This window comes from Coccinella septempunctata, chromosome 4, assembly GCF_907165205.1.
Source record: "Coccinella septempunctata chromosome 4, icCocSept1.1, whole genome shotgun sequence".
NCBI classification, from domain to species: Eukaryota; Metazoa; Arthropoda; class Insecta; order Coleoptera; family Coccinellidae; genus Coccinella; species Coccinella septempunctata.
Window position 1 is genome coordinate 12,315,259 of NC_058192.1, and position 144,179 is coordinate 12,459,437.

Genomic DNA, 144,179 nt, shown 5'->3' on the forward strand with positions numbered 1-144,179 from the left:
TGTAAGAATTTATTAAGAAGATGATCAAAATCAAGTCTCAAAATTCAATTTTCCCTGATTAAAAATAGAATTGTTGCATATCCAAACATTAAAAAAGGAGCTAGAGATAGATAAATTCAAATTGATATATGAATTAAACTATCTCCAGGCTGTTTGTGATTGCATCTGAAGGTGTTCATGTATTTCAATTCCGTTTCCATTACATTGACGTGACTATAAAACAATATATTCGTTTTTACTACACTAGGATATTATATCACGATATCAATTTCCCTATTTGCTCAATGCTGATTCCCGATGTCCGAAGCACAATATTAACCAAACAATAACCAAAGAACAACATCAAATTATCTCATGGTGTTATCGATCGCAACTCAGCGTGTCCATGTCCAATTTCATTGGAAATAACATACAGTCATGTGGGAGCGATGTCGAAACCATATACGACCGATTGCAGTTACAAGAAACTATAATTATCTTTAGTCAATATATGTCCCGAAGACATTTCTTCATCTGGTGGTCTTCATCAATCAAACCTCGCACTAGACTGTCTTCTGTCTTCTGTTGCTCTCTAACACCACAGTGCCGTACTGATTCTGCAAGCACCAGCATCCTTCAATATCTCTTTTTTTTCCTCATGGTGATTACTGTTCCAAAAATATATAGGTATCTCACAGTTAGTTAGACGTGCTACGTACCTTGATGGTTCACTAGAGGATTTTTAACAAGGTGTAAGCAGAAAAATCCAGCATATGAATACGCAAAATAGAATTAATCAGTATCAGAATCGCTATTAAATACTGAATAAATTGAAATCAGGATGAATCAAAATGAATGGACATCCCCTTTTGTAACCACCTGTTAGATTTAGAAACGGCATGTCCCTCATATGCCAAAAATTAGTAAATTCACGTCGATGGCTCATCGGTACTAATAGCAAAAAGTATCAAGAGTTGGTACTCTTGATCTTCGAATTCAGGGTAATTTTCACGGTGCTACATCGTTTTTAAGAACTGAGAAAGGAATAAAAACTGAATTGGAATTGATTTGTTGATTTGATCCAAAAGGAGATAAAAAATGATCGAATGAGGCTGACTTTTTAACAAAAAATTAAACTTCATTAGAGGGGTCAACAAAAATAGGGCAAGTAAAAATATTGCTCTAAAATTCTTTATATGAAATTGTTAGCAAAAAATAATCATAATCTGAATGATATCAGAAAAGCATTTTTAATTGATGAATATAGTAAAAATATTACAGTCAACTGGACACAATTTGAAATTCATTGGGCATTCTATTTTTCTTTTTATTCTGCCTTATCCAAAGTGGGTTTTTTATATTCCTTAATTTGAATATTTCATTTTTCAAAACTAATCTCTACTTTTTCAATTTCTAATCATCGATTCTCCAATAGGAACCTATGTAACATACTGTATTTTACAAACTTTCAGTGAAGTAATGTCAGTTCTCCGAAATGTCCGTTAAAACATTCGGACCACCTTTAGAGAACTCCTCTTCTCGGGTCGGCTCTGTATTACCCATGAAATTCGGGACAATCCAGACCATCAATCAAGCACAGAATATTTATGTATTTCCAGCTGAGAAGCCGTGTTATACTAACGCATCATATCTCAACAGTCCACGGATTCCTCTCGAAATGAACGATGTCTTTGATTGATTGCCTTTAATGAAATTGGATATCGATACTTTGGTAGTTTCATTTAGTACAATCAGATATCGTGTTATGGGTTTAGCTGGGTATAACTTTTATGGTACTCAAGGAAGTCGTGTAAAATAATCTTCTCTTCAGAAGAAATATGTATTTTTATTTATATGATCACGAAGATAGTCATCTGTTCTAAGGAATAAGCCATCTTATTTTAACTCATTTGGAGAAGGATGCTTTCAAGCTAGAAAAAAAAGGGCAAGAAGGGTGCCCTACTTATGAAGAAAGAAGTAATATTTCTGAAATAAAATGAATCAGACCCGTTTGCACCGAACGTACTTAGTGTTAAGTGTCCCTTAAAATGAACCCTTAACTTAAATTACGCTGCACCAACTGTTAAGTGACATTTAAATGGAAAAAGCTAGCCTTAAATTTAAGCGCTCTTGTAATGACCACTTAGGTATTCAAGGGCGGGATTCTAACCTAAATTCTAACTCATGAAATGGCTGAAAAACTGCAGTAGTTTTTCTAATAACGTCAAGTACCTTTTATTTGACAATCCATTTCATTATCAATAATAATGCTAATTCAGCAACAAAAAGTTGTCACTCTGATAATAATATAATAGTTTAATTGACACTGACTGACAGGACAATAAAGTTAGGTTAATGAAATGACAACGATCATCGGCAACCGGCCAACCAATGAAAAGGCTTTATTAGACAAGAATGAAGTTGCACCAAAATAAAAAACTGAAATATCACTAGATATCAAAACTTAAGGGCCCCTTACTTAAGATTCTGTTAAGCCGCAGTCGTGCAACTGGCAATAGTATTAAGCGTCCATTAACTACGCTTAGTCAAGTACTCATTTTAAGGGGGATTGGTGCAAACGGGCCTCAGTTTTTCCTTAGTAAGGAGCCGATGACGTTGCTAGGTGATTAGATGCAGGGCTAGTTCCCTCGATAAAGTACCTACATCTCATCTGCCTTTTTTCCCACTGACGAGACAATAAAGAAAAAAAGCATTAGGAAAAGGAACCTATCCCCTAAATCTGCAAAAGAAATATTATCAAATGGTAATACAGATGGTTGAGGAACAACGACAGGGAGTAGCCCAGGAGTATTTTGGACTGCTCCCTATTGCTAGTCTGCTGTCCAAGCGGCTTTCAGGCAATAATATTTGCAACCGAAAGATGTGTGAGAATAATCCTAGAAATGTGACGCCTAAAATACAGCAATACATTCCGATAGGGTGCGATCAAAGCACCCTGCGATTCTTAGACGATTTAGCAATGGTACCAAAGGAAACTCAACAAATAAGATAGGAATAACTAGGTCTGAGAACCCAGGCTTAACACACCCTGTATATCAGGGAATCTGATCTCTCAAGAGGATCCTTATATGTGATGAATGTCGTTGCTGTATCTTTGGGGTTTTTCATCCCTTTCTGGCTCTATCGCCTCCATCAAAATCAGGTCTTTTGATTGGAATGCTTTCACTAAAATAGCTGTCTCTACAGAGACAGGGGTATAGAGACCTTAGGTGTTAGAGTCGCAGAAAATAAGGAATATTTTCTTGTTACACTCTAATTTGATAACGTTCTTCATCAACGTTTTTCCATCTTCACCAAGTTCATCATTATCATCTAGGTAATTATGCACAAAGCGAATACACTATCGCCAAGAGGGAAACTCCTCGAGGAACAAAATTAATTATGTTTCACCCTGCCGAAAGAAAGAAGAATAAATCAAGAACGTGATTCCCCAGCATCTCATTCAGTTTTTAGAGCGAATGGAGGAAGATGTGGAGAGAAAATTCCGAAGGCGCAAGCTCAAAGGACCAATTTTCACAGGCGAACGTTAACAGCAATCGCATACGTTAAGGGGATCGGCAAGGCAATAAAGTCCGAACGGACTTATCCCGCACTAACGCTGAAATATTCCTAGGGAATTTGCGGCAAGAGATGCCATATCGTGGAGGGAAGAGCAGAGTCCTCACCTCTTCTGGGCAATCTCTTGATGGTGTGCTCTCTGCCCGATGCATTATAGATACGCCCGAAATACGGCGGCAATTTCTGAGCTTCCAGATAAGACGTTAATAGTTTCAACTTTACACTCTATCGCGTTGCCGGAAACAGTGGCGGGCAATGCTGGAAGGAACAGTGGCTGGAGAGGGTGGAAGATGAGATGAGATGTTTCTCACCAAAATGACAATCATGATGTACATAGATACACTGCTGAAGAACTGAAGAATTGGCGTAGGTACATGTGATCAACATGTATACAGGGTGATTTTTTTTGAGTGTTTCATTAGACGTATCCGAGGAAGAATTGAAATATAGATTCAAGATTTTGGATTTTCGTTTTAGAGTACATGAACTTGAATTGTAAAATATTTTCAAGCGCAATCTACTTCCGGTTTCACCAGAAACGAATGTAACTTCGTTATTTCAAATGCAACACCTTGTATATTTATGCATATTTGAATTCTACGTTCAATTCTACCCTGGTTTGATGCACGATATGCGCAACCACTCAAGCGATTTTCGAATTATAGCCTGATTATCAAATTTTTTGAAATTTATTTATTAATGTCCATATATCTTTGTTGTAAGAATTTATTTTACAAAAGTGGCACAAAAGAAAGTACGCTGATACTGTTTTTTGTATAACTTATGAGGAACTATTATACAGGGGGTCTGAAACAGGGCTACAAAGTGTGCCTCAATAAAACTATGATATCCCATTTTTTTTCAAAGGACAACCCTATAATTTTGTAATTCCAATCGATTGCTCGTCAAAAACTAGTTACGGTGTCCCAAACATTTCATCCTTCAAAATCAGTTGTTTTGTCGTTATTGAATGAAATTCGAATTTCACAATTGAAGCCAGGTTTCGTACAGTCAGATTCATGTGTATGCTTTTGTATTTTGAAGTCTGCTATGTTAGGAACTGCCATTCTTATAGTTGGGGAGCCGACGATGCTAAATCGGGATTTACTCGAACGTTGTGAAGACCAAGATTTTGAAGATTAGATGGTAGAAAGAAAAAAAGGATCTCTGATGTATGCACTTTCAGCGGTGGGGAAAGCGTCTGCAGTGTCTCAAACATGTAAAAAAAATCGTCGGGTGTACATACTCGAGCGTGTCAGATCAAGGTACTGTTTATGCCTTGCGTGTCTCTGATAATATAATTAATTCATGCTTATCTGACAGTTTTCGCGGTGGGACTGGCCGTACAGAAGAGTTGAAAATGAGAAAAAAATTTTTTTCCAGAGTGGCAGAATTTTGGAGGAATGTTAATTGGGCCCAAAGGAAGCTAATTTTCAAGAGACTGACAATTTGGACGTGATGGAAGGTCACAGCAGTCGTTTGAAAATGTGAAAAAAAATCGTTACTTGTACAAAGTCGAGCGTGTCAGATTTTCATACAGATGGAATCTCAGTGTTGTAGACGTGTTGACTCATTAATCTGATACTAGTCAAGGGGGATTTTCTTAATCTGGCACTTTGAAGATGTTGAAAATGCTTTTTTTTTTAATATTCCCCTGCCTGTACCTCTAATCGTTTTTGTATTCATTATGAAAGTTGTAGATAATAAAATTCTACACAACTTTTGTCTGAAGCAATTTTACATACTCTTAACCGTTCTCGAGTTGGAGGGCGATGAGGGCGAGGAGCTTAGCCACACATGCGAAAGGGCAAGGTCAATGTAGAATCCCAGTCTAAACTACAATCACCCAATTGTCAAAATGACAAGGTATTTCTATGATGACAATTTCGAAATGAGTCACGAAAATTTTAGTGTTGTCTCTGACTGAACCTTAGAATGTTGTATTTTCCAACGAGTGAATTTTCGCTTCAGCATGTATCGCTAAACATCTCGCATTAATCGCCATATATCTCAAAAACGTTTGAACGTAGAAAAAATTGCTTAGGACAAAATTTGTAGAAAATGTTATGCTCTACAACTTTTATACTGAATGCGAAAAATATTAGAAGTCCAGGGGAGGAGATAATTCAAAAAAACTGATTTTTGTGACCTTTATGGTCAATTTTTATTGTTTCGGCTTGCTAAAACTGTCAGATTATATTTTTCTGTTATTCTTGAATCATTAGCTTAAAAATATGAAAAAACGTCACCGCGCTCGAGAATGTACACGTGACGTTTTTTTTTTTGCAACTTTGGCAACCTCCCACACATTTTCGACAGGCTTAAATTGTCAGATTAAGAGAATATATACTTTTCAACATGTAATTAACCACATATATCTTAATCTGACACTCTCGAGTATGTAAAATGATCGTTTTTTTTTTTTTTACTATTCTGGCAGGCTGTCCTAGACAATTCCCCTTATATACAGGTCTAATTTTTCAATTTTTGGTAGAGGTACTCTACAGGGTCCAAGGTATGTCCCCTTATATTAATCTAACACTCTCGAGTAAATCCCGAATTTCCCTCTTCGGCTCCCCAACTATTACTTTTATTACTTTTCGAACAATTATCAATGTCCTTGGGTTATTACTACGGGAAATCCAACTGAACGCCACTGGCGCCGCTACTGTCGACGAGGCGTCAAGGAGCTGATTTCTGCAGGCGTACACGCGTGCCCCCAAGATACGCCATCTCACCCTGTCATGGCCCGCCGATACCCGTTTACCCCTGGGAAATCTATCACCCTTTCGAATTATCCATAACTTATCTAATATTAATCTACCGTGAAATGAAACGCTGTACCGGCCACTCCTATAAGAGCCTTGCGTCGTAATTGAGCCATAGCTTTTTATGTTTTTATCTTATCAGGGGGGTAATTTGATAAACGTTCCTGCTCGTTCCTATCTCGGAGATATGGAGGAATTAGGGAGACTGCATTATCTGACCTTTTATCATCATAATTGAGCATTAAAAGATGTTCGGAAATGGGCTTGGCGATGCTGGTTGTGAAAGCAGTTCTTGTGGGCTAGACAAGAAATGAAGAACAAACAATAAGATAGATTAATCGTTTATCAGTCTAGATGAAAAATGGGATGTCAATCAAGAATGTAATTGGTTTTGCCATCAATACTATTTATAACGTTTCTTCATAGTTTACAGCTTTCTTTTATATTATGAAGATATAAACCATTTTTTTAAAGTAATCAGAGTAGTCAGTCAAAATACTTGCAACTCTCTAGGGTTGCTTAAGTTCCCACAAATTAAAGATTTTTGTCTTTTCATCTTGTTTAATAATTAATCTTCTCGATTTGCGAAAGTGTTTCGGACGGGTGTATTCGACAGTGAAATCTTCGTAACTAATTTCAGATAGAAATTACCAGATTTTTTTTTATAGAGTTTGAATTCCTGATACCTCACATCATTGAACATCACTCAAAAACTTTCTCTACCATCCCGTAAAAAAACACCATCCTCAACCAGCTTGTACTATGCAAATAACGAAAAAAAATCTTAATTAACAACCTCAATCATCGCGGGCCTTGTTCCATGCCATCCACCTCATTATTTCTCATTATGAAAGCCTTTTCGTGTAGATCTTATCTTCAGATTCGACCACTCCGCAGTCACTTGATATTTCAGCCGATGTCAATGAATTTTCACGAGGTTTCCAACCAAGGTAGGTCTTTCTGCCCAGTCACCGTGCATGCTGAAGTTACCCACCGATTACTTTAACATTTTTAATTTACCTGGTGTTCATGTTCAGGCACAATAAAATGCCATGACACATGTTAAAAATGGCGTTATAAATGATGTAAGTTTCACGACTACGTATCACTGGATCACTGCAAATTGAGTTCAAAGGTGCAGGGGTGGAGCAGCTCCAAAAAGGCCCCGGAATTTCCCAACATTCGAATTAACTGTATTGTCCATAAAAGCCTTGAAGTTAAAGGATCAAATCTAGAAGAAAAGAGTGATTTTTGCCAGTATAGTGAGATTTGAAGAAAGACAGCACATAGTTCTTAAAGAAATACTGGATCAATTGACCGTATGTCCAACGCTCTTTTGATTTCTACAGTTAATATCTACCAACCACATCAGGCCAACCCTGATTGCGAATATTTCCTTGCGAGGCAGCTTGCAATTTATAAAAGGTTGAAGGCTGCGATGGTATCAGTATTAGCGGACCTAAGTGGTACATGACATTATTCTAGACCACCGCATAGACATCATTCAGGAAGAAATTGTAACCTGCCGACTTGTATGATGCGGTGTCAGTAGCAATTAGCTGCAATGGAGTGTGGTAGGTGGTTTAAATATGGAAGTGACTCATCGAATTCCAAATATCGAGAGGGTAGAAAAATGTGGACGAAAATCTTGCTTATTTCATGAGTGATAAGTTCAAAGGTCAATAAATATGTTATTGATATAACAATTATCCCCTTTGCAGATTTCTTTGTTTCTTATCATTTATGAGTGAAGGGACAAACTTATCAGTTTGTGTAGCGTCTTTTCGGTTAGTTCAACAATTAATTCCTTTTTTAGTTAGTTTTAGTTTGCCGTGACCAGAGCGTTTGAATTGACAGGAAAAATTAACGAATACAGGATACAGGAGAGTAAAAGCGCGTTTTTTATGGCTCTAAAACTTTCTAGTGTCCTGTACATGTGTTTCACTTTGTGCATGTGTAATTTTTCTGGATACGTGGGATATTGGGATATAAGATATGTCATGAAACAAGGTTGTTGTTGTTTCATGTTGTTGTACAAATCAAACGGCTACACGGATCTGATTCATTTATTTTGTTGTTTCATAGGGTTATATCCGAACTCTGAAGCATGGTATATAAATCCTAATCAATAGTCTAAGTCATTAAGCATATTCGAACCTCTTTTTCAGATAAAATAGGTCACCGTTTTGAAAATATGACAAGTTGAATTCAACAATCGTTTCAAGTCACCCGAATCTTCGGTACATAATTAACTAATCTGCTCCACAAGAGTTAGGGATATCGTATTCAATCGTTTTTAAAAGTATGTAATCTTCGAAAAAATCGCTGTAAAATCATTTAAAACTCAATAACAACTTGAATCGATCCGATCCGATAAAAATCAGTATGAGACATTTCGTCAATCCTGTCGCCTTTTTTCTGAAGTTTGGTTCGCATATGCTTCATGAATGTTCTTATTTTGAAATGAAGTCAGTTTATCAACGGCTTCGATTTGAAACGAGTTTTCTGAAAATGCCAAGATGTAAACGCTGAGGCTAATAGGGCTATCGGAATGCTACAGGGTGGCCTAACTCTGGTTGTTGTAGCGGAAATGCTCCAAGTCAGCCAAAGTGTGATATCTCGACTTTGAAATAGGTTCAGGGAGACAGGTTCCGTATTGGAAAGACCAAGGCTTGGTGCGCGAAGAAAAACAACACCTGGTCAGGATCGTTTCATCACCGTTTCGGCGAGAAGAAACCCTACATCTACGTGTAGAATGCTACGGAATACTCTTCAAAATGCAGATGGGGTCCAAGTTTCCATCAAAATCACCAGACGACGTTCGAGAGAGGTAAATCTAGGTTCTAGACGTCCATTAAGAGGAGTTCCATTAACACGTGACCATAAGCTTCAAAGACTGGAATGGACAAGGCAACATATCAATTGGAACGATCAATGGCGTAGTGTCCTTTTCACTGATGAATCCAGATATGGACGATTTTCAGATTCTCGAAGAATTAGGGTATGGACAATCCCACGCATACCCCGTAATCGTCGCTATGTCCAAGAAGTCCATCCATTCCTAGAGGGTAGTGTTATGGTATGGGCAGGGATATGTTTCAACGGGCGCACAGATCTACACATTTGTCCTGGGAATATGACCGCCTTACACTATAGGGAGCATTTCATTGACAATGTTTTGCCAAATTTTCACGCTGCTATTGGTGAAACTTTTCAATTTCTAGACGATAACGCTAGACCGCAACGTGCAGCCATAGTTGAGAATGCGCGCGAGGAGCTTGGTATTCCACATTTACCAATACCTCCGCACTCACCAGATTTGAATTGCATAGAACATGCATGGGACATGGGCGTAGCCAGGGTTGAGTTTCGGGGGGGGGGGTTGGAAATGAAATTTTTCTGATTTTGACATATAAAGTGAGACCCTTGGAAACTGATATTATGTATCTATATTATTTCGGGGGGGGTTTGAACCCCCAAACCCCCCCCCCCTGACTACGCCCGTGGCATGGGATATGATCCAAAGAAGATTAGATAATCATCAATCTACCCTAGAATATTTAAATAATCTGAGAGAGCTTCTGCCCCGTTTATGGAACCAAATTCCTCAAGAAATGTTCAACAACCTCGTGTGTAGTATGCAAAGAAGATGTCAAGCTGTTATTGATGCCCGTGGAGGCCATACATTGGATTGATAGTCTTAAAATGCTTGAATTCTCTGGGAATAAAATTTCGTTACCTATTTTACTCGATTTTTCTTAACCACCCTGTATACGCTGCAGAACTACAGGCTAAAATTAATTTGCAACTTGAAATCATATTAATATGAATTTTCATCAAAAATTTTTTATTTTAACTATATTTTTTTGGAATTTAAGTCAATATCCCTAACTCATGTGGAGCAGTTTATTTTCACCTTTTATAATATTCCATTGCTATCTCCTATTTTACTTTCAATTACTAAATACTGGCAGAACAACGCCCGCAGGTCAAGGAGTGCAAGAATAAAATTACAGTCCACTCGTCTCTCAACTGCAAAGTTGCCGCAACATCATCATCCCCGAAAACTGGGCCGAAAAACAACCTCCACATCCGAACGAGAACGAAACCACCAGTACGTCCGCGGTATCTTTTTACCCCCCGATAAAAAATCGTATAAAAGCCGACATCAATCCAAATTGAATTCCGGCTGTGCACGGACGGCCGCCGAATATCTTTTTTTCATAAATATAAACGCGATCCCGCCTTTTACATTTCCCATTTCGCGGTCGCACGTGGGCCCACGTGCGGCGCTTCACAGGGTCGCGCTTATCACAATAAAAACGCCCTTTATCCGCCGTATTGGGAAATTTCGGCGCGCTCTGGTCGCGGCCGTAAATCAGCCGAATGTGCGAAAGCGACGCCGCCAAAGTGGGAATTCGGACGGGGTGGAGGGCCCCGTCTATCCGAATTATCCATGAAATGGAAAATAGAGTAAATTACCTCGGTTTCGAATTCGGTGCGTTCGTCAATGTCGGCCTGGGACTCGGCGGGAGGGTGGGGGGATGGTTGGTACGATTGTCGGACCGTATTGAATTTTATAACCTCTGGTTAAAACATTTCGAAAAAAATTATCACGAAATCCGTTTCAAGGGACGTGAGAGAGAGAGAGAGAGTTAATTGGGGTTCTTACAATTTCATGAATTGATGCTTACACAGGTCATAGGTATAATGAAACAAAATGTTGTTTTCACAAAGCATTAAACAACACCAAATATAGTATCAAATAGGGAGTTTTTTGCAAAAGCAGTGTGAACATACGTAATGAGTAATTCAAACAGCATAGATAAAATTATATCAACGGATGGTGTATATATAAAAGAATAAATTAAGTGTATGAATAAAACAATAAATTATGTGTAGAGTCATTCGGGGCCACTGTGCGCACTTTTGCCTTTCAAGCCATACCCTGTTTCAAATGTTGAAACTAGGAAAATTAAAACATATTCATAAGATAGAGAATTTTCTAATCTATGAAAAAACATCAGAAAGCAAACAAACAAAAACGTTTTCTTTCCGCAAAAAAGAATTTAGTAGAGAAAGTCGGAGTGCGTTCACATGCCCTGTATTGCGGGTAAGTGTGCGCACCCTCACGGGGTAAGTGAACGCAGTGCTTAGTGAACCACACAATCAAAACAAATTACAAAATAATGTCATTAAAATGTTACAATATTAGAGAAATGCTGTTTATTGTCAATACAGAAGCGCCATTTTACAAGCACTGCATTATTGTTCGTGCCACAATTCTTGGTGAACACAACACTTGATACATTACCCTGTTGGAGGCTCTTCATATTTTTCTGAACAAATAGGACAATATTGATCGAGTCTTAACCAAGAAAATTAACAATGTCATGATTTATTCCTCACTGAACTAATGCCCGTATAATGAATCTATGCTCACACTTACCCGAGCACACTTTCCCCAGTAAGCCAAAATTTGAATTGACGTTCTTATAGAGTTGAGCAGCTAAGAGAACCTAAAATTTTTTATTATATGTATATTAAGATTAATATGCCCATGATCGAATAAAATATTGTTTAACACTGAGGAACTCGGAACTTGGACCTGGCAGAATTTGCAGAGATGCTAAAAATTAACAAGAAAACTAGTGAATTTGATTGATTGCAAATAAAAAGTTGAAGAAACGTGGCACGGCGCACTCCTATGAAAAACTAATATGGCGATTCTGCTTCACCCAAATGAACCCCTCTTTCATACATTGTATAGTCGAGATATACGCACTGCGCACATTTACCCACCGCGCTCAGTTACCCCGAATGAGTCTATATAAAATAATAAATTAAGTGTATGAATAAAACAATAAATTATGTGTATATAGATAAAATCAATGTGAAGTTAAAATATACAAACAATAAAAAGAGAGTGTATATAAATGTGATCAAATTGTATGGACATATGCAAAATGAAGTTATGCTTTCCAAAAAGAAATGAACTCATCTACTGAATAAAAAACGTTGCTGATTAATATGTCCTCAGCAATAGAGATTGTGTGTTGCTCTTGTTCATGCTTAGACCATTAGCTATGAACCACTCGAAAGTCCACGCCAGAGTAGCTCGCTCCATTTCATACAAACTCTCAATATCCTCTGACCCAATCTCAACTGTTGTGTCATCAACAAATTGTATGGTCTTGACTTCAGGAACATAATCGGGCAGATTGTTAATATGAATTATAAATAAAGCAGAACCAAGATTGGACCCTTGTGTAACTCCAATGGTCAAGTCTCTCATACCCGAATAAATCCCATCCGCAAAAACCACCTGCCCTCGTGGTTTAAGGATACCGAAATACGAGGATAAATTGAAAAATTCTTAGCCTACTGTAGAACCAAGCAAAATTTCTATGTCGAAATATTTTATTATTCAACATATTCTCCTCTTAATTGGATACATTTATCACAGCGAACCTGCATCGTCTCTAGACCTTCAATTTTTTTTCAATTGAGGAAAGAGATGATAGTCGGATGGAGCCATTTCTGGTGAATAAGGGGGGTGTTCTAGTAATTCAAACCCTAAATCACGAATTTTTTTCATGGCAACATGATATTTGTGTACAGGGGCGTTGTCCTGCAAAAACAAAACACCTTTGGATAGCTTTCCCCGTCTTTTCTCTTTAACTTTTTCCCGTAGAGTCAGTAATGTCGAATAATAATCTCCGGTTATTGTTCTACCCTTACCAAAAAAATCAATCATGATTACTCCATGGCAATCCCAAAAAACTGAAGCAAGAACTTTTCCAGCAGATTTTTGGACACGAAAGTTCTTAGGTCTTGGAGAACCAGAGTGTCGCCATTCCATCGATTGTTTCTTTGTTTCTGGATCGTAGAAATGTACCCAAGTCTCATCCATAGTTTCGGTTCAAGAAGTCTACATCGTTTTCAAATCGAGCACAGATCGAAAGCGATGCTTCTAGCATTGGACACTTTTGGTCCAACATTCAAAAAAAATTGAGGATCCATTTTGCTGCAATTTTTCTCAGGTCCAAATTGACGTGAACTATATGATGAACGCGTTCGTATAAAATATTCAGTGCTTCAGATATTCGTTTTAACCCAATTCGACGGTCTGATAAAATCATGTCATGAACTGCATCGATATTTTCAGGGACTAATACAGAAACTGGCCTTCCCGATCGGTCATCATCAATGGAAAATGTACCTCTTTTGAAGCTTGCAGTCCAATATTTCACATTGATCACCAAGGATATTAATCATATCTTCGTAAATCTGCTTACCTCTTAACTCTTTTAAAGACAGGTACTTGTTATTGGTTGATACTCCAATTTTTCGATTTTCAAAATTTCGGTTGACATCTTTTTTCTTTTAATTCATTACGTAACTCTGGTTTACTTTTTTGACCTTAAACTTCACACTGACACTTCTAATGAGTTATTGTTCGTTGCAAGAGTAACGCAATATTTTTTTTATGCACGGAACTGGTCTAGGCTAATACATCCTCGTGGTTATTTATCTACCAAGGACGAAAAACTGTCTATTACAGTCGAGCCTGCAAGCAGGCGAGACAATCTCTAAAAAAAAGAGAAGAATGTTTACAATAACAAGAGTTGCAGAGAAATATGGAAATACTGAAACCACGACGCTCCTCAGACTTGACATCTTCAGATTTTTTCCTCTGAGGACATTCAAATTCCTTTGTGTTTAAAACATCGAGATGTAGAACAATTCAAAATAAGAATACGTATAGTCGAGAAACTCAAGTCGAAGTTTTCCAAAACCAAGGTCGAATTTGAAAATGATTTATATTTTGTTTACAAATTAGGCACAACAATGTGAAAAATTTTTCATTATTTTTCTACATTGCATCTCTTGCTATCATTAGGTACTACTATTTTTTGTTTTCTTCGGAAATTGTACAGACAAAAAAGGTCTAGTGAAAGACATTTTCAAAGGGTAATCGAATTACCTTAAAAAAGGTGTCACTGCACTCCCCATTTAAAATTTTAAGGCTTGCCCTCATCAAGCTCACAAGGTGGATAGAAATTGATTGGTATTTGATAAGTATGAGTGGAAACTGGTATATTTTTTCAATTATCTTCCTCCCCTGATATCCTCACTAAAGTTACTCCCTTGTTTGTATGGATGACTTTCAACATTCCCACAACCTTGCTTTACCCTAACCTAATTATCCCAGGGCTATTTTATGGGAAAAATCCACTTGTCGATACCACACTAATCCGCAGAGACCTGTTCTGATCACCCCAAAATCTTGCAGAACCTGTGGATAAAGGGAAATCCACCCCACACTCTAAATTACCGCCAAATTCGCTTGACAAATGATTACATAACAATTCAAGTCAATGCGAACATTATATGATTATTACAGTGTTCCCACAAAACTGAAAGCGGGACTGATTGAATTGACGTATAAATAGAATTGACTGCAGGGTGTCGACGAATCCTCCGGAGATTTCCTATCGTATACCTACCACCCCTAGCTGACTTAGTGAATGCGGGGAAATGGAATTTATACTGTATAAGCTATAGATGTGGATACTCGATACACTCCTGGTACTTCTTCAAGTCATACAAAAAAAGGGATTCAATTTAATTTACAGATATAAGATAGGTACCGTGAAAGAAGAAGAATTTTCTGGAGTATGATGATAATTATACTGCAAAATAACGTTTCATGTTGTATGTGTATTGATTTTTTATCGATGAGAATAACAAGTAGTTAAGTTCTTCAAACCCTAAACCTGATTACCAGATGACTAGATATTTTTCTTAATATCTGTATACCTACTAATTTTCGTCGGATATTGAGGGAGTTATTACCCCCTTAAGGCTTCCCATAAAAACTATGTGTACTACATACACAATTTCTATTGCATTGAATTGGTTGATTAAAAAAAAATATGTCTTGCAGCAATCTTTATCGACGTTGTAGATTCAACTGAGCATAAACCTACAAGAACTGAAATAACCCATCGCGTTCTCTTATTCTATCTACTGGGAAAATCAACACGAAAACTGCCTTCACCATTCCGGCATAAATCAAATTTTATTAACAAGCCAGCGCATAACGAATTTCATTTCATTGTTGAAAAAATTTCAATTATAAAAAACGAAAAGGCTCACACGTATACTGTTCGGATGTGGGATAAATCAAAAAATGATTCATGAGGCTTTGACACAAAGAAAAACCCGTTTCGTACGGTTCAGATTTACGGTCTTCAGGAATTATTTTTGAGAATTGCAATTAAGTTGTTTTGAAATAATGCGTACAAGTTTATTTGAACGTTTATTGGTGACACCTGCCGTCTGTCAGGTTTCAGTACATTATTCTGAATTTACTACTGTTCCAACCTACCTCTTTCTGGTTTTCTAGTGTTTGCCTGGTGTTCGGTTAAGACGATAAATAACTCTGTCCGCTCGGTCTACCGTGGACAGTGTGAAATGGCTTTTAATTCCGGACAATTGCTAGATATCGTGTTTTAATCGAATGGGATGTTTTTATAGGCAGATATGTTCGGATTTGGTTGGATAAACTTCAACTTCGAGCTGCAAGAAAAACAATGGTTCATCATTACACAGAAATAGTTAAACGTTAACTGTCACAAACTAAATTGAAAAAATCACCTGAAATAATCTGAAAATAGCAACTTCCCTAAATTACTCTTTCATTGGAAGCACCTAAAATTATGAAAGACCAAACTTTGATGCCCGACTCTCGAAATTCGAAATACATGTAGATATACTCCATTCACATTTATTTTAGCTGTCGGTTGGCCATGAAATAATTTTCTCAAGTTTTTGTAACTAGAACGGAGTAAGGTTGGCACTCATGAAATGTCGTTAATGTCATAACGCCGTTGCTACAGCTTATATCAATTAATATTGCAAAAATGCCAAAAGTGATAGAAAAAGAGAGAAGACAGGGTTTCAGGAAGTGCTATTTAGAATTCAGGTCCGCTCATTCAAATAGTTATACCCTGATATTCTAAAATCCAAAATAAGTCAGACGCTAGCGAACGTATACAATGTAAGTGAATTTATATAATGTTTCATTTGAATCTAAACGACTTATATTTCAGCTGAATGTTTCCACAATCAGAAAGATTGTGAATGAAGAGGATGACAAGAAATTTCCTTCTATTGGGAGACCCAAAAAAGTAGTGGCATTTGAGAATTTTATGTTTGAGTGAATTAATGCGAAAAGTTTACTACAGGATTTTCGATGAATGTCATCGTAGAATAAGTTCCCGAAAATTGATTTTCCTATTTTTCATTTGACTTGTCCTATACATTGTAAATGTCTCAAGGTACCAATAAATACCTAATTATTATTATTATATCAATGTATTAAGATGAACAACCATAAATACGCGCCAGTTGTCCTGTTAACTGTTTATTCATGTGAAATTTTTGTTCAAAGGTGAAGTTCATGTTGACTTGAAACTTCCTTTAATTATTCTGACTTCCATTGATACAAGATGATTTTTTGTTGAAAAATTCAACATTCTTGTAATTATCCGTAAATTCCTTCGAGAGATATCCATTTCCTACAACTGCATCAGATGCAATTCATCTTCGGGTTAATATTTTTGAAATCTATAATACAACTGATGTAACGTAGTCAAACTTTAGCCAAAAAAGATAACGAACATTAACTCTCCTCATGCTAGTGCATATTATGCTATTATACTGATCTCTTGTATTTTCCATGTAAATAACTGGATTTGGTATGCCTTCAATCAGTTTGTACGAACTTCAATTATGTTCGTCACATATTTTCCGAAGAGATTCGACATTGTGATAAAATACGTAATAACAGAAACTTTTACGTAGAACGGGCAACATAGCGTTGATTTAAAACCCAAAAATTTTTTGACAAGCGTCATAACTCCACATTTTCGTACCTACTATACAGAGTGAAATGTGTCAATGGCCAACCGAGTGCTAAAATAAAAGTGAACAGAGTATATTTGCTTTTTGCTTGTGAATGAGCAAAGAGTATTTTTTGAAAATACACGATTCCAGCCGTTCTTCTTCTTATTACATCTTTGCCAGATCTCACCATTCGACATTATATTGTCGAGTGACTTCCAATGTCGAGTAGTACCCGAGAATACCGATTTCGAAAGTCAGTATACATTTGCACTCGACTAGTTGTCCCGTTCTACATTTTTGATAAACATTTGAGAATCGGGCCCCCAGATTCGAGAAAATGTTTTCTGATTCTTGACTCCTACCGAGCAAGATTCACTGCATAGCGAAGCCAGAGAGACAGTCGGTTTAACATATCGAGAAAAAACGACAGGATAAGTGATAGCGAAGCTTCGGCAGGATAATCCAGCCCAGTTAATCGCAGGACTCCATGTAATCTCCCCTATCGCGAAACAAGTCAATTGACAATCGCTTAATACTGAGCAATACGGCGTAGCAATTCCCCCATCTCCTCGGATCCAGAGGATGCTTACGTCTTCAAATTCAATTTTACGGTTATTGGAGCCCCGTTGCCATGAAAACGCGCGGTGAGCTTTAACATATCGCTCGTTGCTAATTTAAATCTCAATTTAAACTGAAGCGGAACGGCTATTACTATAAATCACTGTTACACCCTCACGTCGTTGGGTTGTTTGGCCTTCACCCTGCTTTGTGTTCGCCCACCCCGGACCGGGCTCCACGGTTGCGCTTGCTTTCTTCCTGATTACGATCTTGATACCGAAAAATACATGGAATTTTCTGCGAGAGTGGATTTTATGTGACGACATCGAAAGCTGTAGATTTGGGGTGTGTTAGTCATGGGAAAATTGATGGAATTGGGTAGCAAAGTGTGTTTTCTTTATGCGCCAAATGCCCCATATGCAATCAGTTGGTACTGCAGAAAAGTATTGATTTTCGTATCCTGTCCTCAGGAATGCTTAATTTCGTAGAAACTTATGGTTGTTTTTTTTGAACTGGTGAAATAAGAAATCATAAAGATACTCTTAACTCTGAATACAAGCAGGCAATGTGAAACAAACTGAAAAAGAAAACACTTTGCTGAAAGAACTTCAGTTTCAGGTACTATACAGGGTGAGCCTTTGACTGGTACAAATATTTCAACAGTAGATTCTTGAGGTCGAAAGAAACACTTTTTTTTATACCATTTTTTCCGATTCGGCCCTGATAAAAAGATATAGCCATTTTAAGTTTTCATAATGAGCTGTCCCTCATAATAACAAGCCAATCTGTTACACTACACATCTGTGAATCTTTTAAACAGCGTTGTATTCAGCCAAAGTACCCAATTTTTTAAATTTCGCAGATACTTTTTCATTTTTCAACATCAAATTCTTCGAAAACGGCGCATTATACGAGAAAATATGAAGAATACTTTTATTTCACAAAAAGTTCAAATATTCATTAGATAGCGTCCAACTTAGTTTCAAGAGTTAGGTTCTTCGAATTTATGGTATTTTAATGGTATGTAATGATCATAATGAAAAAACTGGAAGACGTAGGTGATACCTTGTCCTTGTGTTCGAAAAAAAATCATCAAATAAATCTATATTCCAAAATTCATTTCATTCGATACAACCGTTTGTGAGATAGAACTAAAAATATTTTTTTTAATGTTTTTTCAATACCCTGTATCTTAAACCGAACCGATTCGGAAAAAATGGTATAGGAAAAAATTGTTTCTTTTGACCTCAAGAATCTACTGTCGAAATATTTGTACGAGTCAAAGAATCACCCTGTATAGTACCTCATCTCATCCATATTTTTAACTGTTTGTAATCTTAGGCTGTATTCGGGTTCGACTTTTGGACGGTCCGAGAATTGTTCTAAAACTGCGCAAAACTGTTGCGCCCTAGTATCGAATCCTCTGCGCAGTTCTAGAACCATTCTCGGACTGTCCGAAAGCCGAACCCGAATACAGCTTTAGTATGTAGTACGTTTGTCCAGTGAGGACCAAAGATTGCTTGACGGATACTATTTTTGTTTGAGATGATGCAATCCAAAGATTATAGAGTAGAAAGATAGGAAACGAAGCGACTAAAGTGATGTGAGCGCCATCTGTGTTTCAAATGTGTTTTTAAGGCCCTAAGACTGGTTAAAATTTCAATTCGAGGGACATATATGAAATTATGCGAGATGTCAGAGTCATATGGCCATTTTGATCAAACAGGTTTTGAATGTTTTGATTCTCGTAACCCTAGACAACCTCGTATCGCCTCTTGTTTTTCAAGCCCATTCTAGGTGCTGATTATTGAAATTTTTGTCTAATAATATGTAAGTAACGGAAATGAATATGCTATGACGGTAAATTGAATATTGGTTCATATCAATTTCTGATATGAATTGTACAAATTCAACTCAGTTTATTGATTCAAAACGTTTTCACAGGAAAAACATCTTTGACGTACATATAGCAGATAACCATGTACTCTTGTATCCTAGTCAAAGCTCTATTCGTTGTCCATAATTTCAAATTTTTGTAAATTTTTTATAGAGTGCAAATAAAAATTTATCACATCCAACAGAGTATTTCATTGATACCAATCGATTCCAAACAATGTTCAGATGAAAACTAACATCCTGGTCACAAAACAAAACCATCCTTTTGTTTTGTCGCTCAGGATGTTTGTTGTCTCAACAAGGTCCATATTGAAATTCTATACAAGGAATATAATTCGAATTTCGCGCCCCTCAATTATAAAACAGGAAACTGTTATTAAACAACTTTCTGTATTGATAATACGTTTTCAGCGCCATCTCATTGTCAAATGTGTTTTTACTGGCTAAAATGTAGTAGGTTTTTAGTACTAGACTAGCGATATGAGGGCATTTATCGTAACCCTCATATTTGAACCATTTCTACTTTACACTGTTCCTGTACTTTCTTCAATGAAAAAATCAGGAAAAGTCCGATAATATGTGCTAACAAATGATAGGTACAATCTGTATTTTCTCATAATCGATACTTCCAAATCGAAAACTTCTTGTAACGCTGATGAAAACAATCATCTTAAGAAGAAACGATGGACACAAGCCAAAAATACTCTTTCATCTCTGGAACACTCCGTGATATTTCCATCGTTTGCAACATCTGACCGAAAAAACCGTATCATTCCACCCTCAAAGCGGCCGCCACAATTACGACCATCTCGAATTGATGACTCGGACAAGTTGCGTTCTTTTGCAGCTTTCCCCATTTATTTATGCACCAGCTTATTGAGGAAGACTTCCTGCAATCCCGGAGTTCTCCCCCATCCAGAACGTCCGCAACAAGCTGCTACTGCACGGAGTAGTTCGAAAGATATTACATGCTTCCTTTTGCATAATACTTTATATGAGGGCGTATTTACATAGGGGGTTGTAAAACGGAGATGTCGCTTAGAATATTATAAGGGTTTTTGGGAAGATGGTGGAAGTTTATAAAATGGTTCCTTAAAGGACGAGCATAAATATGAGGAAGTAGGAAGTTGCTATTCGTTGATTATTTTGAAACAGTTCAATAAACCTATACTCCATCAAATAATTTTCTCAAGTTTTTGTAACTAGAACGAGTAAGGTTGGCACTCATGAAATGTTGTTAATGTCATAACGTCGTTGCCACAACTAATATCAATTTTTATTACGAGAATGCCGAAAGTGATTAAAAATAGACAGGGTTTCAGGAAGTGCTATTTAGAATTCAGGTCCGCTCATTCAAATAGTTATACCCTGATATTCTAAAATCCACAATACTTCAGACGGTAACGAACATGTTCAATGTAAGAGGATTTATATAATGTTTCACCTGAATCTAAACGACTTATATTTCAGCTGAATATTTCCACAATCAGAAAGATTGTGAATGAAGAGGATGACAAAGAATTTCCTTCTATTGGGAGACCCAAAAAAGTGGTGGCATTTGAGAATTTTATGTTTGAGTGAATTAATGCAAAACGTATACAGGATTTTCGATTAATGTCATCGTAGAATGAGTTCCCGAAAATTGATTTTTCTATTTTTCATTTAACTTGTCTTATACATTGTAAATGTCTTAAGGTGCCAATAAATACTGTTACGATCCGTTAAAACTCTTTATTTTATATTATAAATTAATTTTATATTACAAATCAACGGAATCGCAACTTAAAAAACTATTCAATTCTCCACTATCAAAATATGTGACTTTTCTCAAATTTATTCTGACTGACAATCTATCTCTTTTTTTTTATGTCTCCATGCCTACCCAAAATTTCCTAACACAGCAAACTAAACGAAATTATTCTTAGAAAACTTAAACCATAACAAAATCCCCAAAATTAAAATATTTATTCCCCAAATTGGAAATTTTGGGAATAAACATTTTAAATTTAACAAACTGAATTTTACACAAAAAAAAATTCATTAATTATTAACCTAAATCTTTTTTCTTGAACTTTTTATGATTTCTCCATTTTTTTCTCTTTTTCCTCCTTAAATAATTTTCTCCAATCCATTCCATTTTTTCTCTCACTCTTTGGATGATATTCACCCATTTTCTGTTCTTTATGTAATTCCACAACAGGACAGTGAATTTTGCTTTTACTTTTTCATTGAAATTCCATTTTTTATCCCCTAACTTGATTATTTCTGACGAAGAATTTTCTTTGTTCATGACTCCTTCTGATGTTTCATTTTGTTTGTCTATATTCACTTTAATTTTATTTATATCCATATCTAATTTCTCTCTCACCTCCTTTCGAATGTTATTTTCTGTTGTTTCCAAATCTTCCTGACATTGTCTCATCATCATACCCATTTTCCTACCTATTTTCTCTTCTGTTTTATTGACTCTTTCATTGAAAATTTCATTAATTTTCATGAAACCTTCTTCCATTCTATTTTCAAATCTTTTTTCTATATCTTCCAATCTTTCTGCTGTTACTTTCATTGCTCTCGAATTTATTTCCATTTTATTTCCAATTCTTTCCGCAAACTCTTTAAAATCTTCTTTCATCTTCATTAAAACATCCAATATGTTTGAATTATTATTTTCTTGTGCTCCAGCTGAACTCTTGTGTCTGGATTCAGTATTTCCATCACTCAACTTGCCACACGTTGGTTGCGCCATTTTGTTACGATCCGTTTTATACTTTTATTGTATATTATTTTAATTTTACATTACAAAGCAACGAAATCGTAACTTGAAAATGAAATTCAATTCTCAACTGAAATAAGTGACTTTTCTCCAAAAAAATTCTGACTGACAACTTTTTTTTTTTTTTTTATATCTCCCTGCCTACCCAAAATTTCCTAACACAGCAAACTAAACGAAATTATTCTTAGAAAACTTAAACCATAACAATACCTACTTATTATTATATCAATGTATTAAAATGAACAGCCATAAATACGCGCCAGTTGTACTGTTAATTGTTTTTCAAAGGTGAAGTTCATCTTGACTTGAAACTACCTTTAACTCCTCTTACTTATATTGATGCAAGCTGATTTTTGTTGATGAATTTAACATTCTTCTAATTATCTGTTAATTCCTTCGGGAGATACCCATTCCCAACCACTGCATCATATGCATTTCATCTTCGGGTTAATATTTTTGAAATCTACAACTGATGTAACGTATTCAAACTTTAGCCAAAGAAGAAAACGAACATTAACTCTCCTCAAGCTAGTACATATTATGATATTATACTGATCTCTTGTATTTTCCATGCAAATAACTGGATTTGGTATGCCTTCAATCAGTTTGTATAAAATTCAATTATGTTCGTCACATATTTTTCGAAGAGATTCGACATTGTGATAAAATACGTAATAAACAGACATTTTTTAGTAGAACGGGCAACATAGCGTTGATTAAAAATCCAAAAATGTTTTGACAAGCTTCATAACCCCACATTTCCGTACTATACAGAGTGAAATGTGTCAAATTTCCATGGCCAACCGAGTACTAAAATAAAAGTGAATGGAGTATAAGTTTATTGAAATAGACTGAAACTGATAATTGTACTGATTTTTCTGTGGTCGTAAGTGGCTCTTCATTTCTGTAATGAAGAGTTATACCTTTTTGGCCCTGAGATTGCCTTACGTTGAAAGTCGAAGTCTATTGTATAGCCTGGAAGAAATTCTTTTCTGTCGAGTTAGTACTTGCAGGGACTAACAATTCTGTAAACAATGAATACTTATACCAAATTGTAGGCAGTTCCGTGGATAACCTCAAAAAGTAAAGAGTTCTGCCAAAAGATCGGTAGTCAGCAATAGTCAATAGTTCGTGTTTTCAAAGTTTGATAGAAAGAGTGAAAGAGAAGACTCTCATTTGTACCCTTGTAAATATTTGACAACATGAACGCTTCAGATCAAAAACCAAGTGAGTAGATGCAGCAATTTTTTGGGATTCCACTTATCCCGAGAACAATAGACCTGCCCGCAAAAAAAATTTCAACAATTGTTAATGTTGACGACTGAAAAGTCCACTGGGAGTGTACAATTAAGTAGAGGAAATAGCTGACATGCAACGAACGGAAGTAATGTCAACCGGTAAACCATTGAGACAGGTCAGTGTAGCGGGATACAATCGAGCCATTCAACGATTTCCTAATTTATCACTTCTTTGTTCTTCATGATGGTTTTATTGATTGTCTATTGTGTTGTACGAACCACTTCTCACCAACGACTTAATCGAATGAGATAATAGGCGGTGTGAAACAATTCAATCTTCATCAGATAATTGTCGAGTTATAAGGTTGGTATTGATAAGTGATAGCGTAAGCAACAAAATGAAAAAAATTCTTAATGAGAACCATTTATATGCATTGTTAATGAGTTACCACAAGAAAATATTAATAGCTTTATAGTTAGCAATATGGGAAGATTTAATCAACAATCTATATGAGCTTAAAAGGTTATGCCATTTTGGATAAAGCTTATATAACTCTACACGTGAATTACCTACAGAAAAAACCTTTTTTTTCTTGCCTATTTCCTTATATCCATACTTCTGTTGAATACTAAAGTCCAAATAGGAACGTCAGATATTTGGGGTTAGTCAAATTCAAAATTCCTAACAGCATTTATTGAGCATGGTGACCGGTTACGTATTAAGGTCGATTCATATTATACGTTCCGCTCAGTTCAGGCCGGCGGAAGGATCATTAGCCGTTGACGGAGGTTGCGTTCATATTATCAGTCACGATCGTCTCAGTCACCTTTCGCTTCGTGTGTCGTGAATCTTCGGTTGCATTCGAATCGACCAGCACTTGACACATGAAGCCTTTCATTTTGATCAGAACAGTACAAGAAGGACCCTAAAATTATTGTTAAATTATCAGTATTATTATTTTCGTTGTTTCTCTTACGTGCCCTATCTCATAGGACGTAAACCCTTTAACTTCTGCTAAAAATAAAATTGCTGCAATTACGCCTGAATGAATGATGTGCTTTTGCATTATTGTTAGACGAAGATGAAGAGGAACAAAAAGTCGGTAAAAAGATTGGGTGTCTAACCAAAATTTGAAAAGAGGAAAGTTGAAGGTGAATATTGGATATTATAAAAAAAATTGGTAGACACGTCATGGCTTTTTTAGAATGAACAGGATATCATTTCGATTATATAGGGTAATTCATATTAGGACATGGGCTAAGGGCAGATTGTTTGGACCAAAATATGGCGATAGGACCAAATATACCTCAATAAAATATTGCTGTGGAAAAAGATAGAGGTCGTTAAAGTTGAATTTTTCATGAGGGGACAGAATAATATTTTCTTCAAAGTTCGAAAGTCCTTTATTGAAATAATTAGAAAAGGCATAAAAGTAGGGGGAGGACACGTAGAAAATTTAATTTAAGTTTATTCTTTTTATGTTACATTGTTTCAAATTATGCTTTATCGTAGAAATAAATAAATGAAATAAATAAGCCGTTACTTCAAATCCCCTTCCGATGCTCTGAACTGTTCAATTGTGTTTTTCTTAAAAACGGAAATAAAAAATATACAGTGAAATTATTAGCAAAAAACGAAAAAAAAATCAACTTTAACGCCCTCTAACTTTTTTGCACAGCAATATTTCATTAAGGTATATTTGGTCCTATCGCCATATTTTGCTCCAAACAATCTGCCCTTAGCCTATGTCCCAATAGTTATGAATTATACTGTATACTGTGAAAAATTTCGCAATTAATACAAAGAAAAAGTTCAAAGAAGCTTTCACAACAAAGGAAAACCCTCGATTGACTGAGCTGAACTGAGCGGTTGCTTATTCATATTATACGTTCAGTCTCATTCAGTCCAACCACGCCCTTCAGCCCATCCGCAAAATATTCTCTGGAAGAATACCGTCGGACGGTCGTAAGAGTGCCGATAGGTGCTGAAGGGTCGGAGACGGATAGTATGAATTAGTCCATATAAAACACATTGAAAGATATTTTGGCTGAGCTGAACTGAACTGAGACGGACGGATAATATGAACTGACCTTTAGTGTAACCAATGCATCCTCAGACCGAATCTGCACACTACAAGAAAATACAAACAGTTCTAAAATTCAAAAGAACAAAAAACAATGCAACCCACCGCTATACTAATCTCAACAGGGTCGTCAATTCTCAAATGAGATACATAACATTCAAACTTGAGTACAATTGCATCAAATTAACAAGCCAAACTTCAATAAAAATCATAAAAACAATCTGCAACCAACAACATGAAACAACCAGACATAGGTTAAGAGCATACAGCACAAATCAAATCTTTCATAAACCACAAATCAAATCTTTCATAAATCACAAATCAAATCTTTCATAAACCACAAAAATTCAACAATAGTCTCCACTTGCTAAGACTAATGAAGAAAAAATATATACGCATACACATTTTTTTTATAAAATAGCGTTCATCACCATACTCTGTATGTTCTTCGGGGTTATTGAACTCCTCCAGTTTTAATCAGATTGGAAGTACGTACGTGATTTGGCATTGACATAAGTAATGTCTTTTTTCGATTTCCACACCGTATCATCATCGTCAACTTAGCAGAACATGTCGTTAGGCCAAAAAAGTCCCGATCTCGAGTAAGAACACGGTCGAAGCTTCAGTCACGGAATGTGGTGTGAGATGACAAGCAGCTGACGATAATTTTTACTGTGAGGTAAAAGAGGTATTCGTCATGGTGGTAATTTGTTTATGTCTAATTGGACGGTAACTCGAGCTGGTTAAAGGAAGTCGTATTGGCAACATATAAGGTCCTAATTAATGTCCTGACGGTATAAATCATATTAATGAAGTTAAGGGTTTTGCATGTGTTTACTCTGAGACAGTGGCGCAGAGGGGAAAATTTGCAGATGAATTCCATCAAGGCTCTTTTGATGGTCTGCAAGAAGAGTTCTCGTTTGTTGCTTTGATACAGTATCAATTTTATCCTGTGATTTGAGGAAAAATGTATGCTCACTTTGTTTGTATGTGATCGTCAAGATCGAACGGCTGCATCGAGCTCCATATAATTTCCAGATTTATTACTAGAAGAGTCGCTCTTTCAGAATATGTATCACATTTCCATCTACGGTTATTGTTATTGAGAGATAATCGACTCGAAAAGTGACTATCAATAATTTCCAAAAAGATGGAATCAATTTAATAGTCGTCAAGTCCGAACGGCTGCATCGAGCTCCAGAAAATTTCCAGATTTATTACTAGAAGTGTTGCTCTTTCAGAATTTGTATCACAATTCCATCTACGGTTTAGATCAACCACTAGTCGGCTACTCTTCTGTCACAGAATATGTATATTTTCTTCCTTCCAGATTTTCATTCCGCGCAATGGCAAATGTACTCCCCTATTGCTATAGGGTCTCTGGAATACCTAGGGACAGTAACCCTTTGGTATAGCCAATTGGAATCAAGTTATATGCATCAGATTTTCAGTTCTGACCTTCTAAACACACGTATCAACTCAATGTACCTCTTGACTAATGACTAGAGAAATCATCCTTGAATTTTCATAAGAATTGTGCTCAGAAAGTGAGTAAAGTACTGTTCACACCTTTGGTAAAGCCATCTGAAGGATAGAGTGAAGATTTACAATACAGGTACACTCAAACTGACTTCACAAGACCTTAGATTATGTAGTTCCATTTTCTGATCAACTTCTTAGGGGAGTGAAATTTAGCTCATACTGGAGCATCTCTGGGAGACGCATTATGGCAGAGTTCTAAACAATAGTGATCGGTTGCATCGAAATTCTCAATTTCCCTAGGTTCTTTAACTTTTTTTTGAGCTCTGATAGAAATTACTTTGTGATTATTATCCCTTCTCTCCCTGTGGCACCGCATACACCCTTAAGTCCCCTCCACTCCACCACTGTCACGTCAGCAGAAATATCGCAATCATCCGAAAATAAGGACCTCACACGACGCCTGGTAGTCGATTCCAAACGTTCCAGAACGACAGAAAGAGACGCTCTATTGAAGCCGGACCGATGGAACAGAGATAAAGAGTCGAAACAGAAGAAAATCCATCACGTACAGTTGATGATGTATCACGTGACAGATGATCTGTGAATCCCGTTGCAGTAAATCATTTCCTAGTAGGCTGTGACACCGTTTTCGGGATACAGGTCGTTAGTTGGGATTGTCTTCGGGCGCAGGATGCTGCTGGCGGGCGAACAGGATAGTTTTCCGTTCTGGGTTCTGACGCGGATTTGACAGTTGGCCGCTATAAATCATCTCGGATTGGGTTGCATTATGAAAATTTCGGATTTGATACGGTGGATTTGAGCTTGATGTGTGGTATGGATCGTAGGATAGCTGGCTAGGTGAAAGAGATATATCGGAATTGTGTTGCACATTCTCTAGAGATGTCAAAACCTATTTGGGCTAATAAGGTGGCTTTGCTGGCCATCAGAAGAAAGAATACATGCTTTTCACATGTGTAAACAATTAATTAAGAAGAATTTCTCTCTCAACAATATAGTGACTTTGGAATAATTGAATCAACAGCAGAATTTTCTACCATCATCAGAGCAACTAAGAGATGATGATCCCGAATTGGGGAATAATAATGACGCAAAAATTTTATCACAAATATCGATGAATATCATATTAGAATGTCTGATTATGTTTCATATGTCCTAACAAATAAATCTCACAGATACTAGGACGTCCTTGGAAAGATGAACATTGGGATTTGAAATTATGAGTAAAATATGTAATAAGTTTATGTCCAAATCATATTTTGCTAACACAATTACCTTTGAAGTTACAAGTGTGTGGTGTAGGTTGAGAACAGGGGTTCCCAACCTTTTCTTGTCCATGGACCTCTTTTATATTATTCTTGTAAGCAGGGATCACCTGTAATAAACCTGTGATGAATCTGAAAATTTTATGGATCTCGATGCAGTCACTCGGTCTTGACGATTATTCAATTGATTCCATCTTTTTGGAAATTTTTCGATAGTCACCTTTCGAGTGGATTATTTGTCAATAACAATAACCGTAGATGGAAATGTGATACATATTCTGAAAGAGCAACTCTTCTAGTAGTAAATCTGAAAATTTTATGGAGCTCGATACAGCCGTTCGGTCTTGAGGATTATTTAATTGATTCCATCTTTTTGGAAATTTTTCGATAGTCACCTTTCGAGTGGATTATTTGTCAATAACAATAACCGTAGATGGAAATGTGATACATATTCTGAAAGAGCAACTCTTCTAGTAGTAAATCTGAAAATTTTATGGAGCTCGATACAGCCGTTCGGTCTTGACGATTATTTGATTGATACTATTTTTTTGGAAATTTTTACGTATAATCACAATTGGAGTTCGCAAATAAAAGCTCGAAGGATATCTTCAAAAATGAATATATTTGCGACGTTCTCAAATTTTTCATCATGTTTGTATTGACTGTACTACTGATTCTAGATTCTATTCACAAACGCCACATAAAAAACTGTAAACTATTCGCGGACTTCGAATTAAGTTCCATGTTCTAAGTTCGAGGACCATATTTTGGTTTCTGCAGACCACTGGTAGTCCACGGACCACTAGTTGGGAACCACTGGTTTAGACAGAACCTACACCAAATAGGTTCGGGATTGGCAAGTGTAACAAAATTTGGACCTGCTGTAATGAATTGTGATAAAAATATAACAAATTGTAGTAGGCTTCCGGTTTTGACAGAATAATTAGGCTGGTGCATAGACATATATAGACAGGGACTGTGCCTTTCCTTTCTATCTATACATGAAATACGGTCAAAAAAAGTGACAGAGAGAAACTGAACATCGGGCATGCAGTTGTCTTTTTATAGAATTTTGATTGGTCCACTCTGACCTCTATGTGAACAAAAAAGAGACAGGTAAATGCCCGACGATCATTTCTCTCTTTCTATAAAAAAGCCAATTTCATGCTGACCTTTCGTTTGCATAAAAAGTGTAGCACTTTTCTACACTCGATTTTAGTATTCGTTTGCTGATTGAATTCACACCAGTGCAGAGGAGGTAAAGTTTATCTACATCTCCTTTCGACTATGTGTAGATAAACTACACTGCCTCTACACTGGTGTAAATCGAATTGAGTGTAGAAAAGTGCTACACTTTTTATGCAAACGAAAGGACCTAATGTCTATGGGCTGGTGTAGGTTTAAGTCAAAGTTGGGTTATTTTTGACCTTACGTGCTCGTTCACAATGAAGGTAAGACGTACAATAAATGTAAAATTTTGTAGTAATTATTGAAGTGTTAATAAACATAAAACGTTTAAACATATTGGATGGTTTCCATTCTGGTCGAGTAAACAAAAGTTTTCAAAATTCATCAGGATCCAACTTCAAGAATGCGATCAAAGCTCACTTTGTATCTACAAGAATCATTGATAGCCCCATCAAAACCACTGGGAATATAGGCCCGTCCATCACCAGACGGCAACAAAGGAATTTTGATTTACGGCCAATAAACGATGAATGGCCCAAAACCGCATTTCTCCTCACACAATTCATTTCCTCTTCACTCTCGCAAACCCCACTGGGGCAAAATATTTACACACACCCTTTCTTCTCGAGATGTTTCCGCTTCCCTAAACGTCCAACTGGATGTGGAGCTGCCTTGTTCTCGTCCTCGAGGAACGTGTAATAAATTTGGGTTGACAAGTAAACGAAAAGCGTGTAACCGATTCTGACTGCACCGTCACTCGCCTTTGTGCGAGTTTTACACGCATATTCCGCAATTTGGGGAATGGCGTTCTGTAAATTCTGAAGAGCGTGAAGGTTGAAATTGTGTGGCTAGGTCAAGAAAATGGGCCAAGAGTCGATTTGTATTATTGGTGTGTTCTAGTGAACCAATAGTAAAAGTCAGTTTTTTTATACAGGGTGTCTGTAAGCAAATGCGAAGGACTCAGGGAGATGATTCCTCGATGAAAATAAGCAGGGGTAGTTCCTATAAGTTTTTTTCGAAATCGACCTCCCTTCCAAGATACAGCCTTTGGAAGGCGATGACGAGTTGACAGTTTTTAATTTTTTTTTCGGGTTCTAACAAAAACTGAGTCATAAAACTATACATAATATAAAGCACTAAGTAGATGTTACCCACACAATTTTTTCAGATCTCATAGCTTTATTATTAGGGGTTGAAAATAACCACCCCTTACGATTTTTCTTCAAAAATTGTTTTTGTGGGATATATTTTTGAAAAATAAAATTCTCTTATGGTTTCCCATTCAATTCTGGAGAAAAAAAGTCTCTTGCAAAATTTCGATACAGTCGATACTTTTCTCGGAATAAATAAAAACTTACAAGCAGTTCTGATCACTGTTCATTCCATTTCAAAGTGTTCCATATTCCATGGAATATGGAGATGTTACCCACACAATTTTTTCAGATCTCATAGCTTTATTATTAGGGGTTGAAAATAACCACCCCTTACGATTTTTCTTCAAAAATTGTTTTTGTGGGATAGATTTTTGAAAAATAAAATTCTCTTATGGTATCCCATTCAATTCTGGAGAAAAAAAGTCTCTTGCAAAATTTCGATACAGTCGATACTTTTCTCGGAATGAATAAAAACTTACAAGCAGTTCTGATCACTGTTCATTCCATTTCAAAGTGTTCCATATTCCATGGAATGACTACTTCCCGCTAAAATACATGCTGTTATTTTCAACCCCTAATACTAGAGTTATGAGATCTAAAAAAATTGTGTGAGTAAAGTCTACTTAGAGCTTCATATTATGTATAGTTTTATGACTCATTGTTTTTCAGAAACGCAAAAAAAAATAAAAACTGTCAACTCGTCATCGCCTTCCGAAGGCCGTATCTTGGAAGATTGGAAGATGCCTATTTTTATCGAGGAATCTTAGGAACCTTAGGAAGAGCGCCTACCACTGTATGACATGGCACATACTACATACAGGACAAATTCAATGCAAAATAATAACTGAAACTTCATTCAGATGTGCGATATCTGAAAATTTTGAATAAACTTTGTGATGTATGTGCCATGTCAGTGCTACGCTACTTTGGTGGGCCCTCCCACTTAGTCCTTTTAGGAGTACCCTTCCTGAGTGCTGAATATATCAAAAGTGCACTGGGGCTCTTTCAAATATTCTTATTTATTATCCTCAAAGCTCTACAACTTTGTATCTACCACAATACAATAGAGCCAGTAATAACCAATTTACCAATTACTTTTGTTTTGTTGTTTCAGAAATAGATAGACTTCTTGTTGCTAAGGATGACCTTATTGATGGGTTGGTTCATAAATTATTTTTTTATTAGGAAGGTTGGAATGGTTATACTTATTGAATTCGAATTTTTACTTTTTTATGTATAATATCAATGACATACACTGATGAGTGATTGATGTTTTTGAATTGTTATCGAAATCATGCTTTTTTCGTAAAATGTGGTATTTGATGAGTTGTCTGAAATCAAAATCAAAATTACAAAAATAAATGAACGAGTTTTTACTATGTTCTCTCATCTTTCATCAAACTACCCTATAAAAAGTATGTTATTGTTATTGATTGACACTAAAAACACATCAAACACTCCTAAAGTGCACGTCATGGACTTACCAAGATGTGTTTGGAGTATTATAATCCGTTTATCGTTTTTTATTTTTATAAAATTCTTCAGCACTATGGGTAATCTGTATCGGCCTTTTTATCAAAGAGAACATTCTGTTCTTTTCTCACGATTTTCTATTTCATAACCCGCATCAAGTGTATAGATAGACTCGCTCTTGATCACCTTCTGCACAACTCAATAACCACTAAAATTTCAACATTATACAGTAATAAAGAATAAATACCCTGTATGTCATTTCGAACCAACTGATGATGAAGTAGAAAAACCTATTCCTCACGATCTGCATATACCTTGTTATAAATGAGAATTTCTTGCTGAATACGGGTAGTTAGAGCAAAGTGGAGAAACTCTTGGACAAATTAATTAATCTTGTTATTCACATGGATTGTTATCTAGCCGTATACTTATACCTGTTATGAATTATGGATGATGAGAGTGGCCCATGAATTGAAAAAGGCCCACATATCTAAGCCAATATTAGCATTCATATTGATGAAAATTTGTTTGGTAGCTGGTTCAAGTCAGCTTGTTTCAATTATGTAGGTCGTTATTCTGCAGAACTCCATAAGAATGTTTTTCTACTAATAGTACTAATATGCATAGGGGGAAGTCTTTTCTCATACAGAAGCAGTGACATGTCAAATTCCATCCAATTTGTTATATAAATTCTTCCTCAACTTCTAGTCCAACGTCCAAGGAAAAAATCTTGAATTTATATCTTCTCGAACTGTCACTTTTTAATTTGTTCCCAATCATGAATCATGATTGCTTTAACAACCTGTAGCTCTGTAACTAAGCGTTTGCGGGATTCTTTCGTATTTTACTGAAGCCTATAAATGGATTCGTTTGAGGTTGGCCTCTCATCAAATAATTCTAGAAGGTGGACAAAAAATTGAATGAAAAACCCCAATTCAATAAAGGCACCGTTGCAGGAAGAGAAACTTTAATTCTGTTACAGAAAAAGCTCTCCAATCTATCCATAAATGGCGTTTATAATATTTTCCTTCAGCTAGGCTACATTTTCTAATCTGTATAACAGCAAGAGCCAACTATAAACACAATATTCATTATCGTTTCAATACCTTTCAATACAACGAATCAATGTATACAATCGAATGATTTGAACTTCCGACAAACTTACGTTATATGGGAAACACCTTTTTCAGTTTTGACTAACATAAGAATGAAAAAGGCAGGTAGTAGAAAAAAATAAATAACAAATATGAACGTAGGTATATACTTACTTATCTATTTCTCTTATCTCATATCATTTGTCGTGATGCATGTGGGTGCGTTTTGACCTTTGGATATGGTTCAAAATAGTGCCCTCTTACATACTGAAAAAATTTTCCCAAAGATCGTTCCTTCAGTGGTTTGAAAATCATAAAAACAAGTTGAATAAAACATCCAAATTGGTCCGAACCTCGGAAGATTTTAAATGTTTCTCAATGAAGAAATGACAGTATGACTTTATCTTTAATCAGTTATACAGGGTGTTCCAAAATTAGAGTTACAAACGAAGGGGGGAGATTCCTTGAGTAATTTTAAGAAAAAAAGTATCATAAACGTGGGATCGCAAGCGTTTCCTTTTCGAGATACAGGGTGTTGAAGTTTGATCCTCAAATTTTGGGACACCATTTACTTTTAGTTTAGCTTGCGCAGTGGCTAAAACGACGGCTCTACTCTTGTATCGCTGGTTTGACACTCCACCAGGTCATTTTCGCAATAAACTGTCAAGAAGTTAAAAGAAACTAGGAATGAACACGTGTTCAAGGATTCTCCAATAACTCAGAATTTTCCAAATATTTGAAAAAAAATTGGGCAAAAACCCCAAGCACTTCAGTTACAGTTTAAAATTTGTGCAGCAGCATTTTGATCTATCCTCTCATTATGTTGAAGAGCATCCCAGATTATTTTTCCCAAGGATAATAAGGGTAAGAAATATAAAAGACAAAAAATGATTTTAATAATATTTTATTCATTCGATTTCCACTTAATTTATACAACAACAATATCTATCAACATATGGTTCAAGATAAAAATTACCAACTCATAATTCATGAAGAACTAGGATAGTATTAAAATGACAAATATTTTTACAATCTCTATGACCGGGATATAAAAAGAATATTGCACAACGCTTTAGTACAGAAGATTTTACAGAGATGAAGGAACATATGACAAGTTCTCCTGGAACTCCACTAAGTACTCGAATTAATATACACCAACCTATTTACAATAATACTGATTATAATTCTTGTACAAAATATAGATACACAACAATATACACATAATAACCTGCTATTCCTATAGAGCGTCTATATTTTACAGTAATAAATTAACTATGTTTATTTACATATTTAACACATAGCCTGTCTTCCACTGAAGACTCTTTGGTTGACGTATTCTGGAGATCAAACCACGTTCATCAGTGATTACTTCTTGACTGTGGACTGACTGAAGAAGGATTAGGTCTGGGTAAAGGGGAAGCATACGGACTAAAACGGTGAAGACCTGGGAACATAGCTTTGGGCAGCCTCAAATCCGATGGCGAATTCAACGAAGTGGGACTTGGTGAACCGGAAGAACTTGGGGTTGAGGAAGGGGGTGGTGTCAATTGAGGCCTGTGTGGCGGAGGGGGGCCTAAGAGGCCCGGAGGAAGACCACCGTGAAGGGGAGACTGCCAAGCAGGACCACCCTGGCCCCAAAGTTGCGCCTGCAGACCCAAGTTAACAGACGACCTTTGACTTAGGTAAACTTGCTGACTTGGTGCGCTGCTCAAGAGAAGAGCGTGAAGATCTGTCGGGCCGTAGGGGGTCCCACCTGTTCTCCCCCACATCTGTATTTGGGCTCTAGCCTTCTCCATCATTGCCGCGGAGAAGATGTTCGCGTTGTTGTTCTCAGCATCCATATGGTCGTTGGAGTATAGACGAAGGGAAGAACGGAGGAAGTGCTGGTCCATGAAACAGTCGATTGGCTCTCTGGAAAGAAGGAGAAATTGTTTAGTCGAATTGTTTGGATACGAATATATAAAAAGAGAAGAGAGTTGGATTAAGGGTCAAAGCAATATTGAATATCTGAACGAGATGCCCTTGGACATCATATTAATGTGTTAGCGAGTCTGTGGGTTGATTACATACGAATTATCTACAACGTTTTAGATGTGTCTCGTGGGTTTGTGAGTTTGGTCTTATTTAGGAATGCAAACATCGTGAAATGAAACATCAATGTAACCCATCGATGAGTAGAACAATGTAACTTGTTAATTTTTGATATTTCGTCGGGGTATGAGTTGTGTTGCTCTGATGAGGTCAAATGAAATCAAAACGATGGTGAGCATCAACTCTTCCGAGACGAGATGGAATTTCTGTTGATTCTCTGAACTATGGTGATTTGTTTGTTCGATTCAGATTATAACATTGGTTGATTCAATACATCTACATTTATTTTGGATTAAGGTTCAAAGCAATATTGAATAACTGAACGAGATGCCCTTGGCCATCATCTTAATGTGTTACCGAGCCTGTAGGATGATAACATACAAATTATCTACAACATTTCAGATGTGTCTCGAGGGTTTGTGAGTTTGGTCTTATTTAGGAATGCAAACTTCGTGAAATGAAAAATCAATGTAACCCATCGATGAGTAAAACAATTTAACTTGTTAATTTTTGATATTTCGTCGTGGTATGAGTTGTGTTGCTCTGACGAGATCAAATGAAATCAAAACGATGGTGAGCATCAACTCTTCCGAGACCAGATGGAATTTCTGTTGATACTCTGAGCTATGGTGATTTGTTAGTTCGATTCAGATTATAACATTGGTTGATTTAATACATCTACATTTATTTTGGATTAAGATTCAAAGCAATATTGAATAACTGAACGAGATGCCCTTGGACATCATTTTAATGTGTTAGCGAGCCTGTAGGTTGATAACATACAAATTATCTACAACATTTCAGATGTGTCTCGAGGGTTTGTGAGTTTGGTCTTATTTAGGAATGCAAATTTCGTGAAATGAAACATCAATGTAACCCATCGATGAGTAAAACAATTTAACTTGTTAATTTTTGATATTTCGTCGTGGTATGAGTTGTGTTGCTCGAAATGAGACCGAAACAATGGTGAGCATCAACTCTTTCTAGACAAGATGGAATTTCTGTTGATACTTTGAGATTTGGTTTGTTAGTTCGATTCAGATTATGACATTTATCTCGTTTATCATTTTTCTTTAATTTTATCCACCGATAAAGATACAAAGAAGATTCTTCCTTATCCCCAGGACCCCGGGTATTACTGAAAGTGTCCAGCCCCACCTTAGGTAATAGGAGGGAGGCATTTAGTTCTCAAATGACCCCTAATACCTCTAGAATGCCCCAGAGGCAGAGATCCAAATAGCTCACGAAGATGCGGCGGGCAGATCGAAGATACAGACTTAATGGTTTTCGTCGGTCACGGCAGTACAGAAAAATCGGTATCACTGCGCCGGTATTTTGGCGGCTAAACACCAAATTAGAGGGGCGGCCGATTTGTCTGCGAGCATGCACACGTACGGTGAAAGTGATAAGTAATAATTCACGGGATCTCTGGGCCTCGCAGCTCCGAACCGGGGCCTCATTTCTGTTGTGATAGAATTTAATTTGCGTGTTTCGACCGCCAGAGGACGTGCCGGCGTCGCCGCCCTGTAATTTTCGACAATAGTCGTCTTCACGTGATGATCTAATGGAGGTCGGGCAGTTTCTCACACCTCAGGTAGACCCCCGGTGTTTTCTCTGCCATATTCGCATTGAAGAGATGGATCGCGATTCGGTAACCGCGATTTTAGCCCTCGAAATTGGACGATCAGATCTTTCAGCTATCGCGAAACACCCATTCATTTGTTGCATCTACCAAATCAACAGAAAACATTCACTACGACTACGTAAAGCACTCAGATAAGAAATTACATGGGAGATCCTAGGAAATTCAACGAATTAGGCAGGAATAACAAGGTGTGTTAAGCCTGGGTTCCCGGTTAACCGGAAATCAAAGAAAATGAAGAGGCCAATACACTTGTCAAAAAAGCAGCAAAATGTACCTACAAGAAAAAGAAAACAACCGAAAGAGACTTTAGCTAGAGGCTTGAAAAATCCCTAACTGGAATACTCCAAAAAATTCCTTGAGAACTTTAACACTGCGAGATCTAAGAATGATTTGGATCTTAGCAAGATGCTAGCGAGGATCTTAGCTTCCTAACAGGGAAGCACCTAACGGAAATAGCTCTAGCAGAAGCTGACGCGTGCAGATTCTGTTGGCAGAAGAATAGGGAATACTCCTTCTGATGATGTATTTCTTATGAAATATCTTTGAAACGTCACATTTTGAAATAACCATTTCGACCGTTTCCCAAAAAAAAATTTTTTAAGCACTTAAAAATGAAAAATAAAAATGGGAATTTAAAGTTTAAAGCGTTTTGTGAGAATTGCGCAAGCTTGCAACATCGACTGAAATATGCCTTGATAATAAAGGACAACAAATGCATTATCTTGATGAGATAGACAAAGATGGCTGTCCATGAAGTCTGCGACGAACGAGAAAGGTCGTAAAATTTTATGGGATTTTTATGGCTGGTTGCAGTTGAAGCTCGCCAGTAAGTACGCGCCTGTAAATCAACAGCTGTTATTTTATAAAAAAGCTGATCGGACATTGTTCTTTTCATTGTCTTGTATGCGCCGTTGCCAAATCTTAAACTTCACACAAAGCGATTTAAATTTTAAAACCCCATATTTGAAGGATGATTTTGAATAGATTCCGCGGTGAATTTGAAAAAACCATGCATTAAACTTCATAAACTTTTTAGGGTTTTCACTCCCAATCTCTGAAACAAACTCAATTAAAAATGAAATCAACGATTTGCTCCTGCGTAAATTCTTGCACTAATTTGTCAGGAGCAAATTAACTAGAAAAAATTGTTGCCTGACAAATTAGTGCAAGAATTTACGCAGGAGCAAATCGTTGATTTCATTTTTAATTGAGTTTGTTTCAGAGATTGGGAGTGAAAACCCTAAAAAGTTTATGAAGAGATGCAAAATCCTCCCAAAATAAATTTCAATCGATACATGCATTAAACTCACACTTATACAGATTAAACTTGCATATGCATTGATAACCCACATTGAGGAGAATTCCTCAAATCACCTGGTGACAGAATGCCTCTCCATTGCATGTCAAAATGCTTTTGGACAAGAAAAAAATAAAATGAGCATGACTGGATAAACCTCATCTTGCTTGTGGTTATAGATTGTCCTAGCAACCAATCGTAGCGATACCTTTCATGTCATTTCATAAATAAGATCATTTTCTGATGAAAAGTGTTATAATTAAAATCCTTCTCAAAACTGAATAAAACTTTTTATACAACAAATTAGTTGAATGATGCTTATTCAATCGAAGAAATGGACTTTCTCCTCATGCGTAAACATTCATTCAACTTACTTGAATAAATTTACAAGGTGAGTACAAATATTTTAACAGTTTATTCTTTTTTCCTACACCATTTTTTCCGATTCGGCCCTGATAAAAAGATATGGCTGTTTTAAGTTTTCATGAGGAGCTGTGCCACCTCTGGAAAATCAAAATTACCTTCAGAATAACTAGCTGAATTTGTGACCACATCTGTGGATCTTTAGGAAAGGTCAAAGTATACCCAATTTTTTAATTTCACAGATATTTTTCATTTTCGAACATCAAATTACTGGAAAACAGCGCATTATATGAGAAAATATGAAGAATACTTTTATTTCGCAAAACGTTAAAATATTCATTAGAAAGCGTCTAACTTAGTTTCAAGAGTTGGGTTGTTTGAATTTTTGGTATTTTTATGGTACGTAATGGTCATAATGAGAAAACTGGAAGACGTGGGTGATATCTTGTGTTCGAAAAAGATTCATCAAATAAATGAAAAACTATATTCCGAAATTCATTCCATTCGATAAAACCGTTTGTGAGATAGAAGTAAGAATAACATTTTTTTATGGTTTTTAAACAGCCTGTATCTTTCAAACCGAGCCAAGTCGGAAAAAATGGTACAGAAAAGAAGTGTTTCTTTTGACCTCAAGAATCTACTGTTAAAATATTTGTACGAATCAAAGACTCATCCTGTATAATAAAGTTCCCATTTATTATTCAATCTCAACGTCGTGTTCGAGATAAAATTTCAATTTTTCACCTCAAAACGAATAAAGGAACCAGAATTCAAAGCTTATAGGTTTTCTCTGGTTTACCCCGTTCTTTCTAAGTACCAAAAATGGTCTTCATCATGAAGCCCATACGGAAAAATCATCACTCCGATACTGACGGCCGAAGAGCCTCATTTTTGTTGTGATAGGATTTAATCGGAGTGTTTGGAACGCCGGAGGACGTGCCACAACTCCGCCGCCCTGTAATCATCGACAATCGTCGTATTCACGTGATGATATAATGAAGGCCGGGCATTTTCTCACACCTCAGGTAGACGTCCGCTGTTTTCCCAGTTATTTTCTCCGATAGTCGGCGTCTTTAATTAGTGGATCGCGACCCCTGGTGGTCAAGGCGGGGCGTTTCATCTCTCATTATCGCTTCACCGAGGTGCGATAGCTCCATCCCGGAGTTATTGATTGTTTTCGGCATCCGCGCTCCGCCCGCTCCTATGATTTGTGATGCTGTTCGGCGTTCTTGCCTCCGTACGCGGCTCCGGATGCTGTCGGGGGCGGGATGCCACAATCCCCCGTCTCCCGTTCATCCCTCTCGGTCCCCCGAAAATAACTAATTGGAACCTCATCTCTCTCACACGTTCAGCATCGTCAGAGGATGAAATCGTTACCTTCCAACATTATTTCAAACTGTCAGGTCAGGAGATCGACCTTTTCGGCCGATTTGCCTCAAAAAACCGTCATAAAATGAATTTCATGAATACCGAGGCCAAAAACACTACTCTTCCTATCGATGAGTTGAATCGGTCTCACCCACCCCTGTCTGAGATCATGTCATCAGTCATGTCAACTGACGTGGATTTGTTTACATTTGCGTATGGTAAACGTCAAAAATCACAAATTTTTTAGGCTTTTTTTTGGGTTTTCGAATCTGGCTCCTGCTTCTTATGCTCCGGTTATTCATCTTTCGATAGAATCTTCCAAAGCCTTTAAATCAGCTGATTTTTCCCTCTCGCCTCCCACTCTGTGCTTACAAAATGAGTATTATTCGAAAATAATCATTGAAGATAGAAAACTCTAAAAAAAACCCTTGGGGAACTAGATAACAAATTAGAGCAGAAACTGTTGAAAATGAATCTACTTTGGTCGAAAAAATCGAAAGGTGATAGGTTTCCAACAAACATCCTAGAAATTTTCAGCTTATATCAACTCTTCCTGATAATTTAGGAGCAATTTGTAATACTGGAGGACACAGCTATTAGATGAGGGGCAGGCCTAGTCACGAATTGTTGAAAGGAACATTTGAATCGCTAATCTTGTAGGTATATTTTTATATGAATGATGATAAAGCTCGATATCATCATTCATATAAAAATATCCGCAATATTCACTTTCAAGAAAAAATACGTGGAATTAACCAAGTTATTCACCGTATTGTATATTTCTATCGCTATCACGATAGGATTTAGTCTGCCAAGAAGTCAAAAACAAATGAAAAAAAATTTCGTTTTGCAAAAGAGAGAACAAGTTGCTGAAGGAACACTCTCTTAGGCAGATTTTCACCTTCAACTTTATGACAAAAATCTTGCATTGCGATCCTGTTTGGAAGTGAAGATTTGATCATGAAGAGAAAAAATTCAGGATTTTGAGTGGAAAAATCACGAGAGAAATATCAATATCTCAAATATCAACCGTTCACATAAATGGTTATTCTACAGAGTAAAAAGTAACGCACAGAATTAATAGCTTTGGTACTCACTATTTTGAAGAAAAATGCTCGAAAAAGTCAATTTTGATTTTGAATCACGCCACTTTTCATGTAGATATAATTCAGAGGAGTTTGTCATGTACCCTAAACGAGGGGTGGAAGGTAGTTGACAACTTTTAAATGGCAACCCTTTCGTCCCTTATTTTTTGTGGAAGGAATGTATAGACCTTTTGTGAATGAAGATTATTTGGCCATTGATATATAACAAACCATTTAGGATTGATGTGCTCTTTCAATAGGGAATACTCCTTCACATTTTGAAATAACCCTTTCAAACGTTTCCCAAAAAAAATTATTTTAAACACTTAAAAATGAAAAAGAAAAATTGGTATTTAAAATTTAAAGCGTTTCATTTCGATTGCACAAGTTGGCAACATCGACTGAAATATGCCTTGATAATAAAGGACAACAAATACATTATCTTGATGAGAGAGACAAAGATGGCTGTCTATGAAGTCTGCGACGAACGAGGAAAGTCGTAAAATTTTATGGGATTTTTATGGCCGGTTGCAGTTGAAGCTGACCAGTAAGTACGCGCCTGTAAATCAACAGCTGTTATTTTATAAACAAGCTGATCCGACATTGTTCTTTTCATTGTCTAGTAGGCGCTGTTGCCAAATCGTAAACTAGAAACCAAGCGATTTAAATTTTGAAACCTCATATTTGAAGAATGACTTTGAATAGTTTCCGCGGAGAATTTGAAGAAATGATGAATGAAACTCATAATTATTCAATTTAAACTTGCATATGCAGTGATAACCCAAATTGAGGAGAATTTCCCATTGAAAAACTTTCTTGTCCCCCGCAATTTTTCATGATACGCATTTTTCATGATACGCAAGAATGTTTTTTCATTTTTCTCGAAAATCTTGTGTTTCATGAAAAAATTGCCTGAGACGATAAAGTTTTGCAATTGAATTGGCTATCTAACCGTTCAACAATTTCCAAGAAATTCAAATAGGTAGGCGTTAGTGGCTCCAATGAAGTAAAAAGTATCTTCTGGAGGTCCATCGCCAAAATATGGAGCACTATGAGATTTCGCATGTGGTAAAACTATGTACCAAATTCAGTGATCTTCGTAAGACCGGATTCTGAGATAAAAAGAGAAGAAAATTCTTAAGTGTGAAATTCAGTGAGCAAAAGAGGGTTAGTCCTGGCAAAAATCAAAAAAAGGGGTCTCCTAATTTGTCTAGAGAATTGGCGACTAAATTTTTGTTGCATTAGTTATCGGAAATATGATTTTTTTAGTTTCGCTTTCCACATTCTCTACAAAATTTCGTCAACGGTTCACACTTTTCTCTTGTTCGATATCTGAGGTTCGAATAAATCGAAATCGATTCATATTGCAGTGTAAAACCGGGAAAATGTCGAAAACACGATCATTCTTCCCGTAATCGCCCCCAAATCGTTTTACCTGCAACACCGATCGTTTACCGTTGTTCTCCGTAGCGACAGAAAAATGAAATATTGCGTATCGTTCCCTTCATGAAGTCCGCGCTTTGTCGCAGCTCACGCGATAGTTTGCGGACGTTAAAAAATGACTTACATACGTGAAACCCATCAATCCGGGACTTATCAGCCCGTATTTTTCGAATTTTCACACAGCCGCAGAGCCAATTAATCGTTCACGAGGCCTGAAAATGACGGCTTGATGAATTTCTGACATGGTCGAAGCATTCAGCCAGTTAATGGTGCTATGAAACGCTATGCTGATGGGTGGTAGAGGTTTTCCTGAATTATTCATGAGGTGACCAGATGGAGCTGGAAGGTATCTATGAAATCTATCGAAGGATGTGACGTCAATTTCGGAAGGAGCTGCCACAGAATTGAAGTAAGTTATGGCATTTTTGCTGTCAGAGCAATTTTTCCTCAGAAAACTATGTGAATCAGTGTACTACGAACCAAAATACAGGGTGAGTGAGGGTTGACTCGTACAAATATTTCAATAGTTTCTTGAGATTAATAGAAACACTTTTTCCTTTAGCATTTTTTCCAAATTGGCTCAGTTTAAAAGATACAGGCTGTTGAAAAACCATAACCATAACTCACAAACGGTTTTATCGAATGGAATCAATTTCGGAATATACTTTTTCATTCATGGGATGAATCTTTTTCGAACACAAGATATCACCCACCTCTTCCAGTTTTCTCATTATAACCATTAGATACGTTCAACAAAAATACCAAAAATTCAAAAACCCAACTCTTGAAGTATCTGTGAAATTTGAAAAATTGGGTTCTCTGGCTGGATACAACTCTTTTTAAAAGATCCACAGATGTGTAGTTTCATAGATCGAGGTAATTTTGCTTTTCAGGGGTGGCACAACTCATTATGAAAACTTAAAATGGCTATATCTTTTTATTAGTGCCGAATCTGAAAAAATGGTATAGGAAAAAAGTGTTCCTTTTGACCTCAAAAATCTACTATTGAAATCAAAGACTCACCCTGTACATCAAAATCTACGTTACAGATTCATATTGTATATAGAAGACTTTTTTTTTCAATTCCTCTAATGAAACCTGAAGTGAACAGGGTAAGGTGAGTATGGAATATCTTTATAGACAATGGCCTCAACAATATGCTCACAGGTACGCTCTACACAGTATACAGAGGGTGCAACTTACCTCTGAAAAATTCTAAGCATTATGTGGTTGGTCGGAAGATAGAGTAACAAATTATTAATGAATCTTACTGGGAAGTATTCGATAAAAGTTCCGTTGGTTCGAAAGTGAGAGTTGTAAATGATTACAATAAAAACGTTGGTTTTAATAAAAGCAAAAGAGTGTACATTGTACACCTATTTCATGTGGTTCCGAACAGAATAAGGAATACTCCTTCTGACGAAAATGATGTATTTTTTATGAAATATCTTTGAAACGTCACATTTTGAAATAACCATTTCAACCGTTTCCCAAAAAAAAAATTATTTTAAGGACTTAAAAATGAAAAAGAAAAATGGGTATTTGAAGTTTAAAGCGTTTTATGAGAATTCCACAAGCTGGCAACATCGACTGAAATATGCCTTGATAATAAAGAACAACAAATGCATCATCTTGATGAGATAGACAAAGATGGCTGTCTATGAAGTCTGCGACGAACGAGGAAAGTCGTAAAATTTTATGGGATTTTTATGGCCGGTTGCAGTTGAAGCTCGCCAGTAAGTACGCGCCTGTAGATCAACAGCTGTTATTTTATAAACAAGCTGATCCGACATTGTTCTTTTCATTGTCTTGTATGCGCTGTTGCCAAATCGTAAACTCCGCACAAAGCGATTTAAATTTTAAAACCCCATATTTGAAGGATGATTTTGAATAGTTTCCGCGGTGAATTTGAAAAAATCATGAATGAAACTCATAATTATTCAGTTTAAACTTGCATATGCAGTGATAACCAAATTCCTCAATACACTTTAACTATTCTGACAATTTCTGAAGATAAGGCCTGTTATTTTTCAGCATGTTTCTCACAACAAAATCTATTTCACAATCCTAGCATCACCTATTGACATCGTATATTTCCCTTCATCCCTTCTCAATCAAAATTGCATCATAGCAAACTGCCGCTAAGGACCTGCCGAACATTTTGCGGATTATCAACCGCAAAGCGGCTGATGAATTACGAATTATCCCGAAACTGCGAAGCAGGCAATTACATTTTCATCAGAACTATAGGCGAACGACAAAATGATTGCGATTTGTCGAGTTGGTTTTCCGACCGCAGGCCAATTGGGCATAATTATAAGGGATTGACGCGTTGAATTCGCGAGTGGTTTTTGTTGTTTTTTTTTCGACGGGCAATTATCGAGGAGTGTTATAAATGTCGACAACGATTCGAAAGTGTACTGATTGCTTACCGGACCATTCACAACTGTCACTACTCGTTCTTTAACTGAATTCACGAGTGAAAGTTTTTGGGAAGATATTCATGAGCAGGTTGCAGAAACAATGATTTATATTTTGATGGCTTAATGATCGTTCATGATAATTTGACAGGTTATTCTTCATTTAGGTTGATATTTATGACGTCTTCTAGGTATATCACTCAGGATGTTCATTAAACGTATAGTTTATGGGATAACAGGAGTGTTAGTTTGAAAAAAAAAATTCTAATGATTGAAATTCCAATGCTTACCTCTCGAAATCTGTCAGTCTGGATGAGTCTCTGAAACCTTTGGCGAAGGGGTTAGAGTCGATCTTCAGCTTGGTGATGAGCTGATTCTGATATGCCGTAACAGCGGTGAAAACCGTTTCTGGGAAGATGTAGGTCCTGTACTGTTCCTGTTCAAGGTCTGTGATTGGTCCAGAATGTTCCCTCCACTTGACTATGTGTATTCTCGGTTGGTATCTATGCATCGAGTTCAATACGATCTGAAATAAGAAAGAGGGTATTTAAAATACGTCATAGCTCTGTTAAATATCCAAATGTTGTATCACCAACATATATGTATTTCTTGATCCATTTCATCAGGACGGTTCCATTCATAAAACTAGTCTAGGGGACCAAACACTGATCCTTGCGGTACACCTAGATCTCGAGCATAGCTTACTGACGCTTCTATTCTCGATAGTAAAGAGGCAAAAAAGGAAGAGGACTGTCAAACTTTGGATTTCCACGAACAAAATAACAGCATTAATACCTGGGCTCATTGAACGTTGGCGACAGGACAGGGACCCCATCATTCGGCAGGATGTAAAGCGCTTCATTCCGGACCGAGGAGCATCGAAGGCGACGCGCGCTCAGCGCTTGCGTTAAGGCCCCGTTCCCCTCGAAAACGCGAGTTGCCAGGCAACGCACCTCTAACTCTTGCCGCGATAATGATTGGTGTGCTCAAGCTCACAATGGCTGCCTTCTTCACCCGATTAAGACGCTGTTTATGGTGCCGCTTGCGGGACTACGTTTCGACTACGTAATGAGCCCAAACTTTGGCACGTCGTTGTCGGCTGAAACACGGTCCGGAGGATCAGAAGATGGTCGATGAATTCAGGAGGAGATCCTTGTATTTAGGGGGAATGGCCACTGGTTTATCCGAATACATTTTGGTCCTTCGCTTTTTCATCAGTAGGACAATAATTTGAAAAATTTCAATGAAAATATACAGACTGTGCGTTTGATTGAACTCAAAGCACTGTTTGAGGCAAGGTTGCAGTTGGAAGAAGAAATAGTACCCACACTTGTTTAGGTATGGACTCATTGTCTACGATTTTCCAGTCATATTCGGTTGGTGACATCAGAATTGTGAGAAAGACAACGTAATATTCCAGTTTCTTCATTATGATCATTGCATAGCTCGAAAATGTCAGAAATTCAAAGAACCGAACTCTAAAAAGGATGTTGAACGTTCATTTATGAATATTTTGACCATTTTGTTAAATATTTCGAAAAGTATTCTTCATATTTTCACCGTTCTCGAGTAATTTCATATTCAGAAATGAAAAAATCTGTGAAATTCGAGAAAATAGGTACCTTGACTGAATGCAACTCAAAAGGTGTGTAGTGCTTTAGATTTTGCTTGTTATTCTGAAGGACATTTTGTTTTTCTAGGGTTGGCATAGCTGATTATTGAATCTTAAAATAGCTGTATTTTTTTATTTAGGCCAAATCGAAAAAAAAATACAGTGTTTCTTTTGACCGCAAGAATTCACTGTTAAATATATGCACAAGTCAGAGGCTCAGCCAGTATAACCGCTGAGCCAAGTAACCACCTGTACATTTGAAGCAAGAGGTCCGTATATTCTTCTATACCTCATTTAAACCCTCAAATCTAGTCGAAGGACCAAATTTCATGGAGTTTCTTCAGGTCAGACTTGAAGATGTCAATTTCCGGATTTTAAATTTTGATTCATACAATATTCACCACAGGAGCTCTTTTCGTTTAAAATGAATCAAATAATCAGAGATTTCATCAATTTTATGCGAATTTTCAGTTCGTTGAACCGCGGTTGCAAAATGGCGAAAGCGCCGACAATTGCCCATTCTTATCCCTGCCCACATCCGGTCCCAAAATACCTTCAAATGGCCCGATTCATAATTTTCCAGTAGGATTTCCGTTCTACAAAGAATTACCGCTGGCGTGACTAATTAATTCCGAAAATTCAAAGACTGCCTTCTAATATGTAAACGCTACTAAAAGCCAAAATTACAGATTTGAAATTCAAATTAGCGGGACAACCTGTCTAATAGCATGAGCGATGAAGGAATAATCGGTGGTTGGCTACCTGCCATTAGTCTTTCCTGCGTGCATGTCAATATTCAGATGAGGAACTGACAAAAACGCTGAGCGGCCAACGAAAAGTGGAACTTTCTGATGGCCATAATTTATACTGGTACGATTGTGTTTAAACTGTTAATTAGGTGTTCTACATGAGGAGATACAGGTCGATAGGAGAACGATTATTTAGTAGTTGTATGCATAATGCAATGTATGAATATTGTAGGTACTTAAAAAAAAGTGTAATATTTCGGCACTTTTCTATTTAACATAATAGGTAGGTAGGTAGGTATGTTGTTATTGAAGTAAAGGTCGTGATGTTATCAAGATCGGGGAGAATATTTCATACAGCTGTTACGGAAGAATCTTGAAATTGATTACGACTTCCTGAGAGATTCAATTTTAAGAAATTTTGAAAATAGAACATAGATAGTTTCCTTCAGGTGATCCTATTGTTTCTGGATGGAATCAAGTTGGGTGAATATATAGACTCGATTGGGGTAGATTGGCTATGATTCAACCTTACAGAACTGAGAAAATTTTGATCGTCAGCTCTAATAGACCGCTCATTCAGGAGATCCTGTTTGTTGACAAATCTGACAAATTTCTCAGAAGTCTTGATTGTCACGTCATCATGTCGATTGAGAACTGGCTTGAACAGATACACGCTTCTTAGACTGGCCAGTTCTGAACACTAGCTCTGTATATCCTCTGCTTTTTCCTTTCCCAACTCAGAGATCTGCAAATTACATCAGCTGCTGAAGCATTTTGGAGTACGTGGACCAAAATTTCAAGAATCTTTATGCTTGCTAGCTTTCTGGTGCTGCTGACAAGAGTTGTCTTATTGATAACTCGTACTTCTTGATAGCTGCTGCTAATAACCCAAAAAATGGTTCGGGTTTTGGTCCAGCAGGTGTTAACCAATGATTAATACATTTCCTTCAATAGATCAATGCTACAGCACCCTCAAGGACAGTTGTTTGAAGGAAGAACAAACTAAATCAGCATGAGTCTCTAAAACAGGGAATTAAAGAAGCAGATCTTCTCTCTTTATTCCTCCTCTATTTGATGGAGGATGCTGCAATCAGCTGAGGAGAGAAAATATCTTTTTGGAACAATATATCTTTCGTCCTTCAGCTTTTAGTTTCGGGAATGTTCATCTACCAGATACTACCACTGAAGTGAAAAGTGAGATAACTATGCTTCTCGAGCATCAACTGAAGAGAAAAAAATCAAGTTTAAAGTGAGAAAGGTCCATTTTTTCAACCGAAGCCTCAATTCCAACCCTGATAATTTCCGAAGGGATGGAAATCTCCGCTTTTTCCCGCCAACATATCAATTTGCAGGGGGTCCCCATCGCTAATACCCACCCGATAATCGCGACGCTGTTGCAAGCCGCTCCTAATTTATATTTTAATTCCTGCCGCAGTTTCCGGGATTTCGAACAGTCCAATTTCCACTTTAGCGGTCCCGATAAACCGCATTAAGTCCAGTTTTCATTAATACGGAATAAATTCGAGATTTGGACTTGACGAAGCGGTTCATTTCACGGGGATTTTGGGGAATTTTTGCCCGTGTCATAGGCGTTCGAGAATTGGAAGAATTAGTTCGCCACCAATGTCATGTCATTATTTTTTGACAATGAATCACACCTTGAATTTTTTTATTTTTTCATCCACACCCTGTATAATATGGAAATTAAACATCACGAAAATAACATACCCGGTAAAATATTTGACGTTTTTCTATGGGCATACTAAGAACCATATGCTTGTTTCAACTTGGCGATAATATGATCAGTCTTATCAGGATCCTCCGTTGAAATTACGTTACTCAAATGCTTTTTTCGCTCTATACACCTACTACGTAGGTGAACCAGCCACACATAAAAGTTTTTTAATGCACCTGGCTTGGTTATTGCCACTAATCTCCTTTGAAAAAAATCGACACGAATAAAACGTGTGTATATCGGGAATGTTTTTAGCTAATGAACAACTCAACAACCGACAATAAATTACTCAACAAGCGAATGGTACTACGTCTGTTCCGACATAACCATTTTCCTTTCAGCAATAAAGCGTTTTTTCCTTTAAAAGAGGAAAAATTTCCGACGTAATTCACATGAAAGTACAGGATAATTATGATCGATTATATAATAGGAGTTTTTTCAGACGCGAATACGAAAATAGAAAACGCGGATTGTGACGAAACTGACCTACAAAGTGCGAACTAATCAGATTAGGAATATGGAAAATATGTGGACGGGGAGGTCGAAGAAAAACAGGGTTAGCACGCCACGGATTAAACATTTTATCGGAGGAATCGAACAAGCTTTTTGGGAACTGTGCCGAATAAATTAGTTAATCGTTTGATAATTTTTTTGGTAGATTCGGTTTAGCCCCAATTTTTTGGCTTTCAAGCGAATAATTTGCCAGTTTCACCATGCTACTGCTCCGATATGAAGAATTATGTTTGTACAGATGCTATTTGAACAAACTGACACCCTATATATATACCTATCGTCCGATCTGCGTCAGGAAATTGCACCTGCCACGTGAAATATTAATTTTTCAACTTCTTTCTTAACAGGAACATTTATCAAGTTCAGAATAATTATACCCATATAAAGGGTCGAACAATAACGTTTGGTTTAATCATCGCATATTATATTTCTATTAGAAAACCCAAACTTATCATAGATCAGAAAAGGAAGACACGTTTATTGGTATGAAGAGGAATGTGTGAGGACTTTAGACGGTACAAATCGATGTCACCGAAAAGAAGTTATTATTTTAGGCAGTGACCAAAGACTCTGAAAAGATCTGTCATCTCGAATTTATGAGAAGGTTTAGGATTTCTCTCCTTAATCTGCTTCCCATCTAGCATACTAAACAAACTACAAATTACGAATAAACACAACTATTCCAGTCTCGCGACTCACAAGGTGTTCTTGATATCACTTGGTTATTTATGTGAACAGCACTCCTGGAATTAAGAGAAATGCTCACGGAATTTAAATTACTTGCCAGTTCTGCCTTTGATAGATGACTTCATAGCTGGTTTAATCTAATCCCGTATTCGGCGTTTGGATAGATTCGATGAAATGGAGGGGGGACTGAAAATTTTACACGGTTTCAAACAAGCCACAACCTTAACAACTCGTTCAATCGATTTATCTAAGCGTTCAGCAAAAAATATACAAAATACCTATATGCTAGACGGATGGACTGAAATCCTCATAAAAAGAACCAAATCGAATTGTTAGTGGAGATTTCACAACCCTATATTTTTGGCTACAACTATAGTCCATTCACTTTTATAGAAGCAATTGGTTGACCTCGGACATTCGGCACATTCCACACTGTATTGGACGAAAATATGAGGTTATGTGAGTGTGTGAGTATATAACGCTCCATCGCCACAATTCTATGTTTATGGAAATGAATTTTATTCTTTTCTGGGAATCAAATGTTGGCTGTCCCCCTGATACGTACAGATGACTATTTCTAGGAATGGTGACATAAAATTAACTCTTAGACACGATTTATTATTCCTGTGTTGATCAGGGCTTTTAAAAACCCATTCTTCCCAACGTCAACTTTCACCTGTTTCTCATCAGGGGTTCTTAATCTGTGGGTCGTCCCAGAAGCACCTGACAATGGATGTCTACCACCGAGAAAACCACTTATTCATGGTCAACAATCCCCTGACGTCTGTGAATAGAGTGTAAAATATCCTCTAGTAATCCCATCAACTGCGATACTGCTGAATGGGTTACTTCAGGGGATTTACCATTATTGTTGTTGTGTTTCGAGAATTTGGCGAAACCGTGAAACTGATATTTTGACAAGTATCTATTACAAAGAGGTTTAGGTATCGGTAGTTTCTAAAAACGGCTGTACTCGATTCTGTGCCCGACAAACCTAGTAAACTAAATGTAGAGTCGTAAAATTTTAAGTATATTGGAAGAAGAATGAAATTGCAACCTTATGGCTACTTATTCTTCCATATATTTTCCGGGTACATAAATCTCATGCTGTACACAACGTTCCTATCGAATATAGAAAATAATATGGGTCCTTAATTCGCAACATAATTCGAAAATAAATGCAGAAGGGATTATTTATGCTTGAGATGTTGATATCATAGGAAAACGCCAATAAAAAAATGTTATAGCCTTCTCGCTCCCATATACTCAATCTCTGCTCAATTCCTGTCAGTTTTATGGTTTCTGAGAAAAAATAAGAATTGCTTTGCAGTTCCCATCTTCAGGGGGCTGTATACAAGCAGAAGCTGTTCAAAAAATATATAAAAGATTCACACCCCACAATATTTTGTTGGTATTTTGGATTGATGTTTCTATACATAGTTAAACCAAATTTAGCACTCTTCTCAATAACAATTCTTGTCTTTCCAAATCCTCTTTTCGGAAATCAATAAGAATCTTGCGCGATAAATCAACAACGTGGTAGATCCTTCGAATGCGCCCGCTGAATGGGACCCCCTAGGTCCAGTCCTGGACACGAACGTTCATATTTCAATTCCCAACAGAATGGAATACGCCTTGTTAGTGTCTAGGTGAGAAATTTGTTGTCCCTTGGACTCCCCATCGACTCGACCACACCAGAGGCAGAAGATATTCGGCTTGTTGATCACGAGTTATGAACAAAATAACCGAGGAGGTGAATTCTGTCATTGTTTGAGAGAAATTTGGGATTCGGTGGTCGGCCTGCTTATTCACGAAGTTGAACTATACGTATAACAACAGATTTTCTAGATACACAAGAAATATTTGGCTCAATAAATAATATCTTCAATTTATATTGTTTATTGTACCATTTATTACCCATATAATTTTTCAATACTTGATGGGTCAGGATTATTGATTTATATCTATTACACAAAACTTGAGATATAACAGAATATACCATGCATCGGAAACTACTTAAATTTGGATTCAATGAAGACATTGATCAAAAATAGTACAAATTTCAAAAATACATATCACCTATGATAATAACACCAAAGCTCACGAATCAGAAAGTCAAAGTACCAGTGAAAAATGATAACCATTTATAGATATCCTTTCCAAAAATTCACTGACAAATAAAAACAGCGCTAATTTTTTGAACCACCACGTCTTGAAGCCCAATAATTGAAAATTATTGGGAAAAACTCGCATTAAAGTAAATAGAATATCTGACAGACTCATCAGTTTTCTGGTTTCATCAATATTTGTAGATTGATAGCAGCTGTACCTTTTTAAATAGTGGAAACTTCGAATGAGTATATCAAAAAATTTCATTCTGAGAATTTTTTTTTGTGACATTTTGGTCTGGATACGTCCCTGCCAGCCCGCGAGTAGGTGACCGCCGATTTCGTGAATACGCTCTCTGGTCGTCTCACAGCATGAGCTTAATACAAGGGCGACAGCGTGTTCGTTGTTCAGTTCACATTGTCATATAATAATAACTTCTGATTTTAATATGCGTGACGCTTTTCAGTAATGCATTTTGATTAATACCGAAGTGACAGATTTCTCTTTATTCTTCTGGGTTTCTTGTTTTTCTTTCAGTCTACGTATGCGGTCCGCGGCTCCCATCGTGTTTGAGGGACGTGAATCATGATGACAGATCTCGAAATTGAAAATCGAACGAGACGTTGAATGGAACATGGGTCGCCGTGTACATCAATTATACGCTAGGATGCACTGTTGACATTCAATTAGGAATTTGCCATAAATCCGCGACAACGTCCGGAATCTTGGGGTGTTCCACAAGGTTCTAACCTGAGGCCAGGCCATTTTTAGAGCGCAGGTAGATATCTATATCAGATCATAAACATCAAATCGTCAAAATTGCATGAGAAATTCAAACTTGAAGATGACCACTCATTATTCAGTGATTCCAGAAGAGTCGTTAGTGATCCAGATAAATCTGATTTCAGATCTGAGTGCATGCATATGAGGGAATAATACTGGAGTGAAAGCCTTCCATTTCACCAATGAGTATTCAGATGATTTCCCTGAAAAGATGTGCCCCTCTAACTTTTCAGGGTTCATAAATAGAATTACTAGGTACATCTTTAGATGGATCTGCATGAAAAAATTGTCCATTCTTAAAGTTGACTTGGTGTAATGGTCAGGTAGACTAATAAGCCCTTATTTTACTCAAATCATACTACATTTTCTATAAATTTTCCAAACTAAGTTGGAAAAACCATCAATCAAATATTCTGCTAGTTAAATTAACGGTCCATTCGATCCGATGGAAAGACCAAAAAACCAACAAGCTAATAGAAGCAAGATCTATCATTTTCAGCGTGCGTATACCTATCCAGTCGAATATGTATACATGGCAATAGCCCCCAGTGCGTGTACTTCAGCAACATCTCCCGGAAGCAATTACTCTGATTGAGTGTTAATAATAATATGTTTTAATGGCCTAACTATAGAGATATATCACTAAATCACTAGGAGGAATCGGCCGCTGCAAGAACGTAAATTGCCATATTAATGACTACTTCTTTCGGTTGCAATTATCGACTATCTTTCGATATTAAACAGCGTGCATTTATTTATTGTATACGCAGAGGAAACGCTTCGGATTCCGGAATTACATATACAAGTTTTTCGTTGAAAAATTAGGTTTGTAAAAAATGAACGGGCAAGCATCAGTGGGAACTGTTCGACCATGACTTTCTTTAACGATCAGCGGCAGTTTTGGCTGCGTAAAACTGGATGATGCTCATAATGCAGCACATACAATAACAAATTATTTCGATATTACCGAGTTACTCTTAATGGTTTACGGAATAATTGGATATTTCCTGCTGTTTTAATTGGGTTTCAGAACGGAAGGTTATGGTAGTTTTTTACAATAAAATCGATCTCGAATTTAAAGATTCTAGAGGCACATTTTCGAATACACTTACTGTCTGAATACAAAACTTATGAATTTCAAAAATGAAAATTCAAGTTTCATGTCCAATTAAGTATATCTATTCGAAAATATGCATAAGATTCTTAACCTCTGATAGGTTTAGCCCTCTACATATACACGTTATACCAGAGTAGGTGTACAGAACGGATAGAATTTATGAAAATAATAACAAATTTCCTGCAAGCATTAGTCGTAATTCTTTCCACTCCCATGACAGGTTGTTGAAGTTGTCAAAAATTTCAATGGACTTCGGAAAAGATCAAGAGGAAAGGACTTCTTGTATCGAAGAGAAAGTTGGTAATTCCATGTCAGATCATCTACTCAAATTTGTTTCCTGTTTCAATTTCCCAAAGTTTCTAATGAAAATCCCTTCAGTTTCGAAGAATCCATTCCTTTTCATATCAAAAATCAAATCTCAAAAAGTTTGGAGTAGCTTTACACGAAACGATAAGCGAAAAACTTGAAGTTGATGGATCATCAAATAACTTTTTTATATACCTATGCCTCTGGAAATTTTTTAAATATGCAAGAAACGTTGAAAGTTAATGTCAACTAGTTAATTCTGTGGCTGTTCTGACAACCATCGTAGTGTCTGAAAGAAAGGAGTATGGATCAATGTTTGAGGAAATTTATTTACTATCTAACCTATCAATTCCTTACTCATACTCTGGGACAACCTGTATATCTCGATAATTTCACTGGTTTCAGAATTCTTGGGAAAAAATTTATTATTTCAGGCATTTCTTCGAACGAAATGTGTATGTGATGTGATGATTCCCAATATAAAAAGCACATATTTTCCTCCTTTGAGATAGGTGTCCACATAAGAAATAACCAGCTAGGTGGTCCGGATCCACGACTGTAAATTGGCCACAATTTGCGCCATTTTTGAACCGGTTATTATAAGTGGCACCAACTCATCTATAAAGCTGATGTTTCAAGCTCGGTAGCCCCCTAACGTAGGCGTTCACACTGACACCCGATAAAATTCAAAGTTTATATTTGAAAATATTTGAAATTTGAAAATAAATCCAAGTGCCAAATACAAAATCATTACTCACTTGTCCATTCTTGTCCATTTCGTTATTGGTCAGTTTAACTTTCTCGAACGAAACCACTTGTTTTCTCAACTGTTCACCGGTGTAGGGAGAGTCAGGATGTGCGTATATCCTGCAAGGAGCTGGAGGATCTGCCTTTCCGGCCACCAGCCAGGAAGATCTATGATACGCGTATCTGTACCGTTTGTTGTCCACTGGAACAATGTCCAGAAGCACCGCGTACCTTTGGTCGGGCCTGATACCCGTAAAGGACACTCTCAAAGTTGGAAACATCCTCCTGAAAATAAAATAAACAAATAAGAACCAAACTCGTTGATCTAAAACTTCATGCATTAATTCAGGTCAATATTTCCATACCTAAACGCACAATAATTGATATTAAAACACACAAACATCAATCTACCGAAGTGTACAACTTGTTCCTTCTATTCGGAGCAAGCTGTTGGATAAGTAGACGTTAAATGACGATGATTGATGGTCTTTTTTAATTAAACGCACTCTAATTGCCATTTATTCCGCATTAGCATAACCGAACCATTTTTAATTGCAAAGTTCTTCAATTAATTTTCCGAAAATTAGCCCGCGTCAAAGCGCTGTTTATTTTTTTTTTTTAATGAAAAGTGACCGGAAGACGGAGAAAGAGGATCGTTATTAGCGATCATTCAAAATGAGAGTGCTGTCTCAGATCTTGCTTTCTCATCGTTACACCAGAAATAATTTCGAGATCATATCGCTAATTTATCACTAGATTAAGCACCGAAACCGAAAGAAAACAAAAGAAACGGAAAAAATATTCATCACATTATATACAGTGTGCGCCAAGAAAATAATTCATGTTCTTGGAATGCAGAAACATTCAGGTATGCAATGTGATTTAGATTCGACAAGTTGGTGAATGGTCTCAGAGGATGAATCCTTGATAGAGTGAATTCTTCTAGCAGAAAGTGAAGACTATGTAGATGTAGACTATGCTCGGTGCTGGAATGTATCCAGATAATTCGAACAATGAATTGTCCAACTGCGTGTGGTCTCCACGCAGTATGGAGGACATTTAAAAAGCTATATTTTATCGCTGACAAAAACTGACACAGGATGGACTGAAAGTTTCTTCTCACTTTTCCCATATTCATCAGTCACGCTTCAACATATCCTGCACAACCGAAATTACAGCGTTCTTCCTGAGAAATTAATACTCTCGCCTCATTTGACGTTACATTCGTAGGCCGCAACGGCTTAATGGCCTTTTTAGAATGGATTTACGGAACGAAAAAGTTGCGGTCATTTTTTCGGAGAAAACTATAATTTTTACACGTTTTTCTACACGCAACCACCGCTGCTTCGTGTACGAGGTTCGCAGGGAAGGCTTAGGGGTTCTAAGAGGGCATGATACGATTATTCAACATCACGAAAAAGTGGTGGTTTATGGTCTTATGGCGTTTCCTTATGCTTATCAATGACACCGTTTAGATAAACGAATTTCGTTGATTGATCGAGATAAGTTAGGTATATGACAGGAATAAAACAACATTTCACGAAAGTGTAATGGATTTTTCAATATAAGGAGAAACGATCAGCTTATGGAGAGACAGAAAAGTACATTCAGCGTACCTTGCTTCACCTTTTTCTACCTTGTCATTCTTTTCATAACCTGCAACAGTGACAACAGGGCGACAAGGCTGAATCCTGCCCTGACTTAGGTACAGCACGTCAGGAATCGCAGTGCCGCTAAGGAAACAGAAATTACAGGTTGTCGGCAGAGAATGAAGGTAATTTGGAAATTTTAACACCACTTACTTTTAAACACACTTTAACAGGTACGAAAAGGAATAGCATATGCTTCTAGGATACCCACACTCCTAGGTTAGACGTGTTCGGATGTCAGGTTCAACAGTTGCCCTGTCAGTAAGATCGGAATGAAGTTATGATAGGTGTTAAAAATATGGTCGTGGTTTGTGCACGAACAACATATGGATGGGAGAGGTTATAATTTGCGGTAAGTCGAAAAGGTTCTAACTGCCTAGATCACATGGGCCGTTTATGTGTTCAATCCAGCATTTGAGTCGGTTCCAAGACATTCGGAAAACAAAAGGATAAACTGATCATTCGGGCATGTTCAAGAAGGAATCCTGAGCGCGCCCAGCATCCGCATCTTTCGTGGCGTTCAGACCACTTGGAAACAGCGTTCGAAATCCACTTTCATCATGGTGTTGATATAATTAAATCGCCTTGAAGAGTTGAAACGGCCGCGAAAGGCTTGATATCATGGGTTTAATGATCCGTACCTAGGGGGAGAAAGGCTTTCAACGCTGATTGATGACCCCTTTAATCCTCACAAAACGCCTGGTACTTAAGGATTATAAACTCACAACTGAGCGAAACAATCAACTGGAACTGGATAATTAAATACAGAAGAAAATGGGCTCAGACGAACATTCATCTTATCAGGCGAAGTCCTTGTCATATTTCGTATTCTCACAACTGACTTGTGCCACAGATGAGTGGACCATGTTGGTCCAGTTTTCAATAGTTTCTTTAAGAATCTGAATCTTTGAAAATATAGGTGCCGACTGTCATGTCCTGCATCCTTGGTCTGTGTTTCTGCAGACTAGAACTTGATGCGGTTGCTTCTACTTTCTTGTGCTTTCTTCTCTTTCTTTAGATTATTCTCGATCAATTTTTCCTCCAGTTTTTCTCTAAGCCTGGTCCTCGGTTTCTTGATTCTTCATATTTAGCTTTCGTCATAGTGTACACTTTCTCAAAGCCCTTTCTAGAGATGCTTTATATGTAGTTTAATTGGAGGTCACTGAAACGTCATCCTTTTTTTAACATTTTTGGCAGTGATAGCAGGCTGAACAGAAGATTAGAATTCTTCAGTTTCTCACTTAACTCACCAGACTAATGAGGCGTTCCTTGGATTGTGGAGCAAATTCTATGAGCATATTAGCCGAAATGAATTGGTCCAACTTTCCAGAAACGTTGTTATTATATTTTTCAATCATTTCCGAGAAGTTTAGACAACTATATGAAAACCTTGAGAAAGTAGCGCGTTCCAAACGTGAACCTACGAACAATTAACGCTGTCGACGCAGTTTATCCGCCATTTTACAATCGACGATTGCCGTTAAAAATTTTCCATCAGCCCGTTCGCTACATGACGTACAATTCCGATCGGCAATCCGAAATATATTAACGATTTTTTTTCAGCCGCCGAATAAACGATACAGCGGGTTTAAGCGTTTACATAAGACGGTTGGGGTTTAGCCTGCTGCTGATCCAAGGACTGCGCGTCAATCGGAATCGAAATTGTCATAATTAGTGGATGTTGTGGTGGCAATTCGATAGAAAAGAAGCCGCCGGAAGTGGCTACTGGGAGGAAGGTAATAATCCCAATTATTGATCGGCATTAAGAGTTATTAGGATTTTTCTCGAGATCCGCTTGACGGCAAGGCGAACATCTTTCTGGCCTTGGTTTAAAATATACTTGGGCATCTCCCACTGCGGATTATACTGGGTGTCCCCTACATGCCCACAGGTATGTACAGGATGTTCCTAAATTGAACGTACAAACGAAAAGGGGAGATTCCTTAAGTGAGTTTGAGAAAAAAAAGTCCCTTAAACATGGGGTCGCAAACGTTTCGTTTTCGAGATACAGAGTGTTGAAGTTTGAATTTTTTTCAAGTTTTTTTCTCATAGTATCTACACTTCATAAGATATTCAACTGAAATTTGGCATAGATATTACATTTTAGAGTTCTCACCACGTGACATGGCAATTTCGATAGAAGATCTACAGGGTGATATTTTTTCTGGAACACTGCCACCTGTTCTTCTGCAGAACTTTTTTTTGGTGAGCAACTGTTAATTTGAAAAAATGTAAAAAGAAGCTTTGTTCTTGTACTAAACTTTTCGGTCTCTTGTAGTTTTGTCGTATCTACCAACGATTACGAGAAAAAAAGTTTTGAACGATTCTCTCGAAATTCTCGAAACTATGATAGGAAAGCCAGTTTGTAATCTGTGGTAGATAAGACAAAACTACAAGAGACCGAAAGGTTTAGTATAAGAACAAAGCTTCTTTTTACATTTTTTCAAATTAACAGTTGCTCACCAAAAAAAAGTTCTGCAGAAGAACAGGTGGCAGTGTTCCAGAAAAAATATCACCCTGTAGATCTTCTATCGAAATTGCCATGTCACGTGATGAGAACTCTAAAATGTAATATCTATGCCAAATTTCAGTTGAATATCTTGTGAAGTGTAGATACTATGAGAAAAAAACTTGAAAAAAAATCAAACTTCAACACTCTGTATCTCGAAAACCAAACGTTTGCGACCCCATGTTTATGGGATTTTTTTTTCTTAAACTCACTTAAGGAATCTCCCCTTTTCGTTTGTACGTTCAATTTAAGAACACCCTGTATAATAGTGCAGGTACTTTCTGTCCAGCAGAACAATGTCAATGTCTCCAACGTTAGATGCGAATATTTTGTAATGTTCATCAATTTCTTCCGATGTTTTTCCATCGAGCAGGTTTGAACCATCATGGAGAAGACTCATGGACAGTACTTCCTTTCTGCTGCAAGTTCTATTCGGAAGAACATGTAGCCAACATTGCAAAGAAAAGCGAAAGCATGAATATCTCATTAAATATTCAACCAAAGCTAGGAGATAGATCTGATTGAACAGCCTACATATCTACAACTGTTGGCCGTGTTTTGAACTTGTCTTCACTAAGCTACAGAAGATAGATGACAGCTGCTGCCAGATTATTCCCACTCCAAGAACTTCCGTTCACCAAAAATGTGGAATTGTGGAAGACGCTTTTTTTTGTTAGACCAACATGGACAAAAGAAAACTAATAACTTGGATCAAACCAACCAAATAACCGTTTCTTCCTCTTATGATCACCTCCATGTGATGATGTCAAAACAATAAACAGAAATAATCACCTAGGACTCCCGTCTTCGATCGCGGTGGCATTTCAATGAGGATTAAATCGAAAAGGTGCTGCTTATTGTAAATACATTGACAAGTGTTAAATAATTTATTTGATTCCAATTACCGGTTATTTACAACCGATGCGAACCAAAGCCAGTGCCAGGCTACGTTTGCTGATGAAAAGAATATTTATGATATGTACGTTATTAGAAAGTTATTTATTGCAATAATCTTTAATGTGTGTAGATTCCAGCTGTTAAGGCTTTTATTCATGACATTCGATAACTATAAACAACGGAATATATGGCTTTTTGAACGGAGCTGCTTTTGGATGAGGGACAGTTTGCTTTTTCACTTACTTTCCAGCAAGGTCTCCCACTGGCTGGCTCGGAGAGAAAATCATGGCTCTGTACTCATTCTCCTATCTATATGATCTTTGATCAGACAAGTAGAGATCCGTTCTAGATGAAATAATTCAATACAATCATTAAAACTCATTATTCTCAACTTCGATTCACTCATCATCAGGAAAGAGTCGCTAACAACTTTAAAATGAATCCTGAGATGTTCCCAGCGTAACCAACTATTTAAATAATCAACAACAGACATTCTTATAACGATCACAGGTTCTGACTCGTTTATTACGGTTCAATTACAACCGCATCTATCTTTGCATGTAGACAAAGATTGTAACATACAGCACGCTCCCGCAAACAGCGAGTAAAGCTGTAATTTAGACGAAAATTGATAATTATGACGGCTTTATGAATTCAAACTAACACAAAAGCGGTGGAAAAGGCAAATCGTGACTGTAGCTAATAGCAGATGGTAATGAACATAATAATCCGAGCCCATCTCTATGATGTCTTCCGCAACAGTAATTACAACAGACCTAGGCAGAAAAAATGGGCATTTTCCGTAAAAGTTAATGATGAATGAGATAATGCGCCGGTTCAAAAACCAAATTAGGCTCAAGCTCAACTTTGGGTGTAATTAGAAAGCTCAGTCCACATCTCCACATCCAGTTGAAAAGTGGAACTAAATGTTAAATTTATAACGTCACCCTCTTGGTAATGTGCCTCTTATTTTCGGGGTCCTTCACACATATAGATGGACATTTTCTGAATTAATTCAACCTTTATTGTTCACACAAATCGTGAAACCCAGGGGGTTTGTCCATGTTTTCCATAACACAGAATTTTAACGTTTATTGTTATAGCGTTCGTCTCCCTGTTTTTCGATAAGTTGAAATCACATTCCGAAGATGCTGTCGAGCATAATTATGTGGACAATTATTGTACTCGTTTCCGATGACAGCAAGCACATAAAAGGCCAGTTTATAACTGCTTATACTCTCGAGAATATGGCTGCGTTATTTTTTAGATTATTGTTTCCAATAATGATGCTTTGGAATCGAGAGAAAGATGTTAATATTTCAGTCGGCTCACAGTTGGGGCAAGTTATTTATGCAAAAAGGTATCAAGTATCTTTTTAATGGTAGTTGAAATTATACAACAAAAAAAAGGGACTCACCCTGTATAATCTAATTTAAAATAAGCTCGACTCGTACGAATATTTCAACAGTAGATTCATGAGGTCAATAGAAATACTTTTATCATCTACCATTTTGTCTGAATCGGCTTGGTTTAAAAGATACAGGCTGTTGAAAAACCATAAAAAATGGGTTTTATCGAATGAAATGTATTTTGGAATACTATTTTTCATTTATTTCATTAATCTTTTTCGAGCACAAGATATCACCCACGGTTTTTAGTTTTCTCATAATGACCATTACGTACCATAAAAATACCAAAAATTCAACTCTTGAAACTAAGTTGGACGCTATCTAATGAATATGTGAACGTTTCGTAAAATAAAAGACAGTATTTTTTATGTTTTCTCGTATAATGCTCCGATTTCGAGTAATTTGATGTTCAAAAATTAAAAAGTACCTATCTGTGAAATTTGTTGAAAAATTGGTTACTTTGGCTAAATACAACTCTGCTTAAAAGATCCACAGATGGGCAGTGTCACAGATTTGGCTAGTTATTCCGAAGATAATTTTGTTTTTCCAGGAGTGGCACAGCTCATTATGAAAACATAAAATGGCTATATCTTTTTATCAGGGCCGAATCGGAATAAATGGTAGATATAGGTTAGAAGTGTTTCTTTTGACCTCAAGAATCTACTGTTAAAATATTTGTACGAGTCAAAAACTACCCTGTATAGTCCGGAAGAAGTCACTTCGGTTTACATACAGCTTTAGACGATTCTGATAACAGAAACTGCCAGCTGGTAGATCAAAACGCATGCGCTTGTCAAATTATACATTTCAATACAATTCAGCGCACGCATGCGTCTTTTTGCCCTTGCAAAGAATAAATCTATCTGATTCCTGATTTCCTCAAGAAAGCGGTTCAGCGAAAGATAACGCGCGCAGTGAATGCCAACCTCGAAAAAAATAATCTTCGACCTGGCGTTCTTCTCGAACTGGACCCGCAGCAGATTTAATCTCACCTAATGAATTATCATTTCAAAAGATGAAACTCCACTCACCCACCTGCCAGAAAATCCCATTAGGCTATGATTTATTTCGTGAAACCGAGTCTCTCTGGGATGGGCCCGGATTAAAATCTTTAATTGGCGACTCTGTATACAATTCGGAAAGTACAAACCGTTCCTTTGTTTCGTCAGGAATACATTTGTAATTTAATAAGGCTTTCAGGAAGTTCTTCAATTAAATATGAATATTTGATTAGTTCGGGTAATTAGGACGAAATGTTTTCATTAATTCCATTACGCTACTCGTACAACTGCTTAGATATCTTAGGTTCCGAATATACAACTGTATTTTTAATATTTTTTATGTTTTTGGCTGTGCCGACACGGAATTCATTATGGATAATGTTGATTTATTTCGTTTCTAACTGTCCATTTGTGCTGATGGAAAAGTACGATGTGGACAGGGGGTATTAACACTGATATGCCTTTGTTGATAGCAATGCGAGTAGTTTTAACGGAAAATATACGAATGTTTGCATTGAGAAATGTTGAAAACATCATTCAACCTGATGTTCATCATATATTCCATAATTTGATTGTTGTAAGCTATTTGCGATAAATAACCTTACCATTCTTTCCATTACTTTCGTTACGCAGTTCCTGAAATTTTCTTTGAAGTTGCAAAGAAACATTTTTAATTAGTCTCGAAATTACACCAAGAATAAGGCGTTTGAATAATTTTATCCGCATTATTTTCAATTACATACATTTTACATATCTTCATTCTAGATTCATTCAAGTAAACTCAGCCACATTTCTCATTTTGTCTTAAATATAACATATCTCTATGTAAGCTATTCTTTCGTCGATTTCAGACCGAAGTAATAACTTACCCGCCAATGGAATAGCCATAAAAAAGTGACTAGAAGAAAGAATGCGATCTCCAGTGGTCAAACTGCGATTTTATACCTAAGACCCATCAAAACATTACGACCTCTATTTAATTTTATTTTCTGGCCACAAACCGAAAATTTATGTTTGGTATGTCACCCGTATAGGCGCTAAAAATATTTATATTATTTAATGGTCGACGTATTATGGAAGTTGTTGACAAATTATATTTCGGATTAAAACCGCTGCATTCATATTTATACGAATTTTATTATTCAGATGTCCTCCGGTTTTCGACTCGCCGTTTTTTTTTAATGAGGTTAAGGTCGTTAAGAGCTGGCTAGTGGTATGAATATTTAATTTTCGGCACGATTAGGAAACGCAGGTATAAGGTGAATATTGTCGGGGGCCAACAACCACCAGAAGAAACCACTCACTTGGAACATCATCCAATTGAAAACAAAAAGCCTTGAATCCTAGTAATCGTGACATTTTGGAGATGTACTCCTATAATTGCAGATGCAGAGGGTAGAAAAAGCTACCCTTTTTTCCTAATCCCTTTTGATAGCTTGATTCATTTTGAAGAGATAAGGTTCTTGGTTTGTTATGCTCAAAGTAACGGTTTATGAGAAAAAAAGTTAATTATCATTAGGTACGTAGCGTGACTAGTTTTTGGCCACTGATAACTTGAGTAAGATGTCTTCAGGGTTATGGACGAGAACAAAAAGCAGTATGAAGTCATTTTAGGGTAATTCCTCGACCCATCAAAGACGATATGCACACATCCGCCCTGAATACAACGAAAGTCCACCATTAAGATGGTTACTCAAGATTTTCTGTTCGATTCTGATGCATGTTCCGTGTTAGAGAAAGATTCTCGAGTGTTTTAAAAGTGGCTAATTACAAAACGATCATTAATACGTTCCAGCTGACATGCAGCTGCCTCTTACGTTGACTACCCTTCCAAAACAAAGAGAGGAAATTATGATAAATATCTACTTATAATATTATTTATATTTACATTTACGGCGAAGAATTACTTTGCATGGGGATATTTATATGTTTATAGCTCGGGTCAAGAATGGAAAGGTAGAAAGGGCTTCCTTTACAGCTGATCTAGGGTTGTAAATCATCGGTGCCAAGGCAGTGGTCACTTTTATTCGAATTTCCCGGTTGGAATCGACTCAGAGTCTTAATTGGGGATTAGAAGGTTTGTGAGCACGATAAAGAAACGAATTTGACGAATTTCCAGACTTCTAGCAGAAATACAGCCTCAAGGTGCTTTCCAATATAATTCCAATTCAAAGTCCTTCAAAAACAAGGTAGGTCCTACAAAAATGATCAACCTAAGCCCAATTTATCAGGGTCATAAGAGAGGAGGAGCTTCTATCAGTCAACAATGTGCAGAATGTTCGAAACATGAGATTCAATCAATATTGGCAGTGTAAAACCTACTGAAGGTTCTCATTATCTTAAGTGCATTTAATTTTTGAACAGTTGACCCAATTCTAAAAATTAAGATAAAATTATTATAGAATCCCTTGATACGAATGAGCAGGCCAATCTTATTTTTTCAGCGATGTCATCGGCCCAAACGTCATTAGGATATACAGATGGTTAGGTCGCCCCACTACGGTATTTAGAGGTAAAAGCTCAAGGAACAGCCAACTCTTCCGGTTTATCCTTCAACAATTTCCTTCTTAACGATTCCGTTCACTGATATCCACCGGTATCTTGATGCTATCGACGGTCATTTAGGAGATAATGTATATCATATTGGGGTCCATGCTTTTTGACAAATAACGTCCGCGGTATCTCGATCCTGATCTGATGATTACTTTATCAGTGGCGTACGAGATTCCTTGCTGAATCGTCCTTCCAAACACGATTCTTGACGAGCTGAATAAAAGTTCTGAACCTGAACCATGCCTAATCATGTTGATCTGTCAGTTTCTAAAGATGCCAGAAGCCGGTGTTCAATTATAAGTTGATGATTCGTAAGATTTCATTCAAATCTGTTGATAACAAAAACACTCAAGGACTTGAGCCATCATCAAGTACCTTAATTTAAAAGGGTTAAGAGGTAAGCAGATTTTCAAAGATATGCTTAATACTCTTGGTGATCAATGTCCTTCGTATGCGACCGTGAAAAATTGGACTGCAAGCTTCAAAAGAGGTAAATTTTCCATTGAAGATGATGACCGATCGGGAAGGCCAGTTTCTGTGTCAGTCCCCAAAAATATCGATGCAGTTCATGACATGATTTTATCAGATCGTCGAATTGGGCTAAAACGGATATCTGAAGCACTGAATATTTCATACGAACGCGTTCATCATATAGTTAACGTCAATTTGGACATGAGAAAAATTGCTGCAAATGTTTTAATGTTGACCAAAAGGGTAGAAGCATCGCGTTCGATCTGTGCTCGATTTGAAAACTATGTAGACTTCTTAAACCGAATTGTTACTATGGATGAGACTTGGGTACATTTCTACGATACAGAAACAAAGCAACAATCGATGGAATGGCGACACTCTGGTTCTTCAAGACCTAAGAAGTTTCGTGTCCAAAAATCTGCTGGAAAAGTTCTTGCTTCAGTTTTTTGGGATTGCCACGGATTAATCATGATTGATTTTTCAGATAACGGTAGTACAATAACCGGAGATTACTATTCGACATTACTGACCACTGTACGGGATAAAATTAAAGAGAAAAGGCGCGGAAAGCTATCCAAAGGTGTTTTGTTTTTGCAGGACAACGCCCCTGCATAAAAGCTGTGGAGGTCTGGTTTGCAGAGCAAGAAACAACATTTTTTTAAAGGTCTAGAGACGTTGCAGGTTCGCTGTAATAAATGTATCCAATTAAGAGGAGAATATGTTGAGTAATAAAATATTTTGACATTGAAATTTTGTTTGGTTCTATAGTAGGCTAAGAATTTTTCAATATATCCTCGTAGATTTACTCGAGCCCTGAGAAGTTTCAAAGAAACCTAGGAAAAGCGAGGATTCTACCCACAAATCCCAAATCCCTGTGCCGCCCATGTGCCGTCAAACCGCCACAAAACGTCCATTTCCTTATCGGGCATTACGATCTCTGAAAATCCCAAAGGGCAGATGACTAGAGCATCAGGACTAAATCTCCACTGACATGTGTTAGTTTACCTTAAAATGTAGTTTTCCTAATTGGGCTCTCGGTAATCTTTATTGCCCCGGGATACTTCGAAGTTGGAACCTTAATTATTTTTTTATTGTTGCTATATATTTTCTTGACTCGTCCAGCTATTCGGCTAAGTAGGAAATAACATCCAATTTTGGGTTTTGTATTCCTTGCTTGGAACAGGTGTTGAGTAATGACCACGTTTTTGAGGGTGTGATAATAGAGTCTTGTAAAGTTTTTGCAAGTTGAGAGTGGGGTCTTTATTCCGTTTATTTTTTCGTTTTCTTATTTTATCGTTTTATTTATTAATTCTTTGATAGTTGAGGGGTTAGAAAACTTGCAAACGTCAATCTATCAAGTCCCACTAGAGATGATATTAGCTCATTTTCTGCTATCACTAACTTCCACTAACATTCGCAAGAAAACAGAAAAACAGAATTTTCTTTCTATTGTTACTATTGTAGTTTATCTCTATAGTTTCTCGTAGTTACAAAGCCTCGTGGTTGGAAACCAATTGAAAAATTGTACGATTGAATAATACAAAGTACATCACTGCAATACAATACTCAATACTGGGCTATAACATGGTAACCATCATGTTGAATCTTTCGAAATTTTATTGGTGTATAAATAATAGTGGAAGCTTGATTAACCTGCCATCATAGATCACATCGGAGTATCATATTTCGTCCAAACTCATGTTACAACATCATAACATCGGCTCTAAACGACATTTTCGAATGACAATTTGAAAAACGTCTTCAGGCAACAATGTTGCCCCATATGTAAATGACAAACTTGGTCTGCACTCGTAAAACACTAATTGGAATACGTTTTTTCCAAGAGACAACTTTATACAACATTGATAGCCAATAAAAGCTTCACCTGTTGTCGATTAATGACGACTGTGCCTAGTTTCACGAAAAATTACAAGTGGGCAATAAAATGACGCTGATAGTTGTCGCTCCGTGGAAATTTATGGCTGTACACAATGACAAAAAGGACTTTGAAAGCTGAGGTGTTGGTTCACAAAAGGGATATGGGGTCCAGCTCCATTAACGAGTGCTGTGTGAACATAACTCCACTGGTATTCATGGAACAATCTGGCGTATCCTTCGAAAGTTGACCATTGAGCGTTATCCATTGTCTTAAACCGTCATTTGCCCGTGAATGTTAACGCAAGAAACAGGTGTACAATCATACCGGTATAATTTTATCGATGTATGTGTGTACTGGTGATTTCGATCTTCGCAAATTGGCATTCCCGATGCAAACTTAATTGGGCCACGATTAAAAACCGACGTTTAACAGCATGTTGGTTGTAATACCATCGACCATTATAACTTTAACAGTCGAAGATTTTTTTCGTGCCACTTTCTCCTACTTTAATTGTAAATTGGTTATCAGTGTTCCTTTCTTCAAGCCTGTAATTTTGTCAACAATAAATAGTAATGGGATTAATGGAGTGGAGTTTGATCGAGTCTTTTTCCTTGTTGTTGCGTAATATTGAGCCAAGTTTCCAATTAAGTTTCGAAACGAGAAAAGAAACTTGATGGTTTCCATTGAACAAATTTATAATGGAGAATGGGGAATTTATGGCCGCGGAACAAGTTTTTCGTTCATATTTTGCGAATTGATTACCACAATTTTGAAAGTTGGGTGCCACACAATGATGTTTGAGTCGAGAATGAAGATAAAGGTCTGGAAGTGTTCGAAGAATTGTTTCAATCGAAACCAACGCGAACCAGGAGGGCCACAGGCCCTAACACAGCCGAGGGTTATCAGCCCAAAAGGGCGAATCAGCCCGAAAATACAAATAAGCCCGAAAAGGATAATCTATTGGCTCACTAGTAAGAACGTAAAACAGTACCGGTAGATTCGGGTGACTTGGGACAGTCCTGTAATTTGACTATTACCCTCCTTGCAGATTTCTTTGTTTCTTACCATTTATGAGTGAGGGGACAAACTTATAAGATTGTGAAGCGTCTTTTCGGTTAGTTTAACAATTAATTCCTGTTGAGTTTGCCGTGACCAGAGCATTTGAATTGACAGGAAAAATCAACGAATTCAGGAGAGTAAAAGCGCGTTTTTTTATGGCCTTTATACTTTCTAGTGTCCTGTATATGTGTTTCACTTTGTGCATGTGTGAATTTTTTTTCTGGATACGTTTGATATTGGGATATCAGATAAGTCATGAAACAAGGTTGTTGACAAATCAAACGGCAACACGGATCTCATTAATTTATTTTGTTGTTTCATAGGGTGACTTGGGACAATGCCGAATAGATACAAGCGGCTCATTGGCAGCACGAAATATGCTGATTTTTCGAAGGATATTATTATTTACGTTATTTCCACAAAGAAATCACCAAAGAATGAAAGAAATCAAAATTCCCTTGTTTTGTTCAGTTTTTTTTACATTTGAGTTGCAATATATTTACTTTCGCTGTAATAGGGGTTTATCATTTGATTTCCTTACCGAATTTCAACTATATAATCACGAATTCTAATTTTTCAAAACTATACACCGTCCCAAGTCACCTATTTCATTTGAGAGTTGAGAAATCAATAGATTTCAACTTGTGTCCCAAGCCTCCCAAATCGGTGGGTGACTTGGGACAATTATATTTCATATTTTTTCAAAATTTATATCCGAATTCTGAAGCATGGTATATATCCTAATCAATAGTCTGAGACATTGAGCATATTCGGACCTCTTTTCCAGATCAAAATATGTCACCGTTTTGAAAATATGACAAATTGAATTCAACAATCGTCCTAAGTCACCCGAATCTACAGTTACTGATCCAAAATTCCTAATCTTTACTGAAACTGAAAAACTTATTAAACTAGAAGCAAAACAAACATTCAGATACAAGAGAGGGAATATTTGATCTCTCATAATTGAATATGGGTGGCCAAATATCGGCAACTTTTGAAACGGTGCCAAAATTTCTAAACTTCCTTTTGTGGCACTTTATTTCAGAAAATCTCGTGAAAACTGCTCATCATGCCTGTCTCTGATTCTTTCCCGATGGAATTCATCACTGAAACAATGTCACTTCAAACCGGAACCGGTCCAATTGGACCGGCACTCTGGGCAGAAGCGTCGGAAATAGACAGAATCATGAAAACCCACCAAGGGCGTGGCGCCAATCGAAAACGACCTTCTGTAATTGACAGGAGGTCGCGAAAGCTGCCATTATCATGGAATTATCGTTTCAGTTTCGACCGCAAAGTCATTAATTGTCGGAGGGAATCGGTGACAGATAGTGGCGTCGAAACTACGGGGGCGTGGTGTGCGTGAGGGTGGCGGGGGCGGTTGCTGCGGGGCAGACGCGAGAAAACCATTTTCCACGGGAAATGCTCCCTGTGAAAAGCGAGAGGCTCGCTCGGTTCATTCACTTAGGAGATGGGTTGGACAAGGGTGAGGTTATTGGGGGAGTTTTGGGCGAAGAATGAAAAAAAATATCGGTTATTCATGGAGACACATTTTTTTGTATTCAAGGTGTTTCAAGGAATCTTTTCTCGATGAATTAGACGAAATAATAGGCAGAGAAGGTTTATTTATATCGGTAGAGGGGGACTTTGGATATAATGGCCCATTTTGTAAGGTAAAACATAAAACATCATTCAATGAGACTGTCCAAAGGCAATACCGTAGATTCGGGTGACTTGGGACGATTTTGAAATTCAACTTGAGAAAGAGGCTCAAATATCCTTAACGACTCAGATTATTGATTATATAGATACCATGCTTCAGAATTCGGATATAAATTGTTGGCAAGCTTGGAACACAAATTAAAATGCATTGATTTCTCAACTCTCAAAAGAAATAGGTGACTAGGGACGGTGTATAGTTTTGAAAAATTAGAATTTGTGATTATACAGTTGAAATTCGGTAAAGAAATTAAATGATAAACCCCTATTACAGCGAAAGTAAATATATTGCAACTCAAATGTAAAAAACTAAACAAAACAAGGAAACTTTGATTTCTTTCATTCTTTGGTGATGTCTTTGTGGAAATAACGTAAATAATATCCTGCGAAAAATCGGCATATTTCCTGCTGCCAATGCGCCGCTTGTATCTATTCGGCATTGTCCCAAGTCACCCTATGAAACAAAAAAATAAATGAATGAGATCCGTGTTGCCGTTTGATTTGTAAGCAACCTTGTTTCATGACATATCTAATATCCCACGTATCCAGAAAAAAAATTACACATGCACAAAGTGAAACACATGTACAGGACACTAGAAAGTATAGGGGCCATAAAAAACGCGCTTTTACACTCCTGAATTCGCTAATTTTTCCTGTCAATTCAAACGCTTTGATCACGGCAAACTCAACAGGAATTAATTATTAAACTAATCGAAAAGACGCTACACAATCTTATAAGTTTGTCCCTTCAATGATAAATGGTAAGAAACAAAGAAATCTGCAAGGGGGTAATTGACCCAAGTTACAGGACTTTCCCAAGTCACCTGAATCTACCGGTAAGTGTAAAAGTATAATGGAACGAAGAACAGAGAAAAAAGAATGGTGGAAACCGTAACCTCCTACGATCCTTCGTTTTTGAGTTATAAGCAAAGAATGAGATTTTGACGACATCGAAAAGTTCTTAGATATAACTTTTTTGTCTTCAGTTACAGATCTGAAATTTGAACCTTCTGCATGCATTCTTTTACGTAGAATCCACTGACGAGCTCAAAAAATGTCTTCGTGTTCTAGATTTCGAATTATTAGGCAAACTATTATTGAATTTTTATTGGAACAAAGCGTTTGTCAGATTCTATGTAAAAGTGCCTGTGAATGGTTCAAGTTGAAGATATTTAGCTTCAAAGAGGGAAAAGTTATGAGAACTTTCGAAATCGTCAAAATCTCAATTTTTGCTAATAATTCAAAATTGAAGGATCGTACGAGGCTACGGTTTTCACCATTCTTTGTTTCTCTGTAAAAAAGCTCGACTTAGCTCTACCTCTTTTAGTTTGCGAAATTCCCTCACTGGACATCGAATTTGAGACACCCTGTACAATAATATAAAACAAATTTGAAGGGAATGAAGAAAATGAGTACGATTTCTGTGATTTTAACATATAGGTAGGTACATAGGGTGTTATATTTAAAAAAAGGGTAATTTATGTCACTTTATCGAAAACTGTATTTCGAAGAGAAATACAGCACTTCAGGAAATAGTACAATTCATACTTCTATCCACATAGATACTGATACGTGAAAATATCACAGGAAGAATCAATATTCATGAGACGATTCTATCACCTGAACCTCACAACATCCCTCTTTCATTCTGTACTGGATCCATCCTATTTAAATCGGCTACATAGGAAGTCGGTTTCCGGCATCGGGTATCGATCAGGAAACGCCGCGGCGCGTGGCGTCTGTCCTCCACCGACGCCCTACTTCACCGGTTCGCAAACAAACGAACAGACAGAGCAGACAGGGGGCATGTGGAGTCCGCCGTTTTAGACTAGAAATCGATAGGTGAGAATTCAGGATATTGCCCCGCGATACCTTGAGTTTCCGGTCGGATGCCTCGTTTCCGGGTACGATTGCAGACGAGCAGCATGAATGGGCGTTTCTGAGCATGCCGTAGAGGAAGGGAAAAAATTCACAATACTCTATAGAAAGAATAGCGAAATTATGACAAATAATTGAAATGTTATGAGACAAATGGATTGTTTTTATTCACAAAAACAAATTTTTGCCTTTAATAAATGATTTGAAGTGAATATGGCAAGTTTAGAAAATATATCAAACATATAATTAAACAACATAATAGATAACTAACCGATACCAGAGTGAATGTTTGTACAAAACTCTCGAAGATGAGCTGGAGAGCTAAAAACAAGTTGAATCAACATATAAACATTCAATTTAGTATTATTGGTATTATTCAACTATTTTACAGGGAGAGGCTTTGACTCGTATGGGAGAGTTGGATAAAACAAGATAGCTAACGTTATATAACCCATAACTCCCTAAACAAGCTATTGATAACTGGAACTTCTGCACAATAACTTCTCTGGTGTCTTCTCTATACATTGAATATCGAGCATTCCCTCATTGTTTAATGATTATGTAGAAAAAGTAACATTTGTGATAAAAGGTAAAGTATCCTGTTTTGCCTTCCTAGTCGGGTAAAATGGGATGATGTATGAATGAAAATGAAACTGATTACGAGAGTCAAATATATCTATTGAAATTGAAAACAGAACACCTTAGGAAACTCATACTTATAACAAAAAACAAATCAAGACCTTAGCAACGACAAAAATCGCACGAGTACTGATCAACATCATCCTCAAACCCGGCACAAGCTTCGTGAGACCAAATACCACAGTCCTGGCACATTACCCAACCGTCAGCACTCTTTGATTTAGAGTTCAATTCTGAACAATAAATGCAGGTTACATCGGGTTTCTCTTCATCTTCTGAACTACTACAATTTTTGTTTCTTCCTCTCTTCTCTTTTTTCGACTTTTTGTTAGATATTATATTGTTTATCTTCTCTTTATTCTTGTTTACTACTGCCGATTCGCCATGCCTCTTGAAACCATGTTGGACGTTATTTGATGAATAATTGAACGTTTTGTAAAATAAAAAAAGTATCTTTGAAATTTGAAAAATTGGGTATTTTGGCTGAATACAACTCTGTTTAAAAGATCCACAGATGTATAGTATCAAAGATTCAGCTATTTTTTCTGAAGGTTATTTTGTTTTTCGAGGGATGCCACAGTTCATTATGAAAACTCAAAATGGCTATAAATTTTTATCAAAAATCAGAAATTTTAAGAGATACCGTATGAAACAAATGCAAAACTTCTATTTTGGGAATCATTATCAATGTAGCAGATGTGGAAAACAATTTCGAGTAGACCCTGTACAATTCTACAGGTGATTGAAACATCTTGAAATAGTTTTTGGAATGGGAAATAACGGCCGAGTATGTCATCGTTCGCTTGATTTACTATCAGTAATATTAATAAAATAGTCCTCGTCCCAAGCCACATCTGATTCATATTCAAATACGATCCATAAAAAATTAATAACGAATACATGAAATATACTTTTCGGAGGAGGCATACATCATTCACCTTCCGTTCCAATTTGTTGGCCGGTTGTTCACGGATCAATTAATTACGATAATTAAAACGTGGCTCAACTGGTCCCGATCATGATTTAAACGAATAATTTAAAATGCGACGTGGCACCGCAAGAGGTCCGTATAGGAAGCAGCAGAAGAGGAATTATTGATGTTATACAAACAGTGGCAGGTGCCTCCGTTCCTCTTTCAGATTATACTTCTATACGGGAGCATTGAGTTGTTAATTTAGATTCGTTAACCGATGGTCGAATCATAAATGGGGGCAATACATCGTTGCAGGTTGAGGGTCAATTTCCGACCTAGGTTGAGGTAGCCATGTTCACTCGTATCTGATAGGAACTTCCAGAAAAGATCTAGAATTAAGACTTTTGGAGCTATCGACCTCAATTTCAGCAGGATTATACGTTTCCACATTGTTAACGGACCTGTTGATTTTGGTCGAAATCGGAACAACGGTTTTTGAGTTATTCGATTTTTTCGAAAAAATTGTTGTTTTCACGATGCTGTTCGCAATTTTGAATCTATCGACGTGTAATTTTGCTGGTAGATGCTCATGTGGGGCATAACGAAGCCTATTGATTTCGGGCAGAATCGATCTAGCGGTTTCAGAGTTTTTTGAAATTTACCGGAATTTCGGGACCCTATTTTGTAACTTTTGCTTTCAGATATGGGTATTTTTCGAATGAATTTCATTTCAGGTTATGAAAGAGGAATTTTAACCAGCCATGTACTGAAAAATAAAACTAATCACACGCAGTAACAAGCCAACCAAAGACACCCATAATAAATTGATTATAAACCTATACTCCATTCAATTTTATTTTAGCACTCGGTTGGCCATGGAAATTTGTCACATTTCACCCTGTTTAGTACGAAAATGTGGGGTGTCAAAACATTTTTGGGTTTTAAATCAGCGCTATGTTGTCCGTTCTACGTAAAAGTTTCTGTTATTACGTATTTTATCACAATGTCGAATCTCTTCGGAAAATATGTGACGAACATAATTGAAGTTTATAACTGATTGAAGTAATACCAAATCCAGTTATCTGCATGCAAAATACAAGAGATCAGTATAATATCATAATATGCACTAGCTTGAGGAGAGTTAATGCTCGTTATCTTCTTTGGCTCAAGTTTGAATACGTTACATCAGTTGAAGATTTCAAAAATATTAACCTGAAGATGAAATGCATATGATGCAGTGGTTGGGAATGGGTATCTCCCGAAGGAATTGACAGATAATTAAAAGAATTTTAAATTAAAGGAAGTTTCAAATCAAGATGAACATCACCTTTGAACAAAAATTCCAAATGAATGAACAATTAACAGGTCAACTGGCGCGTATTTGTGGCTGTTCATCTTAATAAATTGATATAATAATAATAATTAAGTATTTATTGGTACCTTAAGACATTTACAATGTACAGGACAAGTCAAATGAAAAATAGGAAAATCAATTTTCGGGAACTTATTCTACGATGACATTCATCGAAAATCCTGTAGTAAACTTTTCGCATTAATTTTCTCAAACATAAAATTCTCAAATGCCACCACTTTTTTGGGTGTCCCAATAGAAGGAAATTCTTTGTCATCCTCTTCATTCACAATCTTTCTGATTGTGGAAATATTCAGCTGAAATATAAGTCCATTAGATTCAAATGAAACATTATATAAATTCCCTTACATTGAATATTTTTGCTACCGTCTGACGTATTGTGGATTTTAGAATATCAAGGTATAACTATTTGAATGAGCGGACCTGAATTCTAAATAGCACTTCCTGAAAATTATTTCATGGCCAACCGAGTGCTAAAATAAATGTAAATGGAGTATACTTAGGAGACATACGAATGGCATTTTATGTCTCCTAGTGTTAATAATTAATATATCATTGTTATCTTAGGTTGACTTCTAGCTGTATTACTATCTGTGTAAGTATGTTTTTTCATCATCCTGAATGTAATTTTTGAATATCATTACATGTTGGACATGTTGGACTGTCCGATGAGTTACCTTGGTATTCAAGGAATTCGTGCATCAAGTAATTTACTGAATAGGTCGTAAGAAACACATAAATAAAGACTGTTAACAACAAACTACATCCATTCGCCTCATGAACCATCAAAATAACCTGTTGGCCAGCCATTACTCAAGACACTGATGACATAAATGACTTTTTCGAATCGTCCAAGTTCCTTGGACGGAATCCCTGGGACACTTCCTATCCAGCATCCAAATGCCCCACTGACACACAGAGATGTCACAGCTAAGTACCCGAGTCAAATCGCAGAGGACGCAGTTCGCACAAAGCCTTATTTATGTCGTGCAATAAAGTTCGTCACCCTGAAGACGACGTTGTAAATGGACAAATTTCGGATGGATTTCGTCCACGCAGAGCCACCCACTTGGTTGGCGTTGAAGTACAAAATTTATGGGGGTACCGCCTGCCGATCTTTCGACTATTAGCCGATGGTCCGAGCGTTGTCTCCGATTCATCCATTGTTGGTTGTGGGTTTTCGAGAAACATTGTTTGGATTGTTTGCCAGTTTTTCTTCGATCCGTGCTAATGACGCAGTTCTTAAAATCAGGGATGCTAGCCTTGAAATCGTTGTTGTGACAGGGTGGTTTTTGTGTTTCCTGACTTTCTGGTATAGGTGAAATCTGGGGACGCGCTGTGTGTGTCCCCTTAATGGTATCGTTTAATTGATGGATGTTGCTGAAATATGTGCCAGTACTGTCTGGGACGGAAGTACTACTTGGGGACAGATCGTATTCAAGGTTTTGCACGAGCAAGGAATTATAGTAATGGTTGAAGGTGACGTGGATCAAATGCAAGGTCTTTTCTCTTCGAAGTGAATAGGAGTATTCAAAAAAGTTCATGGATGATTACTGGAGTATTATCTCAGACAGTGACATAGTTAACATGGCTATTTATTCAAAATAACGACTCTTTTCTGAAGAAAAGACTGGAGGTGTCATTAGTTCAGCAATATTTACTCCAGTCCTCGTGCCACACCTTAACTATCTTTTCTCTTCTATTTTAGAGCCTTTATATTGACCTCCTAGTTTGACATCTTGAAAAAAAAGCACCTTTTTATGTGTCATGTTCTATATCAATAGGAGTTGAGTGGCACATTATTTTGAAGGTACATATTACAATTCTATTTAAGAACACGCGTGAAAATTTGTGCATTAGTTGAAGACTGATAAAAAAATGGATGAAAGAAGTTGGAAGTATATATGATAAAGCTATTATTTTTAATTTTCATGATAAAGAGTAAATACAAAATAGAATAATGAAATGGACATTCGAATCCACGATTTTCGGCTTTTAAGAAACCACGTGGAAGTCTACAGGAACATTTAACCTTGAAGACACATTTAAAGGTATTCAGAAAATATACGAGTATATCCGGAATTTATTCGTTAAGATAATTAAGGTGAGATATGAATAAATGGTTGACCCCTAATGGCGGTATTTGGTGGATTTCACCAATAGTCATTATCCCCATTTCTGTTTGTGCAATGAACTTTAATTTCCACATACAAACTATCTGTATTTTCCATCTTGTCTCTGTATGAATCTGAAGTAAATATGCGACAGGTTGAATATTATTAATACAATTCAAAAATAATGTTTTTTCCTTAGTTATAATAAACCATTATTTCTATAAGAAGCATAAATTCATGATGTAGCTCAGCAAGGAAACTCCTTTGAAAAAACTGAGTACGTCACTGGCGAAATATGACATGTTAAACATAGGGTGAGTCTTTAACTTGTACAAATATTTCGACAGTAGATTCTTGAGGTCAAAAGCTCTACCATTTTTTCCGAATCAGTTCGATTTGATTGTTGAAAAACCATAAAAAATGTTATTTTTAGTTATATCTCACAAACGGTTTTATCGAATGGAATGAATAAAGGTATATAGTCTTTCATTTCTTTGATGAATCTTTTTCGAACACAAGATATCATCCACGTCTTCCAGTTTTCTCATTATGACCATTACAATTCAAATTCAAAGAACCCAACTCTTGAAACTAAGTTGGATGCTATCTTATGAACGTTTTGTAAAATAAAAGTATTCTTCATATTTTCTCGTATAATGCTCCGTTTTCGAGTAGGTAATTTGATTTTCAAAAATTAAAGAGTATCTGTAAAATTTGCCAAATTGGGTTCTTTGTCTGAATACAACTCTGTTTAACAGATCCACACATGTGTAGAGTCACAGATTTAGCTAGTTATTCTGAAGGTATTTTTGTTTTTCCAGGGGTGGCACAGCTCATTATGAAAACTTAAAAGGGCTATATCTTCTTATCAGGGCCGAATAGGAAAAAGTGATATAGGAAAAAAGTGTTTCTTTTGACCTCAAGAATCCATTGTTACAATTTTTTTACGAGTCAACTGTGTATATGTTTGGAACGGAGAAAATATGGTGATTCTTTTTTAGTCATTTAAAGCTATTGTTTCTTTATAGCTCAGCGAAAAAAGCATTGAATTTCTATCAAGAAACTATGCGTATAATGTTTTTATTTCAAGTTCTCAGCACAAACTGGAACGGTGAAAATGACCATAATTGAAATTAACAAACCAAAACTCAATACGAAATGGAGGAATGCAGTTGACGCCATATTTCTCGAAAAAAGATACCCACAATGAGATATTGATTTCGCTTTATCTCTCAGGGTTGAAAAGTTGTAATTTGAAGTTTGTCCACCCTGTATGGATGCCAATCGGCATCTGGACACCGTTCGAGATCGCGGAACTTGCCCCCGTCCGAAATTAAAACGGTTTTACGAGGCGAAACGGATAATAAGAAACGAAACATGCCCGATTCTATAAACGCCGTTAATACATTTCGCCGAAACCCATTCGAGGCGCGTTATTGCCACCTTTTACTGCCGATACGACGCGAAAAAAATCGAATCATTGTTCGGTCGCTTTAACGACGCCAAAACAATGCCCATCCGCCGGTATCGGACAATAATAATTGTCATACCCGATAAATCGCGAACAATGTATAATACATTTCGATAATCTCGGTCCATAAATTTCGAGCAATATTTTCGAGGCGCGGAGGTCGTTGTTTGGGGCTTCCAGCACGTCGAGATCACCTACGGAAGGCTTAATGCGTCTACGGGCACGCACTAAACCCTGCTTAACGGTCGCAGTCCATATAAGAGTCGATTTATTTTACTGCAATTAAAACTATTTCGCCCGCCGTTTCCTGGGTACTTTGCCGAAGGTAAATGACGCAATAAGTGTGTGCATTACCGCCATTAGCTGATAATTAGAGAGGCCGTTTGAGGCGCAAAGAAAACTAGACGATTAGCGAACAGCCGTTTCGTATAAATAACGTATTTTGCTGAATTTACTCCAAAGGATTGTCCGATTTTATGTTTCCTTGTTCGGCGGCCGTCACTTATCATTATGCCGTTCGTTTTTGACGTTTTAAACCCATTTCCTTCAAAATTAGGCTTCATTTCCACAAAAGCGTCGTTAAAACTCGGCATAACGTGGCATTAGATTAGTTATCTCAACACCGATGTTCCAATACGAGTTCAAAATCCAAAAACCAGCCCAAGCAGCAAAGACTTATTAAGAGACATATACAGGTTTTTTTCAAAGGTGGGGCTTATTTGTTGACGGAAGGTAGAACTCATCAAAATAAGTCGTTTAACCAAAAATTGTCTACATAAAATATACAAGATGGCTGAGATACAACACCTAGAAGTTCAGCACAATTTCATTGAATTTCAAGTACGCCACTGTGGAAGGTGAATCCGGCATCTCAAAAACGAAACAAAACATGAACATATGGCTGGACAATGAATGGTTCAGCACGAAGTTCATCGGATTAGATACATCAGGTCCGTTTTGAGAGAATCATAATTGTATCGTGCAATTTAGGGTGAAAAAAAAATATAAAAAATAGAGACCGCTTCTTGAAAGTGCTTATGTTAGTTATGTTGAAAAAGTGCTATGATGGTTCCCTATTCCATCCCATTTTTGGAATGTTCGAACAAGAAGATTGTGATGCCCATTGTGAAAAAGTTCGTAAATAATTCAGACGAGTTTTCTTGGCGAGGTTTTGAAGTATTATTCTATTTTTTACACTTGTGTCCTAAGTCTCTTCTGTCAATTGGTATCGAAATGAGCCATTTCATAAAATCGTGTAAGTTACTAAGAATTAATGAGAACAATTCGGCAATCCTAAGTTTTCATTTTCATTACCACATAAATATCGAACGAGCCAATATCCTAAACGAAACCACATGGTTGAATCAGGAGATAAGTTTTGTCCCACTGCTTTGCGATAATCCAGCTAACAAACGGTCTAGGGTCGTATTAGGATATTTCAGTAATCATTTTCAATTTTTATTCAACTTTGTACTTTTAAAAGTTTTGTATCTATAGGTGATTTTTGGTGAATGTTTCATTTTGACCACCTTCTGTTGAAAAAAAGCCTCTCCTTCAAATACACCCTGTATGTAGGTACAAATATTAGACATTATTATTTTAATGATGTTCGTTTGCGATACTGTCCAGTTGTCAGGCTGACATCCTACAAGGTAAATTTGAGTTCGGAAATAGATAAGTTAATTTTTTTTTTATCGAAAGCTGGCCATTTTTGCGAGTCCTTATCCACCCGAAGCAGGTGTGACCTCTCGCCTTTTTCTCCATTATCGATATTAATACGTAATAAAACTGCGGCCTAATTTGCCTGCGTTATAATGACAGACCGGCGTGTATCTTCTGCTTGTAAACATCGTAATTGCCGGTCTTCAAGATTACCGCAGAAGGCTCGAGGTGTACGAGATACCTTAATAACGTGACGAAAAAAACCTGTTAATCTTTCGATAATGCCTGAAGAATGGACCAGTTTCCATGGTATCACGGCGCGGATGTAGATGAAGTAACCATCCTATAAGGAATCGACGTAATGGAGGTTAATATATCATTCTCTCTGGGTTTCAGGATGTCATCATCATCATCAGTATAATGTAGCATAGGGAATTACACGCCGAAATACGACCGGCTGAATATTAAGTGCCGTCCTAGTGTTGCGTCAAGTGAATTCACGAAAAAAACGATGTACTTCATGAGTTAACAATTAAAAAATGGTAAAGGAAAAAGTTTGACCTCAAGAATCTACTGTTAAAATATTTGTACGAGTCAAAGACTCACCCTGTATGTACAGTGTTTCATAAACATTGCGTACAAAGTCAAGATATTAATGTCTGAGTTATTTGGAGTCGGAAATTTCCTGTACCTGTAGACACCGTAAGGATTACAGTGCTGTCAAACCCTCCTTTCTGTATGTTGAAGCTAAATTCTGCGGAACATCAATTCCATTTTTGGAATTCACGAGTAAATGCTTTCAAGAAAGGAAGTCTGAAGTCATCAATGTGAAATGTAACAATGCAACAATATAGTTAGTAGTATAGTAGTAAAGTAAAAGAATAAAAAGATCACATAAATTGGGTGCCAAATAGGGTTGCCATAAAATTTGTTCTTCCAGGTATACATATACTGTATCCAAGAGAGTACCAACATGGCAACATTGCGGTGAATTCAAGTTAGTTGGACATTTGGGAAATTTTTGCTTCCTTCCTAAGCACCCCATATCTCAAAAATGAAGCAATAACATGAAAAAATATACGCTAGTTACTAGTCATAAAATGTATAACGTCTTCATTGATGGAGGCAGGTAGATAATAAACGAAGTTTATTCGCTCTGAAACTTGAGAAAGTCAACTCAGTTGGTCCTTCTTCCTGCCAGATGGCGCTAGGGCATATTCCCAAACCATAGCGACTACTGACATCGAATAAATGGACAATCAATTCTTTCCATTTTCGCCGAGACGGTTGTTTTGTTGCTCTGAAGATATCTTTGTCGGTGATTCCTTCCTGACGCACTATCTCCATATAGTAATTGTGACACCTAGCTGTTTCGACGTGTCACAACTACTAACACAACCACAACAACCCGGAAATTAACAGACAGCCGAGACTATATATGCACCTCAATACGCCACACCCGTTTCCTTGGGAAATTGTCCCTAACAAGACGAGGCGCATCAGATGCCACCGAAACTAGACAATAAAACTATCGAGCCGTTCGTTTCCGCCATTACGACGTTAATTGAAACGAAGGGTCGTATTCATATCTAATTATCAGTAAAGCCGCTAGCGCGCTACGTTTCTAGTTGCTACCTTACCAATTCGAGTAGAACTGCGACGTCAAAGTCTATGCGTTGAAATCACTGCGATTAATGAGCTTCGGGAGGGTTGCAGAAGAACTAAACCCCGTTTAATTGGATTGCGGTACTATTCGCCGAATTTTATCGAAATGGGGGAATTGGAGGAACCGATCTGAAATTGGTATCTACGGTTTTATGAAAGGATTTGGAATGTTCTTGGAAGACGGTGGTGTTCCACTGATGGTATGAGAAGACGAATGGAAGGAGTAAAATCCTTCTGTTCGCTATTAATCTACCTGTTAGGTTAGGTTAGGTACGGAATACACTCACTTCATATATATGTTTTCAAAGATTACGAATAGAAAAGGGGAATTCCCCGCAAGTTCAACACTCTACTTTTCTAATAGACATGGAATGAAACAAGATTGAGTACGGGGTATCTCCCTTACCTTTAAAGATAGAGGACTGCTGGTTTCGTGATAGTGTGCTACTTTTTTTTAAATTGCAAATGTCCAAGCGGAAATATGGAAGCACTTTTGGTTTTTGAGATACAAGGTGGAATTGAAAAGTATCACTTTTCAGGCACCTTTGTAGCAGTTATTTTTGAAGATAGGGAGATCTCCTGCCAAAAACATTGTGAAGGATAAGAGCATATTTTTTAGGATTTAATAACATCATTTTCCGTGTCTTAATTCCTCTACACTGTTTAATTTCCCTTTCAAGATACAATAAATTTTTGAAAAGACAGCGAAGATTTTGTGTCCACAAGTTTAGGGGGAGTCTGGAAGAGTTGAACCCTTCTTCACTCTGAAACCACTCAAGTTGTATCTGTAAATGGTAGCAACTCATTTTTTTGAATGAAGATATCATGCCCAAATAGTCACAACACTTTGAGTACAGAAATTTTTTTTTAGGAACCGAAAATTGGCTCATGTCTCCCTAATACATGGGAGAGTTGAACAGAGGGCGAGAGAGACTTGACCATAAGTTTGTTCATCAGGAAAAACATTGAAAGAAAACAATTTCCAATGACCAACGATATTCTGTGTCTAGGTTTTCATCATCAGCGTATGAAATATATATTTCCTATTTCAGAGTCACTCTAACTTATTTTCGAGACTTTTTTACTTTTTTGAACCTTTGTATATTTATTTCTATAACTCAATTTTCATTTTTTGAAGCAAACTATTATCTTAGCTCAGTGCGGGAAACTTGGACCACTGATTATGTCTTTCGACCATAGGTTGGGTCAAGTCTCCCGCACTCCCTTTAAGTCTATTCAACGTTTTCTTGAAACTCTATAAACTATTTTCAAAAAGGCTAATCTTTTGTAAAACAATATTAATCATGAAAGCAATAAAACTAAATAACACCACGAACCTATTAAACTTTTCAGACAGTGTAACAAACAAAAATTATTCAATTTCTTACTTCCTAACAACAAAATCACGTTCAACCCTCTCACTCCCGATCTGTTTTGATGGCGGCCAAAATGGAGCCGCCACTGGTTGTGCCTTGTTACGAGTATGTCGCAAGCTATTTACGATACCGGTAGCGCGGAATTTGAATTGAAATATTTGAGGTGGTTCAAGTCTCCTATTTCAGCAAGTCTCCCGGACTCTTCCTACTATTTTAATTTTTGTTGTTTGTTGTTGTTTTGTTTTGTAACGTTTGAGAGCGTTCTTTCTGTTACTAGTGTTTCCCCTTTTCAGAAATTCAGAAAAATTTCAGTGTCGTAAAGGCCATGTAAGGAAATTGTTCGCCACAACCCCATCCTATTAGGAGATAATCACGCTCAAAACCCCGAGAGAGCGGAATAAAACGGGACCCAGTCGTACGATTTGATTTAGGGCGTATCGGCGCGTAATTAAGTGCTCAGATCGCAGCTTGCGGGGCATTAAGTGACTTTCCGGGCACATTTTCCGGAAGAGACTATCTAATACGGATCAGCTTCCCTACCGTTCTCTCGAGTCTTCATTGATTTCTCGAACTAAGCCGGTCAAATTGCCTTCGCCCATCCCTTCTGGTTCGGAATAGGGGTTGGGGGAGATGTCCTGATTTATTTGAGTGGCCCGAGCCAATAACCTCGCGAGAGGAGATTCTTTCCGATCGTCTGTTATGTTTTGAGGTAATTTGTCCCTTTTTTTTAAATTGAATTCAACGTTTCGAATATTCTTGACAGAAAAACTACAGCAAAACAATACTATCTTATTATGTTTATGTTAAAGGAATATTAACCTGTTTATGCTGGGAATACTTACCAATAAAGGCGTCAGATTTGTTTGTGGAGGCTTTCTTTCAACATCCTGCAGACTTGAACTATTATACGAGGATTATTGAAAAATTCTTGGCCTACTATAGAACCAAAAAATTTTAGTGTCAAAATATTTTATGACTCAACATATTATTCTCCTAATTGGATACATTTATTACACCGAACCTGCAACGTCTCCAGACCTTTCAAAAAAAAAATGTATTTTTTCTTGCTCTGCAAACCAGACCTCCACAGCTTTTATTACCTCCTCGTTGGAAGAAAATTTACGAACGTTTTTCAGTTGAGGAAAAAGATAATAGTCGGATGGAGCCAAATCTGGTGAATAAATGGGGTGTTCTAGTAATTTAAACCCTAAATCGCGAATTTTTTGCATGGCATGGCAACATGAGATTTGTGTGCAGGGACGTTGTCCTGCAAAAACAAAACACCTTTGGATAGCTTTCCGCGTCTTTTCTCTTCAATTTTTTCCTCTAGAGTGGTCAGTAATGTCGAATAGTAATCTCCGGTTATTGTTTTACCCTTATCCAAAAAATCAATCATGATTACTCCATGGCAATCCCAAGAAACTGAAGCAAGAACTTTTCCAGCAGATTTTTGGACACGAAACTTCTTAGGTCTTGGAGAACCAGAGTGTCGCCATTCCATCGATTGCTGCTTTGTTTCTGGATCGTTGAAATGTACCCAAGTCTCATCCATAGTAACAATTCGGTTTAAGAAGTCTACGTCGTTTTCAAATCGAGCACAGACCGAACGCAATGCCTCTACCCTTGCACGTTTTTGGTCAACAATCAAACATTTGGGGATCCATTTTGCAGCAATTTTTCTCATCTCCAAATTGACGTTAATTATATGATGAACGCGTTCGTATGAAATATTCAGTGCTCCAGATATCCATTTTAGTCCAATTCGACGGTCTGATAAAATCATGTCATGAACTGCATCGATATTTTCGGGGACTTATACAGAAACTGGCTTTCCCAATCGGTCATCATCTTCAGTGGAAGATTACCTCTTTTGAAGCTTGCAGTCCAATTTTTCACGGTCGCATACATTGGACATTGATCACCAAGGGTATCAAGCATATATTCGTAAATCTGCCTACCTCTTAACCCATTTAAATACAGGTACTTGATGATGGCTCGATACTCCAACTTTTCGATTTTCACAATTTCGGTGGACATCTTATTTCTTTTAATTCATTGCGTAACTCTGGTTTACTTTTCTGACCTCAAACTTCACACTGACACTTCTAATGATATTTTTTTATGCATGGAACTGGTGTAGGCTAACTAGATATCAATACATCCTCGTAACAGTGGCAAAGAAAACTGGTAGTTTGAAAAGCAATGTTAATTTTTAAATCCCCATTGGTTTGTCCACCAGGCTGAACTTGCTCCATTCAGCTTTTACCTCGGTCGACAACTCGCGAACATGATGAACCTCAATTATAATACATAATTACCAATCCATTCGCGGAAAACTCGAATCCCATCAGGGCAATTTTCCCAAGTGCCGATAAACGAGAGAACATCGCGTAATGATATTCAGATACAAATTGCTTCCAAGCAGATAATATCTGGCCATTTTCATAATGCGAAGATGTGAACTTCACCGGTCATTGTATTTAAAATTTTTCAGAGACGGTCAGTTGGACGCGCTGAGAGCCCATTTGTATGCAAATTTTTTTCCCACATTCCGAAATGCGTGCACTGGTGCTCACTGAACTGTCACGAACTGTAGAAAATGGACGTTTTGGGAGTGACACGGCAGTATTAGACGAAAGGAAAACGAGGCTTTTTAATGGCGGATAAGATAAGCATTGGTGCTTTCAACGTAGAAGCAGAAACGGTGTTTCTCGTGAATAAATTAACTTTTCCATGTGGCAACATCGCACAAGTGCGTATGGAGGTTTATCTAGAACACCCAATTTTTTTGTCACTATCAAGAACGAGTCAGCTTCAATTTGAACTGAACTATTATCATTTACTATAGAAGATTAGCGTAACATAAATACAAAAAATCATTTTTGTATTGTACAATTGACAATGACAATTTCGAAATATTATATGGGATGTTTGAGATATTTCTCAAATGATAATTCATCACGTTATTCACGTAATGTGCTAGTAGAATACAGAACCATCCTGTACGAGGATGTATTGATATCTAGTTAGCCTAGAGCAATTCCATGCATACAGACGCGTTCATCATATAGTTCACGTCAATTTGGACCGGAGAAAAAATGCTTCAATGTGGATACCAAAATGTTGACCAAAAGCGTGCAAGGGCAGAAGCATCGCGTTCGATCTGTGCCCGATTTGAAAAGGATGTAGACTTCTTAAACCGAATTGTAACTATGGATGAGACTTGGGTACATTTCGACGATCCAGAAACAAAGCAACAATCGATGGAATGGCGACACTCTGGTTCTCCAAGACCTAAGACGTTTCGTGTCCAAAAATCTGCTGGAAAAGTTCTTTCTTCAGTTTTTTAGGATTGACATGGAGTAATCATGTTTGTTTTTTTGGATAGATAAGGGTAGAACAATAACTGGAGATTACTATTCGACATTACTGACCACTCTACGGGAAAAAATTGAAGAGAAAAGACGCGGAAAGCTATCCAAAGGTGTTTTGTTTTTGCAGGACTACGACCCTGCACACAAATCTCATGTTGCCATGCAAAAAATTCGTGATTTAGGGTTTGAATTACTAGAACACCCCCCTTATTCACCAGATTTGGCTCCATCCAACTACCATCTCTTTCCTCAACTGGAAAAAAAGTTTAAAAGGTAGTAAATTTTCTTCCAACGAGGAGGTAATAAAAGCTGTGGAGGTCTGGTTTGCAGAGCAAGAAGAAATAAACTGTAGAGACGTTGCAGGTTCGCTGTAATAAATGTATCCAATAAGGAGGAGAATATGTTGAGTAATAAAATATTTTGACTTTAAAATTTTGTTTGATTCTATAGTAGGCTAAGAATTTTTCAATATATCCTCGTGAATCGAGGAGGAAATGCTAGATAGTGTAGTAAAATTCGAAAACACCTTGTCTAGAATAGAGTGCTTGATAATTATCGAACGTTGATAGTAATTATTCCCAAAGAAATACAATTGTTGCTCGCAGCTTCCGCCACATAAATGTGAAGACAAGAAAAACATCTTCATCAGCTGGAGCTATCATTAAACCGCAGCTAAAACAAACATCTCAATAGCCCTTAACACCGTTCAATCAAATGATCCTTGTTCTGGTTGGTGTAAAACAAACAAATCGCTATTCTATATCGCTCACCATGAACTATCAAAACGATCGTGACATAATGAACGCTTCATTATATAGGCGAAAAAAGACGCCGGTAATCGGCCAGTGACTTGTAATAAACACAGAAACGAGAACTTTTCTATCGCTAATCGAACACTTATGGGCCAGTCCGGCCATAAACTGGGTCCTAACCATAAACTACGCTGATAGAGTTATCCTGCATGAGGGGAGGCTGTTAGGATACACTTGGCACCTGCTGCTAGAATGAAATTGGAATGTTAATGCCCAGATGGGGATAGTTCTTCGAAAACCAGTAGTTTTGGAACCAATTACTGAAGTTGTGTCAAATTTTCCTCAAAGATTTGCTATTGCTCCAGACTCTTGATATTCCAACAACGGTTGAACATTGTCTCGTTACGTTGTGTATCATTTTCTTGCATCAAAAAAGGGCAATTTGAAACCTGCCCGAGCATACTTACACCAAAAAAACTTACTTCGATTTACTGAATTCGGAAGTTAGGGACTATCTACTTCAGTTTAGGAAAATACCGAAAGTTCTCATCGAGCGACGAGTCTTTAACTACCCGATTTTACACGGTTTTCATAGCACGACCGACCGTGGCAAACGCCTTTGTTCTCCCACCTCGGAACCAGTAACAGCCCATAAACCAGACCTAAATCCGGTGGTACAATATTTCACGAGTGGTAGCCGCTACACGGGCGTGTAGGCCTCTGATTACCTTTGAAATGTGGTCAATAGTGTAAAATGTAACGAATACGTCGTTTGGGAGGACAGATGTAGGTATACCCGGACAATGGTAGTAACGAGGTGCCTTCTACCATTCTTCCGCGACACAATTCCAACAATTCCTATTTGGCCTGACGCCCAACAAATGCAATATTGCCGTTCCGCATTCGTGACTCCGTTTGAAGCGAAGGCAGTTGCGGGTTTCAACAGGCAATATGTCCCTGATGATGTAATGATTTTTGTGGATAAGATTAGGAATTCGCGATTGTGGTGAATACGAGCGCAATACTGAACCTACCCACGTGAAATGAGCTTGTGTTCAGAGCATTTATCAGTTAAACCACCTTCTCCTTTTCTTTGGCGCAGAAGTTAGAAGTTCTACATAGAATCAATGGCCTTATATCCTAAGTGACAGAGAAATCAGACACCCCATTATTAAGGAATTTATTACAACAAGTTTTTGTATGTCAAAATTGGAGAAAGAATGGTCATGTTCTTAACGTTTTCTAAGGGTACAAGATCAGGAGATCTAATAGGCCAAGGCAACAAATGGACTTGACAGTCTAAAACATAAGCCAACGTAAATCTGAATACATGTGGTAGTGCAATTATTTTTAGGAACAATGGGTTGGGCAGCATCCAAATGTAAGGCTGAACATGTAATTCCACCACCTCAGGAATATAATTGCCTACTTCCATGAGCCACAGCACCCATACCATTTTTCGACAGTGTGGTGCACATGCCTTTTCTCACAAAATTTAGTATCTCTTCTCTTATTTCACTGTCCCTTCTCTCCCTTGCACGGCCAACATGCCAAAGAGAATCTGGACTCATCATCCATTCAATGTCCAAGTTCAGGCGTTATCTATACTAAGCCAGTCGAGCACTTCAGTGTCTATCTATAGGAATGAGAGGACTAAGGAGTGTTGTCGGAACACTATCATTGCACTTTTTGCTATGATAATGAGTGAGCTAGATTATGAGTGAAGTTACATTTAATTTCGATGAAAACCGGTAAGTAGCTGAAGAGTTGTGTTACTACAATATTACAAATATCGAAAAAATAGTATCAGCAGCGGTAGGATGCTCTTGTGACATGACACCACTCAAGATATGCTGGAAAACCTACAGAAAATGCCTTCTAACTTGAATGTAATATCAAAAGTGTACAGCGACTTGAAATTCGTGAAAATTTTTTAAACACTATCTTCATAAGATGATTACTGTTATCAATACTGACCGCGGTTTTCAGAACTTTCTCATTTCATCGTCAAGTTAAAGAAATCGCACTCTCGCATAGAAATCCATAGGAGAAAACATCAATCCTCAGAAATACCAACTGCTCGAAGCACCGGCAAGCACCTCCCTAATGGGCACTTCTTCGGTTTCCGTCTTTACATAAAGCATTCGATAATTTCCAGGCTTCTAAACGGAGTTAGTCACCTTATAGTCTAGGCGGCAGCCGTCACCTACAATTAAGCTCCACTTGCAGGAAGAATGACCACGGCGCGGATGCGGTAATGGTACCTCATCTGTGTGGAAAGTGTGAACGAAAAAACGTGTATGAACTGGGTTTAATGGTAGACGACAGTATAACTGGATGGACGGTAGAGGCACGGATTAGCCCCTTGGACAAAGTGAACAAAATGAATAGACTAAAAACGAAAGAAAAATATCTACAATAATATAAAGAATATTTAATCTGGGCAATGTGAAATTCAACAAGTAAAAATGCTCTCCTCTTCGGTTTTCATTATGAATCCATTAGAATTTAATACAGGGAAAGCTAAACTTGCAAATTGTTTTCTCGTAGTAGATTAAATAGATTTTGTCTCAGAGATCATCACCAATTATACATATTGGTATGTGGTATGTCTCTACCACACCTTTCAATTATACAAGGGAATGGTCGCATTCAGCGGACGGAGCGCAAAACGCTTCTGCTACCCATCGGTAGCGGTAGCGGTCGGGAACATGTTGAACGTTCGCTGGCAAGCCGAGATAGGATAAGGCAGTCCAACGAGCTGTCACTATCAGCTGATTAGTTGAGAAGTCTGTAGGAAAGACGTAAACAAACGGATTTTTTAAGTTTCGTTAACCTTGTGCTGGTTAAGTAAGTTTTTTTTTGTGAAAAACATAACCTAGAATTCTGACGAATTTTTTTGTTGCTCTAGTATATTTCCTATAACTTATTTAACATCCTTCTTTATTACCTTCTATCAATTTTCATTTCATTTTCCTCAACAAACTCAAGCTCGTGCATCTTCCACACTAAATAACAACTACCTACTCAGTTCAAGTCCAACTTTCGCTCCTTTCCGCTACCGCTACCTAGCACAAATCAAATCCGCTCCCAAAAGTGGCGTCCGCTCCAGAACGTGTTGAGAATGTAGCGCATATGTCACCGAACGTTTACGCTAGCGTTTGGTAACAGTTGCGCAACTGTTTCGTCCGCTGAATGCGACCATTGACTAAAGTCAAACATGCAGGAAGTGATTCCTAGTCTCCGAACAGTCCGAACCACTGTGGTTCCGTTGGTTAACACTAAAATTGAACTTCAGATAGGTTAGGTTAAGTTAATTCTTGTTTTTGATTATATTATAAGGGGTCTTTGACCGGTACGAATATTTTAACAGTAGATTCTTGAGATCGAAAGAAACACTTTTTTCCTTTACCACTTTTTCCGTATCGGCTCGGTTCAAAAGATACAGGCTGTTGAAAAACCATAAGAAAAAGTTATTTTTTAACTCGCAAACGGCTTTATCGAATGAAATGAATTTCGGAAGATCGTTTTTCATCCATTTGATGAATCTTTTTCGAACTAAAGATATCACTCACGTTTCCTGTTTTCTCATTATAACCACTACGTACCATAAAAATACCAAAAATTCAATATTCTTAAAACCAAGTTGATAGACGCTATCTAATGAATATTTAGACGTTTTGTAAAATAAAAGTATTCTTCATATTTTCTCGTAGAATGCGCCGTTTTCGAATAATTTGATGTTGAAAGATCAAAAAGTATCAGTGAAATTTGAAAAATTGGGTACTTTGGCTGAATACTACTCTGTTTAAGAAATCCACAGATGTGCAGTGTCACAGATTTAGCTAGTTATTCTGAAGGTAATTTTGTTTTTCCAGGGGTGGCACAGCTCATTATGAAAACATAAAATGGCTATATATTTTTATCAGGGCCGAATAGGAAAAAATGATATAGGAAAAAAGTGTTTCTTTTGACCTCAAAAATCCATTGTTACAATTTTTTTACGAGTCACCTTGTGTAATATTTTTTAAATGCTAAGAAATCTTCTTTTTTGCACAATAAATAGTTTATTGAATAACTGGACTGAAACAAATTGTTCGATGTAGGTATGTATTTGGGAAATAATTTGAGGAGGAAGAGCCCCCACTCTTTTGTTGCCCCAGGGCCTCCAGACCTCTAAATCCGGTCCTGATTCCGATACATTCTGACAGTCAGGCAAGCACTGACCTCTCATATCAAAGATTCTGAGATATAGACAAGGTCTACATCTACAAATACTATGACTTAGTTTTTAGTGAAAAATCCGTTATAGAATCGAACTACCACGAATTAATTTGTGTCAACGATATGCGGACATAGAACTAAGGTTCTTCTTTTTCAACATTGTTGTACAAACTAGTGAGTTGCTTTCATACATGAAAAAACTTCACGAATCCCGATGAATTATACCAAAGTAAACATTTTACCGAAACCGAATTTCGGAAAGTTCGCACCTGTGCTGTGGCTGGTTAATGACGAAAGCCACGGCCAACGGATGGCACGACACACAGCACAATCGGCCGTCAGTTGTTTAAGGACACGCAATCCGATCATCAACTATGTGACATTTGTACAACGCCAACTTTTTCATTTACACCGGTTGCCGCGCGCTGTAATTGATATCGCTGGCGGTGTTAGATCCGAGGCAAAAACAATTTTCACACCTACGTCCCGGCTTCCGGAGGCTGAAAAAGCCGCCTTATCTGTAATTTGAGGAATTACGGATACGTACGTCTCGTTTTCGGTAGCCGATTACCTCGGAAAATTGGACGTTTTTATTAATATACCGGTCATTTCTGGTAATTTGCGAAGACTCCTTCTGGTGTAATCGAGCCCAAGGATTGATAATTGAGCAGTTTTTCGTGTGTGCTCGTTAAGTTTACTTCGGTATTGAAGAAGATGACTTTTGATTTGACATTGACAGGGACGTACATTTTTTCGATGGTCCCTGTATGCAGTGAGAATTTGTCTACTCCATTCACTTTTATTTCAGCACTCGGTTGGCCATGAAATAATTTTAATCAGAAAGATTGTGAATGAAGAGGATGACAAAGAATTTCCTTCTATTGGGAGACCCAAAAAAGTGGTGGCATTTGAGAATTTTATGTTTGATGATTGATTAATGCGAAAAGTTTACTATAGGATTTTCGATGAATGTTATCGTAGAATGAGTTCCGAAAATTGATTTTTCTATTTTTCATTTGACTTGTCCTATACATTGTAAATGTCTAAAGGTACTCATAAATTCCTAATTATTGTTATTATATCAATGTATTAAGATGAACAGCCACACATACGCGCCAGTTGTCCTGTTAATTGTTTATTCATGTGAAATTTTTGTTCGAAGGCGAAGTTCATCTTGACTTGAAACTTCCTTTAATTCCTTTTACTTATATTGATGCAAGATGATTTTTTTGAAGAATTTAACATTCTTGTAATTATCTGTTAATTCCTTCGGGAGATACCCTTTCCCAACCACTGCATCATATGCATTTCATCTTCGGGTTAATATTTTTGAAATCTACAACTGATGTAACGTATTCAAACTTTAGCCAAAGAAGATAACGAACATTAACTCTCCTCAAGCTAGTGCATATTATGATATTATACTGATCTCTTGTATTTTCCATGCAAATAAGTGAACTTGGTATGCCTTCAATCAGTTTGTATAAACTTCAATTATATTCGTCACATATTTTCCGAAGTGATTCGACATTGTGATAAAATACGAAATAACAGACACTTTTACGTAGAACGGGCAACATAGCGTTGATTCAAAACCCAATATTTTGACAAGCTTCATAACCCCACATTTTCGTACTATACACAGTGAAATGTGACAAATTTCCATGGCCAACCGAGTGCTAAAATAAAAGTGAATGGAGTATAGATATTTTCGATTGCATTCACATTGACAAAGAATAGCAATAAATCGTTTTTTTCAGCACATACTTTTGAATGGAAAAATTGTTTAATAGGGACGAAAAGATAATAACAAAATTTTCATAGGTGGCTTTTTCATTGCTAGAACATACCCACAAAATGCCATTTCTGTCCATCAGCATTTCTTTTTACCAAGGTGTGTATCATCACAAGAAAAGGCCTAAGATTTAGTAGGTCAAAATCAACATCATACAAAAAATTTAACCGAAACATTCATTACTAATAGAGTCGTCGTAGTCTAGTTTTATGTTAAATTTGCAGCGTTTTTCCCTAATTTACATTATCCTTGAATTGAGGGATATTTATTCACAAAAAAGATTCAAAAAATATTCCGTATAACTTCAGAAACCCTTATCTCTCCCAAATATTCCTAATTATCCACCCCAATGATGACTACCATGTTGAAATCTTATCGCAATCCTTCCAACACCCTTCCATACGAACTTCGTGCGAGCTAGAGGCTTGTTCAGACAGATTATCGCACCTTCCATCTCCGACTGGTATCGCGGTTCAGTGAAAATCCATCGCGTGCACAATTTTTCTCTAACTATATCCGCTAATTTAGATAACAGACACCTTCGTAGTTATTTGTTCAACTGCTAAACGTGTCTTATTGTTTCTCGGTAACGCTGAAATTGGACATCCTGCATGCTAATCGCCGCAGTTCGAGGTGGATTTTAACGGAAATTAACAGACGATGATGCATGCTCTTCTTCGAATTTAGATAAAACATCGACATTTCTTCAAAGAAGTGAACAATTCCGATAGCAGTCGATAATTATCGAAGACAGAAATTTTGACAGATGACACTTACGTCACTAGAAAATCTGTGGTTCCTAAATGTCATTTCCGGGTGTTCTGAAGATGTTTCACCCAAACAGAAACCTGTGGGAGAAAAACCGAAGCCGAAACCCACATTTCGCAGTATACAGGATGGTCCCCAGCGATCGTCAGACCGATAAAGGGCTCAAGCTCTAGTTGTTCCCCGGTAAAACACAGGGAATTATTAAAACTTTCATTCGATCTGACCGACCAACTGCCACTTGAACACGCAACGAAATGTGAGTTATGTACGTTTGAGTTTTATCAACATGAAAACCGTGTTCGTATATCGTTTAATTAGTCTGAAAAATGAATTCATAAAAGCGTCGGTGGAGTTCGATGATGAATGGAGGTGGTTTTTCGTGGAATCTAACTATGTGTTAATGTACTGGAGGATTCATTTGCATGCAGCAGCGTCAGTTACTGATGAATACTGCAGAAATAAAACAGTGTTCATAATGGCGTATGGTAATATTTCTTATACTTTTCGACTTCATCCAATCACCGTTTTTTGGATAAGCAAAGCGGAGGACATTTCCAACAACTTCAATTAGAAGACTCTGAGACTCATTCTAATGAAAATCATGTGGTCCAGTTTCTTTAGTTTAGGTATAGATTTTCATCATTGTTACTCTGAAATAAGTAAAACCTTTTAATATAATTGAAAGTACAAAAAACGTAATACCTCGATTCATTCAACATTAATGTGTTTGACCTAAGAAAATTATAACTATTTCTAAATCAATGAAAGAAATGTTTTTCGCACGTTGGAAGAAAGCATTATTGAATCTGTTATAGTAACTTTTTATGTGACTCACACAAAATAATGATATACAAGGTGAATCTTTTACTCGTACAAATATTTTAACAGTAAATTCTTGAGGTCAAAAGAAACACTTTTTTCCTTACAATTTTTTTCCGAATCGGCTAGGTTTGAAAGATACAGACTGTTGAAAAACCATAAAAAAATGATATTCTTAGTTCCATCTCACAAACAGTTTTATAGAATGAAATGAATTTCGGAATATAGTTTTTCATTTATTTGATGAATCTTTTTCGAGCACAAGATATCACCCACGTCTACGTCTACGTTTTCTCATTATGATCATTACATACCATAAAAATACCAAAAATTCAAAGAACCTAACTCTTGAAACTAAGTTGGACCCTATCTAATGAATATTCGAACATTTTGTAAAATACAAGTATTCCCCATATTTTGTCATATAATACGCCGTTTTCGAGTAATTTCATGTTCAAAAATCAAAGAGTATCGGTGAAATTTGAAAAATTGGGTACTTAGGCTGAAAAAACTCTGTTTAAAAGATCAACAGTGTCACAGATGTAGCTAGTTATTTTGAAGGTAATTTTGTTTTTTCAGGGGTGGCACAGCTTATTATGAAAAGTTGAAATGGCTATATCTTTTTATCAGGGACGAATCGGAAATTTTTTTATGGAAAACAAGAGTTTCTTTTGACCTCAAGAATCTACTGTTAAAATATTTGTATGAGTCAAACCCTGTATGGGTTAATGCATCAATTTTCATACGAGATTTCGAATCAACTGACTTTGAGAGGACCATTGAGGGGCACACGAGTGTTGATTAGGTTCATGTTTTTTGTGATTTTGTGTAATTTTTATAAATCCTTTGAATATTCTGAGAAAATGCTCTTCATTATATTATATATCCTTCAGGGGTGATATAAAGTCCGGTAAATTAGAAAACTGACCCTTATCGATAATATTGACAGGTGAAATTCAATGTTTTGTGTCACATAAATGTCACAGATGGTTTGTTTGTCTCTGACTTCAATCCGAATCATCTTAAGTCCCTTCGAAAATTCCACATCCTATTTGAAGAAGATTTTGTTTTTATCGCACGTTGTATGGCATGAACTCAAATCCACCCAGTCATGCCAAAATTTAATGTCACGTTGAACGCAGCTTAGATACTGGAGGAATTCCTCTAGCTCTAAAATCTAAATCCTTCGTGTATCAATCACGACAGCCAAATCTCAGAGAGCTGCAGGCTCATCTGTCGACCTCTAAATGACAAAGCGAAAAGAGGCATTCCCAGCATTGTTTCCTAATACCCATCATCATTCTTTCCAGGATGAATCGAAACTAATTGTCTGATAGGGATCTGGATTCGCGCAAATACAGCACTGCCCTACCAGGTTGGTCCCGACCACGATCGGTGGGGCACCTGTACACGCTTTATCGCATCCATTGATCTGACACATGTCGTATATCTTCTGCCCATTAGACTCTTACACACGTTCCGTAGATATCTTCTTGTAGCGACATGGAAAGGGATGAGGAGAGCGGTCCTTCAATTCTGCTGTTGAAATTCGAAACCGTCAGTCAGATGTTGAAAATGGGTGGTTGCAGCTCTTGGACAGGTCTGTATGATATATGGGACTACAAAACTGCGATGGCTGTGTCTGTTGTACATTGACAGTATCTCTTTGGGTTGATTAAATACCCAAATTCATTGTGACATGGGTTTTTCGCAGGAACGCTGCTAACTTTTCGATTTCCAATAACTATTCTTGAAATTATGCTCTTTCAATTCCAAACTCGACAAAATTAGCAGACTTCAAACACACCTTTGAGTAGGTATCACGTTGACTCTTCAACTCAACAGACCTTATTGTTTAGGAGCTAACAAACTCTGTGAACAGGTGAAAATTTGTATCTTCAATTTTCAAAATCTGAGCTCATATAGTTTCCAAGGTGAGTTTTGGACAAGTACAAATATTTCACCAGTAGATTCTAGAGGTCGAAAGAAAAACTTTTTTTCAATACCATTTTTTCCGATTTGGCCCTGATAAAAAGATATAGCCATTTTAAATTTTCATAATAAGCTGTGCCACCCCTGGTAAAACGAAATTAGCTTTCAAACAGAGTTGTATTCAGCCAAAGTACCTAAAAACAAGGAGTCTACTTTACAAACTAAAGTCATTGAACTTTTTTGTTTGGTGTCGTTTTGGATCGACTAATTTATGATTCAGTCCATATCCCTATAACTTCTGAGATCATAATTTTTGATATAGTGCATGAAATTTGTTATAGAAGACATGGGAACAACTATACAATATTCATATGTGTCATACCTATATAAAGATCTAAAAACGCAAAAGGTGAAAATGGATTAATGAACATGTTAATTTTTTATCAGATATTTTAAAAGCATATTCCAAATTCTGTGTCGCAATGTACACAATAAACTCGAGAATCCCCAGAATTTGTCATTTAATATTATCGTCCACATAACACATAAAAGTAAGTATTCATTACTCCGATAAGCTCAGACGTAAACAACTTAATAAGGGAATTAGAAAACATGGAAGTGATAATGAGTCCTCAAGAACACAAACTTTGTATACAAATCCATGTACATACGAATGAAAAACACAGATCCTCGGTAACCATTTCTCTGGTGCGAACACGGTGTAGCACGATTCGAAATGTTCATAGACGTCACGAAAATCATCGGGGTCTATCTATGAACACGGCGTTCAGTATCAATCACGGTAAAATACTCGAATGAGCTTCGTGTAAACAAGCTGGCCATCTCCGAAAGCCACTCAACAAATTGTATTACAAACCCTCGGATCCCGGTAAACAAAAACCATCAAACTACACGCTCGGTTGAGTCCGAAGTCAACACCCAAATACCTACTCGAGAGTTGCCTTTGTAGAACCCGCTGAGCTACTTATACGAGATGTCATATACGTCAAATTTCGTGAAGGGATTTCTGTGATGCGTTCCAGAGGTAGATGGCTGGATATGGACTAGTCCTTTCATGTCGACTTGATGCGGCAGACAGGCGTTGAATGGATAAATACGAATCCGATGGAATTCCTATTCTTGATGATGCCGAGAAGCCTGATTTGCATAACTTTGGGAAGATCGATCATAGGTTTGAATGGTTTCCATTTGGGCAGGTCCAGCAGGAGCACTTTGTCGTAAAAAATACCTGGATTCATCCTTTGATTTTTTATGAATGTGATCAATCATTCTTGCCAGTCGTAAACCAAAATATGCTATCAGTTTCTGAGTCTATGACCATAGTGAAAACTAGGTATATGTCAGATCAAAAAAACGTCAAACTTCATTTTAACTTCAACTTCTTAACTCAGTAAAATTGTAGCTTCCAAACAACAAAATGAAAAAATCTCTCCATCTTCCAGACTTTGAGCACAGGGGATACCCTGATAGAATTTGGCTCTTTATATTATGATCAAATTAATTCAGCTGAATTATTTCTTGAGCTTCAATCTCACATATCCGTTTGAAATATGCGAAAAAAGCTCAGGTTATAAAGCTTCCTGTGTGATCTAGAAAGTGTGAAAAACTAAAGTAATTCTTTCAAAAAGGCATGCGAAAATGATGAACTATGCGTAAAATTCCCAGTTTGTTTCAACCCATTTCAGCAAATAACGCAAACGTAACCAGCACATAATTTATAACTAACAAACATGTCAAACCAGATGTGGAGGCAGCGTAGTTAAGCCTTATTGTTGTTAGCACTAGGGTTTCTGATATCCACACATGTCGCTAAAGTTTCTAAACATGCAGAACCATCAATAACAAACAATCGATACACAAGAGGCGATTGGTTCATGTCAATAAATCTTGTCATCACTCAGGCTTTGTATACAGTCATCACTCAACCCTTTTTCGAAGTTGAAACCCTTTAGTAGGTTCATTTCATTTCAGTGACTTCGATAACTGGGCTAGAATCAAATTTGAAATAATTCGTAGATTCAGTGTGAAACTTTCCGTATTACCGTTATTTTTCATTCTGCGGCATAATGAACAAATATTTAATCGGTCATCAGCTAAAGATCACTTGGTCGCATTTCAAAGTTATCGTTAAGTTCTACTTTTAGCCGCAATATTACGAAATTTTATGTCCAGAAATTCGTTATTAGCCAGGTCTTAAAACGCCAAATAAAATATATCAATTTTCAATTACGCGCTATCGCAACTACGACTAACAAGTAATCAAAAACTGAAAAATATGAAACTAATGAATTGCCGATAAAAACGTACCATTAGACACGTTTACAGATCACGGCAATTTTTTTTTGTATATTCGTTGTAATTGAGGTGGTTAATAACGTCATCGATATTGTTCATTACAAGTGGAGTATGAAGTTAGTTTGTTTGGCGTAAAGAGGTTGTTAGCGATAGGTGATTGCTAAGAAGTATTTATCGCGAATATAATTATTTTCCACTATGGAATAATTGGATACTCCTTAGTTATACCTCCGATACACCATGTGTGACTGTTACTATATGTATTGTTTCAACTTGTGAAACCATTTCACTTTGTGAGTTACGACAAAAAATATTGCTGTTGACGCGAGAAGCGTCATGGCGGACGCGTTTCTTCATGTATTCATTTATTGTATAATTATTGCTCAAGATTGAACATTTCACTGAATCTATTAACTCATGATTCATGTCATAGGTATTGATTCGTTCGATATAATTTAAATTAAAAACAAATTCGTCTATATAAGGGTGATAAAATGAAAAGGACCATAGAATGGAGACCTAAGAGCAAGAAAGCTATACCCAAATGTCGAAATTGAAGAAAGGCTCAAATCAAGCCTCCCATAACTGACTTCCAGATTTATTCTACTCATTAGAGCCTAAACGAAGTTCCAGAAAAGCGCAACTCTTTTAGAGAATGTTGACAACTTTCCTGACTACAGAATTCGTGACAAACATGGCCACCGAGGGCCCAACCACTGACAGCGAACGTCAGGTAAAGGCTGAAGTTGGCACCAACCATAGAGCGCCGTGTTGACACCGGTTCTAGTCATAGAGCGGAGTGAACTGTTTTTGGCCTCCATAATTAAAAATTCAATTCAATTTTTCAGTCTGATACTTCCGACAAGTTGATATTTCCCGTCTTACCTTCCAGTCTTGGTGATGATCATCTCGGTGCCGAGGTCGTGAAACTTATCCCACAGGTCCTTGGTCTCCAGATGGCATTCGACGTTCAGCAGCTCGTCGCAGTTGCAGAAGATCTTGTTCTTCGTGGAAAGCGGTTTTTCCGGCATCAGGTCCGGCGATTCCCGGTCCAGATCGGCGGGCTCGGAACCGCACTCGGATAACGCGTCCGGAGATTGCCGAAGTAACTTCGGCTTGACCGATCGCGACGTTTCGGAATCTGAGCATTCTTCGACGTCGACCTCTACGTCGTCGTCTTCGAGGGCGTCCTCGATCTCCGGGGAACTGAGACGAGGGGGTGAGCCTGAAATACGAGAGAAATGGCTGTTGAAGAAATCAGCAAAACAAATGACGAATTGTTTGTGCAACATCTGGAGCTGGGCAGTTTATACAAAATGACTTCTAACTGTCAAAAAAGTATCATCTGTCATATGTCATTAACTGTCAAAACTATAACTGTGACAGATTACAAGAACACAGATAACGACCCGATATAAACTTTCATGAGCCACGCTTCACTGGTTAATAAATTGATTTTTGCGAAAAAACTTAAGAAAAATGCTATTCAATTGATTGAAAAAAAAACTAGGAAAAATTTCTGGAAAAACAGCTCCGCCATTACATATTGAAATCCTCTATCTTATCCATAATGAACTCCAATCAAAGCTATTTCTGTCAAGTTTTAAATTTCATGATAACATTTTTGGCCATGACAAAATTACGTTCAGTACCATTATGCCATCAAGAGAAAATTAAATCTAAATTCAATAAAGTTGAGAACCAATTACAAACATTATCAAGAGATATATTGGTCCTCAAGCTTTCCCCTTAATTTTTGTATGTTTGGACTCAATTTCCTCGACAAAGATTTTTGCTAAAAATCCACTCAGAAATGAAAAATTTCCTTGGCAATTCACCGATAATATATATATAGTGGGACTTTAAAGGTGAAAAATATGGTGAAAGATTTCATTGGATGGGCATTGGCGTTGGTTGAAACAAACATGAAACCTATTTTCTAAAACATTAATGAAACAATTTATCCATAGGAATAGGATGAATTGTTGCCTATAAAAAATGAATCAAAATTTGTTTCTTGAAATACCTATGTATTCTTAAATAATTGGCACATAATATTGCCATGTACCTATGTGGCACAAGATCAATTTATCTCGAAGAAATTCTTATTTTTATTGTTATCAAGCCTTCTGCAGGTATAATTTCGTCGTTATTTGTCAGTAACTTTCAATTCGTTCAAAAATTTGAAGAATAGCAAATAGGGGATGATGATTCATCCTTTTCGAAGTGATTTATAGTAGCTCTTCGAATCTTCATGAAGAAAAAATTTTCACAATTTTATACTTCCCCCAGCGTGCATTGAAATGACACTGATAACAGGTGATCATATTTTTTGTTGGGCTAAATTTAGAGCTGAAAAATTTGTTCAAAGAAAAAAGGGCATATTTTCGAGAAACATGCATATATCTGCCCCATTTCAACAAGAAACAATTCACCAGTGAACGTCATTTATGTGGTGCCAGCAACCACTACATCCCAAGCGACGGAAAACTGACAAGGTATTCCAGTGTTATCCTGGATAAAATACAGTATTATTTTTAGTTCATTTACCATCAGGGTGTTCACTCCTCTCTTCTTCAGCGGACTCCGATCCCCTAGACATGATAGCGGCGATGGAAAAATCGGTGGCCCTAGATTTCACAGTGGGCACCAAAAGTCCACCTGAAACTCCTTTATCGGGCATCGTTCCAAGCAACATCACCAAACACAGTCAAAAAAGTTCACGAACACCACCAAATCAGTCGAAACAACTCAGAGCAGTCAAAAACTCTCCAAATTTCAACACATATACATCTCTATGACCACCACATAAGCGATACACTAAAGGACTGAAACTCTCCCCAACTTGGCACTGACACTTCCGCTTGACGTTGACTACGGGTGGAGCTTGCAGCCGAAATAGGTGGAGCCAAATCACCGCTTTTGATGAAACGAGTGGTGGGGGATAGAGGCAACACATTGTTCGACTCACAACATAACTGGAGGATGCCTGTATAGTGGCTTTTGTATGAATAATAATAACAAGGGGAATAACGAGAATAGGTGAAGGGGGGGGGGGGAGTGTCAGCGAGGGGAAGCGTATGAATTGGCAGGGAAAGAAGGTAATGGGGAGCACAAAGAATTTAAGTGGTGTGTATAAACGATGAGGAGTGTGAAATGTTTGTGTCCTTACATTAAGTCAGCGTGATAATGACAATTCGGAACTTATTCTTCGGGTGGGAATGACCTCAGTTGACTACTTCTGAGCCAATAGATTGCCTCCCAGATGAAATCGTATCTTGAGTTATTTATTGGCATTTTAGATAGTTCAACTATATCACTCATATCGGCTAGTTGCAGTTCAAATATCCTATTAGGTCTGGAGGAATATTACTGATATCCCTATCCATTCTTTATGATCATGAACACTATTCATACCTTGTTCTTAATTAGCTTATGAAATCTAGCGGATTTCGTTAAATATTAAGTTGACAACAGCAAATGACAAATGACAGTTTTTCTCACGAATGACTTAATCGACACTCACCGTGACGACAGCGGACGATAAGTGTCTGCGGACGAAAAATACTTCATACATTTACGTGAAATGTAATTTTTCTGTTTTGTACGGAGGAAAAAACAGTTATACTTCGAAATATGGTGAGCGCGTTTGATATTCTGTTTCCAAATGAAGTTCGCTTTCTAATACCATCGTTGGAAGATAAAAATAAGAAATATGGCATATCCAGTTGGTTGAATTGAATCTCAGGAAAGCGTGCTTGCCAATTCGCTAACGTCGTTTGCTGGAAATCTATAAATTTGCAGATCGGAGAAAGCTATCCAAAGTTCCTCGATATATTTTAGCGTATATAAACGCCGGTTAGGAAGGATTCAAGGATGTGGGGGAGTTATCGATCTAGGGGAAGTATTTCAACAGGGAAGACGTACTGAATTCCACACCAAATAAATTTGGAGAAATTGTGCAGGAGAGTTCCCTTGAAATCAACAATTTTTCGGGGTCTTTGAAATAAGATAGGAGATTATTAAAACACAAAGAAGTATTTTGTGTGTTTTCTTTTTTTTAATTCTTCTTATAATTTATTCTCGATAAATGTTACAGGTAGGTATATAAAGTGTTACATTGAAGCAAATAAAAGTAGTTGATTTTTTTAGTAGAAAAACTTTCGGGGGATAACCTTAACTTTGTCATAAAAAATCCCAATCTGCATCATATCTTGGTCTTGGTATTACCAACATTCGACTGAAGTTGTTCGATCAAATGTATTTTCATCCCAAAACTTTCAAGGAAATCTCGCAGGAACTACGTAAAACTCGTTTTAGAATTGTTCACTACATGATACCTAATTTCAAAAGTTTCGAAGTAATTGAGCAATTTCGCTAATAAAAACGCTCCAATCGGATCTAGCAAATGGCGTATAACGAACGCATCGTCCATTTTTTTAAGGTACCAAATTACTTCCTCACTGCATCGAAATAATGATTCCTGTCATCAAAATGATATTAGTGAACGGTATAACGTGCTTTTCAAAAGAAAGCTCACAATCTGATACTCCATGAAAGGGATCGTCCCTTCTACACAAAGAAAAAAAGTTAACGGCAAAATTATGTCATTGTGAACATATGGACATGGGCTTAAAATAGTTGAGGTTAGTAATTGTACGATGACCTCACATTATTTTCATGTCAAGTCAAACACATTGTTGGTCCTGGGAAAATTTATGAGCAGCAGCAAAAACAAACCGCTCGGAAAAAATTGAGTTTGTTGATGTTTTCCGCGGATGTCTATTTTCTATATCATCTTAATATTTTTTCAATTACCTACATAAAGACAGGTCCAACTAATCGTTCTTTGACCATGTGTCAAAAATGTACAGAGATCTACATTCGGCACGTGCGACCTAGGTGGCATATTCGCCTACTTGGCATATTCGCCTACAATGGAGCCTCTCCTTTTTGATTTATATGGGCGCTCAAAAAAGTCAGAGTCGTCGCAGCTTGAAAAAAACACTATATTTTGCATATCTGGAAAACAAAGTGTTATATAGCTACTTCCAAACAATTCATCTGTCAAAATTTTATATGGCCCACTCGATTAAGTCATTGAAAGGACTGACTTTACAGAGGGATCTCATGAAACTCAGGTATCATCCAAACCTAACACTGTTGAATAAATGCAACTGGCATCTTCAAATTTAACACTTTTATTGTCTCTCTACGTGGCAATGGAATGCTAATCTGGGCCGGAATCAGGTACACCATAATGCACTAAATCCTGAAAAGAATTATCGTTACGCCTGTGGTGAGTGAAGTTAAGTTGGCATTATTGAATGAAACGTGTGGATTATAATCAGCAATGGCCGGGTGTCCGCACTCTGTGGCCGGTGGGTGGCCGGCGGCCCGCGGTGACAAGAGAGGGGGCAGGTTTGTAGTGATATCAAGTGGCTTGTCTGCAGCCGGTGTCGCCACTGTTGCCACGGCGCTGATTGATGGCCATGCTCACGCGAGAGAGACCACACACGTCAACCCCGCCCATTGGCCACCACGCCTTTTTATATTTGGCCCAGGCGGTGTTGCCACGTCGTGTAGGTGCGACATAACCTAATATGTCAATTTTTGATTATCTATGAGCTTGCTACTTTCCAATTGGTGTACTTTACTTATCTTATGATTAAGCGATAGTTTTCCAAACATTTCAAAAAGGAATTTGTTTCCCTAGAACCGATTCAGCTACGAAGCCAGTTTATTTATAATCCCTCACAAAAGTAAAAGAAGTTCAGAAATTTAGATATCATTTCAATTCTTGCCAATTATGCGTAGACGAAGTATTAGTGCGTATAAAGCCAATAGGACCATTGGTATGATTGAGGAGGGACGTTATCAGAGGGATGTTGCGAATTTCCTTCAAGTTACAGAAAGTGTGGTATCACAGCTCGTCCATATATAGTGAGAAACTGGAAACGTGAAATGTAGAAAGACCGAGACGTGGACGCCCAAGATCTGCCATTCCTGCACAAGATCGGTTTCTGACTGCGTCTATACCTGTAGAGAATACTTGTTGAATCATGCAAGAGCGGCTTTGGAACGCTTCTGGTGTTTTGGTTTAGATTCAAACAGTTCGTCGAAGACCTCTAGACGTTAATCTACATTTTCGACGACTTTTGAGAAGGCATTCCACTAACTCAAAACTATATATAACTTCGAGTATGGGGATCTTTACTCTGGTGGCCGTAAAAATCGCAGATTGGTTCAGGAAGTTCAGAGGTGGTAAGTACAGTTACTGACGTTACTGTTTGAGGAAACATTAGGTTCAATGGACGTGCTTGGTGCTAGATGCTACCTCAACCCTCTCCTTTCCATTGAGAGGATCAGCTATACAAAGAGCTTTGGATTGTCATCAACCACCTCCACATACAGTTACAGTTCAGAAACTCCACACTCAAAAACGGCTTTTACCGCAACTCTAGAGATAAATTGATCAAGGCTTCTCCAAGTATGGAAAGGGGTTGTCAAGCTGTGATTGATGTTCGAGGAAGCCATACTCTTTACCCAACTATGCAAATACTAAAAATACATTTTCACCTGGAACGGTGAAACCAAAGAGTTAATACTCTTTGGTGAAAATAGAATGGTCATAAAAACGAGTTAGATAAGTGAGTAAACATTTAGATATCTCATACATACATATTTAAAAAACTGGTGAGGAAAATGGAAACTCTTGAAACATGAAACAGATTATTAATGATGAATCATGATGTACTCCTTACTGCTGATTATGACACATCGATCAACATAAAGAGTATCGAATTTCCAAAAATTCCACTTTATAACCCATAAAAACTCCTCCTTTGGGTGTGGATAGCATTTGACGGCTTCAAATGAGGCGAATCTGCACATGGCAAGGCATTAATGAGGCTCGTATTTCGCATTGTCCGTCATAAAGACCACACACAAACACAAACATGCTTATAGCTTCAGTACCTTGGGTTTTGAAAAACGTTTTTATTCATCTTTACATATGTGCTTGAATTCGTGAAACCAAATCATTTGTCATCTTCAGCATTCTGCTCCCCATTTTCAACATACATATACCTTACCGAATGTCTTACTTTTATTTTACGAAAACCATGCCATAAACTCGAAATAGCCTTCATTTATCGAAAGATAAATCAACGATAATATCTGTTATTTGAGGCTCACCGTATAGTGCATAGATATAGGTTTATAACGATTTTCACTGGATCTGTAGCAAAAACTAAATTTTCATGAATATCTATCAACGCATGATCATATGAATGCCAAACCCTACTCCTTTTGTGAAAATTATTTCAAGAAGATATGACAACGAAAAATTTCAAGAATTCTTTCAATTTCTAACCCAACAATCATATAGACCTCAAATCTGATGCATTTCCAATCCATTGTTTAAGATCCTGCGAAGTTTCCCAATATCTTTGAGAGAATCTGGCAACGTAGCCACATAAACCAAGACTGGATTGGTATTAATACGTTAATCCTTGGCTACTGGAAAAAGTCCTTCTCTCAGGCTCAAACGCCAGCCTGAAGACAGAAAGATAAAAAGTATCCACGTCATTCAACATCCAGGGTTCCCACAGGAAATTCAAAATTTCACCGCAGGAATCGTTGACAGTAATTGATGTACGGTTTATGTGTTTACCGCATTCAATTAAACGAGAAACAAAGGGGGCTTTGTTCACAGCGAATCATAGTTTTTCAGTGGAATTAATTGCAATCCATTTCGTTAGCGGGTACATAATTATGTATGGTTATATCACAAAACATGTTATTTTCTTCTGCTTCGGGTCTCTTCTTCTATTTCAGAATATAGTGGCATAGAGCTTCTATTTTTCCATCTCAATGGCAATAATTGGGAGTGTTTGTCAGGGTTGGTTTTTCGAAATTGCACCTTGAATCTTTGACGTTGACTTTGAAGTTTATATAGCTGTATTGACACCTCCAGATATTAATACCAGAGGATGGCAAAAATGAAAAATTTTACCAAATAATTCTCTATTGCCTCATTTAGAGTAGACTTAAGAAGAAAGCTACACCATGAGCAAATCTCATGATTGAAACTATCATACTAGATAAAGCATTTTATAAACTGAAGTACTGAAAGATAATTACTTATTGTTTTTTATGTGGATACCGTGCTTAGCGAAGTTTGAGGGACCTATCCTGTGCCACTGTGGACCGAAAATATACAGGGTGTTCAGGCCCTACATGTCTCTTTCTCAGGTTTGAATAAAGTATAGATATAAGTCCAGTCAGGAATTCTTCAATTTTTCTTCCTACGACGCACCCTGCGAAGATATGAAGCTCCAAATGGTACTCCCATCATTCAGTTGATAACTTCTGAAAGAGTCAAAATAATCTGGAATCTGGTATAATTTTTTGTATTCAGGACCTCTAGGAATGGACTAACCCCTAGCACTTAATGGTCAGAAACTAACCTAACCTAACCTAACCTAACACTAATAGTCAGAAACTCTTTTGGTTGAGGATATCAGTGAGATCCCTCCATTTATGTATTTTAATATTAAATCTGCGAAAAAAGATATTCTGATGCAACATCAAAAAATGCACCGTTTTCGAGTTACAAGCATTTTTATGATTGAGTATCAAAATATTTTTTCCGAGTTCTATTCAAAACCTCTTCTTCCAATGCTGCTGTTCTAAACATTTTTCCTACCTCCTATACCTTCTTTTTTTGTTAAATACTCCCTCAAAAAGAATTTAGATGAACAATAATTAACGAAAATTCAGACTACTTTTGGAATCATTTATCAGATTTAATAACCAAAGCAACAATAAACAGGTTGCATGCATTTATGAGAAAATATTTTTATATTCAATCAAGAAATGATTGTAATGGGATAAACGATTTGAAAGCATATATCTTAACAGGGAAGCTTCGTAGAAAAAAAAAATTAAAGCATTCCTCACTCGTCTCTGTATATCTTATTCACATTTAAAAAAGAGTCACGTAATGCCGGGACACCCTGTATAATTTTATAGTACTCTTCAACGAGCACTATAGATATATAGTTCAATTAGTCACAAAAAAAGACTGAAAGCAGATGAAAGACGGTCACGTTACCTGATATGTATTTCCTTCAAAAGGTAATAAAAATAAGGAATAAAATTTCAAGCCCCTCCAGCAAAATTCCCCCCAACTTCTTGTACCTTAACAACTAGATAAAAGAGCAGATATCAACTTATTTATGGATCCGTGGTGAGACGGACACATCAAAGGAAAACTAATAATTACCGCGGTAATAAATGTTTTAATTAGGATTACAAATAGGAGTAATAACAGGCGTTCTGAGACGTAATTGCCCAATTGATTATTTATAGGCAGCTTCCACCACTAATTAATAACTGAAAGTGAGAAATTCGAGTAGAAGGTATAATGATTTCGAGTAGGTTCATTGAGAATAATTCGTATGTGGATAAGATGGGATTATCCGAGAATATATTACACAAGCTGCTACTGTCTTTACCTGGAAATATCGGCGAAACGACCTTGTTTTTAATAGGATTCTCTAGGAAGTATTCAAGCAGTTGTTCGAGCATCTTTCTTCTGGTAATTTTGACGAAGGTATAGGTAGATGTCGATAGATGAAATATTATATATTCTCATGTTGAGTTTTCTTTTGGGAAAACTGAATTTTGTCTGTCAACTTGGGTTAACATTATGATTTCGAATAGCGAAGAAATTTTCAAGAAAACCCGTTATTTATTCGAAATTAGCTGAAGATTATCATACAGGAGGAAAAGGATCACCCTGCCACATACAAAACAACAACTTGATAGGTATCTTTTCAGAATATTTTGTATTAACTGAATATCCTTTGTGTCTTATTCATAACTTTCCTTTTCACCTTGAAATGTCCTCCTCTTTGTCCCAAACACTTATCACATCTTCAAAAAATGTTACTCAAAATGAGTGGACCATCTTCAGCCATTGATACAGGGCGTTGTGGTTTCTTTGTCACTTAGATTAATCGTGTTATTCCTAACAACGTCATGATCTTGAGTACCAAATAACGAACTTGAGCCCCACCCATCAAATTCTCATATATGGATATTTGCACCGGTTCCCCCTGTGTACTGAAAACCACCAGATAATTCAGCCCTACGGGGGGCCCATTCACTGAGATACAAGGGGAGTTCGCCTTGTTAGAAATTCCTCCATACACCATCCCTTAACGGTCAATTAAAGCCATATTCAATCTGTGGTTGATACAATATATTTGTTACGTTCATTCGAAAGGCCAAGGTCTTTGTGCGAAAGCAGAAGGCGTGCTTTTGTCGCCAGAAGAAAAGGGGGTTCCTCCCTGGTGGCCCTTAATGGTTGTCACTATAGGTAACAGCATCAAAATTTATGGGTTTCTTCCTCGGATTGTTTAAAAAGTATAACACTGAAACTGTGGCATTGTGCATGTTTAGAGGTTGAATGGACCAGTCGAGGGTTGGTTTTGGGATGTATGGGTGAGGTGGATTATTTGGATGGTCCGCTGTGAAGTCATGACCCACCTGGACCGGAGCAAAGTCATTTCACACGGTCCTCGTGCCTGCTTCTTGTGCCCTGAGGATGATTCTTTCCGTGGTTAATGATGATTGAGGATTTTTTAATGCGGGATGAGCTCATACGCACATCTAGGGACATTATGGAGATTTATTAGAAGGCTTGAATACTTAGGCATCTGACTACGGTGTGGAAAAACTTGGTACCTACTCGATAGTCTTAAGGTTGCATATATGATTTGAAAAAGGGTCGAAAGCAAGGTCAGTTTTCTAGAGATTTATCATTTTGAGGTAGGTAATGTTCTAAATTTCTAATTTTGAATCTAAAACGACCTTGAACAACCATGTTGTTGGATTCGCAGAAATTATCTAGGGATTTAAAATTTGTCAGTCAAGTTCGTTGAGAGTTGTAGGCATCTGAATGCCAGAAACCCATTTACTATCTACTAGCTCAATTTGATCTCTATTTCTGGATATTGAAAAAATATATGGGTCACTAGAGTAATTTACTTCGGTTAGAAATATTCATCAATTTAAAGGAACTCTTTAATGCTTCATTCATAGTGTCTCCAACACTAATGTTTTCATATTCAACAGTTCCTAAATTGATGGCGAATTAGATCCTATTTCAGAATCTCCTAGACAAGAAACTGACTGAAACATCATCTACTACAATGATCCCCTTTCATTGTACCTATAACCTGTTACGAAACTTCATGGAAATTAGCATCAATAACAGGGTTTATCCCATCTTTTATTTGAATGATTTCAATTCCTGGGAAAGTTCAAATTAAACAACACAGCATTATGTGTTATGAATCCGAATTGCTTCCATGTAATTTACGGCCCATTCAGAGGCAATTAGCTGGCATTACCACCATTAATAGCTGAAATAATTACCTAAACCAAACTAGCCATCAGTCATCCACTACGTCTAGCTGTAACCTGATGGGACTCGAGATATCAAAGCATTAGTTAGATATAAAGAAGTTGGGACCACCACTATGGTATTTTCTCCCATAGCTGTCAAGGCTCATTCATTTCATTTTATTCGTTCATTTTATTTGATTTGAAAAAAAAAATCATACAGACCCTATATTCAAATTCATCCTGAAGAAAATCTCAGAATTTCCATTCCATGAAGTCCAGTAAAAGAAAGCTCGAAATTGTTGAGGAAAGACTGATATTTTTTTATATGTAAGTTTTAAAGCGTTCAACGAATGCCAATCTGTTCCGAACTGTGAAAAATAATTGGGAAAACAACAACATATTTTGGGAAACATGTTCGTAAACAGTGTCATCGAAGTATGATGAACACTCAAACCGAACGATCTGTTTGTTAATTACAACACTTCGAAGACCTCGTCGTGAGAATCTACACTGCTCCAATCTCACAAACTTGTCAATTCATACAACATTAGGAAACAATTACGAACATAAAGAAATTCAATTTCCTCACCATTGCGCGATCACATGAAGTAATTCTGGACACAGTTGAATTATGACAGCTTTCATTGTTAATTTCTCAACCGTTGCGATTTTTCGACGTGAAAAAATCTGGACTGACAGCTCCTGTTCTTGAAATGCATTCGCTAACAAGTTGTCGGATTGTTAGGCATTGCTACACACTCGCCAGAATGGAAACAAAAACGCCACTCACTGGCCCAGAGTCTTTCAGTAGTATTAGAAAAGGAATAACCTATAAGAGAAATATTCTGGAGGAATCTTCCAGTAATGGATCATTCCAAAAAGTTCCTACGGAATTTCAAAACAGCAAGGTTAAAGAAGTATCAGAGTAGGAACAAGTTGCGCTCTCCACTGGGCTTCCACACAGGACGTTGTCGCCTTAGAAAGGATGATGAGAAAGGGTTCATCAGAAATTGATGAATCCTGTAGATTCTGTTCACCTGGTTACAGAATGCATCGCCATTGAAAGCCTGCACAACGAATGTCTTGGACTAGAAAATTATAGGAAGAATGAGGACGTAGCCTCCTTGAAGTACTTTCAGATACTGGGGTTCTTTGAAACTCTGGAGCTGCAGGGAGAGCTGTGAGCTGTAGATGGCACATTTATGAGAACAACTCCCTATAGGAAGAGTGGTTGTTGTGTTAACTGTGAGTGTAACTGTGAGTAGAAAGCTAAATGTGGATTGATTTTATCCTGTGGGTTCTTTGTTCTTTTTATCAACTATTTTGCAACGTGTGTTCCTAACAATTTTATCAATCCAGTTTTTTACACCATGAATGAAACCTAAAAAGGCCTTCGTGTCAGGTCAAGTGTTTTGTTGCCCATTCTGCTAGGGGGAGTTGTATAGGGTGGATACAAATCAATCTCTTTTGGAACCATTTTGAACAAATAAAGCTTATTATACTGAAGTATCATGAGAAAACCCTTTCCTAATTGAAGGCCAGATCTTGTAGTCCTCCAATTCCTATCATGCCGCTCTTTCAATCGTTTTTTTTCGATCATACGAGGATGTATTGATATCTAGTTAGCCTAGACCAGTTCCATGCAACGAACAATAACTCATTAGAAGTGTCAGTGTGAAGTTTGAGGTCAAAAAAGGAAACCAGAGTTACGCAATGAATTAAAACAAAGAAGATGTCCACCGAAATTGTAAAAATCGAAAAATTGGAGTAATGAGCCATGATCAAGTACCTGTATTCAAAAGGGTTAAGAGGTGAGCAGGGTTACGAAGATATGATATGGTCATCAATGCCCTTCGTATGCGACCGTGAAAAATTGGACTGCAAGCTTCAAAAGAGGTAAATTTTCCATTGAAGATGATGACCCATCGGGAAGGCCAGTTTCTGTGTCAGTCCCCGAAAATATCGATGCAGTTCATGACATGATCTTATCAGACCACCGAATTGGGCTAAAACTGATATCTGAAGCACTGAATATTTCATACGAACGCGTTCATCATACAGTTCACGTCAATTTGGACATGAGAAAAATTGCAGCAAAATGGATCCCCAAATGTTTGAATGTTGACCAAAAGCGTGCAAGCGTAGAAGCATCGTGTTTGATCTGTGCTCGATTTGAAAACGATGTAGACTTCAAACCGAATTGTTACTATGGATGAGACTTTGGTACATTTCTACGATCCAGAAACAAAGCAACAATCGATGGAATGGCGACACTCTGGTTCTCTAAGACCTAAGAAGTTTCGTGTCCAAAAATCTGCTGGAAAAGTTCTTGCTTCAGTTTTTTGGGATTGCCACGGAGTAATCATGATTGGTTTTTTGGATAAGGGTAAAACAATAACCGGAGATTACTATTCGACAATACTGACCACTCTACGGAAAAAAATTTAAGAGAAAAGACGCAGAAAGCTATCCAAAGGTGTTTTGTTTTTGCAGGACAACGCCCCTGCACACAAATCTTATGTTACCATGCAAAAAATTCGTGATTTAGGGTTTGAATTACTAGAACACCCCCCTTAGTCACCAGATTTGGCTCCATCCGACTATCATCTCTTTCCTCAACTGAAAAAAAGTTTAAAAGGTCGTAAATTTTCTTCTAACTAGAAGGGAATGAAAGCTGTGGAGTTCTGGTTTGCAGAGCAAGGAGAAACATTTTTTTGAAAGGTCTAGAGACGTTGCAGGTTCGCTGTAATAAATGTATCCAATTAAGAGGAGAATATGTTGAGTAATAAAATTTTGTTTGGTTCTATAGTAGGCTAAGAATTTTTCAATATATCCTCGTACAACTACAGCAGGAAGTCATGAACAAGAACCAGCGTGCGGATAGTAATGGGAGCGTCGACAAGAGCATAAGGGTAGAATTCGCCAGGACTACAAATTCTTGCGCGGTCTATGCTGGATCACTTCATTAGCATGCGACCCACAGGCCGCTCTCGCAGCACAGCACCGAGCGAAAATAGCTGCATTAATTAGCATTTAGATGGTCTAATGATAATTAGTCGCCTTGAAGCGCGCAGGGAAACCAGCTGCGACGCCTGGATAAAACATGGCGTCTAACGGCGTCGGTTGGACAGCGGCGGAGATGTAGTTACAGGAGCAATCTATACTGTTTTTTATCGTTCAGAATCTAGGTATACAGGCTGTGCCGAAATTGGAGTTCAAAAAGAAAAGAGGAGATTCTTTGAGTGATTTTAATAAAAAAAGTCCCATAAATGTGGAACCACAAGATATTGGACTTAAATTTGGCATAAATATTATCGAGATGAAAATACTTGTTGGGTTTGGGAACGTTATTAAAAGAAACCACTTTGTGTGATGGCCAACGTTTCGCAAAATTTATAATTGCATCATCAGAGCTCTAGAAATACAACTGAAAGTCAGAAAACTACATCTCAACCGAAAAATTTTATACAACCTTCAACCAACAGAAAACCAAGAGGAGTACAATCATTTAAAACAGAAATATAAACACGGACATCATATATAAAAAAAAATTTCATTGAAAAAAATCCAACTGCTTTAGTAGGACATAAAAAAGATACTGGACATAATTTTAACTTTAGTGAAGTAAAAATTTTAGCATCACAATGCAATTATAAAAAAAGATTATTACAGGAGATGATTTGTATAAAAAAAGAGCCTAATTCTGTCAACAAAAGATCTGAGAATGATGGAGGAAGATTTAACACCTGAATTGTTTTCAAACATGTTGTCACTCCAGTGTTATTGTTCTTGTTGGACTGGTACATATGACAGGTTGTCATTCGATTTATTCATCTCTCCTGGATATCTGCTACCCTGATATTCTCGTTGAATTTTATAGTACCCATTATGTTATTTTACTGTTTTATATTTGACTGTGATATTCTAATAGACCAAAGAAAGCACAACTGTGAATGTGAGTATTTCGAGAGAAATCTCTTTTTTATTATATTTCTTACATTTTTTATATTTTTCTATTTATATTCATGTTTTTATATTTATATCATTCAGGAAAAGATTCCTTTTTCTTGTCTGTGTTTATATTTCTGTTTCAAATGATTGTACTCCTCTTGGTTTTCTGTTGGTTGAAGGTTGTATCAAATTGTTCGGTTGAGATGTAGTTTTCTGACTTTTAGTTGTATTTCTAGAGCCCTGATGATGCAATTAAAAATTTTGCGAAACGTTGGCCATCACACAAAGTGGTTTCTTTCAATAACGTTCCCAAACCCAACAAGTATTTTCATCTTGATAATTTACTGGAACGAAAAATCTATCTGTTGATAAATATTATAATTGATAGTTCACACCATGTGTCATGTCAATTTCGATAGCAAATCTACAGGATGATATTTTTTCTGAAACACTGTCCCCTGTTTTGCTCCAGAACTTTTTTTTGGTGAGCCACTGTTAATTCTGGAAGCTAAAGGACTGAGTGTTCCAAAATCACGACCTCAATCTGAAGACCAAGACAGCTGTTTACAAAGCAGTGGTCCTTCCAACGCTTCTTTACGGAAGCGAAAGCTAAACGCCCTACAGGCGACATATTAAACAACTTGAACAAACGCCACAACCTCATCTAAGACAAATAATGCACATCAGATGGTTCAACAACGTTTCAAATGCAGAAGTCTTGCAGCGCGCGAGTTGTATAACAATTGAGACACAAGTAACGAGGGTCCGACTCAGATGGAGCGGCCACATTGTGAGGATGCAAGACACAAGGCTCCCCAAAATAGCTCTGTATTGGCGAATTCACAGAGGGAGCTCGGAAACCAGGAGGCCAGTATAAGCCGTTTAAGGATATACTGCATCAATCCCTAAAATCAGTTAATGCCAATCATAACTGGGAACAACTAGCGTTAGACAGATTATAGTGGAGGTCTTAGATCCACAGTTATAATGGGGACTCGACAAGAATACAGCGGCGGCCAGATCTGGTTGGTGACTATCCATGCCCGGAGTGTGGAAGGATCTGTAGGTCACAGTTGGGTCTCTTCAGTCACAGGAGGGCACACAGTCGCAAGTAGCCCTAAGAAATTATAAGTTTGATCGCACCGATAGTTTTGTTTTTGAGTCTTTTTCTAGATTTAAAGCGATACAGCAATGAATGAACGAACCTATTATGCAGAACGATGAAATAAACCTTCCAGAAAATTCAGCTATTCTCTTCAGGACATTAATTCATGATAATAAAATAAAATTTCGATAATTGGATACTCTCATTCTCATTATATTAGGTAAGGCCCAAGTTCGCTGAACAAGGTCAACCTTTCTCAGTCTCGATTCGATATAGATGTTACCCTACCTCATTTATATTTCCAAGCCAATAATTCACGATAAAATCTCAAGAAATTAATGAGGCCCTGATTTCCGAAGTGTAACCCATAAACTCTTTAATTGAAGAAAAATACAACAACAGAAGCACGATTCACATATATGTAGCAATCATGTTGCTAATTGACCACTACCATAATTTGTAACCTGTTTGTTAAGTTAATAGTTTTAACATCGCAATATTAAGAGTTTACATACATACTCACATCAATGGAAGTTACGATTTCCTCTTCTGTCAGAATTAATTTCTTAGCGAAGTGTGGAGTAATTTTCGACCGTAGTAAATGGCAAAATGAGGGAGATTCGTAATGACTTAATTCATCTTGGATAATATCATTTGTGTGGGAGAAACCTTTTCCATTATACATACAAAAAATGGAGAAGAAATGACTCCATTTAACCAATGCTCCATAGACAGATCTAGCGACACTTCGACATGAGGAACAAATTGACTGGGATAAGAATGGTTGAATTTTCCTCAAATTTTGATCCACTATTTACCTAAAACTTGCACACACGTAGATCCACAAAAAATTGTTGTAATAAAATCCTTAATACTGTTTTTGAAGTATATTTTCATCTGCGGCCTCTTGAAGAATAATCCAAATCTGAAATAAAAACGTAAAAATATTTCTATCCCTCGATCTACGAGCCGCTACTGAGATTTCTCCTTCGAGGAATTCGCTACAGTGTGAAAAGAAGAACCTCAAGATACGACATACTCAAATTATCCGATCGTTATGATGAACTTCCTCCCCCACGCCTATCCAGGACCATCATTTTGAACTTTGCGAAAACGATACTTCTTCCAAATTAGTTTATTCGTTAACTAAGTGTATTCCCTGGAGTTCCTCTTTTATAATATCCCCAAGTTCCGGGGCCTGTTTTATTCTTACAAAGTTTTCGGTTATGAGTTCGTAGAAGGAGGATATTAAAGTAGGTACAAGGAGTCCGCGAAGCTTATTGAAAAAGGATCCGTAGTTTGGATTTTGCAGGGGTGCATTTTTTCGCGAGACGTCCATGTTTACCATGAACCAATAACCATAAGGGGCTGAGGGCATATCTAGGGTGTTTTCACAGGTGAGGCTTTTTTTTTACAGAAGGTAGAACTCATCAAAATAAGTCGTCTTTATACAATATCCAAGATGGCTCAGATACAACCCCTAGAAGTTCGAAAAAATTTCATTGAATTTCAAGTACGGGACTGTGGAAGGTGACTCCGGAATCGCAAAAACGAAAAAAACATAAATATATGGCTGGACAATGAATGGTTCAACACCAAGTTCATCGGATTAGATGCATCAAGTCACTTTTGAGAGAATCATAATTGTTGTATCGTGCAATTTAGGGTAAAAAAAAAAATGTAGAAAATCGAGGCAGTTTCTTGAAAGTGCTTATGTTAGTTATGTTGAAAAATCATGCTATGATGTTTCCCCATGTCATCCCATTTTTACGACAACTGTTGGAATGTTCGAACAAGAAGATTGTGATGCCCATTGTGAAAAAATTCGTGAATAATTTAGACGAATTTTATTGGTGAGAAGTATTATTCTATTTTTTACACTTGTGTCTCTTCTGTCAGTTGGTATCGAAATGAACCAATTCATAAAATCGTGTAAGTTACTTAAAAATAATGACAACAATTCGGCAATCATAAATTTCCATTTTCATTACCACGTAAATATCGAACGAGCCAATATCCTGAACGAAACCACATGGTCGAACCAGGAGATAAGTTTTTTCCCACTGCTTTGCGATAATTCAGCTAACAAATGGTCTAGGGTCGTATTGGGATCTATTTCAGTAATCAGTAATCATTTTCAATTTTTTTTTCAACTTTGTCATTTTGAAAGTTTTGTATAGGTGATTTTTGGTCAAACCCTTCATTTTTACTAGTTCTACCTTCTGTTGAGAAAAAAGCCTCACCTTCAACCCTGTATACAGGGTGTTTCATTGGTAAATGAACATACATGCTAGGTCTAATCAATTCCATAACTGAGATACAGGGTGCTTCATGTATTCACCTAAAATTTGAATTTCTCATAACTTTTGAACCAACCAGTATAGTCGGTTGATATTTGGAATATATGATTCAGTTACACAGGTCTTAGAACGATTTGTAACCAAAATTATCAAAGAAAACACATCCATCGACTTGTGCAAGTGAATCATATATTCCAAATATCAACTGACTATACTAGTTGGTTCAAAAGTTATGAGAAATTGAAATTTTCAATGAATACGTGAAGCACCCTGTATCTCGGTTATGGAATTGATTAGACCTAGCATGTATGTTCATTTACCAATGAAACACCCTGTATAACATTATGGCCTCCCCAAAGTTACGCCTCAGTTAAAGTTACTCGTCAGTTATATCGAACAAATTGCCAAGATCTCATCATCGTCTTCGGTGAGAAACTAAGTTCAAATTGCAAACTTTGTCGTCATATCCCTCGTTATCTCATTTCACTCGGGTGGCCTCAAACAGGGGACATAAGAAAGCAACTATCATCGAAATAAGCAGATGATCTGGGTACAAAGCTGGAACTTTTTATCTGCTCAGAATATCCTGTTCTGTTGGTAGCACGTTCCTGCAATAAAAATTTCGAATATATCGTTGAATGCACAGGGTTAGTACCGCATGTTATTGCATGAATGGAATTGCCAGGGGCGTAACGAATACAAAGCAATCTAGGGCAGGTTTATAACATTTGAGAATCTATTCTCACGTTCGAAGGAACTAGTTGTCACAAATATGGAAAAGACGAGAAGATTGGGATTTTATTTCAGTGTTTGATAACCAAGGATTTTCACTAACGATGAATTTTCCTCTACACGTTATCGCAATAGCTTCTTCAGTAGGTTGAAGGTAATATGTATTGTGTGAGTACTTACTAACTCTTCAATTTAATGCGAGTAAGAAGCGCTGTTGAGGAGTGAACCTCTGAATACAAAACAGATATTGTAAAATCACTGCATCATAATGACAAAGTTCAATTGCAGTGTTCGATAAGATCAAGCTTCATAAGGAAATAATGATGGAAATCAAAATAGGAGCACTTTTTTAAAATTTTTACTCTTACAAGCTTACACCCAACAATCTCCAAATTACCTCTACATGTACAATCCTACTTGTTCGAATGAAATTCATCATTTCGAGAAAACCAACCCTACGCCACTGCAGAAATAATTTCCTGTACGCAGGAGATTGTAAAATATGGCTTACTACAAGTAAGCAGGCCACCCACCACCACTGAGAAAAGAAGAAGAGACGCATTCCACGGTATTAAAGCTGAGCCCTCTGGTGATGATGGCAATGATAAACACGGTATTATTCCAATATGTCAGGTATCCGATGACATAAAAAAGACTTGTTTATATTGCCATACACAAACTGTATGATTAATGACCTGGACACAATGCAGTGAATAGGATTTTTCAGACCTACAAATAAAGACCCGGTTGATATCTCACACCAGGTGCGGACTTTGAGTAGTTTTGGGAAAGGGTGAAGGAACAGGGCTTTGAATCCTTAGGTTGGGATGTTGGGTTATGGATGTTCCCAAAAAAAGGATAATCATTGCACAAGGCTTATGCAAACATTCGTGTAACATTAAAAACGTCTAATATGGCAGACATAATGTTCGGCCTGTCAAATGTCACAAATTGTCAAATTTTTGACATCATTATCGAAAGATGGCCTGAAAATTATTAGATCCTATAATTTTTTCGATTTATTTGCGTAACTATCCAATCATCGAAGTTAAATCAATTAAATATAGAATTAGACAAGGAAAGAAGATAAATAATAATAATGCAGGAGAAACCGATCTAAGGAGATCACAAATTTCTATAAAAGTATTCATATTACTGATTTCATGATATAGGTAAAGTTATCATATCTTCAGACTAAGTAAAGCAAGCTGAAATGTATGTCAAAAAAAATATAGTTTATAGTGACAGCAAGGGAATACATTCAACACGAACAAACAGAAAATACAAAGGGAAATAAAAAATTCCTATTCTGAAGAGGTTTTTAGGTATCTATGATCATAGAAAATAGATGATTAATTATTAACGATTCAGTTGAAATAACTCTTCAGAAGAGAATATTGACATACTATGCTTTTTTAATTATTTATTTATCCTTTAATATTCATGAATGCGTGTCCTTATTCTATTTCTGATAGATCATATACTTGGATGGAATATGTACTCTTTCTCATTTTTCATCCTCCTAACGTAGATCCATCTCTGCACAGACTTTTTTCCAAAACAAGCTATCATAAATACCCGCTTAATATACCTTAGCTGCCTTTTTGAATAGAGGACCGGTTTGTTACGCTAAATTCGGCTCTTCAAATTTTCATCTACTGTTGAGCTAATCAAGTTTATTGTGGATATTTTATCAGCGCGAGCTGAGCAACAGATTTTTCCAACAATTTCTTGTTATCACCCATTGTATGCTTATTAAACCATGGTCATGACGTTGATTAGTACAAATTATGTCTGTGTATGGTCATGGATCCTTCTTCTCTTGTTATTTGGTCCTTCTCTTCTAGATGTGTGTCGGGCAGAGAGATCAGATGGTAGTGTTTGAGCACGAAAGCTTTTAGCTGGAAATATTCCAGATATTTTCATCTGAAAATATCAGCAATGAAACATGAAATTAAGTGGAAACTTTGAAAAAAACACTAATCAGGTGACAACGAAAATTCAAATAAAAAATTTCTATAACAGTGCAGGAAATAATTGGAAGAACATAAAATCGCACCTCATCTGATTGAATTTTTATGGAAAATTATATTCTACAGAATTTAAATGGCACTTACTTCTTTTTCATTTTAGGACGTGGGTCAATATGAAATTATTGATATTTTTTCAGTTTTCTACCTCAAGAATAACATGCTGGTATTAAGGTTTTCAATCCGGACATCCTAGATGAGCACTCTATACCTATAAATTCGTAAATTGAAAATAGAGCAAAGAAATAATAAAATACGTATTTCGAATAAGACAAAATGATAATGTACGAAAAAACTGGGCTGAATAATTCAGTGAAACAAATTATTGAATAACAACACATTCAAATTTATGGAAATAATAAATTCTAACAAGAAACTAATGGACAAAAAATTAAAATTGAGGAAGGAATAGATTTCGATTTTTTTTTTTCGTTACATTCAGGAAAATGCCTAGCTCGAAATGTTCAGGGTTGGAGTTGGTGTAGTCTGTAAAGGCTATGATGAATGATAATGGCTTTCCAGAATTGATCTATCCAAAATACCTTTTTTTAACATGTATACCGCAGTCACCTGCAACATACTCTACCCTGATGTAATTACGATAAAGAGGCCAGACCTAACCTCAAAACCACCCACAGCATCCTCCTCGGGCATCATTCGGAAACCATTACAAGAAACCTAACGGAAGCAATAGATCCAAAATTCCAATACACCAGATAAGATTATTTCGAAAGACGCGACCACGCCATTTTACGACAATATTATGCGATATAAACCATGGCCAACTGATACTACTCCATATCTATATGCATGCACGAAACAAAACGCGATCGACATTACTCAATGCCGGCTTGATTTGGTTTTTAGAGGGCTGCACAAATACGTTTTACGAGTGGGTCCTTGAATGCAGATTGGAAGGACAGTATGTTTTTGACAGCGCTCAGGGGTAATAACAGTTCCATAAACTAAGGATTTGAATCCAGAAATCGCATAAGAACGTGGTCAAGTCGTTGGGATGGGATCGCATTTTACATTTTCATGAGAAGGGTTGTTTGGAAGGGACGATCCTAGGGGAAGAAGTCTTGGAAGATTTACAGTCAAGTGGAGAACGGGGCATATTAGTCCTTTTGCGAGGGTATATTAGACAGACATAAAAATGTCCAGGAAAATTGGTTTGAAGTCACTTCAATGCACATTTGGATAATATCATTTTGATAAGTGATATTTAGTAAGCATTGAAAACTGATGGAAGCTAATGAATCGAAGAGCTCTAGGAGAATTGAACGTTGGGCATTTTTCATGACCCATAGCCCAGTTGGAAGCATAGAAGAAGTAAGTTGATTCTTGTCAGAGAAACTGTGGCATAAACGATCAATTTCACAGAGATTTACGTGGGAAAGATGAGCGAGAGTATCTCAGCATTAAACGAATGTATCACCTCTAACGATCAGGTCGAGACTGATCATTACACCACGGTAAAAATCTGACCATTTACGAAATAATAGGCATTTTAAAATTCCTGAAAAATCGCTACCCCGCTAGAACTATAAGAGGATATATTGAAAAATTCTTAGCCTACCAAAGTACCAAACAAAATTTCAATGTCAAAATATTTTATTGTACAACATATTCTCCTCTTAATTAGATACATTTATTACAGCGAACCTACAACGTCTCTAGACCTTTCAAAAAAAATGTTTCTTCTTGCTCTGCAAACCAGACCTCCACAGCTTTTATTACCTCCTCGTTAGAAGAAAATTTACGAGCTTAAAACTTTTTTTCAGTTGAGGAAAGAGATGATAGTCGGATGGAGCCAAATCTGCTGGATAAGGGGGGTGTTTTAGTATTTCAAACCCTAAATCACGAATTTTTTGCATGACAACATGAGATTTGTGTGCAGGGGCGTTGTCCTGCAAAAAAAACACCTTTGGATAGCTTTCCTTAATTTTTTCCCGTAGAGTGGTCGGTAATGTCGAATAGTAATCTCCGGTTATTGGTCTACCCTTATCCATGGCAATGCCAAAAAACTGAAGCAAGAACTTTTCCAGCAGATTTTTTGACACGAAACGTCTTAGGTCTTGAAAAACCAGAGTGTCGCCATTCCATCAATTGTTGCTTTGTTTCTGGATCGTAGAAATGTACCCAAGTCTCATCCATAGTAACAATTCGGTTTAAGAAGTCTATGTTCAACATTTTCAAATCGAGCACAGATCGAACGCAATGCTTCTACCCTTGCACGCTTTTGGTCATCATTCAAACATTTGGGGATCCATTATGCAGCAATTTTTCTCATGTCCAAATTGACGTGAACTATATGATGAACGCGTTCGTATGAAATATTCAGTGCTTCAGATATCCGTCTTAGCCCAATTCGACGGTCTGATAAAATCATGTCATGAACTGCATCGATATTTTCGGGGACTGACACATCCCGATCATCTTCAATGGAAAATTTACCTCTTTTGAAGCTTGCAGTCCAATTTTTCACGGTCGCATACGAAGGACATTGATCACCAAGGGTAATAAGCATATCTTCGTAAATCTGCTTACCTCTTAACCCTTTTGAATACAGGTACTTGATGATGGCTCGATACTCCAATTTTTCTATTTTCACAATTTCGGTGGACATCTTCTTTCTTTTAATTCATTGCGTAACTCTGGTTTACTTTTTTGACCTCAAACTTCACACTAACACTTCTAATGAGTTATTGTTCGTTGCTATGGTAACGCAATATTTTCGTATGCATGGAACTGATGGTCTAGGCTAACTAGATATCAATACATCCTCGTATGTACAACCGACCCAAACTGATATTCATAGAAATATAGCTGCATGACAATATTTCGACAGTTAACGCTACAGTATAGGTTCTGTGGAAAGGAAGAAGAAAAACCAGGATAACATGATTACAAACTGCCTTGGAATTCTCAGCCAACTCAGAAACTGCTTAGGACGAAAACCTTTTAGGAGTAACTTCCTTGAAGCCATCCCAGACACTGGGATTCATGAGAACTCTGGAACTTCAGCTGCAGATGCTATAGCAACAAGCACCGCTCTGCTGGGAGAATGTCATATAACATGGGATGAAACCTAGAGATAGCTAGCCCTACAAAGACCAATTTCTAGGCTCGTCGATGAAAATGCTCCCAAGTTATAGGAATGATACGAATGCTAGCGAGTTCATGTTGCAGCAAACCAATACTCCGGCCAGAGTCCTTCCTTGGCGGTTCCGGCAGCTATGTTTTGCGCTGATAGATAAATAAAGAGATATCAGGAGTGGGACGAGCAGATGACGCCGCTCTTTGGATGGGACGCACGTTTCCGGTCAAGCTTGGATGTTATCTGCCTTGACGGACGGTCTGATCCCCAGCCCGAACACGTTCAGCACTTTTCCGGGACTCCGTAGGGGACTTTATTGTTTCTGCACTGATTGAACGGATTAGGTTGGTAATCCGCTTGGTCGGGATCTAATTCGAAGTAATATCACGCATTTGGCCCATCGGTTTTTGTCATTGAGAGGGATTTCTTTATCTTATCTGCGGTTAGGTAATCCGATCGTTCGGTTTTTCCAGATTCAAGGTGAGTCAATTCTTTGGATAATTTCGATCTCGTAAAAATAGAACATTTTTCAACAAAAACAGCTAAAATTGGGTTTAATAGTTCCCAAATTGAACGGCATAAAGCCATTAGTCGATTTGTCAGACTTCCGGTTGTGATTGATCTGCGAACTCTGTTCCCTGAAATAACTCAATGCTTTTTACGTTTTAGAATTAGAATTTAGAATTAATTACCAAAGACATGTTCTCGATAACACTTAAAAAACATCAATCATCCCATCAAAGACCAAATTATCTTGAGCATCACAAGGTCTATCCATTTCTGCCACAAAAAGTAAGGGTCGCTATTCAAAAAACTAAACTACCCTCCACCTCTCGTAAAGTTTATGCTTGAGTGGAGTGGAGATGTGAAGTAATGTGAAAAAAATTAAAGTTGAGTGCAGTAAAATGAAATTAAAAAATTGAACCTGTGAAGCAGTCGAGTTAAGCTAGTTCATAATTAAATTTGTCCCGTTCAAGTGGAGCATTTTTCTACATGATAGGAAATACCGAAGATATGAATTTAGGACGTTATTTCTCACTCACTATACAGGGTGTCTGTCAACAAATGCTCAAGACTTAGGGAGATGATTCCTCAATGAAAATAAGTAGGGGTAGTTCCCATGAATTTTTTTCGAAATCGACCTCCCTTCCAAGATACAGCCTTTGGAAGGCGATGACGTGTTAACAGTTTTTAATTTTTTTTACGGGTTCTAAAAAACGCTGAGTCATAAAACTATACATAATGTGAAAAGCTAATTCGATGTTACACACACTATTTTTTTAAATCTCATAACTTTATAATTAGGGGTTGAAAATAACAACGCCTTATGATTTTCCTTCAAAAATTGTTTTCGTGGGATTGATTTTCGAAAAATTAAATTCTCTTTTTGTTTCGCTTTCAATGGGCAAGTTCCCTAAAAGTCCAAAATCGAATTTAAAATTATTTATGGAAACCCTTTTCCATAAGTTATCCAACACGTAAAAGATTGGCTTCAAATTTAAGAAATTTCTGAAATATACCCTTCGAAACTCATTAGATATTCGAATATGTAAAACCTTGTGACGTAGAATGCCTTTACTGAGTATGTAATTTTTGTTAATAAGACAACAATGGAACTGATCAAGAAGATATAGAATTCTATATCCACACATTTTGTGTCATTGTTTGATATTTCTATGCACTGTTTGTTTTCCTTGTCAAATGTGATCACCAAACTTGATATTTATTGAGTCTATGATGATCATAAAACTTGACCTTTATTGATTCGACGGGCGTTGCCGGATTGTGAAAATGACGTAGAATGTTCATGAGAGAGCACTTCTGAAATCAGAATTATCGTATGTGAATACAGACAAAACGCAATATGTTAAAATTATTTTAAAAAAATTCGATATATTTGAGTTATAAGAATTTCAATGACATATATTTTGGAATTTAGGAAAATACCCAATTCTGGAGAATAAAAGTCTCTTACAAAATTTCGATACAGTCGATACTTTTCTCGGAATAAATAAAAAAAACTCACAAGCAGTATACGAAGGTCTATGAGGCAGAGAGTTGATGCATGTATTTTTGGGAAGCTAGTCATTCTATGGAATACGATGAAATGGAATGAAAAGTGAACTGCTTGTAAGTTTTTATTTATTCCGAGAAAAGTATCGACTGTATCGAAATTTTGTAAGAGACTTTTTTCTCCAGAATTGAATGGGAAACCATAACAGAATTTTACATTTCGAAAATCTATCTGACGAAAACAATTTTTGAAGGGAAATCATAAGGGGTTGTTATTTTCAACCCCTACTAATAAAGTTATGAGATCTAAAAAAATTGTGTGAGTAACATCTACTTAGTGCTTCATATTATGTATAGTTTTATGTCTCAGTGTTTTTTAGAACCCGTAAAAAAAAGTCTTCGACTTCCAAAGGCTGTATCTTGGAAGGGAGGTCGATTTCGAAAAAAAAATTATAGGAACTACCCCTGCTTATTATCATCGAGGAATCATCTCCCTAAGTCCTTCGCATTTGGTTACAGACACCCTGAATAATTCGTTATTATGAGCTTCAATGGGGAATTCTCCTCAATTTGGGTTACCACAGCATATGCAATCTTAAAAACTGAATAATTATGAGTTTCATTCAATAATTTTTCAAATGAACCGCGGAAACTATTCAAAATCATTCTTCAAATATGAGGTTTTAAAATTTAAAACGCTTCGTTTCTAGTTTACGATTTGGCAACAGCGCCTACTAGAAAAAAAAACAATGGCTGTTGATTTACAGCCATCATGAGGCGCATACTCACTGGCGAGCCTCAGCAGCAACCGGCCATAAAAATCCCATAAAATTTTACGACTTTCCTCGTTCGTCGCAACTTCATAGACCGCCATCTTTGTCTATTTCATCAAGATAGTGTATTTGCTGTCCTTTATTATCAAAGCATATTTCAGTCGATGTTGCCAACTAGTGCAATAGAAACGAAATGCTTTAAATTTTAAATACCCATTTTTATTTTTCATTCTTAGGTACTTAAAATATTTTTTTTTTGGGAAACGGTTGGAATAGTTATTTCAAAATTTGACGTTTCAAACTTTCAAAGATATTTCGTAAAAAATACAGCATTTTCGTCAGAAGGAGTATTCCCTATTGTTGTCTTGCATTTGTATCTTGTTCCAACTTCTGCAGATACATATTCACTGACCGGGCAGGTTTTTCCCTGCCTGTTCAAATTCTTCCACCCCACGTCGCGTATGTCAACCATAATCCGTTGACGGATCCCTCCTTCTACATATTCAAATTCCAACGCCACCCTTCGTTTTTCGCAGTCTCCGACTAAATCACGTATTTTCCCTTCAGGATCCAAAAAATACCGCACCCAATATTCCAATTTCGTCCGCAAATTCCCGAAGATCCGACCTTATCCAGCGGCATTTTTTGCAGCCTCACATGTACGATATTGCGCCAGACGTGGCGAATCACATAATGTATTCAGGGTTGTGATTATACATATGGAATACAGATGTCGCGCAGGTGTAAGCCCGTCGCTTTCAATTTCCGGAATCCCTGTGGTTTTTAAGAAGCCCCGGAAGAAAATGGGAGATCTAATGCTCTGGACTTACCCGACTACGTTGCGTGGCACCTGTTATAACGAGTTTTCGGAATGGGGATGGCGGTATCGTGGAAAAATAAATTTCTGGGGTAATTAGATGGATGTTTTGAGAAATGGTTGTTTTGTTCGTATGTGCTGAAATGCAATTATCTCGGAGGGGACCGTCTGTTCTAAGGAATAATTTCGTTTTAGTCGTACTCATTCGGGGGTTATTTGAGTGGGGTTGAGTCGAGAACACAAGATGGAAACCCTCCCTTCATCTTGAATGAGCTACATTGCGATTGCAGTTTATCAAGTCTACTTGATTGTTAAGTTTTAATTGAAATATAATTGTTGTTCTTTAACTTTTTCTTGAATATTATGTACAAGAATTGTGTATGGGGAGTCCGGAAGAGTTAAACCCCTTTTCACTGTGAAGCCACTTAACCAACTCATTTTTTGAGTGAAAATATCATGCCCAAATAGGTAACGATAGATAATAGTAGAGTGATGGTGAGATGAACATGTTAAGTACATCAATTCTTTTTTTAGGAACCGAAAATTGGCACATTTCTCCTTAACCCATGGAAGAGTTGAACAGGGGGTGGGAGAAACTTGACCATAAGTTTGTTCATCAGGAAAAACATCGAAAGAAAACAATTTCCAATGACCAACTATGTCAAGCATTTCATCATCAGATGTATCAGCGTATGAAATACATATTTTCTATTTCAGAGTAACTCCCCCTTATTTACGAGATGTTTTTTACTTTTTTGAACTTTTGTATATTTTTTTATATTTCTTTTTATTATACAATTTTTTTTTTAAGCAATCTATTATCTGAGCTCAGTGCGGGAAACATGGACCACTGATTATGTCTCACGACCATAGCATGGGTCAAGTCTCCTGTACTCCTTTTTAGTCTATTCAATAGATATTTATTCTTGAAACTTTTACAACTATTATCAAAAAGACTCATCGCTTGTTAAACAATATTAATCAATAAAAGCAATAAAACTAAATAGCACCACGCACCCATCAAACTTTTCAGACAGTTTAACAAAAAAAAATTATTTAATTTACCTATTCCTACTCCCTATAACAACAAAATCGCGTTCAACCCTCTCACTCTCGAACTTTTCTGATGGCGGCCAAAATGGAACCGCCACTAGTTGTGCCTTGTTACGAGTATGTCGCAAGCTATTTACGATACCGGTAGCGCGAAATTTGAATTGAAATATTTGGGGTGGTTCAAGTCTCCTACTTGAGCAAGTCTACTTAAAAAAGCAAACAGAACTGGTTCTATATCTACATAATCTTGCAGAAGTGAACGGTTCTAGAGTTACAGGGTGTGTGAATGTAGTGATTTTTTCGTATTTCTCAGATGAATTATTAGAAAAAGATGAAATCATCATTAAGGAAACTAATTTTTCACGGGATTGTGTTTGGTGTGTTGTAAAAACTAATTGCGATTTAAGTGGCCGATGGTATGTTAGTGATAAACCCCTTATCAAGAACGGCAACTTTTTAGGGGAAAATACTGAAACGAGGCTTTCACAACCAAGGCCATACGAAAGTATGGTAGAGAGAAACACTTCACACATTTTCTGGACAATGAGCAGTTCATAAACTGATGGTGGTTCATGTAGAGGTACTTAGAACTGAAGCCCATTTGTAACAGCCGAAAATTCTCTACAGAATTTTGGTTTTTGTATGCCACTGAACAGTGAATTCTACCGAAAGTACCTATGTAACTGCAGAGAATTCAAGGTGCATGAATTCACGAGCAAATTCTCTGGAGAATTTTCGTCTGTTGCAAACGGGCTTAAGACCTAAGAAAGTAAGCAGTGTAATGGGCTGATGGCGGTCAGGCGAACGCTGTTACTTGGCAAAGTAAATTGGTTCCTTTCTGAAGACTTAGTTCGAAGTTATTCTGCACAAACTCACCATCAGTTTATGAACTTGCTTGCAGGAGAGTTCAAAACGCTTGAAACCGATCAAATCTCGGATCATTACCATTACTGTTTTCTTCTCTAAAATTTGTAATCTAGTTATTTTCTTTTCTTGGCTATATAAAAAGGCCACTTTTGTGTGAAAAATTCGAATTTTTCCAATAATTTCTCATCTCAGAAAAAACTTAAGGATATGAGGATTATTATACAAAAGTTTTCCCACTCTATGGCTCTTCTATCGCAAATACGAGACGACATCATTGTGAACCCATTCTATATATCATATAAAATTGCATTGGAAAAAATTATTATTTTGATTTGATTTTTAAGGTTTATTTTCTTCATTTAGGACCGCTTAATTTAAATCTTTTGCTAATAATTTTTTCAGAACACTGCCCTTGGAGCAGTCGAATAAACTTGAAACGTAAACCGCTGTCGGATGCAGCATCAGCCTTCCTCACACCGGCGACACTAATTTCAGAATGCATTCATTCCGCATAACAGAAGACAATTTTACGGATTAACCGACAAAGCCCTCACCGACGGAAGCGGTGAAATTCATTTAAGCAGAAGAAATAATTGCGTATGATGGTGTGAAGAAATAATATTCAGTAGTCCAAGTCAAATTACAGATAATTTAAATTTTACATCGATTTCGATTCTGCTACCAGATACACCGATGAATTATCAAGTCGAATAACAACGTTCGTGGTATGGAAAATTGATTCAATTTCGAGAAACGAACAATTCAAGCGGCAGACTATACGAAGGTACCGAGTGAAGGTACATAAATATATCTCATACAAGGACGAACTCAAACATTCTTAAACAATCAATAAAGTAAATAGACGATAAAACCATGAAAGAAGCAGCAGTGTTTTGATGTTCCAGAATACAGAAGAAATCGGTCTAGCAACGATCTAAATTCAAAGCTAACCATAGAGAACGTGCCCCTTTGCTTTATTGTTCGTCATCGTTGGTTGAGTTATGCGGTATTGAGCTCTTATGATAGCAAAAGCCGTCTATCGCTACTCTTCTTCGATTGTGGCACGTTCTCTATGGTTAGATTAGATTCATTTTTTCTTTTGTGAACACGAAGTCGTTCAATGACAAGATTACGTTCAGTGACAGAACATCAACCTTCAAAATTCAGTAGCCTACTTGACAACGAATTTTTTTGAACCCACGCCCACTTTAAATGTCACTGTAAAGGAAGTAAATTTCCTGACAGAAGCTGGAACCATTATAATTTCATATAAATCCGAATGAAAATATTGAAAGGGTTCGTATTTTGCTAATAAAATATTTTCGGTAGGTATCCAATTACTTCTCTGTTGAAACATTATACCATTTATACTCAAGGACCATAAAGTATTCAGATCATGACCTATGTACTCAATAATGAAAATGATAATGAAGAAATAATTGGGATGACAGAAAATTATTTTTTGATACCTCAAACCCAAACCAAAGACGCTGAAGCTTTATTTGGTACAGGGTGTCGGAGTTAAATTGTCACTATACCTTATTGTGTTAAATAAAAAACTTGTCTGTGTCTGTAACCAATTGAACTTTTATTTTTTTATAACCTACGTTTTTTTCCTGTTGGTATCTACTTTCTCATTTTGCCTGTATAATATTGCATTTTTGAATTCCTTGTCAAATTTTAAGGTAACTTTCTTATGACAACCATGGTCCTATATAGCACCGATTCTGAGATATTCGACTTTTTCCTAAAATTTTGACAGCTATAGGTGCTCACTGAAATAGCTGATACTTGTTTTCTAATGAATATATGAGAACCAAATTCTGCCCAGCTCTGTCAACATATTGGATCATACGTTACATCTCTATTTTTAGCAATCTGATATACAGGGTCTTCAAAAATTTAAGTTAAAAATTCAAATAGAACTTCAATCGAAACTTAATTCTTTCAAATGGCAACCTATATTTTTTCCTGTTCATCATGTAGAGCAGGTTAAAATGCGCAAAAAATGTAAAATTCAAACTTTTTCTGAAGTGAATAGTTTCAGAAATATGGACGAAAAAGTGTATTTTGCCGTAGGAACCAACGATATTAACCCTGTATTAAGATATATAATAATTCTTGATTATCAATCATGCAAAATTTTTGCAGTCCCATTTATATGGGCTGACTAGATCCTGCAAGGGTAATGCGAGCAATGTCAAACTGGCAGGTTGTAGCGGCATAGCTCTGGGGCGCAGTAATATTCAGTCGAAATTGAAAATTTTCTCTGAAGAACCGCGTCCATCCGAGTAATAAGAAATTATTAACTCCATTCCAAGTTAATTCTTCACTTCCACTTAATTTACGTACAGGAGTTGTCCTTTGTGGAAGATTGAAAAGGCAATCAAGAATAACGCAGGTACATTCCCTGTTCGTCGATATACTGAGCGGCACTGAAATTACAACCCATACAAGAAGAATGTTTTTTTCTGCCACTTCCACTCCTGTACGTCATAGTCAATACGACAACAAATCCTGAAAGTAATTTCACAGGTAATCGTCGCAATGGCCCATTCTGGACATTTTTCCGACTCTGGGTCGGCTACCAGTAATGGAAAACGGAGATCTGTTCACTCGGTGAAGTCACCCTGTCCTCAACCAGTTCAAGATAGGTATACTGGGCGACACACGCAATACCTATGTGCTTATTGCATCAGAGTCAGATAATAAACTTCAAATAAATGGTAAAACATTGAATTATTTTGAAATTTCATCATCTGTATTGTGAAATTAAATTTTTTTCGGATGTCCTTCGTTCTTGTTTTGAAATTTCGTTTTTTTGATTTTGTTTTAATCAGTCTCCATTTAAAAAAAATGAGTTGTTTTAATTATAATGATTTTAATTCCGATTCAGGATTCAGAAACAGTATAGGAAACCGTTAACATTCCAGTCTGTTTTTATCCTTCTTTATTTCTGAAAACGATGCAGCACCGTGTAAAAACGTCATGAATTTGGAGAGAAGCGCGTTTTTGTTCGTCAGTACCGATAAATCAGCAGCAGACATTTTCACCATTAGTTGGGGAGCCGATTATGCTATATCGGTATTTACTCGAGCGTCATGGAGACCTAGTGGATTTTGAAGATTAGATGGTAGAAAGAAAAAAAGGTTTCATGATGTATGCACTTTCAGCGGTGGGGAAAGCGTCTGCAGGGTCTCAAAGATGTGAAAAAAATCGTCAGGTGTACATACTCGAGCGTGTCAGATTAAGATACTGTATATGCTCTACATGTCTCTGATAATGAATTCATGCTTATCTGACAGTTTGCGCGGTGGGACTGGCCGTATGGAAGAGTTGAAAATGGTAAAAAAAAAAATTTCCAGCGTGTCAAATTTTTGGAGGATATGTTAATTGGACCCAAATAAAGCTACTTTTCAAGGGATTGAAAATTTGGACGTGACGCAAGGTCACAGCGGTCCTTTGAAAATGTAAAAAAAAATCGTTACTTGTACATACTCGAGCGTGTCAAATTTTCATACAGATGGTTAATCTGGGTGTTGTAGACGTGTTGACCTATTAATCTGACACAAACCAGGAGGGGTTTTCTTAATCTGACACATTGAAGATGATAAAAATCCCTTTTTTTCGAATATTTCCTTCCCTGTACCTCTAATCGTTTTTGTATTCATTATGAAAGTTGTAGATAATAAAATTCTACACAACTTTTGTCTGAAGCAATTTTACATACACTTAACCGTTCTCAAGTTAGAGGGCGATAAGGGCGAGAAGCTTAGCCACACATGCGAAAGGGCAAGGTCAATGTAGAATCCCAGTCTAACCTACAATTGTCAAAATGACAAGGTATTTCTATGATGACAATTTCGAAATTAGTCACGAAAATTTTAGTGTTGTCTGTGACTGAACCTTAGAATGTACTATTTTCCAACGAGTGAATTTTTGGCTTCAGCATGTATCACTAAACACCTCGCATTAATCGCCATATATCTCAAAAACGTTTGAACGTAGAAAAAATTGCTTAGGACAAAATTTGTAGAAAATGTTATGCTCTACAACTTTTATGATGAATGCGAAAAAGATTTGAAGCCCATGGAAGGAGATAATTCAAAAAAACTAATTTTTGTGACCTTATGGCCAATTTTTATTGTTTCGGCTTGCTAAAACTGTCAGATTATATTTTTTTCGTTATTCTTGAATCATTAGCTGCAAAATAAGAGAAAACTCCACCGCACTCGAGAATGTACACGTGACGTTTTTTTTTTTGCAACTTTGGCGCCCTCCCACACATTTTCGACACGCTTAAATTGTCAGATTAAGAGAATATATACTTTTCAACATGTAATTAACCACATATATCTTAATCTGACACGCTCGAGTATGTACAATGATCGTTTTTTTTTTTACTATTCTGACAGGCTGTCCTAAACAATTCCCCCTATATACAGGTCTAATTTTTGGTAGAGGTACTCTACAGGGTCCAAGATATGTTAGTTAATCCCGAATTTCCCTCTTCGGCTCCCCAACTACATGAGAATTTCACCATTTTCAGCACATGGGAGACATTCCTTTTCCTATCCCCTCAGGTGGGATCGAAAAGAGGATCTTCCTCTGTCCGACATTCATCCTGATTCATTCTTGATTCTTAAATAGTAATAGACCGAGTGTTGAGCTGCTTGAGCTTTTAGATTCTCTCATTTTTACCTGAGTTGTGATTGCCAGTGTGATTAGCGTGTTTCAATATTTCAACTCGTGCGACAGCCATGGACTATCAAATTTTAACTTCAGATTAGGCCTTGTCCGATTTTTCACCCTTAATTTGACTGGCGGTGCGAAAGCCCCAATAACTTAAAGTCTTGATTCTGGCTGGTGAATGAGTCGGGAACAACCGAATAACGCATACGATGGCAGGCGTTGATATTGAGAAGTAAGCAATGTGAAACGAGGGAGTTGTTGGACGTAGGGTTTATGGGTTTATCCTTGCCCTTGTGAATCAGGCGAGAATTTTCAAACTGATCGAAGGTCACGTGAACTTATAGTGACATTATCCTGTATGGAACATTTTATCAACGGTTCGTTTTCAACGTCGCCCAGTATACGTCCATATGCTAATTTGAAATATTGAGTGCGTTATAGGTGTTTGCGTAAGCGAAGTAAGCCTCTTTTATGGCTGCCAACTCATCAGGGACACTCGAGAACGGAATTGCGAAGCCTTTTTGCGAGATGTTAGCATCTTAAACGTCCTCGATGATCTACAGTCGGGTAATATATTAATTTTATGGTGCGCGGCGAGCTGTGCCGCTAATTTGTTTTAAAAAATTACGGCCATTTCGCCACTGTGAGTCGTTTCGCCAATGACTCACAAAAAGGCCTTTTCGGAATTGGCTTCTTGCAATGTCTGGAACAAAAACTCTTTGAGTATTGTTCTTCGATATGATGCATTGTGTTCGGAGCGTATTTTTAACGCAGCGGCCTTGTCGAAGCGCGCATTTAATGACGCTGGATATTCAGCGTTTCAGTGTCTGAAATTAGCAGCCAGTTACTGCATTTTTTTCGTTCGCGATTTGCATTTGTATGGATCGATGGGAGCTGCAGTCTGTGGTGCGCTTATTCGAAAGCTGGTTGAGAAACGCCAGTAAGGACAGGAATACGTTCTGAAGAATTCAGTAGCGAAGCAGGCAATACCACCAGAGCTTCAATACAGAGATGTAGGTGTTGAATTTTTTTTTTTCTGAAAAATATGGACGTTTTTGCTATTTTCAGGGGATTTGAGGAATTTCAGCATTTGATATGCTGAAATGTTACGAATGTTGCGGGAAATTGTATAAAAAGAGAGCAAAACAGAGAGAATAGTGAGGGGGGATTTCACATCCTACACAAACGATCTAGGGGCGGAAAATTTGAGATTTTATATTTAAAAGAAGAGAAGAAGTAAACTGAAAAAGTGTTAGAAATATAGTATTCAATCGTTTTTAAAAGTATGTAATCTTCGAGAAAATCGCTGTAAAATCATTTAAAACTCAATAACAACTTGAATCGATCCAATAAAAATCAGTATGAGACATTTAGTCAATCTGGTCGCCTTTTTTCTGAAGTTTGGTTCTTTGCATATGCTTCATGAATGTTCTTATTTTGAAATGAAGTCAGTTTATAAACGGCTTCGATTTGAAACGAGTTTTCTGAAAATGCCAAGATGTGAATTAACAATCGCTGAGGCTAATAGGGCTATCGGAATGCTACAGGGTGGCCTAACTCAGGTTGTTGTAGCGGAAAGGCTCCAAGTCAGCCAAAATGTGATATCTCGACTTTGGAATAGGTTCAGGGAGATAGGTTTCGTGTTGGAAAGACCAAGGCTTGGTGGGCGACGAAAAACAACACCTGCTCAGGATCGTTTCATAACCGTTTCGGCGAGAAGAAACCCTACATCTACGTGTAGAATGCTACGGAATACTCTTCAAAATGCAGAAAGGGTCCAAGTTTCCATAGAAACGACGACGTTTGAGAGAGGTGAATCTATGTTCTCGACGTCCATTAAGAGGAGTTCCATTAACACGAGACCATAAGCGTCAAAGACTGAAATGGGCAAGGCAACATATCAATTGGAACGATCAATGGCGAAGTGTCCTTTTCACTGATGAATCCAGATATGGACGATTTTCAGATTCTCGAAGAATAAGGGTATGGACAATCCCACGCATACCCCGGAATCGTCGCTATGTCCAAGAAGTCCATCCATTCCTAGGGGGTAGTGTTATGGTATGGGCCGGGATATGTTTCAACGGGCGCACAGATCTACACATTTGTCCTGGGAATATGACCGCCTTACACTATAGGGAGCATGTCATTGACAATGTTGTGCCAAATTTTCACGCTGCTATTGGTGAAACTTTTCAATTTCTAGACAATAAAGCTAGACCGCACCGTGCAGCCATAGTTGAGAATGCGCGCAAGGAGCTTGGTATTCCACATTTACCAATACCTCCGCACTCACCAGATTTGAATTGCATAGAACATGCATGGGATATGGTCCAAAGAAGATAAGATAATCATCAACCTACCCCAGAATCCTTAAATGATCTGAGAGAGCTTCTGCCCCGTTTATGGAACCAAATTCCTCAAAAAATGTTCAACAACCTCGTGTGTAGTATGCAAAGAAGATGTCAAGCTGTTATCGATGCCCGTGGAGGCCATATATTGTATTGATAGTCTTAAAATGCTTGAATTCTCTGGGAATAAAATTTCGTTATTTTACTCGATTTTTTTTAACCACCCTGTATACTCTACAGACCTACAGGCTAAATTTGCAACTTGAAATAAATATTAATATGAATTTTCATGACAAAAATCTTATTTTAACTATATTTTTTTGCAATTTAAGTCAATATCCCTAACTCATTTGGAGCAGTTTACGTACCGAGTTGTACAAAGTTGGGAGACAATTAGTTAATGTTACCGAACAAAACAAAGTGCCTAAATCATTAGGAATGACATATGAGGTGAAACTCGGTGCTAGTAAACTATTCTTCCAGTTCTGTGGTAATTCTATTATAAGAATCTTGATCATCTGGCATCTACAAAATATCGTCATCCAATAAATTCAATCATCCTGTGTGGCGCATTACATTTTTATATTATTTCACAAACCACACTATTCCTTGAATTGTAGGCGTCGCCAGAACGATTTTATATACGACAGTCTGGCCGATTGTTCTTTCAAAACCTGATACTGCGGCCATAACTTCGTCATAAATTCAGTCAATAAAATTGAGACAACTCCACAATAATCACTTCACTGTGCGCACAGGTAGCATTCAGTTTTTATTCGTTATTTATGCATGATATTCTATGATTCTTTATGATCCTTGTTTTCACCTGCGCCATTTACATATATCTCTAATTATGGCCTTAGAAAATGGCATAAATAACTCAAATACCCTGCTGCAAAGGTGTCTTTTTCATTAGAAGAATCTTCGTGGTTTTTATGTATTCAAATTGTTTCGTTTTAAAATAAGAATGAGTTTATGGATTACGAATTTGATATTTTTATAAGTACTTTTTTGCATCAGAAAGACCTACATACCTCTTGGGAAAATTTTTCTTCGAACAAATGTATTATTTTACTTGAGATCACCATAGCTTTCGGAAAATATGGACCAAACGAAAAAAACAGCATGTATCTTCTACAATAGGCAATGCTCTACTCAAAAATGAGCTATGTCTATGTACATTTAACTATGTAGCACCCTGTAGATAGACGGTCATGATCCTAACAACATCGAATTATGTAAATTCATAGTTTACTCATACCTACACGTCAGAAACTAATTTAACATATGACAAGCTCGAAAGTCGAACAATGCAGACTGACACATTCCACGTTCTTCTACACCAACTTCCCCTGCTGTTAATGCTCATTAATTTATGCTAAACTATACGAAATTCTTCATTTTAATGGATCCCAGATTGCTTTCATCGAATATCCTCTCGTAAGCTTGTCAGGTGACTGTTAACATCCTTTATCATGGGATAAAAACCGAGAAATTGAAACAGTGAGGTTATAACCGTCATTTGCATTTCTAAGGTTCAAACGGATAAAGAATGGAATGAAGAGAGTTTCCCGTACTTATATTCGCACCAATGAAATAAAACATTACCACAACCATTCTCCGAATGAATAGTTTGAAGAGCCCCAGCTTATTTACTACTTCCTAAAGAAGGCACTTATTCTGAAGCAATTTTTAAGTTTTCTTGAAGCCATATATATTATGATTTCTATGATAATTGGATACATTTATTACAGCGAACCTGCAACGTCTCTAGACCTTTCAAAAAAATTTTTCCTCTTGCTCTGCAAACCAGACTTCCACAGCTATTATTACCCCCTCGTTGGAAGAAAATTTACGACCTTTTAAACTTTTTTTCAGTTGAGGAAAGAGATGGAGCCAAATCTGGTGAATATGGGGGTTGTTCTAGTAATTCAAACCAAATTACGAATTTTCTGTATGTCAACATGAGATTTGTATGCGAAAAAACTGAATCAAGAACTTTTCCAGCAGATTTTTGGACACGAAACTTCTTAGGTCTTGGAGAACCAGATTGTCGCCATTCCATCGATTGTTGCTTTGTTTCTGGATTGTAGAAATGTACCCAAGTCACGTCCAAAGTAACAATTCGGTTTAAGAAGTCTACATCGTTTTCAAATCGAGCACAGATCGAACGCGTTGCTTCTACCCTTGCACCCTTTTGGTCAACATTCAAACATTTGGGGAACCATTTTGCTGCAATTTTTCTCATGTCTAAATTGACGTGAACTATGTGATAAACGCGTTCGTATGAAATATTCAGTGCTTCAGGTATCCGTTTTAGCTCAATTCGACGGTCTGATAAAATCATGTCATGAACTGCATCGATATTTTCGGGGACTGACACAGAAACCGGCCTTCCTAATCGGACATCATCTTCAATGGAAAATTTACCTCTTTTGAAGCTTGCAGTCCAATTTTTCACTGTCCATTAGAAGGACCAAGGGTACTAAGCATATCTTCGTAAATCTGCTTACCTCTTAACCCTTTTAAATACAGGTACTTGATGATGGCTCGATACTCCAATTTTTCGATTTTCACAATTTCGGTAGACATCTTCTTTTTTTTAATTTATTGCGTAACTCTGGTTTACTTTTTTGACCTCAAACTTCACACTGACACTTCTAATGAGTTTTTGTTCGTTGCTATGCTAACGCAATATTTTTTATGCATGTAACTGGTCTAGGCTAACTAGATATCAATACATCCTGGTACTGCTTCACATTAGCGTAGAGTCTTCACCCAAGGCATAATTTACTATTGAAATCGCCAACAAATCAGCCATCTTACGATGCGAAGATACACTGACCGTAGGTTTCATAAAACTTTCATTTCCCGATCAACGACATGACAGTGACTCGGTTTCCAAAACGAAATCACTCAGACCTTTGCATTTCTGAATATTTTGAAGGAGAATCAATTGAGAATCATTGAATGGACGTAGGTAGATCACACAAATTGACGTTTATTCGTCAATCAAGCGTTGATTCCCCGATCAAGCTTCATGAAAACAATGATGTATGTTCTACTCGAAATAAGAAAGTAGTAGGCTGTTACCGGTATAACCAGAAGTTGCAGATATCTGAAAATATTTTAGGGAGATGGTCCACTCTCGAAAATCCCAGTTTTAAGAACAAATGGTTCTCCATAAAGGCAAATATGGATCGCAGCAGTTGTTTGTCCAATTGATATTCCAATATTAAATTCTATATAAAATATTTCTATTTATGAAGGAAAACGGCCATTCTCTTCAACCCCTACAGTATCTCATATGCGAATTGGCTTCCGGAACTTTCTCATTGAAACCGTACACCGCACAAAGCTCGGAGGAGCAAAGGACGCGCCCCGTCAACGCTCAATGCCCAATCTAATTGCGCAATCTGCGGCGAACATCCAAAGGACAATCGTGCTATGATTGACAGCGAAGCCGACGTAACGGCTGTGTCAACACACACACCGCATAACGTGTTACATGCAAATTACGTCATTAATATGCGTACTTTACAAGGTTCCGTTTCGGTGCAATAGGGCACAGATGTCGGCCTGCCATTACTCCATGCGACCCTCTTCTCTATGTGCATGTTTACACAAACAAAAACCGTCTACGTACACAACCAGTGACGAAATTGACAGTTACTTTGTTTCCCCGCTTCGATATTGCAGAAGACACAAGGTGCGCCATTTTAAATTTCAATTTGCCGAGCTCCAATTTCATTTTGGCGCATTTGCATCCATGAGAACGGAGCGGGAGAGGCTGCTTCACGATGGGGGGAGTTTGTTTTTCCGCAAACAGTCGAATTTATGGAATTGTCCAATACAGAGGGTTGCCAAAAGAAGAAAAGGAAAAATGGAAGAATTGGAATGATAAACATAACACTCGGTGTAGTTTTATAGGCTAGCAAGAAAGAATAGAAAATATTTGGAGCCATCGTTTGGATCTCCGATCAAAGATTCTGCTTGGAGGAACCCTAAATCATTATTGGTGCGACCTCAATCTGAAGACCAAGACAGCTGTTTACAAATCAGTGGTCCTCCCAACGCTTCTTTACGGAAGCGGAAGCTGGACGCCCTACAGGCGACATATTAAACAGCTTGAACAAACACAACGTCATTTTAGACAAATAATGCACATCAGATGGTTCCACAAAGTTTCGAATGCAGAAGTCTTGCAACGCGCAAGTTGTATAACAATTGAGACTCAAGTAACGAGGGCCCGAATCAGATGAAGCAGCCACATTCTGAGGATGCAAGACACAAGACTCCCCAAAATAGCTCTGTATGGCGAATTCACAGAGGGAGCTCGGAAACCAGGAGGCCAGTATAAGCTGTTTAAGGATATACTGCATCAATCCCTAAAATCAGGTAATGCCAATCATAACTGGAACAACTAGCGTTAGACAGGTCACAGTGGAGGTCTTTGGTACACAGTTATAATGGAGACTCGAGAAGGTTACAGCGGCGGCCAGATCTGGTTGGTGACTATCCCTGCCCGGAGTGTGGAAGGATCTGTAGGTCACGATTGGGTCTCTTTAGTCACACGAGGACACACAGTCGCAATTAGCCCTTAATTATAAATCTGTTTGCACCGTTTTGTTTTTTTTGTCTTGTTATAGATTTATTCCCGGTAACGGGATACAGCAATGAATGAATGAATTGGTGCTGCTAGATATAAATGGTTTACATCGAATAGGCTTCTTGTAACCATCTTCTTAGTACCTACTATCTGCACAGGAACTGGTACCGGGATTGTTATAAAGCTGTTCTTGTCTGCACGCTCTGGAGGATATCAGCAGAGATGGTGTGACACCTCAAAAACACTGAAATTCCTCTCTGACATCAAGATCAACTTCCATTAAGTATGAGAATACAGGAAATCCAGGGAAGATTTATGTAGTAGGCGATGATATTTCTTCAAAATGTTAGTCTGAGTTAGGTTTTTCTGAGTCAGAACCACAGTTCTCACTCAAAGTGTTGCAGCAATAAAAAAATCAATTTTTGCCGTATTCCGGATATTCTAACCTGCGTACATGCTGAAATTGATAAAACCATTAATGTACGTAACATATTTCATAGCTCCTCCAGCCAAGGGTTAGCGGAAATATTTCATCGTACTCCGGGGACCTGTGAGAATAAATATGCATGAGCGCATCGGTAGATTAGCAGCAGGGGTTGAAAGAACCCTGCCCAGTGGCAATTTGTGCAGCGTTCTCTTCACTTGGTGCAAATGGAAAAAATTGCTGAATATTTTACGCTTATCCTGACTCGGGCGCTAGGAGATAAACCCGTGAAAAATTACAAATTTTCAGTTTATCACTTGTCCTAAGAGGGCCATACTTATGCATACGGGGATTTATTGATATCTAGTTATCCTAGATGACAACAAAGAATAATATGGAGAGTAGATGTGAAAAGTTCATCAAGAATGTTTCGCTTTTGAAGGACAATGCCCTTGTAAACAATTAGTTATTTAACTGATTCAATTGTGTTGAAAACCCTCTATATTCATCCTAATCTGACAACATCCAACCATCATCTCTATGTTCAGCTTTTCAGAAGCTTGTAATAAGGTATATATTTTAATATACGCCATGGGACAGCGGTCGATTACTCTAATTCTATTAACTTTACAAAAAAGAGTTTGAAATAAAACTTTCCTCTTTTTGAGCAGAGCATCTCCTAAAATTATTCAAAACTTTACAAAGTGTTTCGTTTCTTCTGCACAGCTAACAACTTCGTTATTTTAAATGGAACACCCTATATATTTTACATTTTTGAACTCCTTGTTAAATTTGAATATAAGTTTGATAACACAACTACGCCGGAATTCCCAACGGTTTTCGGGAAATTTGAGTTTTTATCGATATTTTGACAATTTGAGGTACCTACTTACAGCTCCGTCCCTGTTCTATGTAATTGATTCAAATCTGGACTGTATCTAGTCAATAAAAATAAATGATACACTGAAAATTTGCTTTGTAACTAACCATAATAGAGAGGGTCCACGAAAACGTAGATCCATTATCAAAACTGAAATTCATCAAAATCTTCATTTTTTTAAATGGTAACCCATATTTTTTTTCTTTTCATTATTTAAACATTCTTTGTTCGCTTTCAGTTGTTTTAAATACTGAACAGAAAAAAATATGGTTTACCTACCATTTAAAAAAATGAAGATTTTGATGAATTTCAGTTTTGATAATGGATCTACGTTTTCGTGGACCCTGTATATAATATGGTTATTTACAAAGAAAATTTTTAGTGTTTCATTCATTGACTAAGCACAGTCTGAATTTGAATCAATTTCATTGAATAGGGACGGAGCTATAGTCCTTTATGTAAGTACCTCGAACTGTCAAAATATTGATAAAAACTCAAATTTCCCTAAAACCTTTGGGAATTCAGACGTAGTTGTGTTATCAAACTCATATTCAAATTTAACAAGGAATTCAAAAATGTAAAATATATAGGGTGTTCCATTTAAAATAACGAAGTTGATAGCTGTGCAGAAGAAACGAAACACTTTGCATAGTTCTAAATAATTTTAGGAGATGCTCTGCTTGAAAAGGGGAAAGTTTTATTTGAAACTCTTCTTTGTAAAGTTGATAGAATTAGAGTAATCGACCGCTGCCAAATGGCGCGGACACCCTGTAGATAGTAGAGAAAGTTCCGGACCAATGAAAGAACTTTGTGCTTCTTTTCTGGCAAGTGTATTGGCCTCTTGATTTTCGAATGACGAGGAACCTAGAAACTAGGCTAAACGGCTAGAAATCGAGTAGAAAAGTGCTACACTTTATGCAAACGAAAAGACCTAATATATTTCACCCCATACGGATTTCTTTATCGAGAGTAACTTTCTAGTTATGGAGTCCTAAAAGGACCTTCATTCTGCTCTAGTTATTGCCGATTAATGAAAACAGAAATGATTAATTTCTCCTCTATTTAAAATTTTGCTACGCCAATTCCAATCAACCAAAAACAAATAACTGGCATAGCTTCCATACTCATTTATGTACCCACATTAGCGACAATCCTAAAAATACATATAATTCGATTAATTCACCAATAAATTAAACGATATAATTAATTTCGCGAAATAACAATCAAATTCCAATCACCGAACCGTACGGATTCCGGTCAATTGAAATTCATCAGAAAAACGATTATAACTGATACTTCCTCATAACGGGCA

At 37.1% G+C, this 144,179-nt stretch overlaps 1 protein-coding gene across 1 annotated transcript; it reads right to left on the minus strand.

The window, feature by feature from the left end:
- Positions 1 to 34,351: 34,351 nt before the first annotated feature.
- LOC123312160 (T-box transcription factor TBX20-like) lies at positions 34,352 to 102,610 on the minus strand. Its single transcript, XM_044896417.1, has 5 exons — positions 102,303 to 102,610; positions 100,638 to 100,977; positions 55,545 to 55,818; positions 45,466 to 45,701; positions 34,352 to 35,374 (listed from the first exon to the last, which is right to left on the minus strand). Exons 1-5 carry the CDS (start codon positions 102,448 to 102,450, stop codon positions 34,822 to 34,824), a joined length of 1,551 nt encoding a protein of 516 aa, XP_044752352.1. The 5' UTR covers positions 102,451 to 102,610; the 3' UTR covers positions 34,352 to 34,821.
- Between the last annotated feature and the right edge of the window lie 41,569 nt (positions 102,611 to 144,179).

Excerpts from the sequence above, each read along its gene's own strand:
- LOC123312160 (XM_044896417.1), bottom strand. The coding sequence starts at position 102,450 with ATGTTGCTTGGAACGATGCCCGATAAAGGAGTTTCAGGTGGACTTTTG. Across the intron at positions 45,702-55,544 it reads AAATGGACAAGAATGGACAA|ATCGTATTGAACTCGATGCA; the intron begins GTGAGTAATGAT and ends TTCTTATTTCAG. Across the intron at positions 35,375-45,465 it reads AGACTGACAGATTTCGAGAG|AGAGCCAATCGACTGTTTCA; the intron begins GTAAGCATTGGA and ends CCTTCTTTCCAG.